The sequence below is a fragment of the Cupressus sempervirens genome, chromosome 2 (assembly GCF_028749045.1).
Source record: "Cupressus sempervirens isolate cs-2001-9-10 chromosome 2, ASM2874904v1, whole genome shotgun sequence".
NCBI lineage: Eukaryota > Viridiplantae > Streptophyta > Pinopsida > Cupressales > Cupressaceae > Cupressus > Cupressus sempervirens.
Window position 1 is genome coordinate 638,093,672 of NC_143119.1, and position 144,179 is coordinate 638,237,850.

Genomic DNA, 144,179 nt, shown 5'->3' on the forward strand with positions numbered 1-144,179 from the left:
TCTCTAAAGGACAACCACACCTTTCCCAACATTGATTATTTTTTGCAAATAGTGGTCGGCTCTGAAATGATGTCCATGCTAGATGGATTTTTGGGTTTCAACCAAATCAAGGTAAATTTGGAAGATTGGTTCAAAAATTCATTCACCACTCCTTGGAGAATGTTTTCATATAATAAAATGCCCTTTGTGCTCATTAATGTTGGTGCCACCTTTCAAAGGGCTATGAAATCCTCCTTTGTTGATCTAAAGGATAAGATCATCTACTTGGATGATCTAACTATCTTCTCCGAGAAAAGAAAAAGTCATCTAACGGACTTGGAGAAAGTGTTGAAAAGATGAAGGGAGCATAGAGTTTCACTCAATTCAAATAAATCAGTCTTATGTGTTACAAAAGGAAAACTACTGGGTCACATAGTCTCCTAGGAAGGCATCGGGATTGATCTAAAGCATGTTAGAGCCATCTAGCAGCTAAATTTGTTGAGAAGCAAATCTGGGGTCAAATCATTCTTTGGATAGATGAACTTTCTAAGATGTTTTGTCCTTGATTTTTTTGAAATCACCAAGTGCATTATTGATATGATGAAATGGAGTCAAAGTTTCAAATGGTATGATTCTAGGAGAAAGACTTTCAATAAAATTAAAGATGCCATAGCTAAAGCACCCCTATTGATCCATCCAGATTACACCAAGGATTTCATAATGTATTTCTATGCCTCAGCTCATACACTATCCACCATACTCATGAAAGAGAACAAGGAATGTATCCAAGCACCAATTTCTTTCATGAGTACCCCCCTTAAGGGGCATGAGTTGAGATACTCTCAAATGGAAAAGAATGCCTATGCAGTGGTAAGAGCACTCAAAAAATTAGATTCTATGTGTTGCACTCTCATTCTATTATGTTTGTACCCGATCTGGCTATCAAAAGCATATTGACCCAACAAGAGATAGATTGCAACACTAGAGATGCATAGATAGAAAAGGTTCAAGAGTATGACATTAACTTGAAGTGAACAAAATTGGTGCACATGAATGGCTTACGCAAGATGATAACATAAAATCAAGACTTGAACTAAGAAGATGAATATTCAAGGGCTTTAATGGCCAGTCTTCAAGATCCCTAGTTCTCAAACATTGCTTATTTTCTAACTTATGGAGACTACCCTGATGGATTGATATACAAGAAGAAAAGAGACCTCATAATTAAATCAGCTAAGTATGTCATATATTATGATCAATTGTACAAGAGAGTGATAGATGGAACCTTATTGAGATGTGTGGATAAACCTCAACAAGAAAGGTTGCTTCATAGTTTCTGTAATGAGGCCTAAAGTGGTCATTTTTCATCAACAGTTATAGAATACAACATTTTGAGGCAATGTTATTACTAGCCTGGCATGTTCAAGGATTCTTATAAGTGAGTGTTTGAGTGCAAAAAAGTGTAGGATGTTCTCCAGCAAGCCTCAATTAGCTACTCTTCCCCTAAATCCAATTGTAATTAGAGGCCCCTTTCAGTAGTGGGGAATTGATTTCATTGGACCAATCAATCCACCCTCTTATGTTGGTCATTTTTATGTCATCACTACTATGGATTACTTCACCAAATGGGTGGAGGCCAAGCCAACTAAGAAAACTACTTCTGAGGTCGTCTACAAGTTTATCAATAAGAACATCTTGATAAGGTTTGGAGTGCCAATGAATCTTTCATGGATAACACCTCTTATTTTTATTGTGAAAAAATTATAGAGTTCTTCTATGACAATAGTATACACCTAAGTCATTCATCAGATTACTTCCCTTAGGAAAATGGTTAAGTAGAATCAAGCAATAAGAACTTTATCAATATCATGAAGAATTTGGTTTCTAAGAACTAGAAGAATTGGTACAAGAAATTGTATAATGTGCTTTGGAAAAATAGAGTTACACCTAAGAAGGCAATTAGGATTTCCCCATTTGAGCTAGTTTATGGAATTGAAGCTAGTATTCTTCTCCCACTAGATTTATCCATTTGTAGACTATAGAAAGTGATCAAGGATCAAGTATTCCAAGATGGATTGGACAAGTGTATTATGTACCTAGCTAAGAAGGAAGAAAAACGTGAAAAGATGGTTAATCATATCACAGAACATAAGAAGTGCATGAAGACATTCTTCAATAAGAAGGCCAACCCAAGGAAGTTCATGGGGGGTGACTTGGTCCTATTATGAGATAGAATGCATGAGCCTAAAGGCATGCATCACAATTTTGACTCCTTATGGAAGGGCCATTTCAATATTATGCAAGCAAACCAGAACAATTCTTTTATTCTGGCATATCCTTCTGAAGAGATTCTGTCATTTTCTTACAATGGATAGAACCTAAAGTTGTATCAAATTCATAATTGAAAGAAAGTAACCCCTACAGTTAGTGTTGGTCTAGGTAGGTTGTTGTTTCTTTTCTTGCTTTGGTTTCCTACTTTCCTAGGTTAGTTTTCTTTTCTATTGCATTCTTAGTTTAGTTGCCCACTGTAATTTTTCATTCTCATTGTGCAAAACTAGATATTTTGGGTCCCTTCTCAAAAATTTGCAATGCCTTAGTCCCCAATTAGAGCCAGCTCCAAGTTTTAATATTTCCCTTTAAAGCTTGAAGTCATTGGTATGAAAGTGAATGTGTGTCCAAGATGTGTCTAAGTATTTGTTAGGTCATTTTCTTCTCATATTCCCTGAGTGCTCTACTTTATTTGTTTTTAGGGTCTCCCTTTGCATTACCTTTACCTAATCTTTCTAAGTGGGTTTCTTATTTTCCTAGTGCACACGAGATCTAGGTGATCTAGGCATGGTTGGGTTGTGATCTAGCATCCTCCCGATGAGAAGTATGTCTTCTACATTTCATTCTCTACTATCTTTCCCTAGCATTCCATATCTCATGGTTTCCAATATTTTGAGTTGTTTTTTCCCTTAAGAGAACTCTATCAAGTGTGTATTTGAAGCATGAAGTCGTGGCAGTGATTAATAAGCTGAGAGTATGATTATGTCATGTCAAAAAGGCCTACTAAGTTGTGGATCAAAACCAGAATGAATCTCATTCAAATTTGTGGAGATAAGATCAATTACTATGAAGGAACATAGGTATATGGGTTTTCTCTTGCATACTTATGGAAATGAAGTTATTTTGTTCTGCTTTTGATGTTATATAAACTGGAGCCAAATTTTTATCCCAATAATCAAAAGTGTGAGAACAAGGTTGAATGAACCATTTATGGACTCACAATCAATAAGGAATGCTCGAGATTTAGTTTCAAAGCCATCAAATTAAAGTAAGGGAATAAAGTGTTTTTTGTTGTACTTCAATCCAAGAGATCTTGCTGAGAAAGGAGTTTTCTACCTAAAGGCAATTAGAAAGGCCACTTCTCTGGAGGCTTTGAAAATAGAAAGTCAAGTTACTCTAGAATACAAATATCCTTTGAATATGCTCAAAAGATATTTCCAAAGAAAATAGTGATGGAGATGTGAACCCATTATGAAGGATATGTAGTGTTAAAATCTTTAGGCAAAAAGTGAAAGAATGAGGTGCACAAGCTAGAAAAAGGATTGCTCCCTATGCTATGATTCAAGATAGAAGGAAAATGGGTTTGTGAAAAAGTTAAGTTTTTCTCTCTCTCCTACATTTGTTAACATCAAGTATATTTGCATTCTATATTTTGAAATAAAGCAAGGCACTTCCCATAAAGCTAAAGCATTTGTGTTGTTTACGGATTCTTAATCTTTCACTTTACTTTAAATAAAGTTATAGATCTTTTAGGAATTTAATATTTTAGATGCAAATGAATGGAAATTTTAAACAGTTGTTACTCATGGAATTAAATGCAAATTCTACCATTATAATTGTTGGTCAAACTTAATTTTTTCTATGTGGTGCCAACATTCTAATTCCTAAAGCTATTTCATCATAATTGCATGCAATTGGTTTCTCCAAGTATATTTAAATGGCTATTTGTCGAGAACTGCATCTTATGCAATCATAGAGAATGAAAATCGAAGCTATTGGTTATGATAAGTTAATTGGCTTGTAGAGTGAGTTAAAAGAGCTTACAGACACATCTTTCAAATTCTATGATTTTTTTGATCTTCATTGAAGACTTAATTCTCAACCCATTCACCTAATCACTCAAAAACTGAAAGAGAACAGACTAGTTGAAGCAGTTGGTTTTCCTATGGTAGTGCATCCACCTAAGCTCATAAGGGAATGCATCAAAAGATACAACCCAAAAATAAAGAAGATTTTGTTTCCCAACCAGTCTATTCTCATATCAATCAACAAGGCACTGATGTTGTAATACCCCACCTCATTATAGACTTAGACTCAATTGTAAGAATTTGATTAATGTATGTGTAAGGTGTAAGGTGTTATGATACACATGTATGAATTATTAATGTGGCTACTATTCTTGAAAAAGATTGTACTTAAAGAAGGGATTATAGTAAAATGAATGATATGTGTTTGTAAATGATTTTCATATGCAAATGATTCATAGGAAAATGATGTTAGAATATGATATCGATATAATTTATTGATCTATGGTTTAATTAGGGATATGTATTAATGGTTACAGTCATATATTTATATATATGTTTGGGTTGCTAGTGTTTAAATTGAATTGTGCAATGGATTATTATGAAGATCTTCAAAGAATCTATGCCTACTCTTGTACAACAATCAAAGTTTGCCTCAATTCAAAGTTATTGTAAAATCGGATGTAAACTAAAGTTGGACATTAGAGGGGTTAAAATAGAACCTAAAGTGCATTTTGGGTTAAAATAACCTAACCCACTTATACTACCTAGGGTTGGGGGTTAATTGAAGGTGAAATCATGGTTAAAGTTTTCATTATGACACCTCAAATGTACCACTTCCCAAGAGTGACGAAAATGAAAAGTGGGAGACACAATCCATGCCTTCTCCCCTTCTTAAGAGATGTGACATTTGATTGGGACACAATGGAGGACATGGAGCCTTGTGCCATTATTAAAATAATAGGGATAGAGAGTAATAGTTAGGGTTTTAAGAAGAAGGTAGGAAGACATGGAAGGGGGGATTCATTTTTTGGGGGATGGAAAGGAGAATGGCAGAAAGATGGAGAGAAAGAAGGGGATGGAGGAAGAGGAGGAATGGCTCTTGGTTGAAGATGAAGATCTATCTAAAGAGAGAGCTCTTGAAAAGATAAGTAACTTATATGCATTTAAAGTAGTTCACATTTATTGAGATGAAATATTGCTAGAGGAATTATTCCATAATTTTTTAGAGAGAGGACTCTTAGGATTGCATCCATGATCTATTGGTTGAAATGAGTTATCTTTCTCAGGGGTATGGCTAGGGCACAAGAGGCCTCATGATGCCATTATGGTAGGGTGGAAATGGGCAATTGTGTGAAAGGATTTAGTAAATATTGTTATAACTTTGTATAAAGAAATAAATAGATGAAAATTATTGATTTCATATCTTGACTATCTGATCTAGATTGTGTATGAGAGAAAGCTTGTGATTTTTCTTTTATGATGTGTTTAAAAAAAAGAATATGAAAGTTGTAGACCTAAATAAGAATTGCAATGAGATAACTCTAAAATGAATACTTAGATATTGGTTAAATATGATGTTTATTTTGATTTATTTTTTAGTTTAAAAAAGATTCATTGACTTATAGAGGTGATCTGCAAATTATGATTTAAAAATAGTACTTGAACCATTTTTGTTTCAAAACAAATTATGGTAATATGAGTAGTAAATTTTTTGGACATAACTCATACACATATTTAAGGAAGTAAAATTTGTAGATGATTTAGTTTAGAGACTATTAACTAATATTCAAAATCATGTTATCAAAATATCTATTACAAATCTAAAACATTAAATCTAAATCTTATCGCTTATTTATTAAATTTAAGTATGTTTTTGGTAGGAAAAAAATTTGGCATGACAGATGCAGTCCGCATTTGGCATCCCTATGAAGTAGTAGTATTGTGATGTTGATTTTGGGTCTTTTGCATCCATGTTAAATGAGAAGAAGACCTCAGACAGGAAGACATTCAAAGGACATGGCTCTAGACTACTCACTCAAAGAAGAGTAAAATGCCAAAGACCCTTTTTGGCACAAATCTAAAATGAGACATTGTGGATATTCTCGCACTCCTTAGACTGAAAGGAAAAGAGGAGATTTTGGAGTTCATCTAGTACCATTTCTTCCTAGTACAAGAAATATTTGTTGAGGATATGCAAATCGACTAGACACAAATAATCTATGATGAGCTCACATCTTACTTGAATTTGGCTAGAGGATTCAAGTAATTCTGCATGTCCTCTTATCTAATAAATGCATTGGCAACTCATCACTTATAGCCTTGTCTCCCTAGTATCCCAAATTATGATGAGCACACCAAAGTCTATGAATTTCACCTACATCTGTAGTAGAAAAGAAGCTATAAGGAGTACATAGTTGTTAATGATGCCTTCATAATGAGGCTATGTTGAGAATTGCAAGGATGCCATGAAAGAAGATTTGCACTAGAGACAATTTTGGCCATAACCTAGTTTGGATGCTCATTCATCCAGTTTCTTAGTTTCTCCTATTTGTGAATGGGAGCTTATGATGGATTTCCTAAGAGGTTACCCAGATATCCAAAAGACAAGGTGGCCCTAGTTAAACTATGTCAAAAAATCCTAGAAGTGAATACCCTATGATCCAATATAAAGAAGATAGTCAAGATCCCCTTCCCTATAGTGGTTGGCCCATATTCATGTGCCTCTAGATCAGATGCTCAAAATTTGGTAAAGAGATTTGAGAGAAAGATTAAGTTGGTAGACTATGATGTGCTCATGCCTCAATATCATCCAGTTAACTTTGTAAGAGATCGTCTAAAGTTGGGATATGCTTATAGGCATGTCTTAGATATTGAAGACTTCTGGTCTGGGTGTCTCAATGAGTACCAAAATTGGGAGAGATTTTGGCCATAGCTAACCATTGATGAAATTAATTATATAATGATTTTATTGATGTTTCTAACCTTGCAGATGATGGAGCCTACATGTACCCACATCTTATGAAAAGTTCAAAGGCACACCAATTTTTTCTACCCCTCCTATGAATCCATTCATTGACTACATGGAAGTTCTTATGTACGGTATAATTAAGAGAATACACAAATGGGTGGAATGGACTCAAGCAAGGAAGAAAATGATTAGGAGCACTGGTTCCATGGGTGAAGAATTAGCTGGAGTAGCTCAATCAACAATAGCAACAACCACTTTAGCCACTACATCAACATTTGTAGGATCATTACAAACCATTACCCAAGGTGGAGTTCAGCCTCTAGAAAATAATGTGCCACTCAATCCTACCTGTGGATTTGGCCCTCTTTCGAACATCAAGAAGACAGGGGAGAAGGAGGATGACAAGGATAAGGGGAAAGAACAAGAAAAATTAGTGGTCAAGCCATCTTCCCCTGTTCAGGTCATCAATTTGGATGGTAACACTAACACTATGGATGGCCAAGACCAAGATGCATCTCAACAAGGGGATACTTTAGACCTTTTGGTAACTAAGGTAGCTGCCTTCCCTATTGCTTCTCAGAGAAAGCCAACTACATTAATCCTAAGGAAGCTATTTGACCCCATGATATTGCAATATGCTATCAATGTTCTCTCTATAGAGTCATGGATTGAAGAGACCATTGATAGGAAGAAGACGAGATATGATGATGTAGCCCCATCAAAGGAATTTATCACACAAATCACCTCCTTTCATCCATCAAAGAAGACAAAGAAGCAAAAGAAAATCACTACACTGGCTATAGATTCAACAACTAGCCATATGCTAGCTAAGATTTTTGATCCACAGAAAGAAGGTAAATTTCATGAGCTCTCAGAGGATGACTTCCAAATTAAGACAATGGATCTTTGCATTTCAATTCATGACTCCATGGTGAACATGTTGAAGTCCACCAATGAGAAAATCGAGGACAAGCTAGAAGAGCTTAGAGCAAAGAAGGAGATATTGAAGGCCTCAAACAAAGAGTTAGTGGAAAACATAAGGTTTGCACTTAGGAGCACTTCTCTGATTCAATTTGACCTAAATGCATAGGAGAACAAGAAATTGCACCTAAAGATGCAACAAGAAAGGAAATTTGGGCAGGTTGGCCGAGCATGGGTAGATCAAATGAAGGATCAAGGTCCCCCACTAATTGCAAACTTGGGAAGCCTAATATTGGATGATCACAAGCTTAGGGAAGTGGCTTCAAACCATCAAAAAACCATATAGAAGGTAGCAAACAAGGTGACAGAGCAATTGGTCCTTCTACAAGAAGTAATAGACATGAAGACAAATGTGGCAATTGCTCATGGGATTTTGAAGACTGGCAAGGAGTCACTATTGCCCTGGAAGAAATCATTGAAGTTTATCATAGAAAGCTCAATGATATCTTCAAATGAGCTCAAGGATGTCCATGAACTGGTGAAAATTTTCATTAAAAAAATTTCAATATTTGAAGAACTTTCATGCAGAGTGCTTTGTGTCCACTAATGGGAGGCTTATGGACATTGAGAGAATGAAATCAAACTTCTTGGCATTTGTCAATGAATTCATTGAACCAATCAACTTCCAAGTGTCCAAGATCTAGGAACTCTCAGTAGTAGATGCAATCATAAGGAGAGAAATAGAGAAATTCTAGTCAAGAGTAGCTAGAATAGATGAACTGACAGAGATGTATGACTACTAGATGGTCTAAGCTGACAATATCATCATTCTAGATGTCAAAGAACTAGAAAAAGTAACTAAAGCCATGAAAGCTTACCGAGCCAAATTAATTACTTCTAAAAAGGCATGATGATTTTGTTTCTTTTCCAGACTTTTGCCATTCTCCTTCTTCTCTTTCCTGATTTAAGCCATTCTTGGCATTTTTTTAGTCTCTATAATGGACAATGACTCAAGACTATCCTATTTTCAATATTTCTGTTCAGAGATGCTTTGTGAAGCAATCATTCATGTAGTCAACCATTTTGAGAAGGCCTATAAATGAAACCTTTTATGAAGTTAATAAGATTGGCAAATTTTACTTTGGAAAAACCCCTATAGTTGGGACTACTATGTGACTCTAAGTCCATTTTAAGTTTTTTTGTTCATTTAGTTTAAATTAGAGTATATGGAATGAATATGTTAATATTGAAATTTGAATGAATGTGAATGAACTTGGTTTTGTTTCTTTCATTCAATAGATTGTATGTCTTACTCTCTTTAGCATAAGCATGGTTTTTGTTTGCTCTGTTGTATGTTGTAGTTCATGTGTTTATTGTAGTTAGTTTCATAAGGAGGCTAAAAACTAGTGTGTGGAGTAGTTGAGGGATAGACAATCTGGGTATTGTCAAAACATCAGTTAATTTTGTAATATGGGAATTACTTATTTCACCATCTCTTCCTTTCTTCCTTTTCTTCTAGCTAGTTATGTTATTTTCCATTCATTGCATTGTAAGTCTGAATAGATCTCATATTATCAATTAGCCCCCCCTTCATTTACCTAGGTTATTTAAAGTGTTGAGCAACTTGATTTTTGCCTCTTCTACTCTCTGGTTAAGATCATACCTCCAAAACCCAAAAGACAAATTCATTGCATATCTTGCATTCATAAGGGAGTTGTACCTTTCAATTAAGGAGCCTTTGATAGATTACTACACTGACCCATTATGTTGCTAACTTCTTTGTTTTCCATAAGCCATTAGACAGTCTAAGAGTCAAGGTATAAAACAAAATATCAAGGAAGAAAAATTGTTAACCAACTAGACAACATCCTAGATGTTAACCCTAAGTGGGCAAGAGTTAAGTATGTATTTTGTAAAGTGTATAAAAGGTTGAAAGCTGGCTAGATAGGAATATCATAATTGTAAAGGTATATAAGAAGATTTTAATATGTGAATTTAAGAGAGTGCAATTGTGAAAAGTAATATGTGTAATATGTGAACTATGAGATGTGAATTTTGATGTATGTCATAGGTATGTGAGTTTTGTGAAGAGAATTTAAATATATATCAGATATTGAAGATAGTAGCAGCAAGTAAAGAGGTTTTTGTATCATCTTTTTGTATCAAGGAAATACATTATATATTGCATGTTAGGTCAATGGGCTCTTCTTGCATACATTTTGTAGTTATACATGATAACAACTCCCAACAAGGTTGAGGCTTCTAACAAGTCCTAAGTCCTCTAACAAGAATTGAGACACTATACACATATAATAGACTCTTAACATGGTCAATATCTTTAACCGAATACTTTTGATTAGTGGATCATTTTGTGGGTACCATCCCCACCATGGTTTTCCATTGGCTAGGGTTTCCCTAGTTAACAAAATATGGTGTTATGAAATATTATTACATGATTATGTTTACTATTCAGAATAATTAGTTTGCTTTCATATGCAAGTTATAAAGAAATTAATAATATCAAGTTTTGGGCTAAATTTTGTAGAACAATTATTCACCCCTCCTCCCCCTCTCAGTATTCTCTATTTCTAATAGTCATCTAAAATTAAGAAGAATGATGATTGTTGTAGGGTTGGTAAAGTTGATGTTATTATTGTTCATATTATTGTAACACCATTTTTTGTGAATGTAAGTAGGATTATCATTTTTGGAATATATGTCATTTCACCTAGTGCATGTTGGTATTTATAAGCTATGTTTTGAATGGAAGAGCCTTGGATTTCTTGTTCAGTAATTCATTTATTTTCAAAAATAGTGTGATTTGTCTATTTTGTTGATATTATCTTCCCTGGCTTAGATAAAAACTTAATGATTTTGTTTACTTTGTTACCATTTTAGTTATAGCACTTGTGTATGTTATATTGATTAACGAGCATGTATCTAAGTTATCCCACCATTCAAGCATGTATTGTTGATAATAATAGCGCAAAATTAGATGATAGGTAGATTAAGTTTCTAAACTTGTAGGTTCTTTTATTTCTATTATTTTATTTCCTTGTACCCCCTAAATCCATCCTAAGATATTTTCCCAACCCAGTTCAAGTAATCCATTGTCCAACCAAGATATAGAGAAAAATGTGTTGATCTCTAAGCCTTGTTTCCTATAAGTGTTCAACACTTAGTCATTTTTTAGGTAGCATTGATCAATCATCTAGAGAAGGTAGAGAACTTAGACTTCTTTATGTTTTATTACATGTCAAACAAGTCAAAGGTTGTTGAGCACTCCAATAGAGACCGAGCTACTATATATGCTGAATAAAATATTATGAAGACTAATCAATGTACAATTAAATTTTGTCAAGAAATTTAGTTTATGTTGAGTCTATAGAAATTGAGAGACAACATGACTATCGGTTGTGATCGAGCGTCAGAACATCCAATTGTTGAGTAAACTAGTTGACATATGTATTCATAATGGCACCAATACTTATGTAAATCATTTTGTGTAACTTCTATGCAACATCTAAGGATTGTAGAGATAGACAAGGAGAAAATTACATATTTTTTCAAAAGGCACTAATCCCAAGAAAGGAAGATTAACCAATTAGAAAATCAAAAGTTTTAAATGGAAAAAATATGCATTATGGATCGTTGATTGTAATCTAGAACTTTCCACAATTGTCTATTTAAGAAGGGATATAACCCTAAATCAATATAGGAGTGAGATGGACATGTGAAGAAGTGAACAAGATAAGGAAAGAGAAAGGAATGGTAAGTTTGATAAGGAGATTAGACAAAGAAACCTAGTAGTGAAGAGCAGAACATAGCATATCAGATAAGGAGATCAAATTTATACATAGAAGAGAGAAGATTTATAATTAAAAATGTGAGAAAAAACTGAAGGATCAAGTACTAATACATTCTAACCAATGTATCAGGGAAAATCTCTTAACTTCATTGTAAGTTTAGATCATTTAATCAAGGTAGAATTAACAGTATGTATTTCTTTTAATCAAGCAGACCCCTGATAGGGTAGATCATAATAAGTGATCAAATTGTATCCCTAGACGGAAAACTTTTTTGTTTCAGAAGTAAAGATTTGTGGGTGTCATCCCCACCCTAGTTTTACCTTCACCTTGGAGGTTTTTTGGGTTGCCAAAATTTTTGTGTTATGAGTTTATAATTGCATGTTGATGGATGTTATGCTTCGATAGATTTCATTTTAGTTTTACAATTCATGATTAAATTATATGAGATCTAATTTATGAAATGGATTAGGAGTAAATTCATTTAATTTGTTATTTTGTTTAAGGAGATAAAAGTTTTAAAGATCCCGATACACCCCCCACGCCTACCCCCCACCCTCTCAATTTTTTTCCCAATAAAAATTCCAACAATTGGTATCAAAGCTTAAATCTCTTAAAAGAAGTCTAAAATCTTGAGAGATCATTTATTGGAGATGGAGGCTTACAAATTGGGAAAGATCATTGATAATCAGATGATTGAAATATATATCATACTGCAGCAACTTGAAGTAGAAAATGAAGAGTTAAGGAAATACTTAAAGAAAAGGAAAGACATGGCCATTCAGCAGAATGATACACTATATAAGGAAGTAGATACCAAAGGATTTCTAAATAGTGGGAATTCAAATGAAAGTGATGTATCCATAGAAGACCTATTGGAAAACAACTACATTTTGAATGAAGAAGTTAGAGGATTAAAAAGAGAGCATGAAATCCAATCAGTAAGATTATCTGAAGTGGTTGAACAAAAGAAGAAAGTTGAAGAAGACAAAATCATGGTTGAAGAAGACAAAGACAAATGGATACCATACTTGAAGAAAGGTAATCCGATGTGCCAAATCTTACAAACAATTAGCTAGACATGATGAATCAATTGTTACTTACAAATTAGGAGCTAAGTAGAAAGGACATGGAGATCATAGATCTGAAATCACTAAGTGACAAACTAAGGAATGAGTTAAAATCTGAGATAGAACTTCTAGAAAGAATGAATAAACCTAGTGAAGCTATCAGATACCTTGAAGAACTGATAAAATCACCAAGGACAACTAGTGAGACTTCTATTCTAGGACATATCAAACACTCTTCATCTAATGAGGAAGGAGAGTCATCAAAGAGTGTAGAGAAAAGGATTGCAAAATCAAAAGGAAAACCTACATGTCATCATTATCGCAAAGTAGGACACATAGAAAACATTTGCAGAAGAAGTAATTGTATGCAATATCCTAAACCCAAGTTTACTCGGAATTATTTTAACTAAAAGAAATGAGGGCATCATGCACATGAATGCAGGTGATGCAAGGAGGGCAAAGAATAACTAGGATAAAGGCACACCTAGGAATCAAAACCAACCTTGCAGAGTAAACACAATGGAAGCAAACACACAAAGAGAACAACACTGCTGAGAGAGAAAACAAGATACTTTTATTGATTCATCAAATGATCAGCATACATGCCCATCTATAAGGCCTTCTAGGTTATGGCTAGATACAATATACATTCAAGATCTAAGATCCAACTTCAAATTTGCACTTTCTAGTTCTACTCCCAATTGATCGACCCATAATCTACCTAACTTTAAGCCTAAACACTCTATTTATGATTTTCAAAATGGCTTATAGAACATTCTAGAACATTACATAATGGAAAGGCCAACCTAGCAACAGTTTAGACACATTACAAGAAAATATCTTATCATAAATGTTGCGATCAAAATAAATCCAGCAAGTCAGCTCAAACCAAAAATGCAAAAAACATGTCCAAATATTGACGCTCAGCATCAACAGGAAAACTTGGCACATGAAGGATCACTCGACACATGAAGAATAGCTCGGCACACACTATGGAACTTAGCACACACTATAGAGTGGGATGGGATAATACGCGAACCTAAGCGTTAACGTGACATGTGATAACCTCAACTCGGCTTAAACTACAAAATTACTAGCACTCGATAATTCCTGCAACTTGGAAATGAGTGTAACTCAGCAACAACTAATAGAAAGAACACAATTGAATAGGATAAAACGTCAACCCAGGATGTTCTCAGATTAGACAACCAGGGTAGAAAGAAATGATTCTCTTAAATCATGCAAGTTTCACAACCTGAGCTAAATCCAAATTAGATTGAGAATTCCATGTAGTATCTTCAACTGGTCTATTCTTTAACTTCACCAAATATTCATAGTAATTTTTTCACGTTGTGCTTTTACCAACTCTCTAATCCAATATATGTTCAACCTCTTCAATATGCTTCTTAGGATAATCATCAATTATAGCAACTTCATCATCTGGCTCATGGTACTTATATAGATCAGCAACATTGAAAACAGGAGATGTATCCATGTCATCAGGCAACTCAACTTCATAAGCATCTCCACTATCAAACTTCTTCAAGATCTTATAAGGTCCAAACTTCTTCATCTTCATCTTATTGGTATGATCCAACCAGAAATCTTCCTTTCTTCAAATGAACCATCACCTCATCACCAATTTCAAAAATATGATGTCTTCAAGACTTATCAGCATTCTCCTTGTACTTTTGATTACTTTATTCCAATTTCAGCTTCACTTCCTTATGCAAAGACTCCATGAAATCAACAAATTCTTCTCCTGCAGCACTTCTCTTCTCTTCACTAGCAACATCCCTTAAATCTGATACTCCTCTAAAATTCATTCCAATATCAATCTAAAAAGATGTCTCCCCTATACTCCTATTCATAGAATTATTACATGCAAACTCAACATGTGCCAATACCATTCCCAATTATGTGTTTCATCTCCAACTAAGCATCTCAACAAATTACCCAAGCTTCTATTCACAATCTTTATCTGCCCATCAGTCTATGGATGGAATGTAGAACTAAACTTCAACTTAATACCCATCTTCTTCCACAAAGTTCTCCAAAAATAACCAACAAACTTATTGTCTCTATCAGAAATAATACTTCTCAATAATCCATGCAATCTAACAACCTCTTTGAAGAAAATTTTACAACATGCTCAGCATCTGATGTCTTCTTACATGGTATAAAATGAGTCATTTTAGAAAATCTATCCACAACAACAAATATAGAATCATACCTCTTTGTTGTTTTAGGTAATCCAAGAACAAAATCCATACTAATGTCATTCCAAGGTTTCTTAGGAATAAAAATAGGTGTATAAAATCTAGTATTTTGACTTACTCCTTTTGCAACTTGACAAAATCCATAACTCTTCACAAATTTTTGAACATCCTTATACATTTATGTCCAATAATACTTCTTCAGCAAACTCAATGTCTTATCAATGTCAAAATGTCCAGCCAATCCACCACTATGTTTTTCCTTAATCAGATTCAACCTCATAGAACTTCTAGGGATACACAACTGAACACTTTTGAACAACATACCTTCTTGAATGAAATATTCATCATACTTACTAATGTGATCTATCAAATTTGGTGCTTTGCACTCTCTCCATGCCTTACAAAAATTAGGATCAGCATCATACAACTCTTTCATTTCATCAAAACCAAGAACTTCAACCTTCATTTTAGTCAACAAAGAACGTCTTCTACTCAACGCATCAACAACTCTATTAGTAACTCCACTCTTATGTTTAATCACAAATGTAAAACTTTGCAAATACTCAACCCACTTCATATTTCTTTGGATCAATTTATGTTGACTTCCCAAGTAGTGTAAAGCTTTATGATTAGTATACAACACAATCTCCTTAGGAATCAAATAATGTATTCACTTCTTCAAAGCTTGAATAATAGCATAAAACTCTTGATCATACACAGAATACTTCCTTTTAGCATCATTCAACTTCTCACTAAAGAAAGCAACAGGCTTACCTTCTTGAGTTAATACAGCTCCTATGGCACTACCACTTGCATCACATTCAACTTGAAATACCTTATTGAAATCAAGCAAAGCCAATATGGGAAACTTAGCAACCTTTTGTTTCAAAGTCTCAAAACTCTTATCAGCTCCATGTGTCCACTTGAATTCCTTTTTATCTCCTCTCATTGTCTCAGTCATAACATTACAAACAGCTCCAAAATTATGTATGAACTTTCTATAAAAACTAGACAAACCATGAAATTGTCTCAGCTCACCCACATTCTCAGGTGTAGACCATTCCAAAATTGCTTTAGCCTTCTCAAGATCCATTCTCAAACCATTAGTTGAAATAAAAAATCCCAAATACACAATCTCTTCTTACATAAAAGAACACTTTTTCAAATTAATCATCAACTTCTCCTCTTTCAATCATTGAAATACTTGTCTAACATGCTCAAGATGTTTTTCCTTAGTCTTGTTGAATATCAAAATATCATCCAAATAAACAATCACAGAGTTACCCAAGAATCTTTTCAGAACTTCATTCATCAACCTCATGAAAGTACTAGGTGCATTAGTCAAACCAAAAGGCATAACCAACCATTCATATAAACCATCTTTTATACTAAAAGCAGTCTTCCATTCATCACCTTCTCTGATTTTGATTTGATGATAGCCAATCTTCAAATCAATCTTAGTAAAATACTTTGCTACACTCAAACAATCTATTATGTCATCCATCCTCAACAAAGGAAACCTATATTTCACTATGATCTTGTTAATAGCTCTAGAATCAATACACATTCTTCATTCTCCATTCTTCTTAGGTACTAATATAGCAGGTTCAACACATGGACTCAAACTTTCTCTAATTAGACCCTTCTGCAGCAATTCATGCACTTGTCTGTTAAGTTCTTCATTCTCTATATGCGTCAATCTATATGGTTATTTGTTTGGAAAACTAGCTCCAGGAATCAAATACATACAATGACTTATGCTTCTCACTAGTGGTAAACCATCAGGAATATTCTCAACAACAATATGTTTATACTCATTCAGCAATTCTATAATTTCTTCTAGTACCTGACTACCACTATCTGTTGTCACTCAATCATTACCAACTTCTGTTATCACTAGGCCATTACTACAAACACTTGGTCCTCTAGGAACTATAGAAAAACAAACTTGATACTTCTTTACTTCTTTTTCAAATTGTTTCCCATTAACCATGTAAACTTTTATTGCAGTACAATTAACCTCATCTGGACTTTCAATCAAAGGCAACAATATTTATTTCTTCTCATTCACCCAAAGAGTATATTGATTCAATCTTCCATCATGTATAGCATATCTATCATATTGCCATGGTCTACCCAACAAAATATGACAACAATCCATAGGCATAATATCACACAACACTTCATCAAAGTAATGTCCAATCTTGAACTTCACAATGCATTGCTCACTTACCAATATCTTATGATCATCTCTAATCCATGAAACATGATAGGGTTTAGGATGCTTCAGCCTCTACAATTGTAACTTTGTAACCAGCTCTTCTGATGCCGAATTTGTAGAACTTCCACTATCAATGATCATCTTGCAACATTTTACAGCCATCTTACATCTGGTCTTGAAAAGACTTCTTCTAAGGACAGGTTCCTCATCATTTCCCTTATTACATAAGGTTCTTCTCACCATCAAATTTTCTCCAACCTCAGGTCCACTTGGTGAACTCCTAATGTCTCCATGAATCACAATATTTCTATTATTCTGCCCACTTTTAGAATATCTACATTCAAATAATCTATGCCCTTCTTTACGACATGTAAAACAATTACCATGAAAACTACCTCTAAAATATGAATTACCTCTTCCTCAGTAAGAATCAGTACCTCCTCGGTAAGAACTACCACCTTTCCACTCGATCTTGTCTTTGTCATCATTTTTCCATTCAAATTTTCCTTTATCATGCACAAAACTATTAGATCTACCACCTCCACCATAAGATCTACCTCTGCCTCTCTGGAATCTACCACCTGTACCTCTTTGTCTTTGTTCATGCTTCTTTGTCAAGATCTCCTTAGCTTTCAAGACATATTGATATGCTTCTTCTACACTTTCCAATTTGATAAAACTTATTTCATCTTGAATTCCAGATCTCAATCCATTTATGTACCTTGCAATTTTCTCAACATCATCATCCACATGTCCAGATCTGATATCTAATCTATAGAATTCCTCAGTATACTCTTTCATAGTCATGTATTTTTGTCTCAAATTTGGCATCTTTCTCAACAGGCTAACTTGGTAATTAGCAGGAAGGAATTTTTTCTTTACCATGTTCACCATCTTCACCCAAGTTCTGATATTTTCCTTTCCTCTCCTTTATCTATCAGTTTACAAATGCTCCCACCATAGTGAAGCATGACCTTTCAGCCTAGTAACTGCAATCTTCACCTTCCTATTATTAGGAGTGTTTTCATACTCAAAGAACTTCTTCATATTAGAGATCCAATCCAACACAATATTGGTGTCTAACTTTTCATCATAAAGAACAACTTCTATAGTAGGCTTCGAATGTGCCCTAGACAATACTCTTAGCAATCTTTCCTCATCTTGATCTTCTTTTGGTTTTGGATTAGGGTTTGGTGCTACTACTTCATCATCACTCACATCCTCAAGATGCACTCCTTTCCTCTAGGTTGTCTCCACGGCATCTAATTTGGCTGTAATTTGTATCAAGGCATCTAACATGGCATTATCGGCATTTCCTCTGCCACAAACCATCTTTACAAATTAGGTTCTTGCAAGATCATAACCCTCTACAATTTATAGGTCAAATCCATAGATTTGCAACCCTACAACCAAATCTGAATCAGGGTTCTACATGATCCAAAGTCCTAGCACAAACTGCCTCACACTTCAGTGATCTACTTGCACACTTAAGAACAACTATGTTCTAATACCACCTAACACAAGAAGGGAAAAGAATAACTAGGATAAAGGCACACCCAGGAACCCAAACCAACCTTGTAAACACAATAGAAGTAAACACACAAATAGAACAACACCATCAAGAGAGAGAATAATATACTTTTATAGATTAATCAATGAATCAGCATACATGGCTAGTCATAAGGCCTTCTAGGTTACGACTAGATACAATATACATTCAAGATCTAAGATCCAACTTCAAATTTGCACTTTCCAATTCTACTCCCAATCGATCTACCCATAATCTACCTAACTCTAAGCCTAAACACTCTATTTATACTTGCCAAAATGGCTTATAAAACATTCTAGAACATTACATAATGGAAAGGCTGACCCAACAATAGTCTAGACACATCCCAAGAAAAGATCTTATCATAAATGTCATGATCAAAATAAATCTTGCGAGTCGGCTCGCACCAAAAGCACAGAAAACACATCCAAAATACTAACGTTTGACATCAACAGGAAAACTCGGCACATGAAGAATAGCTCGGCACACACTACAGAGTGAGATGAGATAACACATGAACCCAAGTGTTAACATGACACAAGATAACCTCAACTCGGCTTAAACTACAAAATTACTAACACTTGGCAATTGTTGTAACTCTATAATGAATGTAACTCAAAAACAACTAGTAAAAAGAACACAATTGAGAAGGATAACACATCAACCCAGGATGCTCCTGCATCAATTCTTTAGAGTGGGTTTGGTTTAATACTTATCTGTAAAAATTTCCATGTTTTAATGGAAAAAAATTATCTTATGGTTAGCATCAATGTCTTCAATAATATAAGATTTATGAAGTTCTCCACTAATTCTAACCTCACTTCTATTTATAGGGATTTTTGTGTAAGAGAAATCCAATTGGATATGTTCTCCTACCAAGTTTCACTATTTTCTTGATAGGGAAATCCCATAGTTAGAAGTCACCTCCACTATTTTCATATTAGTACTATATGATGCATACAAACATGTTTGAAATTTGAATTCCAAATTCTTCATAATTCTTATCATAGGAACTGATTTTTTACCCACTACGTAACATTTCCCATAGATTGTATCAGCATTAAGTCCAATCTCCCTCATAATATCAACTAGCATGATATTTATTGTAGCACCTGAATCAACCATATAGTTCTTCATAAGCTTGTTGTTTATCAATAATGTCAAATAAAAGGGGTCAACTTGGGATGGATTCTTGGTAACATATGTTTCAAGATATACAACTTGTGGTTCCTCAATAGCTTGTTTGCACTAGGATCTTCAATAATTATTTCTCCAAAATTAAATTATTATTTTTTTGTTTCATTCCTATTATCAAGAAATTTCATAATTTATATTAAGTGGACAAAAATCTTTACTTGTGATAAAGAACGAGACATAAAATAATTTTAACTTACAACTTGCTTAGTGGTCGCTACTTGCCAACATATTGTAATTCTATGAGCTTGCCTACTCAATTATTGGATTTCTAATTTGACTTTCCCAACTAATAATTTGATCAATTATAATCTAATTCCCCTACTTGTTACCTGCTCTACAGGACCTATGTTATTAGACCTATACCTCAACCTAAATCTATTGGTTGTAGGCTTTTATAGCATATAATTTGATTGAGATTTGTGTTTACAATTCCCTCAAGATGATTACTTACCTTCTTGAGTGGTTAGTTAAATTCTAGTGTAAATTTATGAGACCTATTTACTTGTTTTATGTATGAGTTTAGAATCAAATGAATCAATGTTCCTTGCTGAAATTAACCCAATTGCCTAGTACTTGATCAAATTGCTTTCCAATTGATTAGAAGTTAGAACCACGATGAAGGTAATATCTAAAGTTTTTCCATGAACTTTAACATGAAATGATGTAAATCGATTACAAGTTTGGAGGTTTTCAATGATTAAGCCATGCTTTCCTAATGGCAATGTGCATTCATTTGATCGACATTTGGTTGTGTGGGGGAAGGATTGAGAAAATCGATGTAAGTTTGCATCATAATATCAATTTATCACAAAATTTACATTGCAATTATCTATAAAAAGATACTCTTCATTTATAACATTCACCATATAGTTAGGGTCAAAAGGACACCACATGAATGAAGGCCATTAACATTTGCAACAATAGAAAGAGGATCATTAAGTGCTTTAATTCTCTTAGTAGGGTCAAAGGTAATGTAAAACTTAGATTCGAGTTTAGATTTAGGTGTGACTTGATCAATGAGGTTCACAACATTATTTACTTCATCAAAATTATGATCATAGCCAGCACAATTAGTGGAAGAAAGAAAAGGTTGAGTAGACTCAATGGTATTGGTCTAGTGAGATGGTAAAGGGTTAGTATAGATTTGCCACTTTTGGTTGGAAGATGGTACGAATTCATTTCCTTGATCATTGACACCCTCAATAGATATAACAATAGAATCAATATGGTCTTGAATAATAGATTTCTAACAGAAGCATGTATTAGTGCCATGACTAGATTGTTGATGCTATTGATAGAAATCTTTGTGATCAAAGTGTTTGGCTAATGGTTTTAATGTGTAAGTTGGTAAAATAGGGTGAAGAGTTGGCACTGTAGCATTAACCAACTTCAACATCATATAATCCAAAGATTCAAAAAGCTAAGTAAAATTACAAGCGAGTCTAAAAATAGATGACAATGAAGTCACAACCTTAGATGTTGTTGTTACTTGTTCATCAACATTATTGGATGAATTATTGATTTTGATTAAGTTATTTGGTTTTTCAAACTTGTTAAAAAATTTGGATGCAGCATCACTCTTATCAATTGAAAGCATTGGAGTAGTACTCTCAAATTAACTCACTTGAAACTAATTAATATGAAGCACTACACATAAAGTAAAAGAAGATAATTTAGAAAGTAGAATCTTATCTCTAATGTGTATTTGTAAATTAGCAATAAAAATGTAGTGTACATCAATATAAGCACAAGATTATAAATTTGAACATGCAACTGCTTAAATATATCAATGAAATTGGTCACTTACCTTGTTTACAACGTATGAATAAACTAAAGAGTTCTTAGGACTGTTAGCCCCATTTTCAACTATCCTAAATTTGAACTTTAGTATTAAATTCATTATCTCGCGAATCTAAGTCTTGTACATTTGGCATAAATACTTCCATAATTAGTCCTTATGCGATTCCGGGCAAAGACCTTCATCATGATTCTTCTAGAAAGTAGGTTGGCATGTCTCTCATCTTCACAAGCCACCAAGTTCATTATAACACTTTCCTTTGATGCACCTTGCTAAGCATATTTCAATCTTCAACAAAGATCAACATGAAATCTTCGTTGGCTTTATATAACTTCCCAATCACATACAAAATGTGGATTATGAACGGTGAAGTTGTAGAGAGCTTCTGAAATATCAGTGAAAAGGTTTGAGGGAGTTGGCTATCATATTCAAATTGTTGATGGAAGATGGATCAAAAATATTAAAGACATAATCTAATAAGCCTTGCAAATGGAAGATTATTTAATCCTGCCAAGCTCAAATTATTCATTAAACAAATGAAAGATCTTCTCAATATTAGACGTTTCCTATTCTTTTAAAAGATTCTCAAAACAAAGAAATAAACTTCACGAGGGGTTTCAGAAGTTTTGGAAGCTTGACATATCACTAAAATTCCAAATGAAAGGGAAGTACAAAGGTCATTACCATAATTTACTCACTACCAATGAGAATGAAACGGTGTTTAAAGCCCATAAAGAGGATAGGCTTGAAATGATGAACCTGAGTTGATGCAGGTGACGGGAATAAAGGCAAATGCAGCAACCTTTGGGCAATACTTTATATGTCGTGTACCGATGGGAACTTTAGAACAAGTTACAGTTATCCACCAAAGCATATTGAAGGGACTTGGTCAGATGTCATAATTGGAAACCGCTGGTAAAAGTGTGTGTAATATGTGGAGTTATCCATACGTGAGTTGCTTGTCAGAATTACCCTGCCAAACATGCATGCAAAGCATCAGTGTAAGTTATCTGCCAGTCTGTGAAATACGGGTATGGGCAGTGATCAGAGCATATTGATGTGGTGTCTCATTCAGATGCAAATGGCAGGTCAAAATTTAGCGACCTTTATACAATGTACTCCAAGCTTCTCCAATGCATGGGGTGCCTCCAAAATAAAATCTCAGATATGTACAAGGTGATTGCTGTAATGATTGTCATTTATGGTCACATTTAAATATTATATACTAAGGAATTAATTAAGTTTGAAAAGGGTAAATATTATATACTAAAGAATTAATTAAGCTTGAAAAGAGGAAGTAGATTTGGACTATTTAACACTTTTAATCTAAGAATCAAACCTTGTGATGTTTAATCCGTCTATCATTCAAAATATATAAATTGAATTTGTTGATTATAATACTTTAGAAGCTCCAAAGTAAATGCAAGTCTTAGATGAAGACCCGACCTGCACAAAATCTCATGGGTAACCTGCCGAGGTGGGGAATTTTCACTACTTCAAAAACAATTCACTTTGGTGGTTATAAAATGATGTGATATCTATAAATATTTATTTTTAGAGGTAATTTCTTAAATAATCAACATGCATGGGAGTTCTTGGAAATGTTTGATGCTATTGTTGTTAGTGCCAATGGGTTTGTTATTACAATTAACTAAAAGAAAACTAAGGCTACCAATTTTCAAGTTTGAAAAGGGGTGAATGAAGATATCGATTCTTCTAATGAAGTCATAGCCAACCAAGGAGTGGTACATCTAAGAGTTCCTTTCATTAAAGATACACAAACTACAGAAGGTGGATATTTCATTGCAAGGAAATGGGCAACTTTGAAGTTGGAAGTGGAGTGGATTTCGTTCAAGGCCAAGTTCATGATCACAATAAGATACAATGATAGACTCAACTGGACCAGTTGCTTGTACCTTCTTTCTTAAGCGACAAACTTAAAATTATTTTTTTATAAAAATGACACATGTCGCTCATTGTAAAGAAATATTATATTTTAGGGATTTTTTTGGTAAAAGTTATGTCAATCCTAACTTGTTTGTAAATGGGACAGTTAAAGTGATCACTTGGGTAGTTATCCTAAGTGGTTGTCTTAGGTAGTTATCATAAGTAGTTAGGTAGTAATGAAAAGTTGTTACAAGTTGGTTATCAAGAAGATCCTATATATAAAAGGTCATTTTGTAATGTGGGGACAAGGAGGGAGGGGGGGAATTTGATTAAAAATTATGGAGAAATTTAAAATTGATTTTTGGTTTTTCATTATGTACAAGAGATTTTGAGCTTGTATATTTTTAAAGAGATAATAATGAATGCATTTAGTCATTTGTCTTGAATGTATTCATGAGTGTTATTACAATCTTTTCATATGTCAAGATAGTGATCTCTTTATGTATCAATGGAATCCAATAGTTTTTCCCATATATGTAATTGGTTTGGCAAAATGCTTTCATTTCCTAGTATCTTCATGTGAATGTATTAGAATAGCTTATCTTTTCATATGTTAAGGTTTATTATTCTTAGTTTTTCCTCATTGTGTTGGTGCCTAAACCCCTTTGTAATTATGATCTGTTGTGAAATCCTACTTGGTATTTTATGTCTATCACTGGGGTTTCTTTCGTTCATCTTGTTCAAGTTTCAAGTTTTCCCTTAATGTACTTTCAAGTTAAAAGTACATAGAAAATATCGAATACCTCAATCATACAAGGCAGCATATCAAATTTCAATGTCTCTAGCCATTGGTGCGGTTGTCACTACTCTTTGGGCAAACAAGGTCATTCTAAAGAAAGCATTCACGGTGACAAGTTTGTTTTCTAACAAGGACTACTTTTGTTTTTTAATTGTTGAATGAAAGAATTGCCAAGCTTTTAGAAGGAATCAATAGAAAAAGAAGACAAAGAAAAATACCATTGCAAGGTTATGTCGCAAAAGTTTCTATTCAATAGTTTAGCAATTAACTAATGGGCATGGGAAAAATCACTACGAAAGGTTTCAAAGATTTTGAAATGGGTTAAAGGATCTCCTTTAATATTATAAATCTCAAGGTGAGGAATCTCCATGTATTGAGAAATAACAGCATGGATGATATCCAAAGACACAGGACAAGCAATGTCACAAGTAGGGATATTGAACTTGGATTGAGTCATTGAAGCAATTTGTTGTTGTCATGAGAACACAATTTAAGCTAATCTATTAATGGTAGAATGGGTAGAAAAAATGTTAGGAGATAAATGTAAAATATTTGTAGCGATATGAGAAATGGAATGAACTGAAGAAATGTAAAAGGGGCACACTTTTGTAAGTGGACATTGATGAAGGTAAAGAAACACGTGGCACACTTGAAGAGATAGAAGGAACAGTGGTATAAGGAATGCTCACATGTATAGGATTGAGAAATTTGACTCGAATTTGTTATTATACATGGAGCATAAGTGAAGACACTAAGAATTGAGGTAGAAATAGGCATAAAAGTCTCAACAATAGTGGTAGGTGGAATGAAACCTAGCTCTTGAGAACAATCTCCAATAGGCTTGATATTGGTATCAATGAGATGAGAGACTATGCAAGATGTTAAAACCATGTTCATCCTTATGAATTAACCTCCTTAAGACCTCTATAATAGAAGTTACCTCAAGATTTGAATTTTCTTGTCCTAACCGATGTTCAAATTTCTTAGTCATTGGAAAGATTTTACACTTGCATGGGAGGGACTCTTGGAGCCTCATCTTCATCAAGAGAAGAATGGGAAGATTTATTCTCTATGATAGGATTGATGTCAATATTATGCACGTTGGTCTCATTAAGAATCGTAGGAAAGAGAGACAGCTCGGGATCAAAGGTACCCATAAGTCTACAACTTCTAAGAAGAATTCTTTAAGCAGGACTCAAGTAATAAAACTCATGCATAAGAGAATGAAAGTGAAGATATAGATCTAATACAATTATAAGATTCTAAAGAGATATGCAATCTAAGCAAAGAAAGTCTTTTATTAAAATAAAATTTAGCTATTAAATTAAAAGATGTAATGTAAAGCATAGACAAATAGATTTAGGTCTAATTGTGAGATATGTAATCCGTACAAAGAAAATCATGCAAAGAGGAATTAACTACCAAATCAAAAGTATGTAATTGGGAGTTGGGTTCAACAAAATATACAATGGAAAATGGGAGTGCAATGTAGCATAAAACATACTCAATGAGTTGCTTCCCCATTTCATTGATTGCACATTACAAAGGAAGAGTATCCCCAATAGGTTTAAGAGGTGACTCAAGCACTAATTTAGAATAAGAATATGTCCTTCACTAAGTAATGTAATGAATGAAATGGGATTTTTAAGTGATTATCAATAGAGAAGTCACTAAAATGGTTTCAAAATAAACCGATAAGAATTGATATTAAGTTGAGACTAACAAAATTAGAAGACTAAAGACATAACTCACATGCTCTAGAAATTCATTTCGAGGACAGGTTGAAAGTGGCAACATGTTCTTGACACTTTTGGATAAAATTTTCACAAAACCTTCAATTGCTCTGTTACTGCCCAAAAAAAATCCAACAACACTACATTCCTAAACAAACAAAATGGAAAAAAGGTTGGGAAAAGGAGTTTGGCTTAGTCATACCCTTGTTTGGGAATTATCCTTAAATATGAAAGAAATTTTATAAAATAAATAATGTAAAAGGGAAGAACTTTGATTTACCTTGAATATAACCTGCATGAATAGATGTTGAAGTTGCTCAAATCCATGAAGATACTTGAATGTGTGTGGAATCCAAAGGGTTGATTTTGGAATGTGAATTAGAAATAAGGATGCCCTCACAAATACATAAATCTATGCTTGTCTACTTCTTGATCAAGAATATAGGTATGCTAGATAACCACATGGAGGGAGGGAGAGAGAGAGAGAGAACCACATGGAGGGAGGGAGAGAGAGAGAGAGAGAGAGGGGGGGGGGGGGGGGGGGGGGGGGGATGAATCTTCTTACTTTATCGAAAGTTCTTCTACTTGGCCATCATGACAAAGAAACTTTTGTTAATTGGAGAATACTGATTTTGACTTGATAGATCTTGAAGAAATGGAGACATAGAGATCTTGAATTAGATGCTTGCCTTCAAAATATTAAATCCAAATCTCAATTGCTCAATTTGATTGCTTGATTAGATCATTTGCATTGGATTGCTAGTATCAAATGAGGGGACAAGATCCTTTTATACTTCACTCTCTCCATTCAAGATTCAAATTTGATCCAAGATAACCATAATTGAAAACCTCATTAGAAGACCCTAATATCGGACTTTGGGCCCAAATCCTTTGGGATATTTTGCCATTGGCAACATGTCCCAGGGAAAACAAACTCAAATTTCAATAGAAGATTAGGGGAAGTGAATAGATGCAGGAAAAGAAAAGACAAGTGATTGAGATCAAATTCGTATCTTGTTAAAATATGTGCTTGAGAAGAATTGTCATAATACTTGAAACTGGATTTATCTAAATATATTTGTGAGATAAGAGAATGTATAAAAGGAAATCTGTGATATTTAAGAGTATTGTCTCTAGTGGTCTACTACTATTGACAATTTTAGAAGATTGAGTGCATTGAGATTGAATTAAATGATTTTGGTAAGTACTATGATTTTTTCAAGGACATAAATGGTAAAGTAAGAATCAAAGTTGGTGAGTTACAAGTTGAGTTGTTATGTATGCAAAGACAAAGGGTAGATTTAATGATGACTTTTTGGTTGGTAAAGGACATGGTTGAGTTCTAGTTAGACCATCTTTCTGAAATTATTTATGAGGCAGAGAGGATTATGAACATTGGTACTAATCTCCATATTGGTCATTTTTATTTGATTTGTTGGTGCAACATGATATTTTGAGTGCTCAACTATGTTATGTTATGGATGGTTGGAAGAGTAATCTTCCAATTATAAAATAAAGGTAGAAGAAAAAAAATTACAAAAATTGTTATTTTACTCTAAATTGTTGAATTGTGTTGGTGACCTTTTGCTATTGTTGGCAAAAGAGGGAGAGAAAATTGTGAATGGGTTATCTAAACCAAGGGGAGTTTTTAGTCCTTGGGAGTTTTTGGATTTTTTGTTGTTTTATCATCAATGCCAAAAGGGGAGATTGTTGAAATATTGGCATTGTTGTCATTGATATCAAAACCGTGTACCTGTTGGTTGTGCTTTGGTGATATACAAATCAAATCTATTATATGCAATATATTTCAGTAATAAACTATGTGGTTAGAAGTCATTGCTCTAGTAATGATAATACCTTCTTATTTGGTATGTCTATAGTATTTAGTAGATGCAAGATTGTGAAATATCATTAGTTGATGTATTTCAAATTTCTTTTGGGTATCTATACTATTCATATATTCATGCAATTCATCGGAAGTTTTTGATATGACAATTGTAATCATTTTTGGACAATTGCTTCTTTGCGCTATCCTATGGTTGGAATAAATAACTTGTAGATCAAGACATGGTTTTGGTTGTGGCAATCCCAGTGGCTCCATAATATAATCATTTTTTGGTATTTATGATATTTAACGTTCTTATCTCATGTGTGACCTATCTTTTGGGTTATGTAATAGTGTAGTATGAAATTCTCATGTGTGACTTGTCTTTTAGGTCTTGTGCTAGCTTGTTGAACTATATTGACATATCTTTTTTGTAATTCAAACCAACATGTTTTATGTCAGACTAACATATGTTTATGATTCTAATGGATATGTATAAATAATAAACATATATTTAGATCAAATGTGTGGGTATGCAAGCAATAGTGTTGAAGGTAATACGATGCAAGAACAGTTATGTGAATGAATACTTTTGATAAAATATGTGAGCAGAAAAAGAATTGTAAAGACTAATAGAGAAGGCAATATGCTTGTAACTAAGAGAATTAATCAATTTAGTAGAAAGTTGTAGGTTGGTAAAAGATCTCTAACCAAATCCATTGTTGTCATTTTTTGTTTATCCTTTCAACTGGAAATATTTCATACAAGTGCAGATGCAACACTATCAGTTCCATGTTGTTTGTAAGACCTTTTTGTAATCAAATGTTTTATATCAGGACAATTAGCCCAACTAGTAGTGAGCCTTACTTGCAGTAAGAAAATTTGTAGTGATCCTTAGTAAAAATCACCTTGATCGGTGTATTATTCATGAAAATTAGTTTCTCTATGGTGTTTCACATTAGATTTAGTGTTATGGTGTTTATTGTTCTCACACTTCAAAAATATTAACAATTTTAACTATCTAAATAGTTTAATTTTTCCCTAGATTAATTATGTTGAAGAGAAGTGTTTTGGAATAATGAAGTCAGCCCTCCCCCCACCTCCCCACCCGCCCCCACCACCACCACCACCCATTAAGCATGTTAAACACTTTGCTTTTTTCTTTGATTTCAACCTTGTAATCAAACCATCAACAAATGTAGCATGAACAATAAGTTCAACATGTTTGTATTGCTCCCCTGTTTTCTAATTTTCCCCTTTTCTCATTAGGATAAAGGGGTGTTCAATACTCTTACGTAGAGTCTCTATTCTCTAATTATTCCTCTTGACATCGACATTATTTTCCTTTTCCCCATGATTCTTTGCTTTTCTAAAATCATTAACAATAGGATGCATATGACCTTTATGCATCAATTGATCTATTTTTGAATTGTCTTTTCCATAAAGTTTTTAAGGTATTTCACTGATTAACATTGTGTGCCCCTCAAATTTATGCAGCAAGCAGGTTTTGCACAATCATAGATTCTTATTTCTTCTCAATATCCTTCTTGCTTTGTCTACATTTTGTATAGTTTTATTCTTTTGGGGTAAAATGCATAAAGCGTGTAATATATTAGCTAAATGGTAATTACATATATGGTTGTTGATGGTATGAATGTTGCCCCGACAATGGTGACCTCTTATGTTCTCCCTCTAGATTTTGTCACTAGTGTTGCAACTGTAGCCCCTCTTGTGGCTCTGTCTTTGGATGTTGCTACTGTACCTTCTTCTGATGCGGTCCAAATTTCTCCCCAAGCCATGGAGGTTTTAGGGGCTGGTTGTGATGTTGATGACTTTGCATGGCAGAAGGCTACTGGTATGGAATTGCTGGTATGGTGGAGGATGGTTGGACAACAATATAAGGAAAAAAGGTCAAGCCCTCCAATCTAGCTTTTGATATGGCATTATAATCTCAAAAGAAGGGACTGAAAGGGAAATCTTGAGTCCCTGTCCCGTTTTGGCTCTCTTGGCTTTTGTGGCCTACTGTACTTTGTAGTTTGACATGGTTAGGGACTTATTGTCTATTTATTTTTTAACCATGGGGTTTTAGGTGCCCGGTCAAAACCTGTTTTTGTGGCAAAAGAATATTGTGTTATCTATGATGCCATCATGGTCACCTAGTTCTTTGGCGACTTGTTCCACCTATGGGTTGTAGTATTGTTTGGGTTGGGCTACATTGAAATATTTTTTGATTTGTAAAAAGGGTTTTAGGCTCCCTTCAAAACCTGTTTTCCTTATCAAAAACAAAGGACCAAATCAAATAGGCACCAACCACCAAGTCTCAACATACCTAGATAGAGAGATGTTACAAAGAAGTTAAAATATTACATAGTAATAGTAGGGGCAATAGAACATGAAACAAACAAAGAAGAGAGAAGCAATAAATGTATAGTTGAGCCCCCTTAGACAAAACCTAAAGGTCATCAAGTTTAGAGACAAGACTTGCAAGCCTTACACATGTTTTGTCTAAATGATCCATTTATAACATATGACAGGATAATCAACCACCGATACAAAAGAATTATAGTTCCTTTTCAAAACCCATATAGACATTCATATTTGTTCCAACTAAAATCTCTTGTATCGCTCCTACAATCTTCTGGTCTATGACAAAAAAAGTGATTGCATGAATAAAGTGAATATAAAAGAAAATTTGGAACCTCGTCATATCTCCTTGTTTTATTAGGAAGGGATTTCAAAACTTGTTATCTTTTGGGGAAGTATTTATCATTTTTGAATCTTGCTACTTCTTCTTATTTTTTGTTTAGCATCTTAGCAAGGGTACTAACACTCACACCACCACAACCAAGCCTTTTCCAATTCAACTACTTACAACAAGGTAGAGAAAAAATCACTACTAGTAGACTAACAACATAGCTTTGGGTGACTATAGCTCTTCCCCGTCTAACAAGGCTTCTGGTCCGGTGTTGAATAAGGATGTAGTGGTTTCCCCTCCCTCTGTGGGTCGGGATCCTGTGGGTGATCTTTCTAGTATGGTATTGTCAGTTTCTCTGGTTGGACTTGATGCTTTGGTTTGGGAGAAGGAGGCTTCTTTGGTGGAGGAAGGTTGGAAAAAGGTTAAAGAAAAAAAAATACAAATGATCCCAACAATCCTCTAATCAGCTTCTTCATTCTCACTCTTTTGGGACTAAAAGGTCCTAAATGATTTTATGAAGTTGTAATTTGGTGGTAGAAGTGAACTGTGTAATCCATGAGGCCACCCTGGTCACATTATTTTGGTTGGTAACCTATTTCTCCTCTAGTCTATTGTATCTTTTTTTTGGGCTCCATTGAAAATATTTTGTTGTGCAAAGGGTTTCAGGCACCCTTCAAAACCTATTTTACTTAATCAAAAACATAACTTCTAACCCACATCTCAATTGGGTAGATAGCTCACCCACAACTTGTAGAGGAGAGTAAGAGTGTGAAAAGTTATTTTCACTTTGCCTACGAAAAACCATCCAAGGGATACTTGCAGTGGCATCCCCACCACAAGGAAAAGTTGGTAGAGACCTCCTTGAGAGAATCAAAAATAAGAACATAATGTTGTTGATGTTGTACCTTAATAGCTAAGGGTTGGTGCAAACTAGGAGTAGCTCGGCAATCAAAGGTCTATGTGGCAAGAGATGACCACATCAATAGCAAAAGGTGGAGTTGGATCCACTAGGTTAGAGGAGGCAAACAAAATAGAAGCTTGCAAGGATTCATAATTAGTCGAGTCATCAAAGGAAGAGATAGAGGCTCTAATAATTAAATGATCATCATTTGTGTCCATCTACAAAGTGGAAACACTTGTTTAATGCACTACAGGACAATTTGTAGCCAAATGACTAGTAGAGAAGCATTGTCAACACCGAAAAGGGAGGCCCTTGTAGTCTAATAGTTGACTCCATGGCTTGTCCCCAAGGATAAGAACCGCATCCCTAGAGAGGGGTGTGGAAATGCCAATATCAACCATAATACAAGGAATGGTATAGAAGCCCAACACAATTGTAGTCTCAAAAACCTCTAAAAAATAACCAATAGAATTGTCAATGGCCTCAAAGCAAGAGTTTTCCTAAAACTACAAAGGGATATTGGAGAGACAAATCCATAGTATAGATGCACACACATTAGTGGAGTATGATTTTTAAAGGAGGTAGTCCAAGGTTTGACCAAGAGAGAGTGAATCCCCTACATAAATGGCATTTTCAACACCAAATCATGTTCCTCAAAAGTAGTAAAAAGATCCAATAAAAAAAACCTTAGCACATGGGAAGAGCTTGATGTTCCTGAGACTAGAGGTCTCCAAAAATCAAACACCAAGCAATGCAAATCTAGAAGAAAGGACTAGAAGTCATTGAGTCTAAAAACTAACCCACAACATTGGTAGAAATCCACTATAGTATCGGATTTCTAGACCACACACCACCACAAGGGATGTCTTGGCACGAGTCATTGCTCAAGATTTCACATTTGAAGGGATAGCAAGAACATACTTTGCAACATGGGAAAAATTGTACCCATCAGTAAGAGGCTTTGGGGCTCATCTACAATACCAGGTCTTTATGAAGTGTGACTAGTACACAGAGCTCGACCAAAAACTCCTCCATCATCAAAAACAAGAACCCTTGAATCACCACTAAGAAAAGAAGAGGGTGGAATAGAGTTAGTTTCCTCTTCTTCATCCAACATACCACATGCAAAGTTAGGAGCAAAAAGGGTCACATAAGAAACTCCAACACCTTTCTTTATTTGACTTATTTGATACATGTTTGTCTTGTTTATTAGCCATTTCATTTTATTTATATCCAAGGCCTATATTATTGAATAGTGGCCTCTACTCATTCAATATATCATTTGAAATCTCATGACTCTTATCAAAATTGAGGCTCTTTACAACTTGGAGGATGTCTTATCTATTCTCTTTCTCAAAGCAACAATCTTGGACTCAACCTTGAACAGTTTCTTCCTTAATTTCAATCAGTTCATTATCTTTTCTTCAATTCAAATCTTTAGAGAAATGATCACACTTATAGATTTTGCAAGACTTCATACATACTCTACAATAGATTCATTCTCCTCTTGACATTGTAGCTCAAGCTTCTAATTTCCCTTTTTTTTTTTATCAATCTCTTTGTACATATAATATTGTTCTTCCTCAAGATCCACTTCCCCTTTGTCTTCATTTTACACTCCCTTCAAATATTTTTCTTCTCCATTTGTTTCTTATTTTCTTTCACTCATACATCCATCTTCTCTCTCAAGAATATCATCCTTTGTTTATATTGCTAAGTGTGTTCCATTTGTCACCTCAACACTTTTTATTTCTTCTTTGCTATTACTTGCATTTGGTTTTATTTGTTGACCAATGTTTTATTTGGTATTTCATTTTCTCTTGTTTCATTTTCTTCTAGCCGTGTGTTCTCTACAAGATCAACCTTCGAGTAGGTAAACTATTTTCAAAGGAACCATCTTTGATAGAAATTATTTAGCACTCAATTATATTGAGAAGTGTGGGGGTGAACAGATATAAAATAGTTCTTTGCTTTTTTCAAAATATTCAATCATATTTCAAAATGAAAGCATCCTCAACAACAACATACATGCAAGATCTAGCAATAAGGAACATAAAACGAACACAAAGTTTGCATGGAAACCCTTATAGGAGAAAACCACAACAAAATATTCAATTATATAAACTTTCTTTGCAAACTTTGTAGGCACCAACCCACATGGGATGATAGCCCCCTCAATGCATAAGCACCAGCCTCCTTATGAGGTAATAGTGATTCAACAATTATCATACAAACGTTCTTCTTTACAAATCTACTTATAATGATGTCATGTGTTACTTTGCAAATTTTTATACAAAGTAAACACCTCTTTTAGATCTTACATATACTCTTTGTTAAAAATCTATCCTAGATCTTTTTTCTTTATATTATTTTATCTATAACTCTTCTACAAATACTATTGAGCACAACAAGATACTAAGATGGGACGGGTTGGTAAATCAACTTCTTTTGAAAACCCTTAGACTTTTCTTTGTGCCTTATGTTAAAATATTTATTACATTTATCTACAATAATATAAAATTGAAAGAATGAAGCATACCTCAAATTTGTGCAAGAGAACACTAGATCTATGTGCAACACTCAATAAGGAGAAAACCATGGCGAGAAAGTTGCTTGGAGCTACTATCCATATCCAGCCTCATAATGTAAAGCAAGATTACAACTATGTTTTAGGACAACCCCTGAAATATTAATTTTGTAGATATAATATTTTGCACAAGAAGCTACAACCTCAGAATAATGCATTTGAAGATAAGCAATGATATGAACACCTTTGCTCTACTCTATTAGTTGTATTGTTTGTTTATTCCTCCATCATTCACAAACACACATTTCAATAGGTTTCATCTTCTATTTATATTTTTTGTAACTTTTCAAACATCAACTAGGTCAGCTCAAAGATAAGATATATGTAAAAACAAGTGGTGCATTATCAATTAGCTTCCAAATACATAAACCGTGAAAGATTGAAAGATGTCAAGTTGTGGACCAACACAAGTTCAATCAAGGCCCAAAAGACCTCCTAATACACACTCCAAATTTAGTTCAAATGATCAAGATCTGAACATGCCTTATCAACCCAAATCAAAACAAATGTCAAAATTGACAACTTTTGTCACTTTGTCGTAGTAAAAAGAAACTAATATCATCATGGGGTCAAGATGTGTATATGGTTATCCTTATATGTGTCCATGTAAGCTTATTTTATAGTATCTTATAGTTACATGTTAGAGAAAGTACTAAAACCACTTGTAAAGGTGAAGCAAAGCATACTAGTTTAACTATATCACTTTAACACCTTGAAGGTTGAACTTGTGGTACACAAGTCATCTTTAACTCGAATATAATATATCTTCGACCTCTATAATCATGTCCTCAAACCCACTTGACCATGTAATTTAGTAAGATGAATGTGGAGCATTTTGCCTTGGCATAATTTTATGAACAATCATCTCTAACTTCTTTTGTGAAAGAAGTGGTAGCATTAAAAACTAAATATAACATCTTGTTAGTTCTACAAACCGAACATTTGAACCACGAGACAATCTCTTGCTATGGGGAGAAATGTTGAGAAATCTTTTCATCCTCAAAAATGCTCAACTTTGTGCCTTTGTAATTTTAAGGACTCCCTCATGACACAAATGAAGTCTGGGACTCAAATGCATAACTGAAATCCTTCTAACTACTTGCAAAATAGAAGCCAAACTATTGGTTGCACATACCATAAAGATCTTCAACATGAATTTTGGAAGATAAGATGCAATTTCCTCTGCTATATGAACATCAAAATGTGAGTTATGAAGATAAGGTACATGTGTTGGATAGCTCAAGATAGGATATGTATGTTCATCATGAACTCTAGAAAATAATTGACACTTATGACACTTTTGGATTGCTTCATTGTATTTGCTAAATGGTTGACAGCAATAATAACATGTTGACACCATATTTACATTTGCACCAACCCACCCTTTTTCCATACAAGCACATGGTGGGTATCAAGGGTTTACATCAATGACAATAAACTGCAACATATTCCTCATTTAAATCTACACAAACTCCTCTTTATCGATCTACCACAAATATGTAATTTATAATAGATACTCACAAATCCTCTATATAAATCTATGCTCGTATAACTCTTTTTCTAATTATTCTATGTTTTGTTTATGATTATTAGTATTTTAAAATCCTAACTTCTAACAATTAACACATGATTGACAAAAAATCTTCTCTACCCTCTGGAAAATTCTAATTACTCGAGTCGAAGGAGGAATGGACTCAACAAAATTTGGAAGGGTCCAAATCATCCGAAATTATGAGTGCGTTGTAGCAACTAATGGATTTGTTGTAAACTACATTTTCAAAATGACCCAAACTCTCTGCACGCCTCACCCTATGGGTTTGATGAGATCAAATATATAATTATTATACACTAATTTGAAAATTATAACCATCTTGCACTATTGTTGTGGCCCTTTAACTGGAAAGTTGCCAACCCCTATAGATTATAATTAATATCATAAAGCAATTTCAAATTTTAACTATTATTGACTATTTACATATATTAATAGCATAGAAGTAGAAAATGGTGAAAAATGCATATAATAAAGTGTCAAGGTAAACTTTAAAAAAGCTCCCTCCAAAAAGAGATATAAAATGTTGGCGAATCTTTCATTATTTTGAAAAAACAAAATTATTTCTATTGGCGGATCTCGCAATTTTTTATTCTAAATATGATTAATATTGGTGATTATTTTTTAATCCTTTTTTTTTTTTGTATAAAATATTGACAAATCTCAATAATAATAGAAAGCTCATTAATCACCATGGAATATTACAAATCTAAACTGAACATTTTGTTTACCTCATGGAATATTATGAGGATTGTTACATATACTTTAAATCAATAGTGAAAACTATATATTGGTGATATATCCCTAAAGTAACTAATACTTATTGGTTATTTCAATTTAATTTCTCCAATAATATATTATATTTAGGTGACTCAAATCTAATCATGTAACGAATATTGTGGCGAATATCTGAGTAAATCTTTCAATAAAATAAATTATTAAGCGATTTAAAATATTCTAGAACTAAATTTTATAAAAATATGGCGATTTAGATTGTATCAAATGTTAAATTATTAGCCAAATTACTAGCCAAAAAATTCTAAGATTGGCCAATTTGCAAATATTAGCCACTAAAAATACCTTATAAAGCGTCTACATGTGTACCAATTTATTCCTTCAAGATTTTTGGTCAACGACTTTCAATGTTCTTTAGCATTTTATGGGATGAATCAGCAAAAAGTGGTAGTTAATCAAAAATATATATATTTGTAAGAAACTAGTAGAATCCCTAAAAGCGATGCTCACACAAAAAACCTAGAAAAATGACATGATTCTTTACAAAATCAACACGTGACTCTGGAGATACAGAAGCTAGGTAAAAGTGTTGCCAAGCCCCCGAAATGTTGCAACATCAAGTAGTGTTGGAAATAGGCGAATACAAACAAAATATTCTTCTCTTTCTACATTGAATATATTGTATACCTTGATTAACTTTTTTTACATTGATTTTGTTTGTATAAAATATAAATATTAAAATTGTTGCAATATGAAACAAAAGAAAATTGTAAAAAAGTTGTCTTGTTTATTTGTTGCAATTTGATCTAAAAAAGAAATGTCACAAAGTTTAAACTAATTTATCTTAGAGAAAATAAAGAACCCTACAACGATGATTATTATCATTTTAGGCTTGTCAATTATGACATATAAGTTCTTACAATTTTTTTAATTGCTAGATGTTTAGACCTCTACTTAAAATTAAATTGAATTATTCATGCAATTCAATCTCCAAATTTAGCATATACAAAGTTGTTTTGGTATATGCATGTGTACATATCACTTCACATGTGTAGCTCATAGCAACTTTGTATATAATTGTTCATTAAGTAAATATAATAAAAGAATCTTGAGAGAATTCTATAAAATGGATTCTAGTTATATAAGCATGAAGATTTTCTTTTATTGACAATATTTTGCAAAGAGAACTTGATTCTGATTTTGAAAAATAACGAAGCCTATATCATATTTTGGTGCTACTTCAAATCATAGCTTGATTGAAATTTATACAAACAAAATCAATGTTAAAACTTAAATCCTCCAAGTTAAAAATATATATAAACAGGAGGTTGTGAAGTGCTTTGAGTCATTTATATAAGTTTCCTATCATCTATGCTATGGAAACATCCTTCAATTATTGAAAAAAATGTCTGTTATTGACTATTTTTCTTCAATTTTCCATGTATTTTTGTATATCTGTTTTTTGCCAATTTTTTCAAAAAATTGAACTCTAGTTTGTCGATTTATTCCCCAAACAATTTATGCTTCTATGGGAGGTACATCTATCTCCCAACAAGACTTCAGATTAATTTTCCTATATTACACAAGATTTAGTGCAAGCAAGGAAGATGCATAAAAAGGATCAAAAGGGACCCGTCCAAGCCCTGAAACTGATTCCCCCCATCCCATGTAGTGTTTCTAAGACCATAGGATGGCTAGGAAAGTCCCTTGACCAGCGTCAACATTTTTTCCTAAAATCTCATAACATTCAAATATCATGATACATCAAGAAACATCTACAAGAAAGTTTGTTATCCTAGGGACATTTGTGAGGATGAACTGCCTTTGTGATGCACAAACGTCACAAATGGTAAAATCCCAATTTCACCTATTTTTAAATAAAAATGTGCTTGAGATAAAATGTAAGCCTATTACTCTTCCAGCTGTATATAAACATAGTTGGAAAACTCACTTGGCAACAACTCGCCAAGCCCCCAAAAATAAATTGGGAAAAACTTGGCCAGTTTCTCAACAAAACCCAGGAACCTTAAAAAACCGCTAAAATTTAATTAAAAATACATTATTATTTTTTGCAAAATTCAATAAGAAGATGCATGCAATGAGTTAATTAAAGAGAACACAAAAGAAACAAGCAGAGTTTATATATATATATATATATATATATAGTCTGTACAAAATCGCTTTCTGGTGTGGAATGGTGATGGCGGGAAGCAAAATAGTAAATAGTTTGTGTCAAACTAGATGTAAATACATCATTACAATCACATCCTCCTCATCCCAGCTCTACTAGCATACTGCAATTATCTATTTTATATAAAATATATAGGCTTTTTGCCTTTTGTTTTTACCAAATTAAAAAAATAAAAATAAAAATTCAAAAAATTAAGAGAAAATAGTTATTCTGAAAAACTCAGTTTTTGCAAAAATTTTGTCAATTTTTTGCCTGCTGGATATTGAGTAAATCTAGGAAAATCTCAGCGATTACTTGAAACTTGCTGATTTTTCTGCGATTATGCCAACTATGCATATAAATATTATCATGATTCTGTATGAAGCATAGCAAATCACCCTTGTGACAGAATATTCTCTAAGGACTCACCTTTTCTTCAAACGAGATACAGACTATTGAAGTTAAGTGTTGAATAGCTGGATTTTTGTTATGAAATCCTGAAACATGATGAATCTTACTAGTACACAGTAAATGAACCTGCCATCTGGATTAGTTATTGCATTTTAATAAACTTGAATTTTGATGTTATGTACGATTAGACTTGTAGAAGTTTGCGCTTTCCTGCATACTATTTTAGCCATTTCAAGTCACTTGAAGTTGACTAATAAAACTTTTAACAATTTAAGATTTCATAATAAAATCAGTCCTTGCCATCCGTGAAAGCTGTCCCTGTCCTCAAAGCACTGTGTAACATAGATATATAACCAGTCAAAATGCCTTAGCTCATAAAATATGCATTAAACTGGACATCCACCATTTTCACTGTCAAGCGAATCTAGTCTGAATTCTAGTACTTCATGGTGTGACATGTAAAGATATAGCATGAGGTGCAGCAATCTCTTTGGCATGATAGCTTCCTCTTTCAAATTAATTGAAACTATTCCCTTTGGTATTCAAGAATAATCAAATTCAGAAAACATGCAGTTTATCTATTTAACCAAGTTCAGCTGCATTATATTTGAAGATTCCAACAATCATTATTGATTGTACACAAGATGAATTCAAAAATAAAATATATATTTAAATCCAGTGTAGGAACAACATAAGTTGTTTCCGGAAATAAGGGGAAACAACTGAACTGTTGTGTATTATCATTTCTTCTTAGGTAGAAACATAAGACAGGTGTACCACTTAACTATGTGTCGGTGCATCAAAGCTGTATTTCCAATTAGTATGCCATCTTTATGGATAAAGCTATTTGCTATGAACACTTGCAAATTAATCGAAAAAAAGGCTTCACTGGTATGGAAGTCCTCCTTTCTACACTACAATTGGTGAGTGCAATCATATTGACTTCACTAATAGGAATCGGCAGGAACACGAAGCAAATGGGATTAAGCATGAGAGCCCATCCAAACAAATACACTGCTCTCTGTAGACTCGAGCTTCCTTCAAACAAATGCATCCATCCAATAATGTCAAAATCTGGAAGGTTGTGAGTGATTAAATGGGCACCTTTTTTCTTTTAAATATATAACTGAGTATAATCTGTACATATTTATTGTTTAAAACTGAGTATAATCTGTACATATTTATTGTTTAACTGAAAAAAGAGATCATGCAAAAGCTATATGTATCACATGAGCAGGTCTTTTGACCTCTGGCACTTCGCATACTGGTGATTAAAAGGTAAGGATGGGCAGAATTTGGAATCTTGTCAGTTTCTTACAAGTACCCCGTCCTTTAGAGTTCTCTCAATTTTCTGAGCCTGAATTGGCTTCTGTTCACGTCTTCATCCGCTCTTTCCATTTCTGCCACCTATCTTGTGCACTTCCGCTGGGCATAGTCAACTAAAACACCCTACACGTCATCTTCTTACTTCTTTGACAGAGATCTGTGGGAGGATAAAATGATTGGGAGTGGGCAGGAGTTACATATATGCCAGTTACCAGTATGAACAATATCTAAGGTACATGGAAGAACAAACTGTCCATTGTATTCTGCTGGTAGCAACTTAAAAAACAACCATAACTTTTGTTTAACGCAAGGCCAGATGGAATGCTCTGTTTCCAAACTCTATTTGAATTTTCAATGTACCTTGTAACATGGTGTTCTACATAAAATTAATAAGAGTCAAGAGAGAGAAAAGTGTTCCGAGTATAAAAATAACACTAGCTCAAATTTCTGTAAATGTCTCCCAGAATGATGAGCATAACTGAGATGTTCCTTGCCCAATCCTGAATGCTCAATGAAATGAAAGCGTCCATGGCATTTCAGGCGTCAACGTTCCAGAACTGAAAAGTTAGCCCACGGAAAATACACCTTGCATGAGAACTTGATTGCAATCTTTTGAGTTAATAAGCATGTGTCCTGTAGAGCAACAAATATTGCTAGTCTCTAGGAACACTAAAGGCTCTGGATTTCAGTTTATATAGAATAAGCAACATATAGAGGGGCTAGGAAATGAGGACTGGGATGCAATCCTTTCAATTTAATGAAACTTGATTTGCATGTGGAAGGTTATTTGTCCATAAAGAATTGCATTTGGCAGTACATAACTTCTGTGTGACAACTCATTCAGACAAATCTTAAGCAACCCCTTTAATGGTAGCTGAGCATCAACTAAGAGCCAAGTATTCTATGCAAGAAGGATCAGAAAAAAACTAGCCATCCGAGCTGATACTCAATGTGCTGCTTCATCCTAATCAGAATTCATATTTCGCTTTAGATACCGAAGAGCTGACCGCAACATGTCTTTACATTTTCTATCTGGTATGCACCCAGCCATAACCATTTCCTTATAGACATTTGGAACCTGCAAAAAGGGGATTGTATAACTACTTGACAATATAAGTTTTATTAGTTCCATCATGTTTATGTTAAATGACTTAATAATATTAGCTTTTTCATGGTCATTGCATAAAACATAGATGGCCTCTATTATTACTTTTCTCAAAAGAGAATAATTAATAGAATAGTCAAAGCAAAAACTGAACCAAATAAATTAATCAAAGCAAAAACTGAACCATATAGATTAGTAAAAGAAAAAACTGAACAAAGAGCAGAAATCCATCTTTTTTAGTATTATCCTAACAGATATTAGAGTTGCATTTGACCAATTCATGCATCCTTACAATTGAATAACAATGCATGTCTTTTAAAATACAATCCCACCCTACATAACTAACACCAGATTGAATACAAATGTCCTCCCTATGGCATGTAACCTGCCTCTACTACAGTAAGGTGGCTCAAGATCAATCTCACTCAGAGAACCATGCTCAAGATCAAATTAGAAAAAAAATAATTATTAGAATATCCCAAAAGTAATGCTTGAAGGAATTGAATTTTTTAAAACTTTCTCTTCCAAATGCTCCCAAGTCACCAATATCTTACAGTTACTAAATTTCCATTGTTCTATATTTGATTAATACCATAATGATTCTTAAGCATACCAAGAATGTTTAAAAACGTCTGATGGTTGTGTAAATGTCTATGGTTTTTCCAAAACCAAATGATTCATGTATAAAAATTTGTAAGTACAACTTTTTGAAATAACCCTACAGGTTATTGCCTCTTTTAATACCAAAAACTCAAACTTTAAGGGTTAGACATTGCGTCAAACACTTCGTTGACAAACTCTGATACCACGAGAATAACTCCTACTATATGGGTTCACAAAAACAATACTGGATTGGGACAATTTTTCCAAATACTGATCATGAAATCTTCAGATTGGGGAATCTCCAGCGAAATGCATAAATATATTTACCAGCAATACTCAATGAAGGATCATTTTGCAACAAAATTCATGATTCATAAACTGAACAACAGAATATAGAAAGTTTAGATAACTAAACAATATTTTTTTAAACCTGAGTCCGCTGTTTCATAAGTTTATCAAATTTGCTTATTAAAAATGCTGCCGCCAATCTTGATAATCTACTATGCCTCCGTTCCAAATGTTAATGCTCGATTTCCGCAGTCGTTTTAGCCAGGTTGCGAATTTTCTGAGATAAATTGTCTCCTGCGACGAGCTATACTTTGTCCCACGAATTGACCAGACCTGCGATTATTTACCTCCAATGTAAAGGCGCTAAATAGACTGCCGATCGCGCTGGAATATCATTCCCTGAGTCCAAAGGTTCGCTCTGAGCCCGTCCGCTGCGGCCTACGATTTAATATCGTCTCCATACAATGGCGTTGTTGGAAGGTAAGGCGAGTTTTTGATCTGTTCTTCTTCCACGCGATCCGCCTCCCTGAGTTATTAGAATTCTACACCGGAGATTGCCCAAATCTGTGCAAACTGAGTCGTAGTAATCCGAATGCTTCCTTATCTCGGCTGATAACAAGTGCCCTTTTTCCTATGCTCGAAATTGGAACTGTTTGAGGGCGGGTAAATCTGGATGATTATTTTCGGCCCTGTCTGAAGGGGTGATTGATCCAAGTTGTGCTCCTGTTAATTCCTCCAAACCTTCAACAGCTGACACCTTCTATATGAAATCTTAATGATCACGAATTGGTCTTAGACCGCAGAACTTTGTCCAGATGAAGTGACTGTGATATCACTTCCAAATTCGCAATAATTTGGATGATATTTCACACCCTCAAAATTGCTTATCTATGGGAGTTATCGTTCCCAAAGATAGTCTGAGAATTTGTAGACCAAATGGTAACAAATTGCTCCAAACGGAATAGAAATCAAGTTCATAAATCGCTTGCTTCAAATGGGAGCCCAAGGTCCTCTATTTATTCCCTTCGCTGAGAAGTTTCTGGAAGTTTTCCGGAATCATCTTTTATGATGTAAAGCTTTATAAAATTAAATAAATAACTTTATAAAGTTGGAGTACAACCTTTATTTAATATTAGGACGAGTAGGCCCCACTTACTCAATTATTATTCTTCAAGAGCAAAATTGTAATTATCGGAAGACAAAAAAATGACCCTCTTCCCATAACCATTTGCCTACGAGAGTCGATGATAGGCAAATCCCCTGTAAAGTTATGCCGCTAAAAAGGGGACATGACACTTTTACACCTACATTTCACTAAATTAGACATCAGAATAATGTACTGAAGTGTCCAGTATTTGAAACAGAGCTTTAGCAAACAAAATTGACAGTCCCTAATTGTTTCTAACTATAGTTTGCATTGCCAACCAGCTTTTTATTTTTGGCAGAATATTTGGTCATGCATAAGTCAGATAATTAGCAAGCTGTAATGGACACCCAGGAATGCCCAAAAGCTGAACCAAGGCTGAAATTATATTAATGCTGAGAATGCTGCAATTAATTACAAAGAGTTGTATTCCAAAGGCCAAACTCTAAGGGAATGACGTCTAGAATGTTATAACAGAGAATGAACGTCCTCTATTGCCAAAAGAAGGAAGTGTGATTCACACATCCAAGCTCTTATCAAATGCAAGTGATAATCATCCGATGATCAGCAATATAACTTTCAGCCCTATTTATCCTTTTCTTCATCCTTCTGGAAGGAACTAAAACATTAATTAATTGCAAGAGCTAGAAGCTTCCTCCTTCCAATAATTAATGCATACCCTAGAAATTCCTCCTTGGCAATAATTAATTAAATCACGAGAGGCTTTTGTCCTTCCAATAATTAATACATACCCTAAAAGCTATTAATACAAAGTCACCTTTTAATTTTTACTTGAATGACTTTAATTTTCCTTATCCTCCACTTAGACTTTGGAGAACGTGAAGGCTAAAGCATGGGAACATTACAGGTCCGCCATCCTTGAAATTGCTTGCCCTCAAGCAATCTTAGTCCTATTTGCTATAGCACCTACTCACTCTCCCAAGTAGCATCTTCCTCTGGCAGATATTTCCATTTGACTAAATATTCTTTAATCAACCTACTTCGCAGAGTCCTTTCACTAGTATCCAGAATAGCCTCAGGAATTAATACAAGCTTTCCCTCCTCATCTAATGGTGGTAATTTTGCTGAAGGCACAACTCTTTGTCCGATGGCTTTCTTAAGCCTTGACACATGAAACACATTATGCACCCAACTATTCTCTGGAAGCTCTATCTCATAAGCAACCTCACCCACCTTGCGGATCACTTTGTAGGGGCCATAAAACCTTGGCTTCAACTTCTCTGCTCCACTTTCTTGACTGATGACTGTCTATATGGTTGTAGCCTCAGGTAAACTATATCCCCAACTTCAAAACTACGCTCTATCCGGTGCTGGTTAGCATACAATTTTTGCTGATTTTGGGCTTGCTGTATATTCTCCTTGAGCACCCTCAAAATATCCTGACTATCCTGCAAGAAGTTTTTTGCTTTGGGCACTCTACTATCTCCCAAAACCAGATCCATGAAACTAGGTGCTTCATAACCATACAGTGCCATGAATGGAGTCATCTTAATGGACATATGATAAGTGGTGTTATAACAGTACTCTCCTATATGTAACCATTTGACCCAAGCTCTCTGTTGTGTAGTCACATAGTTCCTCAGATATCCTTCCACCCATTTATTCACAATCTCTGTCTGCCCATCTGTCTGTGGATGATAACTAGTGCTAGGTGTAAGTTCAGTACCACACAACCTAAACAACTCTTGCCAAAAAGTGCTCATGAATTTACTATCCCTATCACTAACAATGAAAGTAGGTAGCCCATATAATCTGAATATCTGATTAGCAAAGAAGTGAGCAAACTTCGTCAATCGATCAACTATCACATAGATGCAATCTTTCCCTTGTACTCGTGGTAACCCGGTGATGAAGTTCATGGAAATACTTTCCCATTTCCTATTTGGAATGGGCAAAGGTTGTAACAACCCTGCAGGATATGCATGCTCTCCCTTATTTTGCTAGCAAATTGTACACACCCTGACATACTTCTGAACATCATCCTTGAGCCCTTTCCATGTGAACCGTTCACGGATCTGCCTATAGGTCTTAAAGACCCCTAGATGTCCAGCTGTAGGTGCATCATGAAATGCCTTCAGTATTACTTCCTTAAACTGTGATGAAGGAATCAAATATATCCTTCCCTGAAACTTTATCAACCCATCCATCACCACATAGCGATCATCATGTATTGTAATAACCCCAATAGATTATAACACTTTGCAAGCAAGCTCTGATACCACTCTAATAATCCTGCTCAATTCCGACCTTAAAATGCTGATTGAAGGCTTGAAGAATTTTGTCAAACACTTTGCATACAAGGGGTCATATGACTGATATAACTTTTCAGATTGCTATAAAGACTCTTGTTTCGATTTGCATCAAAGAGAATGCTTACAAAAAAAAACTCCAGATTGTCTAAACAATGACCTAACATGAATGTGCAACTAATTTTGACAATATTCAATACAAATATGAGACTTAACTACTTGCAATATGCAGCTACTGCAACTAGTGATTATGACAAATACTTTGGATGCAACCTAAAATGGCATTAATGCACTTACAACCAAGTGCCATTAATATAAACACTTAGTATGCAAAATTATAACATTATTTATGCCAAAAACAGAACTTACAGCCAAATGACATTTTGTCAAACAATTGGCATGCAAATTAATAAGCTAATCATCAAACTCTAGGTTTGCAATATAGATAGTCTAAAAATTACAATGCTCTTTCAATTGCAAAATCCTAGCCTTCCTTTGATACCAATAATGCCAAATGGCAAATAAAGACAAGTACAATGTGAAATAGTGAAGTGCTAAAGCTATATTTTGTACTCAGCTGAAAACCTACACTTCTCAGAAAATATGCCAAATGAGAAGTGAAGAACCTGATTGTAGATGGCTGCAATAATTTTCTTCAATGCTGCCCCTTTTGCTTTGTTTTTTTTTCTGATCTGCTTTTTCCGGATTTTCCTTTTCCGTTTTGCTTTTTCAAACTGCTTTTTCGGATTGCTTTTTTCGGCCTGCTTTTTTCGGTTCTTCTTTTTCGGCCTGCTTTTTCGGTTATGCTTTAAAATGGCTTCCTATAATTTCAGACCTGCTAGAAATGACCTCCAATAATTTCAACCTTGCTAAAATTGCCTCCTGAAATGCTGAAAATGGCCTTAGGCCCAATGATGCCCTAGCTGAAGTGACTGAAGTATCACCTCCAAATGTGCAACCCTTCAGAAGATATTTCACTTCCTCAGTTATGCAAATCCAAGGGAGTTTTCGTTCCCAAAGATCAACTGACTATCTGAAACCACTTGGCTCCACAATAGACTATGTGAATGAATCACAATTTGATGTCAAGAGAGAAATAAACAACTGGATGATTAGAATGAAGCCCGAGGTGCCTATTTATTCTTTTTCTCCACTTTCTCCAGAAACTTCTAGAACATTATTTTATTTTATCTATTAAGTGACTTTATAAAAATATATTTTATAATTCAAGTCACTTTATTAAATTAATTAAATATAAAGTCACCTTTTAATATTTATTTATTTGATAACTTTATAAATAATTAACTTAATACCACTTATTTATTTAATTAAAATAATTAATTAGTCATCCTCATAAAATATTCATTATTTTGGACAACCTAATTAATTAAATTAATTGAATCAAATTGCCTCCAAAATGGGGACATGACATGTATGGTGCCTGCAATTACTCCAAAAGCCCAAGTGTCCCTCGCATATTCTTCTGTGATCTTATTTCTCCAAACTCCTGTAATCTCAGCCAAAGCACAAATATGAGGCCTCCTGGATAAGGCATCTGCAACCACATTCTTCTTACCTTTGACAAACTCAATGTCAAAGTCATAAGCTTGCAACTTCATGATCCACTTCTGTTGTCTATCATTCAAATCACGTTGGTTCATGAAGTATTTGATGCTGTTGTGATTGGTTTTGATAACAAACTTTCCCCCAACTAGGTAGGACCTAAACTTAGCCAATGCATGCATTATAGCCAACATCTCCCGATCATATATGGAATAGCTTCTCTCCACTCCACAGAGCTTCTGCTCTCAAAAACAATGGGATGCTTCTCCTGCATCAAGACCGCTCCGATCCCATCTCCTGATGCATCACAATGAAGCTCAAATGGCTTCGTGAAATCTGGTAGAGCTAGTACTGGACATGATGACATCACCTTCTTGAAATGATCAAAGCTTCTTTGAGCTACCTCTGTCCATATGAAGGCCCCTTTCTTGGTAAGGTCTGTCAAGGGTGTAGCGAGCTGTGAAAATCTTTTAACAAATCTCCTGTAAAATCCACAGAGACCAAGGAATCCCTTAAGCTGTGTAAGATTTGTTGGAGTAGGCCAATCAACAATAGCCCTAATCTTTTCAGGATCTACCCGAACTCCATCTGCACTAATAATATGTCCAAGATATAGTAGCTCAATCATCCCAAACTCGCACTTATATTCCTTGGCATACAATGATTCTTTTTCCAAAGTAGACAACACCATCTCAAGATGTTGTAAATGCTCCTCCCAAGTCTTACTAAAAACTAAAATGTCATCAAAGAAAATCAAAACAAATCTCCTAAGCTACTCCCTAAATACCTGATTCATGCAACTCTGGAATGTAGCAAGGGCATTGGTTAGCCCAAATGGCATAACCAAAAACTCGAAGTGGCCATAGTGACACCGAAAAGCTGTCTTCTCAATGTCCTCCTCCCTCATCCTGATCTGATGATACCCTGACCGTAGATCAATCTTTGTAAAAAAGCATGCACCATGTAACTCATCAATTAGCTCATCTATTCGTGGGATGGGATATCTATTCTTAATGGTTTTCATGTTTAATGCCCTATAATCAATGCACATGCGCATTGTCCCATCTTCTTCTTTACCAACACTACTGCTGAAGCAAAGGGACTCTTACTAGGCCTGATATGCCCTATTTCCAACAACTCCTTAATTGTCTTCTCTATCTCATCCTTATGTTTCTTAGGATGATGATAGGGAGTAATCATGACTGGTTTGGCTCCCTCTTCAAGCTCAATAACATGTTCTATCCCTCTGTTAGGAGGAACCCCATGCGGAATCTTGCCAAATACCTTAGTGTGCCTGTCAAGTATCTCCTGAATCTCTGGTGGATGACTCTTCACCTGTGGCTCTTGTGAAGTTGGCATAGTGAAGCATTCTACTGCCCACTCTATGTTACTATGCCAAAAAAGTTTTTGCATTCTCCTCAGGGAAACTACTCTGCAACTCCCATCTGAAAGTCCTCTAAGTACCACAGTTCTTCCCTCACACTGAAACTTCATCTCCAATTTTGCTAGGTTAAGTATGAACTCTACTAGCGAGGCCATCCATACCATGCCAAGGATGATATCATATTCTCCCATGTCTACCACATAGAACTCATCTTCCAACTCATAGCCATCTCCAAACTTGATGTGAAGATTAGATATCTTCTGAGTGCATAATAGTTTGTCACCACTAGCTACCATAACTCTAAATCCGGCGTGCTCCTCAGTCTGTAGACCTCTCTTGGCTACAAATTGTGCATCTATAAAATTGTGTAGCCCCAGTGTCAATGAGTGAGATCACTTTCTGCCCTTGGATAGTACCTCTAACCTTAAATGTGATTGCCTTTTGAGCCCCCATTAATCGTGCTAATGACTTTTCATCCTCAGGAATGCTGCTCTCCTCTGTAGTGCTATCCTCATCTAAATTTGAGTGTTGATCCTCTCTCTTTGACTGTGACTCTTCTGCTGAGAAATACTCCATTTGATTTGCCTTAGCCTTGAGAGGACACTTATGAAATAAATCCCAAGGCTCTCTACAATGAAAACATAACTTTTTCTTTCTTAAATCATTCAAGGTGTCATTATCCAACTTATCTCTTTTGGGCTGGGCATCCTTGTTAAAAGGTTTTTTATCCTTCTCCTTGTCCTTATGCTGAAATCTGCTCCTAAATGAAGAAGGTGCTAAGTCACAAGCCTTTTTAGTGGCCCCCTGCAACGTACCTAGGTCATGTCCCTTGACCCATCCTCGCAAGGGTTCTGAGAGTCCATCCATAAACAACACTACTAACCTCCTCTTTGAAATATCTGTGACCAACACAGCTAACCTCTGAAACTCACTGATATATGTTTCAACTGATCCCCACTGCTTGAGTTGTGCCAGCTCCTTAAACTGCAATTCAGGATCCCTAGTATCAAATCTCTCTATGAGCTTCTCAGTGAACTCCTCATAAGATGTGATCTGATTATGTCCCAAGGTTACCATGCCATGGTGCCACCACTCATGTGCTGGTCCATCCAAGTGAATAGCTGCATACTTTATAGCCTCCTCTTCAGGCATAGGATTCAATTGCAAGTATGTATCCATCTTCTGCACCCAAGCTCATGCGGTCATCTTCCCTGAAGCATCATAATAAGGTAAAGAAAGTTTCCCCACTTTCTTTCTCAACTCAAAGTTTTGACTTCGTCCACCTGATCTGGGCATGTGTCTCATCCTCAAGTCCAAGTAATTTGTGAGAGAGATATCTGCCTGAAACTCCGGCCCACTGGCCTCCCAATCCCTCCTAAACTAATCTTGTAACTCTACAATTTGCGGTTCATTAATCGGTTGAACTGGTTCTCTGGGTGGAAAGGTGGGTAGAAGAGGTCTCGAGCTGGTTGTTCGAGTTTGTTGTGCAACATGTCTAAAGTTATCAGCCTCATTTCCATTGTTGTCATGTCCATTATTACCATTAATGTTGTCTCGGCCTCCATTATCATTACCCCTATTATTGTTGTTTCTATTGTTGGCATCACTTGGATTAATATTGATGCCCATCTGTCTAGCCATTAGCTGCAACATCATATCTGTTCGCCTATTTTGCTCCTGTTGCATCATATCCGTTAGCCTATTTTGCTCCTGTTGCATCATATTCTACTCCTGTTGCATTCGTTGCCCCTCCTCTAATGTACCCAGTAACCTGAATATTACATTTTCTTGGTCAGAACTGGTATTTCTATCATCTCGGTCACCCATGTTGTTGTCTTGTTCAAAGAATGTCTCCTCTGTGTCTGTATGACTGGATTGTATGTCCCTCTGCACAAACGAACTATCTCGTTCGTTAAGCAAGTCCGAACTCCTACTTTGTCTTGCTCTGGTATTGCAAAAATTATAAAGCCCTTGTCGCATGCTCAAACATAAATGTTGAAGATCTCCACAGGATGGCAGGACTTATAGCTCTGATACCACTGTAATGGACACCCAGGAATGCCCAAAAGCTGAACCAAGGCTGAAATTATATTAATGTTGAGAATGTTGCAATTAATTACAAAGAGTTGTATTCCAAAGGCCAAACCCTAAGGGAATGACATCTAGAATGTTACAACAGAGAATGAACATCCTCTATTGCCAAAAGAAGGGAGTGTGATTCACACATCCAAGCTCTTATCAAATGCAAGTCATAATCATCCGATGATCAGCAATATAACTCTCAACCCTATTTATCCTTTCCTTCATCCTTCTAGAAGGAACTAAAACATTAATTAATTGCAAGAGCTAGAAGCTTCCTCCTTCCAATAATTAATGCATACCCTAGAAATTCCTCCCTGGCAATAATTAATTAAATCACGAGAAGCTTCCGTCCTTCCAATAATTAATACATACCCTAGAAGCTATTAATACAAAGTCACCTTTTAATTTTTAATTGAATGACTTTAATTTTCCTTATCCTCCACACTTAGACTTTGGAGAACGTGAAGGCTAAAGCATGGGAACATTACACAAGCATTTGAAAGAAGTGTATCAATTTTCTTTAATTATATTCTTATTTACAGGAACATTTGAAGCAACTGGATAGAGTCTTGGCCAGTTTATGGCAAGGATCCGAATACAATTTTGATACAAAGAAATTTTGTAATTGGGACATACTGCAAGTGCAAAAGGTGTATGGGTGAACCCATGAAACATCCCAGCTATTCTAGATTGGCCACCTCTTACCACATTAACAAGAATGGGAGTATTCTTTGCGTTTAGAATTTATTATAGGAACATTTTGAGACAGAAGTCATTTTACGCCAAAGAGTCCAAATGTCAATTTACATTTCTAGAAATTTTGTATTTGGAACATATAAATTCCAAAAGTGTAGAGGTGGGTCCACAATAGATCCAGACTAATATAAATTGGCTACCTCTTAACACAAACACAATTGAGAGGATTTTTCAAGATATGTAATTATTCAAGAGCACACAAAAATACTTAAGGGTGGGGTGTGAACCCATATTTTAAACTCTTAAACACGCATAAAATATAGAGAGAGCAAACATCAAGATGCAAACACTGAATTTCACGTAAGTGAGCACCAACCCTCCTTGAAGCACCAACACTAATCAACTAAGGCACCAACCTCAATTTTGCATCAACTCAAAGTTACATAGAAACCTGAAATGATTCTTGACTAGATCTCTTTTAGACATATCACTTGAATCACCAGCTCAATATATGCACAAACGACTTCAGTCCCTATTCCTAGGAAGTGATCAGGTTAAAATAACCAGCCATGCCTGAAATATTGATTTTTGTTCCCACACCAATCATTTCTTCAACCATACAACTCCATGAATTCCCAAGGATTGCCATAACCCTTCTGTCACAAACCCATTCAGTGCATCAATTATTATTGTCTCTTGAAAGACTCAGTATCACCAAGCAGGTAAGAGTTCGATACCACAAATATATTAATCTCAGTATCACTCCACATGAAATCTCTTTTGGCAATGTAATCTATTCTGACTGTGTTGTTAGTCACATCAACATAGTAAACAGGTAGCACACTTCAGTTTATCTTCCTCACACGTTTCTGAAACAATCCTTAGTTTGTCGACTCGATACTTTCTCAGGTGGAATGATAAGATGTTATTGTTGGCATGAAATTCACCCCCATAATCAGCAAGTACATACCCTTTGATAAAGCCCACCACTACAACTCCTGAGAGTGCTGACTATAAAGTAATGGTGACAATAGCCAAAATATCTATGCAGCAAAGCCATCTAAAAGAGGAAATTACATCAACCAATTATCTAATTTATTTGTAGTGCAAATTTTCACTATCCACAGAGATATTGTTTAACCCCTTCATGTGATATCATCCTAAATTAAACATTATGTATTAACTGCCTTATTCAAAGGCTCATTAATTGCCAGGATAATTAACACTACACTCCAAATGCCATGTGTTGGCTCTTGCATTAAAAAACCACTACTTACAAGAAAATGCCTCCATCAAAAATAGCTCAGATGAAGAAGAATCTGTCATTTTTCTTCAGAAATCAAATACAACTTTTAAATGCCAATTGATAGGCCAACATTGGGGCAAATAATAATAAAGAATTAATGATTTAAAATGAAGTTCAGCTGGTCTATACGTGTCAATCCGAGAGCGTAAGCTTGCGAAAGGTGTCCGAGCAATATGCTATCAAGGGATGATAGTTGTGAGATGAGGATTTATGAATGCAGCTAAAACACTCAAAATAAATCTACAGGAAATCAAAATGATTGCAGCAACAGGAACTGTCACTTCTTGATGCTACAAAGATTAAAAACAAAACTATCTTCCTGAAATAGAAATAATAATGACAATAATCTATAGATAAAACAGTAATGAAATCATTTCTATATTATATTCTAATTACTGAATGACTGATCTAAAACTCACTGACTGATACAAACACGAAAATATGTTGTGATGATAATCTGAGCATGAAATATAAACTTATACAAAATAGAATAACACACTAATGAAATACATCACCGTGTTTCACCATGGAGCGGGCCCTTACTCCTGGCTTGCACGGTGGATAGAGAAAATGTTATTTCTACACTGTTGTGATCATGCAAAAACAAATATTCTTATTTACTTCAAAGTAGTGCAGTCCAAACCTGCGTACAATAATTTCTTCCTGCTGAAATCTGTCTATTAACAATCTGCCTCTCATTATATCTCACGCTGTTTATATATGCACAGCCTCAACAATTTCATAACTAATTCGATATGCATTCTGTTTAAAGAATGGCTATTACATAGAATAGATCCATAATAGAAAATCTCCAGTTTCCAAAGAATAGTCAATTTCCTATTATCGTTCTAACAACTGTATTGTTTTTATCTACTGTTTTGAGCCATGAATTTTAAAACAGTTTGGAAGAATCCAGCTGTCAATAACACTTAGATACGTCCAAACAATAATGTGGCTATGAAACATATTCATTTCATCAGCTGCATTATTAACAGCAATGATCTATGATTAGATTTTAATTTCTGCCCTCTCATTAATTACCAAGGTAACGTGACTCGCGGCGAGTCACGTGAGTCACGCGAGTCAGCGAGCCACGCTGACTCGCGTGACTCGTGTGACCCGGCCTCCTTGACTCGGCCACAACAGGCTTGAAACCGGGCCTTTAAAATATAATTTTTTACTTTTTTTTTTTACATTTCAGAGACAAAGGGTATCAGGAAAGGAACAGGAATTGTTGTAGTCGATTCACAAAGCAAGTCTACAGGAAAGAGGAAGTGGAAGAGCAAAAAAAAAAAAAAAAAAAACGACAACAAATTGAAACAGTTTGGAATGAGTAATGCATGATGCCAAAGGGAAGGGTAGACATAAGTAGTTGCCAAAAAGAGTGTGGAATCGGAAGAAAATGACAGAAATAGTGTGTTCCATGCAGTTTTGTGTGAGTCAGAGCCGGGTCACGAGTATTGCGACAGGGAGCGCACCTAGGGCGCTGCCCCTCGACCCAGCCGGGGGTGTTGCCCACTGGACCCCCAGTCGTTGCGAATATCAGTCATGGGAGTTTGACCAGTTGAGAAGAATTGGAGCTGCTGCAGGCATGGAGTGTCTGTGTACCAGAGGCACTGAGAGTAGGTGTTGCTCGTGAGGCTGTCTTGGTGGATGCGTAGAGAGCTCCGGAGGAGCTGATCATCCAGTTAGAGGCAGTGCAACGACACTTGGCTCAGGGTACCGAGGAGTTGGAAACAGAGAAAGTAGCACGAGTGGCTATCAAGGTTAGCTAAGGAGATAGTATTGTGTTAGTAGAGGCTACAGATGCAACATGGTTTGGAGACCAGTTTGGTGCAAGCATGGGATGAATGTGAAAGTGATGCGACAGAAACAGATCTATCTTGTTGTAGTTAGTCAATTAATATATTTTGTTGTTAATTTGTCTCAGATATTGTGTAATTGTCGTCCGAAGACGACCTTTCTTTTGTGGGGGGATGATGTTGTTGGTAAAATGTATAGTGTAGCCGACAGGTAGATTAGTATCTGAACGGGCACGTGACGCTTGAGTCACCCCTTCGGAAAGGTATATGTACATGTCCGAGATGGACTTTGGAATCATCAATTAGAATCGATAGATCACTGTAGTCATTGGAATCGAATTGTAATCTACAAGTGCATACATGAATAAAGTACCTGTTCTGAATTGAATCGTGTTATACATGTGTTAACTTCTTACCCTATGCGGTAAACAACTCATATAACCCTAAAAGGGCTCCCATAACAGTCTATAATGATGTGTTGGATTTCATAATGCATAAATGATAATACATATACATTTTGATGGTTTGCATGGATTTATCTTAGTTTGACTTTAATTACTAGTAATATAGTATTTACTTTTAGCAATTTATCTTTGTAAGTTTGTAACTTTGTAGTATTGTACATATGTAATCGATGTTTGACTTTTAAGTTTTAAGTTTTTAACTTCAAATATGTGGCATGTGTATTATGATCAAATTATCTTCTATTTAATGATGTTATTGTGTCTTTACGCTTTATTCAATAATGGGTGCATGGAATGTTCTTTAAATCCTAAAAATCTCAAAATTTTGAGATTTTTTCACTTTGCCGAGTCACCGCCGAGCCGGGTCACAAGTTAGAGCCGGGTCACGAGTCAAGTTACCCTTGCCGAGTCCGAGCCGAGTCCGAGTCTCGTTACACTGTTAATTACTCTTCTTGATATCCTCTTGATGCGTGAACTTTACGATGGAGAGGACAATGTTTATTTTCCAGCTGTATCACAGGTTTCCAGCATGGTTTATTTGGAAGAAGTAAAGCCACCGTGAAAGCCACAATAATGATTTTGAATAATAACATGAATAAGTTGTAAGCCAACATTATCCGCAATAATTGATGTCTTAGATGTGACAAGAAGATCTGTAGGCGACAGGAAGATCTACTCACATATGAACATACTAGTATAAGCAATCAATAATGAATTCTCCAAAATTTAATCCCAAAACATTATTGAATACTACTTATTTATATTAAACTATATGCAACATTATAATGGTAAAATGGAATGAAATGGGATACAAATGGAATAGAGAAGTATGTAGGAAAGTGCGTAAGATAGATTATAATAGAGCATTAAATAGGTTATAATTGGCTCTCATCACCAATGTATGTTAAAAAATCATCAATATAAAGAAGCCACTCAACTCACAACTTAAGCCATCACACCACACATAGGAGTAATTAAAGAATTAGCTTTGATAAAATGTCAAGCATTGAATTTAGAAGACTCGGTATTAAAACTGAAAACATCTGAAAACTCCAAAAGCCGCCACAACTAAAATTCATGAAGGTTGACCCTTTTGAATGTTCAATGGTGATGTCGCATATAACTGACTTGGCACAAGCAAGCAAGTGAAGTGGACAAGCAACCAGCTTAAAAAAAAACCGGGAAGCTAAACCAAACAACAAAGTGTAACGTCATAAATTTACACCTTCTGTAATTTACCATTACACAATGTCCCCTCCTTAAGCCAAAACATGAAATTCTACTTCATTGTCTGCATCCCTCTGCTTTCCCTTGTCAACTGTCTGCTCAAATTCTTGGCCATGCAGCCTAGTTGACACAAGACACATGAAGTGAGTCACTGAAGCATTACAACTACAATCCCTGCAGTGTAATGCCTCATACCACTGCCCACCAATGCCAAGATTCAATCTTTTGCCATTATAATCTAGTTTTTGAGCTTCTTGTGGTTTTCTTCACTCCCTTTTGGCTCTCTTGCTTCATAACTTGGTCTTCAACAGCTTCTTCACCGTTTTTGATCATATTGTAACAGCTTGCTACATCTTGGCTTCATCGTCTTCATCACTCAGCCTTCATTCCATCGGTCCTCAACTTTGTGGTTTTGAAGTGAGTCTCTCCATTTCACTTGTTTTCATGTTTTGATAGTGTGTCATACTTATTTATCTTAATCTTTCAATATTGCTGTCTTTATTGCTCTATCTCTTATCTTTACAAACATCTATCACCATTTATCTCATCTATTCAGTTGTTATGGAGATGGGAACAAGAAAACAAGAATCTGATTGAGACAAGTCTTCAAACAGGTACACAACAGCTTCCTTTGTTTATTTGTGTACAAGTTTCATAGAAGGAGAAAAGAGAGGAGCTCTTGGGATTCTTCTACCTCCTTCTATCACGAGTCTTTCCTTGTCCAGCATTCTCTTATATTGCCCTTATTTTCACAGTATAGTTGTCCTTTATGTTTTTTGTTGTAAGCTAATTCTCTATGTGTCTGTACCAGATGAACACATGCCATGCGAATGTTTTGCATCTGCTCTATTGTCCTTAACCCATGCAGGTGTCCAAGACAGTGAGCATGTAGAATTAGATGGTTGTGATAGTTTTCTCTTTTGTTTCTGACAGTTAAAATCGTTATATCTATTGTTATAGTTCAGTTAATTTGATTCTTGCATTTCAGTATCTTGGCTAGTTAAGTTCTTTTACTTTCTGCATCATATCAATTTAGTCCTAAACTTTCCTTCATCTCATTAGTTGTCTTGATCCCCTAGCTCACTAGAGTTCTAGTTGAAGTGAGGTGGTGCAAGAGGTAGTTCATCCCTTGACAATGAAAACTCCCCCAAAGTTCAAACAGCAATTGAAGGGTAAAGTGAAATCACTACCATCATCTCACTTATATGATATCATCCAGAATGCATAGATTGTTAGCATCCCCATTTGCATCAGCAATATATTTAACATCTTCACTAATTTCACGGCCATCTAAGTTGAAAACTAAAATGTATTCCTGAGCACACAGTTTTATCACTTAATAGATTGTGTTCCAAACCTTCTACAAATAAAACATTCTCAAATTTGGTCTCACCATCATCCAGAACAAGTGATTTTTGCAGATATATTACCACCAAATCCTACCTTACCTCCATTAGTCCTTTGAAAGGGCCATGCCCATCTCCTTTATAGGGCCTAGTAATAATTAATAATTAGTATTAGCACATTATAATTAACAACATTATAATAAATATATATTATATATCTAACACAATATAATAATAGTTTATTATAAACAATTAATAATTAATTTAAAATAATACATATGTATGCCATTAATATTATATAATTGTATATATATTCTATCAACAAATATATATGAACAGTGTAATATCCTATGTTAGGTATTCATTTAAACAATAAACTATAAGACTTATAAAAGTAATCATACTGTAAAATTATAAATAAATATATAATATCACTATACATGAATAGTAATATTAATATCAAAATATGAATATTATTTTAATACATAAACATAAACGTATATAATATTACAAATGAAAATATATAATCATAATTGGAAGTATAAAATCTTCATTTAAGTTGACTCTATTGCCCGAATAAGCTAAAGCACTGGTCTTTTATCATTGAAGTATTGGATTTATATTTGAAGTCAGAAAACCTATAATTTCCTTCTTACAAGCATCAAATCCATTGTTAAAATCTTATACAATTCATCCAACCATTTTAAACACTCACTATTCAGTTTCATTTTAAATCGAGTTCAAGGACCTTGCTAGCTGGAGAACTCCAAAACTTAAATTCGCTTTAGAAAAGCTCCAAACCAAGTGATCATGTTCGAGGAGAAGGTCTACCCACCTATGTGTAGTGGAGCCTAAAGTGCAGGGGAATCAAGGTGATTCTCGTTCGTTGGCCAGAATTGATTGCGGAATCCTATCGGAGAAGTTGCAGGCTCTTGGATTTCCAATCTGTGGTTTTGGGAACCAACACCTTGGAGGAGCAAAATAATTCCCACCCATAAGTCTAAAACCATTTCTTGCAAATATTCTATCGTTGATTGCCTTGCACCCAAAATAATTGCAAGAGAACAATAACCACAAAAGAAGAAATCATTGAACCTTCATATGTGCTTGTCTGGAGATAGGAGACCTTTTGAAAACATCTTTTCTGATTTTTGACGGTGAATCCTTTGTGTTGTCGATGTTGATCTTCTTCTATTCTTCCTTTATATACTTAGAACTTTGACCTTCTTCAAAACCAACTACACCTTTGTGAGTAGATAATCTTTGTGAGATAATGGCCATGTCCGAGGACATAAAAAATTCTGATTTATCTTCTCGTGATTCCGAGTCAAAGATATTCTTTTTAAGTGAAACAATTTTAGCTTCAAGTCTTTCACAATTTTCTTCCTTGAGCTTAAGTTGATTATGATTTCTTCTTTTTTCTTTGCTTCTTCAACCTGGTCCTTAAAATCAACTATCAATTTTACTGCTTCTCCAAGACCTTGTGATGGCTTGGCTTCTGCCTCATTTTCTCTTGTAGCAGCAACTTCAAGTTCTGATCTTGCTTTCTTAGTCTCTTGATTTCATCTAAAGCACTTATTAGCTCCTTTTCAAGATCTACTACTCCTTCATTAGTATGATCTTCATGCTCTTGATTTTCATCATGTACTTCTTCTATGACAATGAACGATATTTCTTCACTTAAAGGCTCTTCATTACTAGCAGCAGATGAACTACTTTTTCCTTTGAATAGACTCTTTTTGGATTTCTAAGACTTATTCTCTTTTCCATTATACTTCTCATTGGACTCAAGCTTCTTTTCATAGTTGTTGTCCTCACTTTTTACATATGGACATTTAGCTGCAAAACATCCTACCTTGCCACAATCAAAGCACTTGAAAGGCAGGCTGTAACAACCACTTTTTCCCAGGTTTCAATCAACAACTAACATATCAAAGAAATACAGTTATTACTTCATTTTTATAGGAAGACAGTTATATCAATTATGTTCATAGGAATGAGATTTAACCGTTACAATCAGTTAAATGGAAATTTCATAACAAACAATTCAAAACACCATCAATGAATTTACTATGAAAATTAAAATCTACATACCATGGAATTCGAAACCGAAATCAATCTAAGGATGCTTCTGTAAACACCCAAGTTAGTCCACAAATACCACTTAGGATCATACGACGATTACCATTCAATACCACTATATCAAAATCAAATGACGATTACCATTAAATACCACTTATATCAATTAAGGCATCAATTACCATTGGATCATTTAGGGCATCACATACCACCGTATCATTTAGGGCGTCAGATACCATTGTATCATTTAGGGCATTAGATACTACTATATCATTTAGGACATCAGATACCACTATATCATTTCGGTGGTCAGATACCTCTGTTTCATTTATTTTCTTCCTATTGCTAACTGTGGCAATAATATAAGATTAAAAGATATGCTCATAATCATTATTCTTTTAAATTAAAGACAAATAATAATACTATATATATATATATATATATATATATATATATATATATATATATATATATATATATATATATATATATATATATATATATATATATATAACTAGTTACCAATTACATTGACGAGAAAGGTTGCTTACATCAAAGAAAATAATTGAATTCAACAATATAAATTAATCCATCATATCTTCTACTTGTATAAATATCATGAAAGTAAAAATACCTATTACAAATAAATGTTTAAATGCTCAACTTATCTTTATCTAATGCATGTCCTGACATCTTGTGGAGAGGAAAAAATTGTCAGGTGCTTAATCACCCAACCATGGACCTTCAACTTATCCCCACACTTTCTCTGACTAGAAAGGCCCTCCCTACCCAAAATGGACATGGAACACCTTGTTAGCCACTGAGCATTCTGGTACTTAATCACACCACTCAACTTGACAACAGAGAATGAATTGGACATGCATAAGCTATTAAACGATTTTCCTTTTTAAAATAATATATAATTGTTATATATGATTCTGATTCCATATTATTGCAGATTTCTTTATCACCTTTGCACCTCTTCCTTGGCCATACAGTCGGGTGAGTCCCTGGTGTTTATATCTCAAAGTAAACCAACTCATTCTGCTGATCCTCAGCTAGTGTATGAAAATTACATGTTCCAAAATATAATCAGCTTTTATAACTTGAGGAAAATAAAATTAAGACTTGCGGCAATACAAATTTGATTCTGTCATACAGCAGTAAATATTTAAAGATGTATAGACTTGACATGAACAATTGATCTCAACTCAGCATGGGAAATAATTGGCTCACTGAGAAACTACTCGGTGACACCAAACAAAGATGAAGTTCAGAGTTTCATGGAAATATACCTTACTGCTGTAAGTACAAATGCAGTAGTAATTTGATAAAGAAAATATATATATCATTCAATTATGGAAAGTCGACCACATAACATGGTTGTTGGAAGAAGGAAGAGCCTTGGTTGGGCGCTAACAATCCAGTTCTTCCACTGGAGTGATTCCAAACGCATAGCACTGAGTGATTAACAATCACGACTTTCAGCAGAGGTAGAAAGGAGAAGGTAAAAACGTGACAAATACTGCAAAGCTAAATCGGAAATAGAATAGGGAGAGAAAATCAATTCTTTAACTCGGTTTCTCACAGCTCCCAAATATATATAGGCATTCGGTTTCTCAAAGGCTTCCAAGAAGCCGTAACTCTTAAAGAAATGTTTCGCCTTCTTGGATGCCGATATAATATGCCAAGTGTGCATTTCGGTTTCTAGTGAAGAAAATAAATATGGAAAATAAATTAAAAGGTTACAAATCAAAAGAATAATATAAACATATATATTTACTTGCACGTAAATATATTATATTAAGATGGCACATATTAAATGTTTATCCAAGGTCGCACCTTTTAAATGTGTATATCTAAATACATGTTTCATCTTGGAAGATTTATTTTATCTTCTTGTACATGCATTTAAATGTACATATTAAATAGATAAAATCGTAGATGGAAAACTCACCGAGTACTCGGCAAGTTTCAAACACTCGCCGAGTTTTCCAGCTCGGCGAGTTTTTGACCAGTTGACTCGTCGATTTAAAAACTCAACTGGAGGACATTTACTCGCTGATTAGTCGGCGATTAGTCAGAAAAAATTCGGCAAATTTTTTGTTAAAACTCGCGATTTACTGGCCCGCGGCCTGTGACGGCTAAAAAGGGCAGAAAGTGCTTTTTTTTTCTCATTCTTTGTTCTATTTGCATTGTCTAGAGCCTTGAGGAGTGGAGAGAAGAAAGTTTGGAAGCATTCTTAGCTGATTGCAAATGATTCAAGGTGGATTTGAGTGGATTTTAGAGGATTCTAACCGGTTTTAGAAGACATTTTTCTTTCCAGGTATGTTCATTTTATCATAGTTTGAAAACTTTTTATAGTTTTATAAAAAATGTTCTTTTGTTTTTGCTGTTGTTTGTAAATGTTTTCAAATCATTTAAAATCATTTTAAGTTTAACTCTATGTTTAAGTTTGAACTTTGAATCATTTGAAACCCTAGCTTCTAAGTTCTAACTTTGTTTATTCATTTTTCTACACATTTATGTGTAGGGCAGCGGTCAAGCATTAAAAAAAATGACAAACCCGCATGAAGAGTGGCCACAAACACCATGCCCATCTGGATATATAAGCACTTGGCCTAAAAATGCAAGAGATAGGGCATGGCAGTATGCCTATGAAGCTCCAAATGATATTGGGAAGGTGATATGCATTCCATGTGAGAATTATTTCAGGCATGATATACCACCTTGCAAGCATAAAGAAACATGATTCAAATCCTTGTCTCAAGGTAATTGAAGAAGAAAAAAATTCATCAATGCCCTACTTGTAGCTGCTGAAAAGAAAAAATTGAATAGGGAGAGGGAGAAATTAGCTATGAGGGCAGCCATAGCTGAATCTGAAGGAGCTCTTTTTGATATGCAAGAAGAAGAAGAAGCACTTGAGAACATACTAGGATCTCTTCGTGGCCCACGGATCCGCAAACAAAATATCTCTTTTACTGGTTCCACTTCTTCTACATCTCCTACTTCTTCATCACCATCTGCATCAGGGATAGTGAGTTACTTTGAGCCCGGGAACACACCTGGAGCACAGCCATCATTAGAGGGCACTGCATGGTTCAAGGAGGTGCATAAGCAAACTGATATTGCAGCATTTGATTTTTGGTTTTTCAACAATATCTCAATGAATGCGGCTGATAGTCCCTATTGGATCAATATGGTGAATGCAATTTCAATATCGAGCAAAGGGTACAAGCCACCTAATCGCAAGGATATGAGTGGAAGGTAAGTATTTTACTATTTAGTAATTGTAAATAATTGTGATTCACTTTAGTTTATTGTTATATTTTAAATCTTAATTGTTATAAAATTATTTCCTATTTTTTACTAACACTTTATTTAATATTACACCTAAATTTTGTAGGTTGCTTGACAAAGCGGTTGGTAGGGCAACAATATTGATAGAAGACCAAAAGAAAGAGTGGAAGAAGTATGGCTGCACCATTTTATTTGATGGGTGGACAGATGGAAGAAGTAGAACCATTATTAATTTCTTGGTTGCTTGCAAAGATGATATGGTGTTTTGGAAATCTGTTGACACCTCCAACAAAGTGAAAAATGCAGCCACATTGGCTTTAATGTTGGAGAATGTTGTCATGGAGGTGGGAGTAAAGAATGTGGTGCAAATAATTACAGATAATGCAGCAGCATATGTGGCAGTAGGTAAATTTAATTTTTTATGTTTGAATCAATATGAATCATGAATGTAATGATTTAATTTTTTATGTTTGAATCAATATGAATAATGAATGTAATGCTATGGTATTATTCAATTTAGATTTGATGTAATTTGTAAATACTAAATATGGAAAGTTTGTAACTAATTATTGATTTTTTGCTAATCTTTTAGGTAGAATCCTCCAAGAGAGGCATCCCACACTTTTTTAGTCACCTTGTGCAACACGTCCTTGACCTTCTTTTGGAGGACATAGGAAAACTTGATTGGATGAGTCCAATTGTGGAAGATGCTAGGCAAGTCACCAAATATATCTATAATCACCCATGGATTTTCAGTTTGATGAGAAAGGCCACTAAAGGCAAAGATTTGATGAGACTTGCTATGACAAGGTTTGCAACGGTCTTCTTGACGTTGCAAAGTATTCTTGACCACATATTGGCTTTGAAACAAATGTTTGTGTGTGCTGATTGGGTTGCTTCATTTTACTTAAAGAAGCCCAAAGGAGAGGCTGTGGCACAGATAGTATTTGATGATAGTTTTTTTGCAAAGGCTAAGGAGATTGTGGAGATAACTTCAAGAATCAAAACATTATATTTTTAGTTTATTCAAGTTTCATTATTAATTCATAACTTACTATGTTATTAACTAATTTGTATTTTTCAAATTTCAAATGTAGATGTCTCTGCCCCTGTTTCTAGACTTGCGCATATGTGATGGGCAGCAATCCCCAATGGTAGGTCTTTATGAGGCCATGGATAGGGCCAAAGAGGTTGTTAGAAGTTACTATCATGGGGACAGTCTCAGATTTAAACCCACTTGGGAAATAATTGATAGGGAGTGGAACAATATGTTCCACCAACCCATTCATGCAGCAGGCTACTTCCTCAACCCCAAATTCAGGTACAATGATTGTCCTTGAAGTTGGGATTTTACTAAGACTTTATTTTACTTTACTTTTTAAGGTTGTGCAGTAAGACTTGATATCATTTTCTGTTTGTTTTAGGGCTGATGATTCCTACTCAGATCCTAATGGAGAGGTCATGGAAGGTCTCTCTAAATGCATTGAGAGAATGATATCTAATAAAGCGGAGCAAGACCTTATTGTGACCGAACAACAAGTCTTTGTGGAATTGAGGGGTCCTTTGTTCTTTTCTATGCTAGCAAAGAGAGCAAAATCTACTCAAGCACCAAGTAAAGTGTCAAACTTTAAAACTTTTGCTAATTGATAAGTTGTGTTTCTGATTATCTTTTTTTATTGCTTTATAACTTTTTATATTTTGTTTTGCAGATTCTTGGTGGGCAAGTTGGGGTGGCAATACCCTCAATTTAAAGAAATTTGCTCTCAGAGTCCTATCCCAACCTTGTAGCTCATCCCATTGTGAGCGCAATTGGAGCTTATTTGAGTCCATCCACACAAAGAAAAGAAACAGAATGGCTCAAAAACGGCTTAATGACCTTGTTTATGTGCACTATAATCTAAAGTTGCACATGAAAAAGGCACGGAGTTCAGAACTACCTGGTCCACTTTATCTAGATGAGATAGATCCTTATTCTGATTGGACAGCACAGGAGCCAAGTCCATTGTTTACACCAGATGAGATCGCTGATTTGGAGAGGCAGACCATGGAGGGGGATGCTGAAACTGATTTTCAGTTCACAATGGATGACATTGAGGATGAGGACGAGGATGATGATGATTCAGGATCAGAGGATGAGGCATTACCAATGCCACATATAGGAGGAGATGCATCCTCTTTCAGGACGCCGAGCCAGTCAATAGGTATGTCGAGCGAGGGGGCACAGCCACAAAGTTCACAGTCATGCAGCTCACGCCCTATCCCAATGCAGGGCACTTCTTCTAGGACTAGACCCCCTCGCTTTCATGCTAGTGCAAGTGGAAAGAGGAAGATGTGATTTTATTGATGTATTTAGACTTTTAGTATTTACTTCTAGTTTGACAGATTGAAACTATTTACTATTTTGCTTCCTTCCATGAGCATTCCGCATGAGAATGCAATTTTGTAAGCACTATGCATTTATATATATCCAAACTCTACTTGTTTCTTTTGTATTGTCTTTAATTAACTTATTAGATCCATCTTCTCATTAAATTTTGCAAAATAAATGTATATTTAATTTAATTTCAGTGGTTTTTTAGGTTCGCGAGTTTTTTTTTTAAATTGCCGAGTTTTTCCCGATGAAACTTTTGGGGGGCTTGGCGAGTTTTTGCCTTTGGCGAGTTTTCCAACTATGGATAAAATCATGTATAAAAATAATACTATGATGTCACTTTTAATTTATATCTATGTGTACGTACATAAATATGTATTATAATGATGTGGTGGAAAAGTCAACCAAAAGCCATTTGAGGTACGCATTAATTAAGTTTAAAATATTAATATTTTAAATGTTTATTTAATAGCTCATGCGTGTCCATTAATTGTATCCTGTTATGTAGTCGCTAGGTCCTCAACCACGGTGATTCACGATTCATACCCATTTGCCCAATGATGGCGATGCTCTTTGTGCCCAATTCTTTTCTAACAATGCTTCCACCCCTTTGACGTGCTCCCTATAAGGAAATTCTCTGCAATTAAATCATATTACCATAACAAGTTATTAATCATAAATAATCATAACGGCTAACACCTTTTCAATTCCATGAATTCATGATAAATAATCAACTAGCATATTATCTTCATATGAAATCATAACGACTAACCATCTTACCATTTCGCAGGATTATAACAAATTTAACTATCAACTGACTTCATGTGAACCTCAACGGTTATATGAACATTTTAAATTGGGTCAAAAATTGGGATGTAACACATGCTGCCTTTATATTGACCCAAACAGTTCTTCAACTTCCTCAAGAAATGTGTCTCTTCAGAATCAAGTTCTCCATCAAAACATTCACTAGTTATACACTCCTTGTCTTTTCTTTTCATCGAAACTTTAAATGTTTCCTCCTTTTGAATGAAGAATCAAAGTCTATCCTAATCTCATAGGCGGTTAGAATGCCACAAAGCTCATCAACAATCAACTTATCAAGTTTCTTCATCTCTTCAATCGCTGAAACCTTTGCATCAGAACACGAAGGAAGAGACCTTAAGATTTTCTAAACTACAATGAATTCCTCAACCTTTTCTCCTAAAACCCTCAATAGAGTTAACAACTTCATAAACTCACAGAAACTAAGCAGCAACATTTTCTTCTTCCTGCATCTTGAGACTTTCAAATTTCATTTATGAGTCTAAAGCTTTGCCTTCTTAACCTTGTCATCTACTTCATATGTTTTTTGAAGTTCCTCCCAAATCTCTTTAGCTATATTGCGATGCATTATTTTCCCAAATTGTATCTATGACAAACCACACAAGATTGCAATCATGGCTTTTGCATTGTTTTCAAATGCCTTCTTCACATCAGCGTCCATTGGAGGAGCTAGAGGAACTGTGCATACAAGGCTCACACTATTCCAAACATCAAAACCAAGAGCAATTACATAAGTATGCATTCACATAATCCAAAATGTATAGTTGGAGCCATCAAAAAGGGTACTCTATTCATAGCAAGGCCTTCGTAAGAACCCATGTGTGGAATCAAGATCAATCTCCAAGCGTTTAAGCCCTTTTTCCCAATGAAACCCCACTCTGATACCAATCAAAGAGCACACGAAAAATGATAAGGGTGGGTGGGGGGCAAATCAGTATTTTAACCTTTTAAAACATGGAAACACATAAAACATAGATAAAGCAAACATCAAGATGCAAATACCGAAATTCACATGGAAAACCCTTTTGGGTAAAAGCCACAACACACAATAGCTTTCATTAGTGAAATAGGCACCAATAAAAAGTGAGCACCAACCCTCCTTGATGTGCCAACTCCGAGGCACCACCCTCAATTTGGCACCGACTCAAAAATACATAGAAACCTGAAACTATTCTTGACTAGATCTCTTTAAAACATATCACTTGAATCACCAGCTCAATACATGTATTATCAAAGAGTTATATGCGCAAAAGACTTTGGTCCCTGTTCCTAGGAAGTAATTACACAAAAATAAACAGCCAAGACATATTGATGTATGTTTCCACACCAATCTTTTCTTCAGCTCCATTGCTCCACTAATCCCTAAGGATTGACATAAACCTTCCTATCACAAACCCATTCAATAGATGAATTATTCCTGTCTCTTGAAAGACTTGGTATTATCGGGCATGTAAGAGTTTGATGCAACAAATATATCAATCTCAATATCACTCCACATGAAATCTCTATTGGTTGTTTAATCTTTGATCCTTTCCTAAATGTGTTGTAATTCACGTCAACCCACTAAAAGGTAACACGCTTCAATGTATCTTCCTCATGTATCTTTGCAACAACCTTAGTATGTTGGCACGGCGCTATCACAGGTGGAACAATAAGATGTTAGTGTTGACATGAAACTCATCCCCACGGTCTTCAAGTAAAGAATCCTTAGTTATCGATTCGGGATACAAATCTAATTCTGGCACGTGAATCGGATCCGTGGATTCCCAATTTTTCTTTCCAAATTAGGATTCGTGAATATAAATATATATATATAAGAGAAATATATAATGAAAGAGCGAAATAGAGAGCAAATTTGAGGTGAACTATTATTGGATATGAAATAAAAGGGTTGTTTTAGGGTTAGAAAGTAAAATTTATATTTAAAAAGTCATTAAATAAGTTAGACCCACATAAAACCTTGGCATGCCTATCGATCCTTGAAGATTCGTACCGAATTTGTGTTGGATTCGTGCTGATTCGGGCAGGATCCTTGTTTTACACAATGGACTCGTCGGTATTTGCAGGCCGCAAATCCACGAATCTTGACGAATCCATTGTGTAAAACAAGGATCCTGCCCGGATCAGCACGAATCCGGATCCATCCTCTAGGACATGAATCCGGTAACTAAGGTACCACAAATCTGGACGAATCCACTATGTAAAACAAGGATCCTACCCAAATCAACACAAATCCGGATCCGGATCCAGATCCAGCCTCTAGGGTACAAATCCAGTAACTAAGGTAAAGATCCTTTGCTAAAGCCCATTATCTTATATCCTGAGAGTGTCAAGTATAAAGTATAAACAGCAATTATCATATATTTTGTTTAACAAAACAACCATTCGAAAAAGACAATTACTTCAACCAATTATCTACTTTTATTTGTAGTGCATAATTGTGCTATTAGAGATATCGATCATCATCTCCTTGTGATTTCTTCCTAGCTTAAATGTTAAGTATTGATTGCCTTATTCAAAGGCCTACTGACTGCCAAGATGATTCACGCTATACCCTAGATACCATACGTCAGCTCTTCCATTAAAAAACTACCACTCACAAAAACAACACCTCCACAAATAAATTTCATAGACGTCAACTCTTTTGAATGGTCAATGGTGACATGGCATACAGCATGTGAAGTGAACAAGCAGCCAGCTCAAGCAGACGACCAAGAAGCTCAAACAAACAGCTAAAGTGTGCAACCAAGTAGCTCAAGCACACAGCCAAGTAGCTCAAGCTAACAGCCACGCAGCTCAAGCACAGCCAAAGTAGTTCAACTAGGCAACCAAGCAGTTGATAAAGATCTGATGAATAAATAGTAGCTTGAGAAGCATTTCATTCCTCTTCTTGCCATAGTTCCTTGTTACTTTAAGTAGTTCTCCAAAATTTAAATGACCTTGATCGTCAACGATCCTGCCCAGATCAACACAAATCTGGATCCAGATCCAGCCTCTAGGGTACAAATCCAGTAACTAAGGTAAAGATCCTTTGCTAAAGCCCATTATCTTATATCCTGAGAGTGTCAAGTATAAAGTATAAACAGCAATTATCATATATTTTGTTTAACAAAACAACCATTTGAAAAAGACAATTACTTCAACCAATTATCTACTTTTATTTGTAGTGCATAATCATGCTATTAGAGATATTGATCACCATCTCCTTGTGATTTCTTCCTAGGTTAAATGTTAAGTATTGATTGCTTTATTCAAAGGCCTACTGACTGCCAGGATGATTCACACTATACCCCAGATACCATATGTTAGCTCTTCCATTAAAAAACTACCACTCACAAAAACAACACCTCCACAAATATATTTCATAGACGTCAACTCTTTTGAATGTTCAATGATGACATGGCATACAGCATGTGAAGTGAACAAGCAGCCGGCTCAAACAGACGACCAAGAAGCTCAAACAAACAGCTAAAGCATGCAAACAAGTAGCTCAAGCACACAGCCAAGTAGCTCAAGCTAACAGCCACGCAGCTCAAGCACAGCCAAAGTAGTTCAACTAGGCAACCAAGCAGTTGATGAAGATCTGATGAATAAATAGTAGCTTGAGAAGCATTTCATTCCTCTTCTTGCCATAGTTCCTTGTTACTTTAAGTAGTTCTCCAAAATTTAAATGACCTTGATCGTCAACCCTTGACATCAATGACAAAATATTAAACAATCATTGGAGGTTTGTGAAAGGTATCTCTCAACTTGCTACACCATTGACAAATTTGACAAACAAAGAAGCCTTTGAATGGACAAAATCTGCTCGGATAACTTCTGAAAATGAGGTAAGGAAACTGTCCTAGACTTGCAGTTCCTAATTTTTCATTGTCATTTGTTGTAGAATGTAATGCATCAAGAGAAGAAATTGAGGCTACTCTAACTCAAAGGGGACTTCCCATACATTTGGAAACAAAACACTGAAAGATTTGGAAAGAGGTTACTCTATTTATGACAATGATTAAAAAGATTTAGACAGCATCTGATTTGAGGTGATTTGTTGTGAAAACTGATCATAACAGATTGAAATTCTTTTTGGGTCAAAGAGATTTCAATGATCACCAATAGAAATGAGCAAGTTATGTGGGGCATGAGCAAGTTACAAACATATTATTTGGGAAATGAGTATATGAAAAGAAAGAAAGATGTTGCGGTTGAGCCCCTTTCTTGGAAACCTACTCTATAGTCACTGTTTCTGCTGACTTGAAAGATGCTATGATTTGCTAAAAACACATTTGCCTTTGAATTTCTCAATGACGTGGTCAAAGATGACAGATATATAGTAGTGCAAGGACTCTTCCTCTACAAAAAAGTCCTGTAGTACCTAAATCAAGAGTTAAGGAGAAGATTGTGAGGACATTTCGAGACACACTTTTACCAAGTCATCAAAGATATTGCAAGACATCATGCAAATCCACAAAATATTTTCATGGAAAGGACTTAAAAAGGATGTTCATAAGAATATTAGAGAATGCTTGATTTATCAGTAGAACATTGGCAGCAATTTTACTCCAGTATACCTATGGACATCATCACAAGACTGCCTAAGGCACATAGCAGAGATTGTATTTATGTCACTGTTGACGAATTAACTAAGGGTACTTCTTCGCTATCACTTTAGAATTAAGATACCCCAAGTGTCAAATTTATTTTTAAAAGAAATATTTCAATTGCAAGGCTTGCACAAGAACATTGATAGTGACAGTAGTGCAGGTTTAGTAATTGTTTTTGGCAGGGACTTTTCCACTTGACATGTACAGACATACTATAAGTACTAGCTATCATCCACAAACAAATGGAAAAACAAATATAGTGAACAAGTAGATTAAGGGATACTAAAGAAATTACCCTTCAAAAATATTGTTACAAATCAACAACCTAAATGGAATAACTGGTTGCATTTGGGAGAGTACTGCTACAACATTATTTTCCAAGACAATACACTTTTACCAAGTCATCAAAGATATTGCAAGACTTCATGCAAATCCACAAAAGATTATCATGGAAAGGACTTAAAAAGGAATGTCCATAGGAATATTAGAGAATGCCCGATTATCAGTATAACGTTGAGAGCAATTTTATTCCAGTATACCTATGGACATCATCACAAGACTGCCTAAGGCACATAGCAGAGATTGTATCTATGTCACAGTTGACGAATTAACTAAGGGTACTTCTTGGCTATCACTTTAGAATTAAGGTAACCCGAGTGTCAAATTTATTTTTAAAAGAGATATTTCAATTGCAAGGCTTGCACGAGAACATTGATAGTGACAGTAGTGCAGGTTTAGTAATTGTTTTAGGCAGGGACTTTTCCACTTGGCATGTACAGAACATACTCTAAGTATTATCTATCATCCACAAACAAATGGGAAAAAAATATAGTGAACAAGTAGATTAAGGGGTACTAAAAATATTACCCCTTTAAAATGTTATTACCTTATCAACAACCTAAATGGAATAACTGGTTGCATTTGGGAGAGTACTGCTACAACATTATTTTCCATTAGTACATTGGCATGTCACCATTTAAAGCTTTATATGGACATGTTGCTCTCCTGTGGATTTACTATTTTCCAAATATAGAGTATCCACAATAGGTGATTTGATAAATCAAAGTCATCACATAGTAAGATTACTTGAGAATCACCTATAACAAGCACAAAATCAGTAGAAGGCATATGCAAATTGAAGACATATAGAAGATCTTTTGTGGCAAATGATGTGTTTTTCTTAAGAATGCTACCATCCAAGCACTCTTCCATCAAGGCCTTACACAGTAATAGCGAGAACATCTAAAGTGGCTAAAAATTGCTACCATATAGGCAATCCTCCATCAAGGCATTACAAAATATTGACAAGAACATCTGAATAGTTTGCGAGTTGAAACTTCCCTAAAACAACATTGTTTATTATGTCTTTCAAGATTCTTGTATAAAAAGATTTCTTGGCCGATATCTTGTATCTTCAAAGGACCTAGTTTTGGATAATGAGGGTGAGTTTATTTAATATCCATGCAAATGTTAGATACCAAAGTGAAGAATTTGAGAAGTATCAAACAAAATTTGGACCATTGGAAGAACCTACTACTAGAGGACGCTACATGGAACAGACTAGAGATATTGGAGCATCCAAAATTGCATTGCTCAAGGACAATCAATCTTGCAATGTCTCCTTTCAAATTATTTCTAATCAAAGTTAATATTATCCCATTCCCTATTTCCAATGAGCTAAGGTATTAAAATAGGAAAGATTGGAATTGGTGAGTTAGAGTCTTGCACTTTATCATGCTTACAGAATTTTTGTCCAAACCCTAACTCCGTGGTCCTTGCACTAAGTTACCTTTTCAAGTCAAGGTTTCGGCCATCCCCTTACCCAAGTAGCTCCTACAAGGTAACCAATATGTCTCTCTCTTGAACCCCAATCCCTAAAAAGTGGTAAGAGTCACCATGTATCCCTAAACCTAAAACCTCAAAATTTCTACCTACCTCCCTATGTGATCTAAGCCACCATTATGGACTTGGTAAGGCCTTACAACTATCCAACAAGAATTTTCCCACCTAGAAAGCACTATTCATCCTAAAGACATGTACACATGTACTTCCAACAAAGAAAAAAGACCAAGACAACCATAAAGCCATAATGTGATGGTTTAAGTTTCAAGCCTTGATGGGTCCTCATGCCATCTCTTAGTCATTGTTTGAGCAGATTCCACAGTTGCGATAAAAAGGAGAAGGGTTTCCTCGTGCCTCTAAATACCTTTGCACATCCCAACGAAGCAATTTCTGCGTAAGGGCATCAAAATGATGGCATTGAGGGCATGGGAAACCCTAAAGGACAATCTTACTCAAAGATTGTAAATGAATTTTAATGGTTGTAGGTTTCATGCTGCATCGAGCTTGGCAATTTTGGATTTATAGTAGTTAATGGATTAAAATATAATAGTTTCAGTTTGTTTTGATGTTATTACAGATGTTTTTCCTACAATTGTTGCAAAATAGTTCGATGTGTTTCAAATCCCATTATAAACCATAAAAAGTTATTGAATTTATATTTCATTTATTGGCTTGATTTGTTAATGTAGGTTATCAATTTAATAGTAAAGCTGTGAAGAAATCTAGATTTTAAAAGATCAGATTAAAATAATTAAATCTTGACGTTATTATCTAAAATTATTACTGGGGTCACTAAGTGTTACACACAATGCACACCTATTGTGAAAGAGAAAACAAAAGTTCCAAAGACAATGAAAATGCATGAAATGTTTCTAAAGGCTTGCACAGTTGCACTCTAACCATTCATCCTCTCTTGAGAAGCAAATAGACCCCATTGCATCTTCACCAAGTTGTCGAAGTTGACCATGAAGTGTCCAGACATCCTGGGGATGGCCATACATCCCAATGCCATTTCATCAGATGTGCAAACAACCCAGGGTCGTTCCATTATCATGCAGGAGATTGTGGACATCCAGGACATATCCCCTGCCATCCCACCACTCTGTAGGTGGGGTCCTATGGGTTCCAGAGGGGGCAAAATATGCCTGTGTAGCATAATCATTTTCCTATTGTATGCACATATCTAAGCAGGATGACTGGCACAACAAAATTCCTGCAGTATACTACAGGTTAAACAATAACAGGAATAATTAATAATTAAAGTATCCAATTCTCATATACACCTTCGGAGAACACCTTCTATCAAAGCTATGACATTTAATCTGTAAAACCTGTTCATGATAATTATCTTGCCCAAAAGATTTTTTACAACTTTCACACTGCTGTATATGAGCTTATACATTCGTGAAAATCTTTCTCTGGAATGTACTTATCAAGTTAACAAATAAAAACTACACTTAAATTAGCATGAAAGATGAACTACCCAACCTGAAACAATAGCCAAAAAATAATAACTTGATTTATATAAGAAGACACAAAAGTAGCTGGGTGTACCTGATAAGGCTTCTTTGCCCTGATAAGTGCTTTCATTAAAGTTGTGTATGTGACAACATCCGGTTGGATGCCCTTCAACCATGAAATATCATAGAAAACAAGCCGAATGAGCTTCAATTTGAATCCACCTTTAAATAATTTGACATGTATCCAAATATAGAATGGCTCTAGAAGCAAATGGAAAAAAGCAAGATATGTACACTTATACAAACCTGAGAAAAACTATATAGATAAAGAAATATGATGAAAATTTGTAGTCTGCCAAGCAAAGTGCAAAAGAAACAACATATACAGATGAAATATGATAAAACAAATAGTAAATAAATAGGTATCTGCTTTCAGAGAAGGCAGATAAAGATATGGAAGCATCCAAGAAACAATAATACTTTGACAATACACAAGGTTGCAAACCCACAAGGAAAAGGCAATTGATGGATGACATACTCTTTTTTTCATATGCTCAAACACCCAAAATGCCTCTAAATGTCTTCCAGGTACTGCAAATGCATTTATCATTAAGTTGAGCATTAAAAGATCAGGCTCCACCCCCTCAGCTTCCATAACTGTAAAACAATTCACAGCTTGTTCGCACATGCCCTACAAACAAAGGTAAAAGCATATGTTAAGTATTTGTGTTGTCAATGATAAATTAGCTAGACTCTACCCAGCTTCTTAACAAATGAATTAGTTGTCAATAAGAAACTAACTAGATATCAACTAACTATCGAAAAATGAACTAGAAAAGAATCAAGTAGCATCTTCAAACTATTTAATGTTTCAACAATTTGTATTGAACACTTAATGAGTACAGTCTGGGACTACATTTGTATTTCTTCTTTGCAGATAATCTTTTGTCAAGATTTGTGTATGCTGAAGGTAAAAGCCCCAATAAATTGAATGAATACAACACGCATGTCTGATAAGTTACAAGATTGCCTTCTTATTCTTGGGAAGTACTTATTGCCTTCTTATCCTTGGGAAGTACTTATTGCCTTCTTATCCTTGGGAAGTACACCACTGTCAATTGGTGGCCTGTTATGTATCTAAAAAATTGTGCAGTTATTGGCACACATTATAGAAGATATTAAAATCCACAGATGCTCATAGAGCCTTTCTCATCATATGGGAAAATAGGTTGCCATTACTGCTTCCAAATCCACCTACCAAGGCTAAAACTAAAATTTCTTATATATATATATGGCCACTTGACTTTTGCATAAAAATTAGAGCCTGATATTAGTGACTTCAAACTCCCTTTACCAATGCTAAGATTCAAGATTTACACCTGCCAAAACATGCATGTTCTTGGAATCTGTGCCAAACCAACCAAAATTTTGTATATTTCTGACCTGTTTGTCATTAGAGATGCAATACTACAAGAGCCTCCATTTGCAAGTAACCATTCATGAAACATATGTACAAGGCCCAAATTTAACACAGGTTCAAAATTAATGCTAAGCCAATAGATAAAGTGACAATTAATAAGATTTTTACGATGACAAATTTCAATGTTAGTGACGTAAAGGGCATTAAACAACTATGTAGTATAATTTTCATGATCATTATGATCCACTAAACCCTCCTATGAAGCATGTGAAATTTCATATTAACAATTCAACCATTTTCCAGAATGAATCCCTTAAGATCCCCTTCAGACAGGCCATTATAAGCTACAAATATGCATTGATGAGATTATAGTTCGATTTAGAAGAAATAAATATGTTGTACTTGGAAAGAGTAAAATGCTAAAGTATTTGCAGATTCAATTGTTAATCTTAACCAAAATGATTTGATATTGTGGATTAGACAGCTCACATTCTGTCCATGCTCGAGGACTAATTTAATCTCATTCCAACAAAAAGAAACATTTTCACAAGAACAACAAATCCAAGGATTTTTAGGAACCAAACACCTTCTAAACCTTCTAGAAGAAACCAGCAATGATTCGCTCAAACCCAGTAGCAAGAGCAGTATCACTCAAAGGTTTCAATTGTAAAAAATCATTTGGCAAAACCAATATGTTGGTCCATATTTTGGGCATGATTTGCCTATTGAATCAGTCAAAGAACTGCTGAAAAATCTCACAGATTCACAACCAAATGAATTCTTAATAAGAATGGAATCAAACCAATTAAACATCATTGCTAAAATTTAAAGCCTATAACTATGTATATATCAGTGTAAAACCTTCTGGATATTCCTAGGAAGTGTGCACAGTATACACATTGTTGGGACTCAAAATTGCAAGCCCATTTCGAGTACCTATTTGTGAAAATTGCTAAAAGTGAACCCCTACAGATGCTTTTCATGCACATGTACCCAGCCATCATTTTGACGCCTATGATGTGTTTCAAGTGCTGATCACCTCACATTTAGTATGTGCATGCATTTCATGATGATAAATTGCAAGTCCGAGTCATTTTGTGAAGTGTCATTTTGACCATTTGAGAAACCTGCATTTTTTGCCTAAGTGTCAAACAGCAATGGAAGGCCTAGTTTGTGATTGAATATCTTGCACCTGGTAAAGTTTCATGACTCGCCACTTTGGGAGTGCTTGGTATGCATATTAGAGAACCTGTGTTCTAGATTTCAAGTCATTTCGACATGTTTTGATAAGATTTTGAATCCCTCAAAGTTGTTTGTTCATTGTTGTCATGCTGATGCTCATTGTTCAGAATTCCAAGAAGCCCTGTTTGACAGAGAATATTTTGTAACCAGTTGAGCCTTTTGAAGGAATGGTCATATCCCTGCATTGAAGTCATAAATGACAACCTATGTTTGCAATTTCAAGGTCTGATGCATAGTTGAAAAAAACTGCAATATATCGCTAATATCATGAGATATTATGAACAAAACTGTCAGGCGATATAGATGCCAAATAAATCGCCAACGATATTTTGAAAAAATACACCGTATTTAGGATGAAAAAATCACACCGTATTTACAATATTTTAGTCAAAAAACCACTGATTATAGTCAACTTGAAAAACAATGAAGTTTTCTAAAGAGTTTTTCCATTTTCCCGTGGGCTGCAACGGCTAACAAAAAGGCTGCAATGGCTGGTAAGGAAAGATACGATTACTAAGTAGTATTAAGACACGCAGATTCAGACTGCTGAATAGATTTAGACACAGAAACTTTTTTGATGATATGCCTGAAAGATACCATCACATGGAGTGCTGATTGTTGGATACACACATAATGGTTTTGCTCTTCAACAGGTTGGGAAAAAAAAAATTTGGAAATTTAATGTAAATTTGTCTAAGTATGCCAAATTTCATCCCCAATGAATGACTTGAAAAGTCAACACATAGTAGTCAAATCTCCTCACGTCCCAGGCAAGGATTAATGTTGTTTCATATTATGCTCCTATATACACATCAACATCACCATATATAACTTTATAGAGCTATAAGTTGTAAATTTATAGAACTATAAGTTAAGAATTGATGATCGTGAGTTTATAGATAAGTTCATAATATACGAATTTTAATTTATTCGAACTGGTATTGTAAATTTATAATATTGTATATTAATACTAAAGTAGTATAATATTGTATATTAATAAATTCATTATACAGAGTTATAAATTACTATATATATAATAAATTATAATACTGCATATTTATTCTTAATGCTAATATGCATATGCATTGGTTACTAACAATATTTATTAATAAATTATAAATTCATTATAGAGAACAAATATATTAATTTATAGTGTTCATTTCTAATTCCTTATTAATATATATCTATAAAAATTATATATTTTTCAAATATTCCATAAAAGTGCCGAGTTTTTGGCGATTCTGAGATTTTAAAAAAATTTGAGTCAGTCGAGATATTGCCGAAACCGAGATTTTCAACTATGGTCTAATGAACCCCTTTGATAAGTTTGCCAAGCTGATTCTATTTGCAAAAACTTAAAACAGTCCAATTGCTTTCTATAGCAGTTTATAAGTAGCCCTATTTGACAAATCATAACTTTGACCCAGTTGACCGAAATGTGAAAATTCTCTCTAATGCATTCTAGAGGTCAAAGACGTGTTATGTTTCAAATTTGAGCCTATGACGAATCCATTTGACTAGTTTTCAAACGCGATTCCAAATGCAATTTCTAAAGTTTTACTGGTAATCAAATGTGCAGAATGATTGAAATGCCTGTTCAAGATGTTATAACTTTGAAACCGTGATAGATAAAGCCAAACGGATTTCACCACTATAATCTACTCTAAAAACACTTCCAGTATGCCAATTTTCAAATCTTGACGAATCCATATGCATATTTTTTCAAGCTCATTCCATTTGCAAAAATCACTATTATGCTAGTGTACCCAATTCTGCAATTCCCATAAGCCAACTTTGCACCCCTACCAAATTTGCCCAATTATTTGTCATCAGCCCAATTGTGCCTTTATACTCTCCATATAAGAGTCTACTAATGCCCCAGGTTTCATATCCCCAAGTGGTTGTCTGATCAGTTTTCAAAGCCAAAACCAAATACAATTTCATGTTTGAAGGAGTAAGAGTCTACTAATGCCCTAGGTTTCATATCCCCAAGTGGTTGTTTGATCAGTTTTCAAAGCCAAAACCAAATACAATTTCATGTTTCCAACATGTTGTTTGCAAGAGCGATTTGAAAAGGGCAGCTTTCTTAGTCAATATCTTTTGACTAAATGATCGTCATAAGGTGAGATTTTGCAGACTGAAAGGGTATATACCAAAGAGTGTGTTAGATGCCAAGGTTTGATCAAGTGTTTTTGTCAATTTTTAAGGTTGTTCATTGAGGTTCTCGACACAAAAGTGACACTTACCAGAAAGGGTAGGAAATGGTTTCTAATGAATCAACTAGTGATTGAATTCAATCCATTCAAGAAGATTGTTCAGAACAATTTGAGAGGTTAAGTTGATTGAAATTGAAAAAAGGTAGGACTTGTCTTAGGCCCGACTTGCCTCATCATAAGCAATCATTAAGATAATGAGTTGTTTTACATAATGCCCATAGTTTATTATCAATCTTGCACTAAAATTCAATACCACTTTCAACAGCAAGAAAATATTCATGGTGTGTTATATGTTCTAAAGGCCTTTCAAAGTCAAAAGTTTCATGAAATGGATATTTTGTTAAGAAGACTAGATCACTCTCGAGGCAACACAAGGGGTAATTATATGTGGTCACAATTGTTCAATTACTAAAAAAGGATTGCAAATGATTTATGAAGGATGCTACATCTATGTCTCACCCCTAATTTTATCACTAAAATGGCATTAACCAAATAGGTATGTTTTATAAATTAGAAGAGTTTATGCTAGAATAGTGAATGCACTTGGAACACTATTTGGAGGTAGATACAAAAAGGCCTCTTCTATAGACCAAATTGGAGCTTGCATGAACAGTTTGTATACCGGTTCATAAAGGGGTTGTGGAGATTCCCATGATCTCCTATAGAGATATAAAAGGAATGTTATTTCGTTGAGAGTGGAGCTTTGGATACTATATTCCTAAGTGCCGAATTTTGTGCATCGAAGAGCAGTGGACAAGCAAAGGATAAAATTGAACATAACAAGGAAGGCATCAAGATCTGCATTTTTTATTTCTCTTTCTACGTACACAGTTGGTCCCAATTTTCTGGACAAGTTTCCACAGCTGTGATTCCACCATTTTCTCAGCATTCTCTTCTATGAACAGCAACAATGGAGTTATAGTGTTTAGTTCTCATCTATTTGGTGTTTTATGAGTTATCTTCATGCATTTTGATTGTATTTGTCTCAATGAAATGAATACAAAGCAGAAAAATCACTTAGTTTCATTCTGATTCTTGTCTCCTATCTCTGTTGTTTGCAATTTCTTGGTGATTTCTGGTCAAAGAACATAGATCCCAGTTGCAGCTCATTTTGGGTTGTATGTTTTGATGTTTTTTGCCATTGATTCAAATAATCAAGTAAATGCTTGATATGTCTTAACAGGGTTGCAGATTTCATGGAAGAATTTGATGAGCATGAGATTCGGTATGAATATTGACGTCTGATTCACAAAGCGAAGAGATAGATCGTTGATATCTTGATGTGTGTTGTAATTTGTGGAATACCTAATGGATAGGGCACTGATCAGTCATAGGATCTACACGTTCCTTGTTGTTTCATGTGTTTGGTTATGCTGAAATCAATCTTTAATCAAAATCTTTGTCCCTTTCATGTTGTAGAGCTGAAATGGATACCCACACTTAGCTTGCCAATCTCATAGGTGATGTTATTAGCTATTTCATGCCTTTGTCATTGCATGAGCATAGAAGATTTGGAGTTTTCATCTGCTTAATATAGATTCAGATTTATGGTTTTTGCACTTGTAACATAATAGAATCTAAGGTCTACCCGCCTAGGTCTTACAGAGCCTAAAGTGAAGGAGTTTAGCCTTATAGTTGGCCCGGGTTCTAATCAAAGCGTATCCATTATAGGAGTTAGCCACCCTTAGATGCATTTTGTTTCAGCTTCCCTGTAGTTAAAATCACTGTTAAATCAGGAGCCAACACACACTATGCAAGTTATATAGAGCTGCATAACACAAGGACCTGTAAATTTTTATAGCACAGACATTCAGGTGATACTATAGTCCCAAAATGCTCTCTGAATCCATTACAGAGATCCCTTCAATCACCTTTCTAAGAAAGGGGACAGTCAAAAAGTTCTCAAATAAGCCTTTTAACTTCATACTAGACCTACACCTAAGTGATAGAAGAATGAAAGTAAACTCCATGAGACACATTAGAATGTCTGCACACTTATTTAACATTGGGAATATTGGTTATAACTTACCATCTGTAACATATTTCATTAAATAGGGAAGACCCTTTGGTGAAATGGCAGGGCTTCTTTCCTATAGTGCCAAAAACCAAGGTTCAAACCTCTCAAGATGGCTCTCCACTATGTAAACTGTGGAGATTGTTTATCTTGGTGTTAACACACAATGAAAAAAGTAAATGCATATCAACATTTAGCATGCTTCTTCGCTCTGTCTCTCCTATCTCCAATCAATTCAATGCATGTTTCAAGCAATTCAAATTGCCTTCCCTCATGCATTTGTTGGCAAGTGATCAGTGACGAAGGCATAGATGTTGTCATTGATGGCAACATAATCAGTTGGTACATTGCTTGATCAGATAATCAATTTTGATGGAAAGTAATCATGAAAAATGCCCAAGTATAATACAGGAAAACAGTGTAAAGTCGAACAGTTTTGGGCAGCGAGCACAGGATATTGATCAAACATGGCTACAATTTTGGATTTTGGTAATATACAGTGCATATATACTACAGGTATGGTCACCTGTTTATATGTTGGTTGCCACTGGTATAATAACCCCTACATTATTGTTCTTAATCCTGTAGATTTTAGATTCTACACGTTTCTCAATTAAAAACTTCCAATTATAATTAAAATCTTTACCTCTGTTAAGTCAGTTCACCTATATTGAAGAACATAGAAAAAGATTTCATCTCCATTTTACATAACTTGTTACAGACATTAATTCCAACCTTGTTATTTTAACTATCCTTTGTTTTGGAACATAATATTGTATTAAAATTTACTTTCTTGACCTTATGGCTAGACACCAGCCATGACATTTCTGTCAAATATCTATCTAGATGCATAATGAGGATCTGAAATAGTGCAGAAGAAATATGAAGTCCCTTGGAAGGGATATGAGAAACCATGAATCTCCTAATCAAGCAGAACCAAGAAGCCACATTCTTGTTGATTGTGAATAGCAGGTATGCCTTGATGATTTTGATGATGAAGAACATAAAAACTATCATTGCGTAACATTTGAGACTTGAATATTTTCATTTCTGCAAATTATGAGGCATTTAAATATTTTATTTACTGGCAATTATGAGCATCACTATTCTTATAATGCTGAATATATATATATGTGTGTGTGTGTGTGTGTGTATACATATATACACACACACATATACATGTGTGTGTGTGTGTGTTGTATGCATGTATATTTGTATACCCCAACCCAAGGGAAAGAATTGGTGTCTGCCACGACAAGATCTGATACTTGTAACAAAATCAGTGGTAACTTAGGCAAAGGCAAATATATTCCTTATTTTCTTGTCTTGGAATTGCCAGTGCAATATAGTTTACAACATCTAACAAATCTTGTTGCATTATAGGCCAAAATACGTACCATTAAAAATGAGTAATTGTCGTACCTACATCAAATTGATCTTGTTGCTTTCTAGTAGTGATAGTTGATGCAATGTAAAGATAGGTACAAGAGATTCTGGTATGAGTTGAATCTTATACTCTGCCTCCCTTTTTGGTGGCAACACTCTTATCTCTATGAATACTTTCTGAAAAGATTACAAAACTTAAGCCAGGTCTTTCTATTTAGAGTTAGCCTTGGTAGAAATTATTAGTCCAACTATTTTCATATATCAAAGCTAAAGGAGAGAAAATTGCTTGGTTTCTTGAATAAACTTATTGGCTTTATAAACACTTAGCATAGCTACTTCACCCATGCTTTAGTGCCCTTTGATTATGTAGTTAACCGCAAACTTGATCCGTCTATACTTGTTAGCATGATTATAGGGTTCCATGAGTCCTGGCAGGACTCACAAAGTCCCAAGGCAAGCCACCCAAAGCAAGGCTGGCTACCTCAAGGCTCAAACTCAAAGGAGTCAAACCGAGTCTGGGCTGACTTGCCAAGTCAGCCAGACTCGGGTGACTCGCCAAGTCCTGAGATTGGGACTTGACTGCAGTAGGCTGGGAATATAAAGTACAAAAAAAAACAATTTTTTAATACTTCGACTTGTTGGGTTTATAACTTTTTCTCAGACACAAAAAGAGCATTCTTTCATTTGCAAATGCAAGGAAGAGAGGAAAAAAGAGACTAGAGGAAAGCATTAGTGTTTTGGAGAATAGACCAAAAGATCGATTTCCTCTCAGATATTGATTGCTGATTGTTTGTGCAAGTTAGTACCTTGCATTCACGCACTAAGAGGAGTTACAATACACTTTTAGAGGAGGACCCTACAAATTTGAAGAGGTGATTTAAAAAATAATTTGTTGTTTTCTTTTTTCTTTTACATTCATATTTCCAATTGTTTACATTTGTTTTAATTTTGTTTCATTTTGAGTTGATGGAAAAGTAAGAAACCCTAGCTTTGGTTTTCCTTTACTTTCTTAAAATTCAATTTAACTAGAATGTGTAGGATTTGTAGATGCTTACTTTTTCATTCAAGATATATAGGCAACAGCATAATGTCTAAGCCTCGAAGCAGTGCACCTACTGGTAACCCATATGCAAACCCTATTAGATGGCAAAGGGATAAGGCTTGGAAACATGTCATCACCATATCAAAAAAAGGAGAATTTAGTTTTCGGATTGCAAAGTTAAATATAGTGGGGAAGGTATTAACCGATTGAAATATCACCTTGCACATATACCAAGGTGTAATGTCCCCTTTTCTAGTCCAATAAATTTTGATGCATCGTTAGCCCATTTTGCCTTGGTCCTGTGGGCTAACTAGGATTTCATAGGGATCAAATTCTGTTTTGGACTAGACAGTTTCAGGTACAGCCTATCAGGGTTGTTTTAATGGGATTTCTAAATATTTCTCACAAGCTTAACATTCTTGGAATTTCAATGTTGGGAGTGTCTTGCAGAGAGCTTTCCAGCAAGTTATTACTCATGTTTATCTTAGTCCATCTGATGAGTAATTTTAATGATGATTGACTTTAAAACATTAAGTTCATATTATTAATGTCACTTTATTATTATATGAGCACTTTATTTTCTTAAGTGGGAAAAAGGATATTTCAAAAGGAAATAACGAAACAGAGAAAGCAATGTGAAGAGTCACCAAGTTGGACTTAAAGAGGGAAAGGGGCTCATTTGTAGCATACTTGAATTATGATTTAGATTTTATTCTCTCTTGGAGAGTTCTGCAAAGATTCAACTTTCAGCAGGTGAGAGGACCGAAACCCTCAGGCTTGGAGGCAGTGGACAAAAAACACATCGTCTGCTGGAGATATCACATGGGTATCTCGCTTGTGCTTAAATATTTCTTTCATATTATCTAATCTAACTATAGTTTTTTGTGTTTACGATTGGATTTGGTTATTGTACTACTGAGGATTAAAATGCATTAACATTTCTGAGATTATATTTTATCTTAGTATTTTGGTATTTAGGTTGTGCAAATCTGAAATCTATTGCATATATTTATCAGTTTTATAAATCTGAAATATATTTGAGAAATTCGGGGAATATATCTATCGGGGATATTGCACAAGGCATGATGCCAAACCATGCAAAAAAGCACCTCAGGATGTTATACGTGAACTGCAAGCTCAATTAGAGGAATTTGAAGAGAGAAACTAATTAAAACCTATGCTCCATGGGGACGCGTCCCCTGCCTCTGTACCCTAGTACCCGTACCGGGTACGAAACGGGGACGCAGGTAGGGATTTTGGCCGTACCCTGCGACGTCCCTTTTTGAGGGAAAAGGGGACGGTCCCCGAAATGCTAAAACAAGTTTCATAGGAAACTTGGGTACAGATTTCCGTACCGGGGACGGCTTTCCCGTCCCTCGCCCGTACCTTTTTGCCCACACCGTCCCCTATTTTCCAGCCGGCTGCAGGTGAGTTAAAAAGTTTAAAAAAAAAAAGTTTTTTTTAAAAAAATTTGAGTCTTTTCTATTCCGCCCAGGGCCCACATGGATGTTAACCCTAATGTGTCTTCTTAAATAGTTAAAGTTGGAGTTCATTGCTCATTTGGAGTTGTTTGCAAGTTGGGAAGAGGAAGAGGAAAACATTCAACAACAACAAAAGAGGAGTGTGTTTTGGAGGTGGAAGAGGAGGTTTTGCCTTCATTTCTACTTCATTCTAGGTATGTTTTTTATTTTCTTTTTGTTTGATTCAAAATTCATTGTTGTTTGTTGTCATTTTTCATTTTTTTCAATGACATAGAGAGGGCATGTTAATGGAACATTGAAAAAAAAAATTTTTTCTATAACTTGCAGCAGTATACTATAAATCATTGTAAAATCCAAAGGCAAAAACATGAGCAGCAGTGAGAGTGAGGGAAGTAGTGATAGCATAGAAGTTGCCATGCAAGAAACTCAAGTGTCACAATTACAAAGACCAAGAAAAAGACCTAGGGTAGCCATTGATGAGCCTAATGTAGATGTCCCTATGGAAGATGCAATGCCTAATCCATTTGAGTGCCCTTCCAAAGCCCTAAAACAATATGTCAAAGGCCCATTCAATCCTAAGAAACCTCTCCTACAATTTGCCACAAAAGTAGACAAGAATAAGAAAAAAAATTCGGGGGATAGTAGGGAATGGGAGTGTAATATATGTAAGAAGCATTATTTTGGGAGCTACACAAGAGTGTATTGCCATCTTTTATGGATAGGTGGGCAAGGGGTGAAAGGTTGCAAAAAAATTACGGAGGAAGAAAAACTTGAGGCCAATAGGTTGTATGTGGAGGGGGAGTTATTGAAATCCGGAGGTCCTACGAGTAGCACAACCACACCCTCATTGACTCCCACTAGCACTGTTAGTAAAGGGAAGGGAAAGGCCAAGACTAAGAGAGATACCAATGTGGCTGATTTATTTAACATACAAGCAAAAGAGAGAGCTGAAGAGTCCATTGGCAGATTTCTTGTTGCTCATGGCATACCATACCATGTTTCTCATTCCTCATTCTATAAATAAATGTGCAAAGATATTTATGCTGCTGGTCCCTCATTTGTACCACCAGGAGAGACTAAATTACGCACCACTATCCTTGACAAAGAGTACTCAAAAGTAAACATTTTGATGGAGGATATGAGGCAAACATGGATGAGTGATGGATGTTCTATTATCATGGATGGTTGGACTGATATCAAACATCGGCCACTCATCAATCTTATTGTCACTAGTACAGCAAGGGCCTATTTTCTTAGAGCCATTGATTGTTCGGAAAAAAAGAAGGATGCATCCTTCCAATTTCAGATTTTGAAGGATGCTATAGAAGAGGTAGGGGCTTCAAATGTTGTGCAAGTAGTCACTGATTCAGCCCGGGTGTGTAAATCAGCTGGATTGATAGTAGAGAGCACCTACAGACACATTTTTTGGACCCCATGTTGTGTACATGCATTGAATAACACCTTGAAGGACTTTGGGAAAATTGATTGGATAAAGACTATGGTGTTTGAGGCTAGAGACGTGCAAATGTTTATTTGCAATCATCACACATCTCTTGCATTATTTAGGACATTTTCCAAAAAAGAATTCCTCAAGCCTGTGGAGACTCGATATGATAGCTACTTCATTTTGTTGGAGAGGATGCTTGAGGTCCAAGAGGCCTTACAATCCATGGTGGTCAATGCAGAGTGGAATAGATGACATGAATCAAGCACCCCAGATGGAAGACTTGTCAAACGAAGAATCCTGGATGAAAATTGGTGGACCACAATGAGGTAAGAAACTTAAGAATTGGTGGACATCATAATTGTTATTATTGCTGATTTTTTTTAAAAAAATCTGATTTAAGCACTTGCTGATTTTTTTAACATATTATGTTTCTCACTTGCAATTTTCTTTCATTTGCAGATACATTTGCTCCTTCATTGACCCTATTGTGCAGGTCATTAGATATGCTGATACTGACTCTCCTAGCCTTGGAGAGATTTATGAGACCTTTGATAGCATGCTTGGGCAGATCAAGCAAGCTGTTAAAGATAAGGAACCTACTTTGGAGTTCTATGAGGAGCATCTTAAGCCCATTGTAATGAAAAGGTGGAACACTATGAACACCCCACTTCATATGGCAGTCTATGCAGTCAATCCAAAATGGTATGCACCAAGGCCTGGGAGAGTGCCTCCATCTAATGATGAGGAGGTGAGTTTAATTTATTAAAGAATTCTGATTTTATAATACATTTTTAAAAAATTTATTTTATTTGTGAAGTTTATAAACTCTAAGTTCTCACTTCTTAATTTTTGTTTGTTCAATATAAGTGAAGGAGGGCTTCTTCAAGGCCCTTTCAAAAATGTATAGTGCAAAGGATGCTGCAAAAATTCAAGGGCAATGGCTTGACTTTGCCAATCTTCGTGGTCCAACATTTGGTAGACCAAAGGCGAGGACTGATAGAGCTACATTAGCTCAGAAAGACCCGATTAGATGGTGGACATGGCATGGTAGAGATGCACTGAGCTGAAAGCCCTTGCCACCCGTCTTCTCTCACAAGTTGTGAGTTCCTCTGCTGCAGAGAGGAATTGATCTACATATAGCTTCATTCAATCGGTCAAGAGGAACAACCTTACCTCTAGACGATCAGAGAAGCTTGTGGCTGTTCATAGTGTATTACGACTACAGGAGCGACAAAGTTGAGTATCGACAGACTCCAGCACTACGTTGGGATGTTAATCCTGAGGATGCATTGCAAATTGATGAGAATAACACACCCCCAGGGCTGCTTGGTGTTCCATTGGATGAGGACCCTCTGCCTACCCCTGCCAATGATTCAGAGGATGAGATTGATGATGATCTTGATTTAGATAGAGATTTAGATTCCTAGAGGACAGCCATATATTTGGCTTTTTGCTTTTCAGATACTCAGATACATTATTGCTTTTGATTATTATGGAGTTGGACATCTCATTTACACTTCTAGTATTTACTTTCATTATGTCATTTCAATTTTCATTTCATGCATGATGATGATAGATTGATACTTGGAGCCTTTGGGCATTTTTGCTAATTGTATGTGATATTCGGATATATCATCATATCATATTCTCATTTTGATTCTAATCTTAATAGTTTTCAATTTCCATGTATTCTATGGTGAATGGTTTATCAATGTTATGATTTATCATTGTTATGGTATGCATATCAGAAATATATCTCTAAAGAAGTCTAATTCTCCATATATAAAAAAATTTAAAATCCCCTATATTTTATAGCTGTCCCCTGAGGTCCCGTCCCCTAAATTTTGGCTTCAACCCGTACCCGTACCGGAAACACGTTCCTGTCCCCTAAAACGTCCCCGTCCCGGAAACTCCGTGGAGCATAGATTAAAACAGAAGCATATGGAAGAAATGGCAAACATCAAGGGCAAGGCCTCTTCAAAACCTTAGCCTCCATTACCTCTATTAATAAGTAGTGATTATGCAAGAGTGACCATTGGGCCTCGAATTCGTAAGAAGAGATCCACATTAGATTCCATTTTTATCCCACACACAACTCCAGGTGCCCAACCAACACTAGAGAGTATGGGTTGGAATAAGGAGAAGCGTGAGGTTGCAAAAATTGCAATTGGAGATTTTTGGCTCTATAACAACATTACATTTCATGCAACAAGATACTCATATTTTAAATTTCTCTATCTTGATTTTCTTGCTTTCAAGAGAATGACACACTGATTATTTGATTTTTTTAAGTTGGAAGCAAAACTTAATTGTATACTTATTCTATTTATTTTTAATTTGTTTTAGGTCTCCTTATTGGCAAATTATGGTGGATGTTGTTAATGTTTGTGGTGTAGAGTTTGAAGCCCCTAATGATGATGAGCTAAAAGGTCCAAATGGTTAGTGTCAAAGCCACAATTATCGAGCAGTATGAGAAGTGGAGGAAGGGTTGCACCATCATGATTGATGATTGGATTGACAAAAGAAGTAGAGCACTCCTGAATTTCCTTGTCTCCTCATCAAGGAACTGTAAAACTTGTACTTATTACTTTGTAAACTATGATCAAGAATCAATATTGATTTAGTGATTAAGTTTTTAACTTTTGATTGTAATAATTTGTTTTCCCTTCCTCAAGTGGCATAGTGTTTTTAAAATCAGTCGAAGCTTAAAGGTAGGTAAAAAAAGTTAACTCTATGAGCTCTTGGAGAAAGTGTTGAAAGAGATGGGTGAGGAGAATGTGGTATAGATAGTCACTGATAATGCAGCAAATTATGTTGCTACAGAGAAAATTCTTATGGAAAGGTACCCCACCTTTTTTTGGACCCCTTGTATTGCTCATTGTCTTGACCTCATATTGAGAATATTGGCAAACTTAACTGTATAAAAATATTTTTAGGGCACACAAGGAGTATTTGTACATTCTAGTGTTATCAAGAGATGTGTCTCACCCCCGCCCTCCGAGACATGTCTCGAAGACTTTTTGAGTCTCTGAAGTCCTCAAAAATGCCTAGAGACTTCATGGCAAAGTCTCATGAATTCCAAGTCTCTAGCCAAGGCTTTTTGAGTTTCTAAAGTCTTCAAAAATGCCTTGAGACTTCATGGCAAAGTCTCATGAATCTCCAAGTCTCTAGCCACAAAATTAGAAGTCTCTTGTGTGTCCATGGAGAAAAAGACAAGTTTAAAACAAAATATTTTACTTTGACCGTCGTTTTAGGAATTTGGAAGCCCATTGACTTACTATTTGGACCAACACGAAACCTTAGCTAGAGACAACGTTTACAAAAGATGATACTAGATAGATTTTTTATTTTTGTTTACAATTCTGAGTCTTTTTTTCGTATATCAACGATTTAGCATCAAATTACATATTTTTGAGTTTCAAATTTCAACATGTACTAATAATCTCAACAATTATTAATCTGATATGATCATATGTGATAATCAAAAATCAGATATGTAATTTGAGTTTTGAACTATTTGACTCTATATGACACAATATTAAATGAGTAAATGACATTACTATTAGTCTTTAGTATTTGCCCTTGGTTTTAATGTTCAATATTCATACTCCAAACTTTCCATTGTTCTTGTTTTCAAAGCACTATGTTATGAATCTATGATATTTCTTGGAAATTATTAAATTATATTGATAAATTGTCATCTCCAAATACCCCCATCTCTTGTTTTTGAAAAATAGTAGTACTAGTACCAAAGACCTCCAAGTCTCCCCATCTCCAGTTAACCTTGTTAAATTCATATATAATCATACTTGGTCTCAACCTTATCAGGAATTTCACAAATAAGAAAGGTTTGGTTTGTCCAAGGAACACCTAATGTGCATCAATTTTTATCACATTGCAATCCTGGGTAAAAGTACAAAGCTATGTCACCTTTCAGGTTGACTTATTAGAACGACTGAATTTGAATATTTCTATCTAAAAATCAATTTTATTCAAACATATGATCTAGGTAAATTTATTCTAGCTAAGTTATATATGGTGTCACACTTTTCCAACTGGAAATGTCTATTAATAGCACGTTTTATACTAATTTGTATCCAATTACTAAAGAAATAAAATTATTTTAGAAAATTGACATTTCAATGACTCTTACTATTTTTAATGATATGTTTTAAATAACATATAAACACCATTTTATAGAGCTTAGAGTCAAGAATATTCTCATATAGAGTTTATAGTGCTTTAATTAGATATAGTATATTATAACTAAAAAATTCTACTAATATGTATTTTAAAACTCGAGAAGATGTAAAAATTTTGAGAAAGGAAAAAATATTAAATCATATCAAAAAAATTTAAAATTTACATGACATTCTAGAGGAGAGAGTCCTCTTCAAGAATGTATAATTTTTCTTTTATTTAGAATAGATTTGTTTTGAAAAATGTGGTGGGAGATGAAAACTATCAATTTTAGGTGAGTTGAAATTTGAATCATTATAAAAGATAAAACATAGGTCTAAAGCCAATTTTTACTTTTGATTGTTCTACCTATATATGTTATCTATAACATAATCTAAGATTGAAGGGAAATAAATTTATTTCCATATAGTTTTGTGGTGGAAACTAGACCCCTAATTTTCAGCATTTTTCAGCATGAAAAATTTTGTCTTTAAAAATTAAGAAAATATATCAATTGTTATTCCAAAAAATTATTAAAAATTATAATCCTAAACTTTATCCATTTCTACACCTTTCATTAATTTACTTCATAATCAAATTCTAAATCATACTACCAGTTTTATGTCATTGAAGATGAATAGTTATACTTTTGTTAGCCTTTTCCTTTATAAAAGGGTGACACAGGTTTGTGCTTTTACCATCCTAGCTTCAGTCCAAGGCCAATTTGAAACGCATTTAGGAGTGGACGACATCATCATATGTGAAGAGCAATGTAGGGATTAAGACAACTGATCAGTTTTTTGATGAGAATGGCTTTTGGCAACCCGCCAAGGAGATTGTGCAAGTAATTTTCCTTCTTGTTCATTTTATCATTTTTGTTCACACTTGTTTATGTTTCTAGTTCATTTTTAAAAGTATAACTTAAAATCTAACATTTTAAAATTTCAACTTTACAATGATCACATTTCATAGTCTCTTATTGTTCTCCTACGAAATGCTACTGTAGAGAAACCCACAACAATATACATTTATGAAGGCATGGACAGGGTGAAAGAGGTTGTTAGATCTTTATACTTAGGGAATTAATCAAAATACAGTCCCCCTATGGGAGGTCATTGATCCACGATGGCACAATTTGCTTCATAGGCCTATACATGTAGCTGCCCACTACCTTAATCCGATGTTCCACTTTCACCTAGATTTCAAGGCCAATGAAGATGTGTTGGGTGGGCTCTACAAAGTTGTTGAGTGAATGTCTTATGATTCATTAGTTGGATATAAATGTTTAGGAATTCACAAGGAGACTTCTTCTCACAAAACATATGCAAGAAAAATTTAACACTGCTAATGCTAGGTAAAAATCAATTCAGGGCATAATTTAAAATTTAAAACCTTAAACCTTTCTATCTATGATTCTATACCATTTTGTGTTGACGAAGTTAAAGTTATTGAATTGATTTTTTGTTTTTCTTGTTTCAAATGCATGGTGGAGTTGTTTAGCACTCAAATGCCAAATCTACAAATGATTACAATTCGTAATTTGAGTCAGTCACGTACTACTTCAAGATGTGAGTGCAACTGTAGCATGTTCATACAATTGCAAAGTTTCAAAGTTCTGTATACATAAAACAAAGTTTAATATATATACAGAAATAATCATACATTGTATCAAAGTTCTTGTAATGGCAAGAGTAAGAAGGATCCTCAAAAGGTTGTAGAATTCAATTTTTACGTTTGCAAAAAGAATCGTATGTCTATTCGTCAAATCCATTTTGTGTGTATCCTTCAAACATGCCACTGCATTAGTAAGCTTCTTTTTGAATATATTGTCGAGATATTCATATGCATTGTCTCCATTACCACTTTTGCACATATTTGTAATATCTCATTGGAGTATTTAGTCAGATTGTTCATGTGCCTTGTCTATGTTGCTTTGCTTTGCAATCAAGGTATTTTGTCAAACAACTGACATGCCTTATCTATGCATCCACATTTCACATTTTTCATATAGTTCACTTGCCTATTTATCGTTCCTCACTTTGTACAACATTATCGACAACATCTATAATGTCCCCTATCAAGATCACCTTATAGTTTTCCCTATATTCAGAAAACCGCAATGAAATAGGAGCAAAAATGTAATTAGAGATGGAATTCTTACTCAAATTAGATGAAATAAGTTTTACAAATATCTGAAGTCTGATTCGTCATATCAAGTTGATCTCTTCAATTGATCTCCTTTATCAAATGGAATTCTTCTACTCAATCTACTTTCAAAATCTGATTAGTACTCTTTTATTGTTACTCCTCTTTTGCTTGGAATGAAATCGCCTTTGTACTTTATAGACAAAAGAGTCGCCACTTGATAAGGAGGCTCCTCAAATGAGTTCTACTAAACTCTTCACTAAGGTCACTTCTAGGACCTTCTAGGGTTCTCTCTTCAACCCTTCACTCTTGGGAGGATTCAATTCCCTTCCCCAACTCAATTTGAGCCTCTCTACCAACTTAAGAAACACTTGCTCCCTTGAACTCAATAAGATAAGTTCAACTACGAAACATCTAGCCCATTCACCGTAACCTTGCAGGAGTCTTGGGCCTTCAAGTTGATTGAAACAATCAAGAACAACACAATTTTGTTGGATCTAGAGTTCATTCCCTTATCGATCTCAAGATTTCTACCTTTTAGGACTATTAGGCCTATTAGGTCTCAATTAGCCCTTCAAAGCGAGTTTTTGACTTATAATTTCAAAACCACCCAAATGAGCATATGAACAAATTTGCATTTCAAATACCCTTTTGGGCCAACTTCAAAATTTCTAGGGTTTTGGACTTTTGACCTATCCATACAACATTATTCCCAAATTGAGCCAAATTACAAAGGAACTAGGCTTATCAACTACTTTTGCTTGAAAACTCTCTCAAATGAATTCATCAACACATCAACTCCAATTCACATCCTCGTGGCATTGGTTGCTCATGATCAACCTACTCCTGTAAGTAATTGGACACTGTTATACTTATTCCCTAGCTGGGCTACGATAGAGTTCGCCTAGGGCAAGAAGTTAAAAATAGAAGAACATGTTTTCTGACCTTCTACAAAAAGGAACAAAAAGCACATTGGGTTCACTATCTATCCTCAAGGGGCCATGAGATTTCCATGATGAGAACTCAAGTTGGACCCATTTTATTGCATCAAACCCTATACAGGCTAGTAAATTGGCTAGAACCACTTGAATTTTAATTTGGCACTCAAAACTATACAAAACTCAAAATGCAACCACTCAAAACAAGAAAAGAACCTAATCTAACAATTCACATTGAAAGATTTGGAATTTCAATCCAATAAACTCGAGTTGCTCGAGTTGCAAATGGTCAGTGATAGAATCTCAGAAAATTGTCATTGCAATTTCATTAATCAAACTCCAAAATTCCATCCAACCTCCGTACAATGGCTTAGAGAACCTTAAATATGCTTGTCGATCATCATCCAACAGTTGCTTTTTGGTCTCTAACTATTTTGGATCAAAACTACAACTTCTTGCAAATATTGTCATACAACTTTGGCAAATTTCCATTTCCTTACACAAACTTGACTTCTAATGATGCAGAATGCCAAGAAATCACGCACTAAGCATGTCTAACACCAATTTACCTCATTCTAAGAATTTTGGAGCTATTTCACCTACTATGCCTAATTTGGCCTATTTGGCAACTTCTGGTCAATACAATGACAACTTTTTGCGAAAGTTTAGCAATGACTTTCACACGCTAACAAACCTCAATAAACACACCTAATGGACCCTTAAATGGTCCTTATTCAAACCATGACCTGGCTAAGGTCATTACAAGCCAAAATTGCTTTGGGTTTATCATCCAAACCCTAGGTTCTCCTGCACCATTCTCCCCTATAGGAAGCTATGTCACATCAGGTGAAAGCAATGCCATATCAATACCAAACTTTTTTAATCACCTTCAGGGATCCAAGTAGCCTCTGCTTCAAGTAAGTTCTTCCATTTAATGAGGTGCTTTGTGTATGTGCCATATCTTGTTTTCTTCTTGACCCTTGAATCTAACACTTTCTTTGCTTGTGGCTTGGATTGGGGAGGTAAGGTCAAATCAGTGACCATCTCTACAACCTCAGGAATTCTCTTGTCTTCCTCTATAGTAGGACCTTTGTATTTGACTAAAACTAATACATTAAAAACTGGGGAGAGTGTTATGCCATCTGGTAGGTCTAACATCAACTTTATCCTTTATCTTTTGCATGTTCTCTGTTAGGGTTCTTCTCACCTGCTCATGCACTTCCTTCATGGATTGTGCAAAGTCTTCAATGTGTCCACTTCTACCTTCCATAGCTCCAAGATCTCTAAGCTCACATATGCCTCTTGGATGCATTCCATAGACAATTTCAAACAATTTCAAATGGGCTCTTTCCTATGGTTTTGTTTATAGTATCTTATAGGCAAATTTTGCATGATGAATCACTTGATCCCAAGTTTGCCCATACTCCTTAGTCAAACATCTCAAGAGGTTTCCGAGTGTTCTATTAACAACCTATGTTTGCCCATCTATTTGGGGATGGTAAGCAAACCCAAATGACAAATTAGTGCGCAACCTTTTCCGCAAGCTCTTCCAAAAATGCCCCATAGATTTGGAGTCTTTGTCTGATACTATACTGATGGGTAACCCATGGATGATCACCTCTTTGAAAAACAAATGAGCTATGTGGTTGGCATCATCAGTCACCTTACAAGGAATGAAATGAATCATTTAACTAAACCTATCTACAACAACATAAATACTATCAAAACCAGTTTGTGTTTTGGGCAAACCAACAATAAAGTCCATACTAAACCTATAAGGAAATTGTCCAACTTGATTGCAATTATAGCATTTCATAGTGGCAAAATAAGACCCTATGCATGATCCACCAAGTCTACCTCTTCCTCTGTTGTAACCTCCTCTACTATTTGATCACCACTTTGCTCTGCAAGTTTAGACTCACCTTGGAGTCTCCAATTTGCACTCCTTCCACCATAGCTTCCTCTATGGCCTCTATTATCTCTTCCTCTACCTTTTCCTCTACTTTCGTGTTCATGTTTCTTCTTGCTCTTCTCCTCCACTTTAAGTACCAATTGATAGCACTTATGGACTGTTGTGGGGCTTAGCAAAATTATTTCTTCTTGGATGTTCCATCTTAGTCCATTTAGTTATCTTGCAATCTTAATGCTTTCATCCTCTGTTACCTTGGACATTAAACGCAACTTTTGAAATTCTTTTGTATAAACATTTACATCTAGGTCTCTTTGCCTTAAGTTTTGTCTCTTCTTGTGGAGTTGAATCTCATAGTCTTTAGGTAGGTATGTTTCTCTCACCTTGGCCACCATACCTGACACAGAAGCATCTTGGGTACTTTGGCAATCTTGCATCAACCAAAAAGATTTCATGGTTATTGTTCTTGTCTATTGTTCGTGTAATGGCCTTTGTTGTTCATGTTCTCTCTTTTCGCAAAGTTGGCTCCTTAATGTGGACAAATCGTGGATCCATGTCCTATGTTCATGGAACTTAATTCCTTCATATGCGGGAGTTATCCTCCTCTTTGTTCGAGGCATGCTTGTTTCCAAGCAGCCCAAGTACCATGTGGGTTTGGCTTAGGCAAGGTTACGTGTGGTATCAAGGCTTTCCACGGCCTTGGGAATCTCTTCTTGGATCACGTGTGGACTTATCTTTGTCCCTGCGGATGTTAACTTGCTAGATTTTGAGGTCAATGATTTTTCCTTTGAGGCAAGACCAATATTTTGTAATAAATTGTCTAACAGTATATAAGTAGAGATCTAGGATTAGGAAAAGTAGAATGAAGTTAGATTGAAGGAAGATAACAAGGATTTGGCTCTATAATCCCAAGCTTCTAAGCTCACAAATTGTAATTTGAATGTATATGGCTGGAACCAGGTAGGCCTTATGCCTGGCATGTTGAAAGAAGATTTGTCTCACCATATCTGCATTGAATTCAATATAATTTCTTGTGGTTTATCCTATATTGTGTTGGCTTCCATTTGTAACTCTAGCAAGGGTAACTTGGGAGTGGGTTTTGAGCCCTCCTACCTTGCGTCAATACCTTTCCATGTAGCTTTGGGGTTCATGCTTTCTTTCTCTCTCTGCTAGTACAAATTTCTAGAATGTCAAAGCAGCTCCCCTCATTTTTAATTTAGCAACTTTCACTTTTTGAGCCTCACTAATGCCCTCACATTCAAAGTGGTTTTCCATCCCTTCTATCCACTCCATTACTAGGTCTAGCTCCTTCTTTCCACTAAAGAGTGGTATGCCTTCCAATGCTTTACCTCCTAAAGCCTTCGCGGCCTTGAGAAAATGTTCTTCTTACAAAACAAGGTCCGGTTCAGGGATCCCATCTTCCACTGGCACTTCCTTTAGTCTCTCCTTTTCCTCTTTTTCAATGACTTTCACTGTCACTCTCTCTGCTTTGGTTACTACTTCACCAAGTTTAGTTTCTAATTTAGTAAGTTTTTCTTTCAAAATTCTATTCTCCTCTTGGTCTTCTACCTTCTTAGCTAACTCTACATCGGTAACCATGATGGATTCACCCACAGATTCTATTGTTGACATGCACTAAAGATCACCAACCCAAATCTTTGAGGCTCTGATACCAATTTGATAGGGAGGCTCGTCAAATGAGTTCCACTGAACTCTTCACTAAGGCCACTTCTCAGACCTTCTAGGGTTTTCCCTTCTTCAACTCTTGGGAGGATTCAATTCCCTTCCCCAACTCAACTTGAGGCTCTCTACCAACTTGAGAAACATTTGCTCCCTTGAACTCGCAAAGGTAAGTTCAACTACCAAACACCTAGCCCATTCACCATAACCTTGCAGGAGTCATGGCCCTTCAAGTTGATTGAAATAGTCAAGAATGACACCATTTTGTTGTATCTAGGGTTCGTTCCCTTACCGATCTCAAGATTCCTACCTTTTAGGACTATCAGCCCTATTAGGTCTCAATTAGCCCTCCAAAGTGAGTTTTTGACTTATAGATTCAAAACAACCCAAATGAGCTTATTAACAAATATGCATTTCAAATACCTTTTGGGCCAACTTCAAGACTTTAAGGGTTTTGGACTTCTGGCCTATCCATATAGTATTATACCCAAACTAAGCCAAATTACAAAGCGACTAGGCTTATCAACTACTTTTTTCTAGAAAACTCTCTCAAATGAATTCATCGAAACATCAACTCCTCACCAGGGCTTCTTTGAGCTCCAATTCACATCCTCATGGCATTGGTTGCTCATGATCAATCTACTCCTGCAAGTAATTGGTCATTGTTATACTTCTTCCCTAATCAGGCTATGGTAGAGCTCACCTAGGGTAAGAAGTTAAAAATAGAACACATTTTTTGAGCTTCTACAAAAAGGAACAAAAAGCACATTGGGTCCACCATTTATCCTCAAGGGGTCATGAGATTTCCACAATGAGAATTCAAGTTAGACCCATTTTATTGCACCAAACCCTACATAGGCCAGTAAACTGGCTAGAACAGTTTGAATTTTAATTTGGCATTCAAAACTATACAAAACTCAAATTGCAAGCACTCAAAACAAGAAAAGAACCTAATCTAACTAGTCATATTGAAAAGATTTGGAATTTCAATCCAATAAACTCAAGTTTCTCTAGTTGCAAATGGTCTGTGATAGAATCTCAAAAAACTGTCACTGCAATTTCATTAATCAAACTCCAAAATTCCATCCAACCTCCGTACAATGGCTTAGAGAGCCTTATATATGCTTTCCCACATGATCCAACAGTTGGTTTTGGTCTGTAGCAATTTTGGATCAACAATGCAACTTTTTGCAAATGTTGTCATGCGACTTCGCAAAATTGCAAATGTTGTCATGACAACTTTGGCAATTTTCCATTCCTTACACAAACTTGACTTCTAATGATGCAGAATGCCAGGAAATCATGCCCTAAGCATGTCTAGCACCAATTTACCTCATTCTAAACATTTTGGAGCTATTTCACCTCCTATGCCAAATTTGGCCTATTTGGCAACTTTTGGCCAATACAATGACAATTTTTTGCCCAAATTTAGCAATGACTTTCACACACTAACAAACTTCAATAGACACACCTAATGGACCCTTAAATGGTTATTATTCAAACCATGACCTAGCTAAGGTCATTACAAGCTGTTGTGAGGTTTTCACACATCGCCCCAAATCTTGGGGACCCCCTTTTTTTTTTATCACCTCGGCAAATTTTTGGATTGCCTAAAATTTTTGAGTTTTGAAAATTTCACACCTTGGCACCTTCAGGACAGATGTGGGGAGGCTTAGCTTATTTTCACCCGGTTTCAACTTGATTTTCTAGAGCTATCAATTCTGTCCCTAGGCCGAACAATTTTAAAAGTTAATTTCAACTTGGTAGGATAAAATTGTGAATTTTGTACTTAGACGATTTCTTTTGAAAATTTGGTTTTAATTGTGTAAATTTGGATGCTTTTCAAAAGGGAAATTTTAATTAGACTTAAGTTTTGGAAAATCTCAAATTTTTCTTTGGTGAAAATTTTAATTTTGTTGAAATAGAGTTAAATTGCAAAATCGATTTTTGACTCTAGGGGGCAATTTTATTGTCATAAAATTTTAAATAGCTTGGCAAAATCGATTTGGTAGAAAGTTGCAAAAAATTGGCTTTAATTGGATTAATTTGCCTTGAAAACTTTTTAGTTTTTAATGAATTTGGTAATTTAATATTGAAAAAATGGCTTTTGGTTAGCCAAAATCCAAATTTAATGACATATTAATTACTAAACCCTCATTAAATGGAAATATTTAACACCCTCAAGGCATTATTTAATTTCTTTTTGCAATTTGGAGTTAATTGGCAAATTTAAAATGCAATTTTCTTTTGGGCAAAATTAAATTTTTGAGCTAAGTACTTAATTATGGGCCATGACTTGGAGTTAATTTTTGGTTTTTTCTCTCCTCCAGGACCAGGTCGGCCAGCTTAGAGGGAAAAGAAATTGGGTATAAAGGAGACCTCTTTCCCATTTCTTCTTCACAATTCATTCCTTCCTCTCCATTGTTGGGCGAATTTTCCTCTCCATTCTTGAGCGAATTTCTCTTGAGGAGTAGATTTCAAGTCTTGGCGATTTTCCTTGTGGGCAAATTTTTGCAGATTTTTGGTGATTTGTTCTCCTTCTATGTGCTGCGATTTGTGCCCTAGGTGACATTTTGGGGCAAATTGAGGACTTCCATGCTTGGGCGAATTAAGACAAGGGCAGAACTTTTCACTCTCGGCATTTTCTTGAGGCAGATCTGATTTGGTGACATGGGCAATTCATGGTGGAGGTCTGATTTTTCCCCATTTAGGACTGCATTTTTTTATATCAGACTTGGCAATTTTGCTGGGAGAAGGGATGCATATGAAAGTTTGATTTTGTTTGATTGAGCAAGTGTTGGATAGTTTTAGAGGTTTAAATTTCTAATTTGCAAAGGGATTTGGAGTTCTTGAGGTCTTGTCCTAGGTTCCAAAAAGTCGCTGTAAGATTATTGGTTAACGTGAATTTTCATCATCTAGAGTTGCAAGGGGTCCTTAAGCTGACATCCATCTTTCGTTCTAGTCTAAGGATTGCTCCTCTTGGTTCTTCTTGCCTTCTGGTCCACCACTCTACCATCCCATAATAGGGTGACGAGCATGGAGGATGGTAGTGCAAGTAAGAATCCCAAGCGGGCAAACACTAAGAAAGACAAAGAGGATATGATGCCCACAACTCCCTTCTTCTTGAAAATGAAGAGAATAACCGACACCAATATCGGTACAGTGGACATGATACGGATGAGGGACAAACTAAAGGAAGGACAATCCCCCTTGGCAAAAAGAATATACAAGAGCAGAATTGTACATGCGATGGCTTTTCCTCCCACATTGCCTTGTCCAGAATTGATTATGAAATGTGCATCTAGATTTGATCTAAACAGTAAATCCATCATTTTTTATGAAGGGAAGAGAGTGTTGGCCAGCATTGGCGAACAAGCAATCGAAGAAACGTTCAACATTCCCCAATACAAGGGCATGACGGTTGTGATGATGGACCAAGCAACTAAATCATTTCAAGATAACCAAGAGGCCTATTACACACATCTAAAGAAGAATTGGATAAGCGAGGGAAAGAAAGGAGTTAACAGATCATCAAGGCTCACAATGGCAGATTTCAAACCAAAATATGGTGATCTCGTTGTTCTGCTCAACCGGATCATGGGCCTAGCCCAAGGGATGCAATTTGAAAATTGGATGTACTGCTTCATTGATGAGATCGAGAAAGGGAAAAGAAGGTTTGATTGGGCCAAGATCATAAGCGAGAACTTAGAATTGCAACTTAGAACCGTGCAAAACCAAAGGCAATTCTACATGGGCTCCTATCTGTTCTACCTAATTGCTAGATTGTACAAGAGTCTGAGACTTAAGGCCTTAGGAGAAGTTGGTAGCGGACCGGCACAATATTTGGTACATGAATGCTATCTGCAGCTCCATTTGCATAACAAGGATTACAAGATATTTTGTGATGCCTTAGCTATGAAGACAGTAAGGGTACTCCAAAGGACACCTGCTAAGAGACTTTCACTAGAAGCAGAAGCAAAGATAAAGAAATATGGGAGTTGGTTCATCCAATTTCCACAGTTTACATACATTAGAGTGGCAAGAAGTACAGTTTGTCACAAGAGGCTTCCAAGGTAACCACCCGACAAGGTAGTTTTGTTAGAATTGGCTAGGCAACTTGAGCACTATGATAGAATAATGAGGAATGAAGGGAAAACAAGTATTTCGTTCTCAATCGTAATTGGTAATGATAGTTGCCCAAATCGGGCCTCCTTTGAAGCCGCAGAGAAGGAATTGGAATGGTATCATCTAGGATGGTACAAAGCAAGGCGAGGATTCGATCCTAATGGTCTTATCAAGGTATCTCATGGAAATGAATTCAAGCATGTTCCCACCATAGAAGACTTTTGGGCCACCGCCAAATATGACTTTCATGTGAGAAAGCTAGCTTTCTCAAGGCTATCGGTGAACATGATGAGGGCTATTAGATGGAGAGGCCTCGATATTCCGAATCAACTGGAGGATGATGGAAATGTGTTGAGAGAAGATTATGATACAATAGAAGGAACAGAATTGAATCCAGTGGATTGGGATGACCATTAGGATCCTTCCTTGGAAGCAGTCACAAGGGTAGTGGATTTACATACCGAGTCGTGGTATAATGAAGGACCAAGGAAGCTACAAAGACAAAGGATTCCCCTTACCTATGAGATGATGAAGCCAAAAGAGAGACGAGCAGAATCAGTCGAACAAAGGAATGAAGGAAATAGCCGGCAACAGGAAATGATTAGAAATAGCAAGAAGAAAGTTTTGGAGGTAGAGAAGGGCAAAGAACATCTAGAGCCTCCAGCCAAGAGACAGCATGCAGCGCCATCATGAGAGAGTATAATTGAGGCTAGAAGCCAAGAGGTCAATTCAAATGATAAAGGGGCCGCGATGGAGGTGAGCTCTGATTCGGAATCAAGTGGCTATAGGGAAAGCACTAAGTACTCGAACCAAATCCAAATTTGGGAAGATGCACTACACCACTATGGTTAAGACAAATGCTTATGCCAAGAGGCGAGGTGGTAACGACCCATACAGCTGAGGACATCCAAGGGTTAATGGAAAAGGGTGATAGCAAGAACCAAAAACAAATGGCAAGAACGATGGGAAGGATAATCAGGAGCGACAATGATGATCACCGAAAGGTTCAGATTGCTATTCCAACAGTCAACAAGGCAGTGAATGAGATTGTGGCCCAAGAATATGAGATAGTGGAACATAACTTGAGAAGGAATATAGAGGATATGGAGTGTGAGGAGGTCCAAGAAGGTATAGCATCAATCAGAGAAAGGTTAAGGAAGGCAAATGAAAGGATAGTAAAGTTGGAGGCCGAGAACAAAAATTGGAAAGATAGCTAGCCCATCCAACAGTTGCACCAGGCAGCCCTTCCTCAAGACAGCCGGAGCAATTCAGGAGAGATATCAGCTCAACTATACGAAGTCAAAGATTGGATCCATGATACAATCCAAGGTGGGCGAAATTTCTTGCCTTCCTTCACTCGACATTCCAGTCATTAGTGGCCATTAGAGACAAGTTCAGATTATTCGAAGAGGAGTGGAACGGTTTCCTTCCCATTAGAGATTTGGCTATTCCTAGGCTACAAGCATTCATTAGTCTACTAGAGGCATATTTGCAAAGGGCCAGGTTGGTTGATGAGAGAGGATTGAGTATAGTTGAATCTTGGTTTGTTGCATTAACTACCAAATTTAGAACACTTGAGGAAATACATAATGAGATTACATGACACAGTCCAAGCGTCGACACTTCTATTTCAACCATGATGAGCGATGTTGGGGTGGCACTTGATTTTGAGGATATTAGAGAAGAGGATATCAATGAGACAGATTTTGGATCGAGGTTGGATGAGTTAGAAAAGGTTGCTATCAAGAAGAAGGATTTGGGCACCCTTTCCTCTCTCAGTGCTTTTATTGGATTTGTGAAAGAATATGAAAAGGATCACGAAAAGATACTACAAGCAGCAAGCAGCGTGGCGAAGTGAGCGGAACTCAAAGCGAAGCACACACCTTGTCCTCCTATGGAAGAAGTTAACGAAAAGCTAGCTAAGTTCATTGCCTTAGCTAAGAAAATGAAAGAAAAAGGAAGAGTTGTATTAGAAGATCATCTGATGTAAGCCCAAGTGGCAAATTTCCCTTTCCTCTAGAATAGGACAAGTGTCTATTTCTGATTGGCCACCATTTTGGTGCCTTCTCATTGGTTGCCACTTTTTGCACTTTTTTCACTGGTCCATTGATGAGGTGGCGGCTTCTCATTGGCCGATGGGGTGGCAACCCTAATTAGGGTTTTGAGGATCCAATCTGGATCGTTGATCTTGTTTTGATCTCCACTGTCCGTTGTATTTCTGGCCCCTATAAAAGGCCATTTGCTCTCATTTGAAAAAGGGTCGGAGAAATTGTTGCGAAGATAATACCAAAATTGCTCTCTTTTTCATTGTTGCGATTTGCATGTTGATTGAGAACATTGGGTGTTATTGCATGTTTTCTACTTCGACATAGTTAGATTTCTTTTCAAGTTGTTGAAACAAATTGCATTTGAAGTTGTTTAAGTGAAGTTAAAGTAGATGGATAGTTGTATGGTTGCATTCGTAAATATTTGATAGGGGTCAATACTAGGCCACTAGCATCCTAGCGGCTGGTTGGGAAGCTTTGTGTGGTAAGCTAGTTTATTATTCCTTTGAATCATTGCACCTGTGGAAGTGAGGCTGCTGGTCAGCTCTCATTAGGTTCAATCCCCGTCCATTTGCTAACCTTCCATTCATAGGAGTAGGAGTAGAATAGTGAGTAGTTGGGTAGTCGAAGTTTAGAGAAGCAAGTTAGAGGAGTAAGTTAAGTATCAAAGCACATCCACTCACCTTTCACCACCATCGCTTTCCCATCAACATCACCATTGGCAGACACATCCTCCATCATCACTACCATCAACATTATCTGCCTCCGCACATTTCACAAACCGAGCCACCATCAACTTCATCCCACCAAAGTCCAAGTCATCCTCGAAAAAATAGCGTAAGGCCGCCTACGTGATTACCAGCGAATCACATCGATAAAACTGAGCGAGTATCCAACGGTGTAAGGAACATTGGAGCTATTGCTTATGTCTTCATACGTAATAACTTTTCAAGAGAGGAGTTGCATGTTTGATATCCCATATTGAATATTCAAATCCTAATATGTTATGTAAGTGATACAAAACTCGCATCAACACAAGCCAAAATTGCTTTGGATTTATCATCCAAAACCTAGGTGCTCCTATACCAACCTTTCATTAGAATTGAGACCCTTTTAGTAGAATTCAGTCAACACTTTTCATTGTTGCCTTGAGATAACATATTACTCCCCAAATTGTTCTCCCTTAGATGTCCTCCTCAGATGAAACACTCTCCCCTTTATATCTTCCAATGTGGGAGAGAGTCAAACCCCTTCATCATGGCTGCCCTTTGCAAAGGTCACCATCACTACACTTGCTAACCTTTAGATGAGTTACAACCTTTCATCATTTATGCCATTTGAAAGAGGCACAACCGTCATAATTGTCCCTCTATGAAAGAGTCACAAACCTTAATAAATACCACCTTTTCAGAGAGTCACAACCCTTCATGACTTTTTCCCTTTGAAGGAGTCACTTATTTTCTTCTTTCTTTTTCTCTTCTATTAGTTCTTCCTTGCTCCACATCTTCCCTTTTCTCTTCCTTCCTCTCTCTGCCTTTCAAATTAAGTTCTCTTCTCCCTTTTTATATCTCATGTTTGAGGGAGACAACTTTTTGTTTCATGACTTTTTACCCTTCATTAACTTAGCTAAATTTAATTATGATATATTTTAATTTTACCCGTTTATTTCTTTAATATAAGTTTTTATATATTTGTTTATATATTTTAATTTTATTATTAGTATTTATCATGAATCCTATTTCAAAGAGGCGACATCACAATCCGACCTTCCCAAAATTGCTTGTCCTCAAGCAATGGTTGAATGATCATAGAATCACATCTGTGATCCACCTTCCACTTTGCAACTTTGATATTATCATACATGTTTTCTCCCTTTTTTTTGGATGTAATTTATGATTGATAGCTAAATTGTCGATTCAGGTTTGGGTTTAAGTTTGGGTCAAAGAACCTGTTCGTTGGTATGACAAAATTTTGGAAAATAGGATTTGGGTTCATTAGTACAAAAACATGTGAAAAAAATTTATATATGTATATATATAGACAGCCAAGAAGAACAAGTTAAGATTAGAATGTCACGTAGCATCATAAAAACAATAAAAACACCATAAACTTGTAATCATAGCATCATATCAACATCAAAAGATCAAAATTAGAATATTCAGTTCAAGTACATTATTTTGACTTTCAATAATTGAAACATTATACTAAGTTTCAAGCATCAAATGAAATATCTAAATCTTCATCTTCTTCTCCATCAAAACCGTTAATTGATTACAAATAGTTCTAATGCCAATGGGATCAGGGTCACCAATAACATTCTTGCTTTCCAAGTCCTTGAATGCTTATTACTTTTCACTATACAAAGAGCTTGTTTGTTTACAATTAACTTCCTCCTTGAAAAAGGTTTAAAAAGTAACTTGCAACTCACTTCACCTATTGACAATATTGTTTAATGTTTAAGTAAAATTTATCAGTGTAGAGAGCTTGCAACTATTCAGTCGGGTCATTATCAGAAATTGGATATAAAAATTTCACAGGAAGAAATCTTGAAAGCTAGGTTATTTTGATGCAATAAATATTTGAACTTCAATAAATTGTGTTTTCTAATGATAAAGATTTTATTCAAATTATGTAAAATTGTATCCCACACTAAATTATGGAATGTTACTCAATGGAAATGTGCCTGGTTTGCACCATGTCTGCCTGGGTATACCCTAGTTCAACCTAGGTTCAGCCCAAACGAACCAGCTTCCCTGTGTTTGAACCCTGTCCAAACCCACAGGCGAGCCGAACCCAAATCAGGAACCATTTCAAACCCTATCCAAACTAGGGTCCCAGGCAGGCGAACCAAACTTCATAGATCAATAGTAGAAGGTTGGCACAGTTAAATTAAGACAAGTTCTCTCTCTTCTTCCAAAGGAAAGGATCAAGGCCATCTCATAATGGTGCCAATTAAATTTTCAAAAACTGAACTTTGCATGATAGGATGCCGCAAATTCATATCTTTTAGTTCACTCTTAGGCATTATCTTCTTCTAAATGAACAAAAAATATCAAGAAAAGCACGTTGCATACACTTGAAATTCAAGAAAGTATACCCATAAATGCATGAAGACACAAAGTAGACACATGAATATATCCAAACACAAAGCATGCCCATGAAAAGATGTGGTGTGCACATGAAAACATGGAGCTTACACATGAATATATGTAGACATAGTCCACTTGGCGCACAGGAGACAAGAACATCCAATCAGATCCAGAGTCATCTTTGAGAGTAACCAACCCACAAGAGGCAAGGGTGTCCAATCATGATCAGATCCATCTCTTGGAAAAACCAATCCACAAGAGGCAGGAACATCCAACCAAGACCAGATCCAACTCTTAAGAGTAACCAATCCACAAGAGGCGGGAACATCCAACTAGAAACAGACACATCTCTTGGAGTAACCAATCCACAAGAGGCAAGAACGTCCGACCAAGACAAGATCCATCTCTTGGAATAACCAATCCACAAGAGGCAAAAACATCCGAACAAGACAAGATCCATCTCTTGGGATTCTGCCACTACAAACATTATCTCTCTCATTCCTTTGCCTGTGCATTACTTTCGTAAAAAATACTACAAAGGTTTATGTAATATTATTGCCAACAAATTATGAAATTGTTCCACATAAGACTTTTGATGAAACAATTCATTTAACTTTGCAAAACAGAAGAAAAACTCATGTTGCTTTATTGGAAGTCTTCACATTCGATGGCTCAGAGAGTTTTGTTTTCAGAGCCGAAATTCAGGATCATTTAGTCACTTCAAGAAGTGTTTCTAATCATTTCTGAGCCGTGCACTGTAAAAGTCACTGCAGACTTATACATGATCTCTGTAACCCAATAATATGCATCTTCAGTATGTGAATGCTTAATTGGAAACTCACGGTATCAATATCAATCTTCAGAAAAATCAATCCACTTGACATAAAGGATCTTTTGCATCTCTTTTTGACATCAATGACAATTTTGGCTAACATTATGCACCATTACCACTGATGAGGAGTAAGGACTTTGGCTAAGCCTGATAATTCATGCTTCTAGCATCTCTTGAACAATCTTTTCAATCTCACTTTTCTCTTTATATGGGTACCCATAAGGCCTGATGTTGAGTAGCTGGCTTCCTGGTACTAGTTGTACGGCATAATCATGATCCCAGTTGGGGGAAGTCTTTTAGGCGTCTCTCCAAAAATCAGTGTCATGATCTATAATTGCTTGTAAATTTGGACTGATGGTGACATTTGATTGATAGGCTTCCACTGAAAATAGTTGGGCCTCAAATCCATAAGCTCTTTTCTTGGGCAACATTTGCACTTGATGAGAGTTTACCATTTGTGGGATTTTATGTGCTACCCTCTTAGCTCCACTGTCTTTCCTTCTGATTTAAATCTCATGAATAGTTCCAGAAAGTCCATCTCAATTGTTCCCAAAGTAGTAAATCAGTGTACTCCCAAAACAATATAAGTTGCACCCATGGTGATAGCATTGCATTGGGCAATCAATATGCTAATCTCCAATGGGTAATTTACTGTTGTTAAATTTTCCAGAACAACTAGCTGTACCACCACTTGCAATCAAAACTAACTCCAGAGATGGATATATAAAGCGATTCAATCATGTAGTCAATTTTTTAATGCCTAGGATATAACTTGAGCCAACCTAAATATCACTTGAGCCAAACTAAATATGACTATATAAGCTCAAGAGCGACCTAAATAACCTAACTACATATGTTTAGGATATCACTTGAGCCAAGCTAAAATATAACTATAGCCAACCTAAATATAACTATATAGGCAGTAGACCCACCTAAATAATTATAAAGCAATATAATAATGATAATATGATTTATTTAAATGTTAAGGTAGACACACTGATCATATGTATACTCTAAGATTAAGGGCATAGCTTCGCAGCATAATTTCAGCATCAAAGAATGTTTTTAAGTTTTTTTGGCCTGGAAAGCACAGTTGCAAAGCTATTAGAATTAGGAGTTCCAGAACAATCTGAATGTGGAGTTCCCTAACAAAGTCTTCCCCAGTATTGATTTAGTTGATGGTTCTCTTTTATTGGTGGATGACTACATGCGTTATGACAGTAGTCAAAGAATGTTTTCATGCAGATTTAAGGTAACTGAAAAATGGAAAACAAATTCACTCGGGGTAAATAAAGTTGCCTAGCTCCTGGACATAGCAATCCCAGAACAATCTGAATGATTTCCATACCTGTTGGGCATAGGCATTGGCTAAAGCACAATATACACTTGCTGAAGGCTTGAAGCCTGCTATTTTCATATCTTCCAAGATCTCTACAGCATCCTGAAACTTTCCAGCTTGGCCATAGATATCCACTAGCGTTGTGTAAGTAATAATATTAGGCAGCAAACCCTCACTTTGCATTTTAGCGAGAGTGATTTTGATCTGTTTCCATTGACCCTGCTCCCCCAAAGACTTAAGCATGATATTATAAGTATCGGTACCGGGAGAACACCCGTGTTCCTGCATCCGCTGAAATATCTCCATTGCACGCTCATGTTGGCCAGCCCTGCAGTGACAGTCTATGAGGGTATTCCATGATATGTCGTTTGGCTCAATGCCCTCTGCCATCATTTTCTCGAATGTCTCCACGGCATGTTCCAGGTGGTTGAGCTTGCCAAAGGTGTCGATAATCACATTATAGACATGTCTATCCAGAGCAATCCCGGCCTTCTTCATATCCTTGAGCAGCGGAAAAGCTTTCTGGCATTCACCACGGTCACGAAAGATGGTCATGAGTTTCGCATAAATGAAAGCATTGGGTTTAATCTGAAGAGACTCCATTTCCTCCATCACCGCGCGGGCACTCTCAAGGCGCCCGGCGCTGGCGTATGCCCCCATCAAAAGACTGTAAGTTAACGCATCCGCCTTCACTCCATTCTTTTCCATTTCTGCTAAAATCCCCTCTGCTTCGTTCAAAGCGCCTACTTTAAAATATCCTTTTAGCAAAGCATTATACGCTTTCACTGACGGCCGCATCCCAGTCCTCCTCATTTCCTCAAACACGGCGTCTGCTTCTGCTATTTTTCCATTTTGCCCTAAAGCAGATATAACATTAGTGTAAATACTACTGCTTGGCCTTAAACCCTGCCCTTGCAATTTCGCCAGGAAAAACATAGCCTGTTCAGCATCCCCGGCCTTTGTGAAAGCATAGATAAAATCACCGAACAATTTAGCATCCAACTCAATGCCGTCACTTTTGATATCCTGGTACAACTTTTCAATAACACAAGAATCTGCCTTTGCTCTGATTAAGGCCTGAATTAGGAGACCATAATTCATGGCATCAGAGTGCAGGCCCTGTTTCCTCATTCTACCAAGCAAAGAGAGGGCCTTTTCACAGTTATCGTTACGAGCGCAGGCCTCAATTAGGGCATTATACGTCACATATCCCAACGCCTCACTGCTTTCCGCCAGATCCAGCGCTTCATCCAGCCGATCCTCTTTGCTGAGGCCACGGATTATTATGGAATACATCACTTCCTGTTCCTCCCTACTCTTCAACAGCCTGTGTTTTCCAAGCCATTTGACCAATCGAGTTGCAGAGGCATAATCCCCCCATTTGCAGAGCCCCTTCACCATGGAACGCCACACTGTCTCCGGCACTGTCCTATACGCAGCTGCCATTTCTTCTTCATTTCCAAACAACTCCTCTTCCTTATCCGATCTCTCCACATATTTCAGGAGCTTTACCAACTTCCAGTTCCCGCCGCTTAGTTCCTCTCGCTTCACGGAAGCAGGAGAAGCCGCAACAGAGCCATGACAACGGCGAGAAAACACAATTCTGGAAGAGGTGTGGGATGGAAATGATGGAGAGCGCAAGACCCGCGATGAAATTATTATTGACATATTCAGATGAGTGCACCCTGCTTGCAATTCTCCCCCATTCGCACTACTGTAAACATTTCAGTCCCCAATCCATGCCAGCCAAGTAAAATCTATATGGCAGGAGGAGATATGCTAGCTCAAATAGCTTGATAGATATACAACCTATTATTGTTAGAATTTAAATGTAAAATATTTAAAAAAATAGATTTTTATATAAAACTATAATGTTTTTTAATAGAATTATAATATTGTTATTTTGTATTTTTTTTGGTCAAATTTATTGAATATGTTTGATAATTTGAATCAACAGTTATATAGCTAGAGATTTTTTTGTTCCATCATTGGCAAATAAAACATATATAGTTGGTTAACTACATTGCCGAAATTTTACATAATCTAGGTCCACAGCCTGGAGTCGCTCATTAGTTTACATGTAATTGGTCAAATCGCCAATGTAATAAACCTTCAGGATTTTTTTTTTATTTTTTTTTTTGGGCAGCCTTTACCTATTGTTTTCTTATTGGACAACATTATTTCACCCCTAGCATAACAAAATATTTTCCGTTGGGCTAGGAGACACCTACCATTTTACTAATGTGTGTCACCAACTAGGCTCGTTTAACCAACTATTTTATATTTTGGGCTTACATAGGAAGTGTCATATCACCTACTTTTTATATTCCCACTTGTCAATCCTCGTCAACATAGTGTGGTATATATACATTCATATGGTACTTTTATTTTACACAATTTGCTCTATTCTGATATGGCATTTCTTATTGTTGCCAATTTGCTGAAGTTTTAGAATGTTGAGTGCATTGTCCGGTGACCACTACTAGTTGTGACTCGTGGTTTTCTTGAAAGATGAGTGATTTTTACTTTAATTTTTATGTGGTTCTTTTTTATTGGCCACTGGGTAGTAGATACCCTTTGGACACCTCATTGCTCGCTGCTCAGATAACATTGCGAATTTTATTGGGTAGTACCATAGTAGGTACCCTTTTATGCAAATGAATCATATTATTATTATATGTAGTCTAAGTAATTTATTGTCATAGTCTTTTGTTCAACAAATTGAATTTTTTTTTGCATCCTTTATTGGTTTGCAGTGTCAAAAAAGAGGGGTTTCAGTAAGATCCTTGAAAGCCAAGAGAGGCCACCAAAACACAGAGCCTTATCAGCATACTTGAGTGGTGGAACTAGTGGCAACTTACAAGATTCACAAACTACATCTCTCGTGCATATTGAAGAAAAGGATTCATCACAAGTTGGAGAACATTTTGAAGAAGTTCGAGTTGGTGAACTTGACATCTTAGTCGATGACGAACTTGAAGATGATTTTGAGGTAGTTCCCCTGAGTATGGAGTCACAAAATGATATTATAGACTTGGGTTAGAAAAGAAAAAGTGATGTCATAAATGATGTTCAAATACAGAAGTGGAAAAGAAAATTGGAATCAAAAAAAGATCGATCTCAGTGGGATTTGTCCAAAAGGAATTTTCAATTAGAATGGGTGGAAAAGTTTTGGTTCATTGAATCAGTTACCAATCCAATTGATGGTGAGCCTCATGTAGAATGAAGATGTAAGATTTGCACAAAGATATTAAAGAAGGAAAAGAGGTTGTAGCTTAAACTTGATACCACAAAAAAGCATAGCGGTAAAGTCTACAAAAAGGAAACTATAGATGGAGTTGAAAAATCTGTGCTAACTGGTAAAATGAAGGACAATTATTTGCATATCAAGAATGCCGAATTATATGAGTTACACAAGCAATTACGAGAGAATCCTTATGAAGAAAAAGGTTCTATTAAAGCTTTCCTTGGGAAAGCAATGGAAGTGGAAAGTATGGGAAAGGTTGTTCATTTAAGTATCTCCTTTTATATTTTGAGTAGAGGGTGTCTTGTGATAGACTACCCTTCAATGAGTGGATTATTGTACTTTTTGAAAGTTTGAAACTATCTGAATAGTTATTGGTCTATAAACAATGGATGGGAATGGGCTGGTTGCCTTACACAGAAAAAGAAGATAGGAAGGAAAAAATAAAACAGTCACAACTTATTGCATTGTCTCTAGATGAAGTTACAACAATTGATAATACTTCCTAGGTGTGCATGCATGTTTATACTATAAAAGATCTTTGTCGTCAACATTTTCTGCTATCTATTGATAAATTAAATTGTAGTGAACATCGAAAAATTTATATGATTTGTTAAAGAGTACTCTAATTGACTATGGAGGTATGGATAACATGGAGATTGCCAAAAATTTGGTGTGTGTTGGAGCGGATGGAGCTTTGGTTATGCAAGGTCATAAAAGTGGTCTTTACAAAAAGATTGAGAATCATTTGACACCCTACGTTATTCTCATTCACTACATGGCCCATTGAATGAATCTAGTTTTTGGAATTGTCAGCAATTTTGGTTGTGTTTGTAAAGTGGAATTTTTAATCAAAAAAATTTACCAATACTTTTGTCGAAGTCCAAAATGAGTTTGGGAATTTCAACACTTTGCTCAAGGACTTATTGGTGGAAGGAAGCTTCTTAAAGATAATGATACCAGATGGATCTCTTTGGATGGACCAACACATCAAGTATTCTTTAAATATCCATCATTTCTTGACTAATCCACTTTGTGTGAGAAAATTTTCATCAGCTCTATTCGACTTTAACTAATGTTAAAATACTCTTAACTTTAATAGTTATTCTCCTTATGCTAGAGGAAATGAGAAATATTATGAAAAAGGTTCAACAAAGAACTATGTATATTATAGAATATAATAAGATGCATAAATTGACATGTACTAACCTGGATACTCTGTATCGGTTACAGTTCCATTAGATGAATCAAAGCTTGCAAGGTGGATAGGAATCACATATTTGATTATTATTGAATACATCACTTCCAGTTCCTTCCTACTCTTCACCAACTTGTGTTTTTCAAGCCATTTGACCAATCAAGTTACAGAGGCATAATCCCCCCATTTGCAGAGCCCCTTCACGATGGAATGCCACACTATATTCGACAGTGCCCTATACACAACTATCATTTCTTCTTCGTTTTCAAACAACTCCTCCTCCTTATCTAATCTTTCTACATATTTCAAAAGCTTCACCAACTTCCATCTCCCACCACTCAGTTCCTCTCGCTTCATGAAGGCAGGAGAAGCTGCAACAAAGCCTTGACAACTATAAGAAAATACAACTCTAGCAAAGGTGTGGGATGGAAATGATGGAGAGTGGAAGAACCACAATGAAATTATAATTGACACATTCAAATAAGTGCACCCTACGTGCAAATCTCTCCCATTCACACTACTGCAAATATTCAGTCCCTAGTCCATGCTAGCCAAGTAAAATTTATATGGTAGGAGCAGATATGATAGCTCAAGTAGCTTGATAGATATATATCCTATTATTGTTAGAATTTAAATGTAAAAATTATTTAATATAATTGTAATATTGTTAGTGTAGTTTTTTTGTCAAATTTATTGAACATGTTTGGTAATTTGAAAAAAAAAAAAAAAAGACATAGTTGAATCTTTATAGTAATATTACAATCTTTATAGTTGTATAATTGAATCTATATAGCAACATTGATACTTGTTGTATCAATGTTCTTTGCAAAAAAATGTTGGCAATGGTTATGTAGAAATTCAATTGGGAAATATCCTTCCCTGATAACCTATGGAACCATTTAAATAGCTGGCTTAAGCACGAGTATTCCAAAATTTATAGTAGTTTGAAGAAAAATTTCTCCTTCTATCCTCCTATGAAAAATATGGAAAGAAAGAAATAGAAGAATATTTGTTAATGAAGAAAGGGCAATATCCTCCTTTCTTAATAAAGTGGAAGTTAGTATTGTTGACATTACAGTCAAGTTTGTTTATTAGTGACACACACTTAATCAAATAATTAGCAGCTACCGAGATTATAGTACAGTTTACAGTGTTAACCAAGTAATTTAGGCTTTACTGAGTTCTATAGTTGCTACTGAGTTCTAGGAACAATATTCGGTTTGCACCGAGTAGTATCTAACAAGTTGGTGATTATCAGTGTTTACCAAGTTTCTCAGTGTAAACTGAGTTTTCTAGTGCTTACCGAGTTCATAGCTTCAGTGATGTGAATCTAGTGTTGACAGAGCTCTATAGTGTCAACCAAGTGATTCAGTTTATACCAAGCTCATAGTGATAGTGTTGACTGAGCTATGCAGTGTCAACCAAGTGATTCAGTTTATATGTCGAGTTTCGCAGTGTTCACCAAGTCACTAGTGTAGACCGAGCTCAGACTACTTGGAAGTGATTAGTATGAGATGAGCTTCTACATCTACCGAGTGCATGATGATGTCGAGTGTCAACAATGGTTGCCAAGTGTCAGAACCTCACTGAGTTTGTCTTCAAAACCCAAGTACCTGCAGTTGAGCTAACTTTGTGTATTTTGGTGAAACTTGTATTATAGCCAACTTTGATGAATTGTAAAATGGATTGGTCTATATGTAATGTATTGTATCACATCCAATTAATAGAACATGAGTATAGAGGGATATGAATAAGAGTAGAAGTGCAAAGTAAAAGGCTACAATAGTATAAGGAGCAACAAATATTTATCTATCACAATAAGGTGATCATTACACTTCAATAGAATCTCATTCAACAAACCAAGTTGCAGATCAGAGATTAGCCATTGGTTCATCCTAATAGGTGGAACAGTTAAATCCTTTCACAAGGTAGACTTAACAGTCTTTTGTAAATCTCTTTACCGAGTGCATACTTTATTGTATGTTTGTAAGTCCTTTTGCAAGGTGGACCTAGCAGTCCTTATTGCTCCTAACAGGGCAGATCATCAGAAGTGATCATTGTAAGCCTTAATGGGCCAACTTTATACTACAGTACTAAAGTTTGTGGGTATCATCCCCACCCTAGTTTTACTTTCTATTTAGAAGATTTCTAGGTTACCCTATTGCGTGTCAAAGTATTATGAATATTTTAATGCTTTCAGTTTTTTATGCATGCAATTAGATCAGAATACATATGAAGGATTAATTGGTGAATTAAGATTAAGTTTTATTAGTTACTGATTCACCCCTCCCCTCTTAGTAACTTAGTCTATCTCATATTTCCAACAATTGGTATTAAAGCTTTGTGGTTCTCAAAAAAAAAGTTTCACAGCTTGAGCAAAGATCAGAGGCAGTGGAGGTATTTAGACTTGATAAGGCTATTGAAAATGAAAAGCTAAATTTGGAATTAGCTATTAGGAAACTCAAGAAGGCAAAAGAGCAACTCTCTCAATCCCTAAAAAGAAGAAAAGATCTTGCAGTACAGATGAACAACACAATCTACATTGAAGAAAGAATTGAAGATATCCATTCAGAAAGTAATTCAGATGAAGGTAATGAAGCAATCAGAAAACTATTAGAAAAGAATGGTACACTTCAATAAGAAGTAAGAAAATTGAAAAGAGAACAAGAAATTGACTCAATAAGATTGTGTGAAGTCATGGAAGAGAAAAACAAGATAAAAGAAGAGTTAGAAGGAAAGAATAATGAAATTCAACATCTATCCCTTCAATAGGTAGACTTCATTGATTAGCTTACTAATGTAAATGAAGAAGTCATGAATCTAAGATCAGAGAATGAAAGATTGTAGAATGATCTAAACATTGAAAGGAAAACCAATGTTAGGATGATGAAATCTCCAGCAAACATGAATCAATTGAATGAGCAAAGCCAATATAGAAAAAAAAGGCAAAGCAGGAATTGGATATATAGAAGAAGGTGAAGCATCTAAGCAGGGAGCTCAAAAGAATCAAAGACCTACTTACAATCACTATGGTAAGCTAGGTCATACATCAAACAAATGTTGGAGAAATGGTAAAGCTAAATTCAATGGAAAATGTTACAATTGCAATATGCATGGTCATAGAGCTAATGAATGCAAAGAGAAACCTAAATTTGAGGGCAAATGTCACAAATGCAAGAAGCATGGGCACAAATCTTTTGAATGTAAAAACAAGATATCGAATCCAGCAAAACAAATTGTAAAAGCTATATTTGGTTGGGACTACAACACATGGCACATATGTCATTACTATGGAGAATTTGGACACATTGGAATAAATTGTGTAAAACATCACATGAGGACAAGAGACACCACTAGAAAATGTTTTATTTGTACAAAACTTGGACATCTTGCCAAGAACTGTATGAACACTGGAAGAATTGAAGATGAAAATAAGGTCAAGACTGACAACATCAGAAAGTAGATGAGACAACAATGAATTCCAAAATCTTCTAAGAATGCAAGTCTGAGTAATGAATCACATGTCACTGAAGAATTGGGTGACTCAAGCATTTCTACTTGATCTCCCCCAAGGATAACTGGAACTAAGATTTTGAAGCAGACATTTTACATCAGTTCCAGCCAACTAGAAGGAAAGATCCATATCAACATTCAAGATGCAAAGGGATCACCAAGTGTCTAAGGAAATTATGGACCAGAGCTAAGTCAGGTTGCAAGACCCTGCCAAGCAAGGTCGGGAGTAACTAAGTTGTTATGTAGAAACTAAGTCATGAATGACTCTACCAAGTAATTAATTCAAACTAAGTGGAAGACAGTCTGTCATCAACCAAGTGAACATACCAAGCATTTATGACAATTGGAAGGTGAAATTTCTTAAAAAGGGTGAAATCAAATTCATTTGTCACCGTGAATTTTCAAGAGCTATTTACGAAGAGTGATTTATTTGCATCCAAGCGATCTATGTGAATTATTGTTGAAGTTTTTTGTATTTTCAAAAACACTACCAAGCAATGACATCCTCCAACAACAAGACAAAGAAAGGGTCTGAGATGTTAGTTCAAGGAATTGAATGGAAAGCACCTTACGTCAAGTTGAGTCTGACAATTGCAGAAACCCTTGATCCAACCGGAGCTCAGTCACAAATTCCATCAAGGGTACTTCTGGTAAATGATATTCACTCACATTTTCATTGTTTGATTCAAGTTATAGGAACCCTAGAAATGGATGAAACTTTGGAAAGTTGTGTGTGAATGGTGTGTTAAAACTCGAGCATCAACACCTAGAAGCCAAGGGTTTAACCCACATTCCACACATGCCCCAAGAATTTTAGATAAAATGGATAAGGTTTATCCTTAGTTGTATACGCAATGGATAGTTATGGTTGGAGCGACCTATCTTGATAATGAAGAAAATGATTCATTAGATCACAGGACTCCCAATGCTAGACAAGGCTAAATACACCAAAACCCTAAGTCGAGAGGAATTGGAAAAGAAAACTCTTGCCGAATGGGATGGAAGAGGTATGAAGATCAATTGTGTTGTTCATATGGAGCTAAAAATTGGAATTCATATAATTGCACACAAGATATATAGCTCCAGTCGACTCAATAGTGTATCATGTGAGGCAGTGGATCTTGCTTTCAAAGTGGTGAAGAGCAACATGTCCTTCGACCTTGCCAAGTTGATGTTAAACCAATTCAACAAAAACATGAAAAGCATCAGAACCTTGAAGAATAACTCTTGTAAGTTTGGTTCACTTTTAACCTGTTTATTCTTCTTTGTACAAATTTTTTTCCCTTCAAAAGGTACAGTTGTATGGAGAAAGGATGTACCTATACTATATCAAATCAATGAGTATATAGCAGAGATGGGTGACAATTATGTCAGTATCATGGACACCTATTTTGATGCATTCAAGGATAAGATGAATAATAGATTCAAAATACCAAAGAAACTTGTAGAAGACTACAAGGATGATGTTTGTTTTATGGTAGATTGTGAGAAAGTGTATATACAAGTAGTCAAACAAAGAATTGTATTGGTTAAGCCTCTAGGCTATGAGGTTAACATAGATGACACTAGGGATATCATTGAGGCATTGTTGAATGAACCTGTGGATCCCAAGGCCACATATTTTGGTACATATGATGAAGTTAAAGCCATAATTGAACTAGAGATAAAACTTCCTCAAGTTGTCAGTAAGGGAAAGAAAAGGATACCTAAATTGAGACAAATTAGCTCTACTCTCCTATTGACATAAGGTAAAGGAGATGATATAAAAGAAGATGAAGCAGAAGATGAGGTAGATGAAGCAAAATCAAAAGAAGAAGAGCCAATTAAGAAGAAAGGTAAGGTTATGTTGGAAATTTGATTGAAAAGATCATCACTAAAGAAGAGAGATTGTTTGCAAAGAGCGAGATTGTTGATAAAGAATGTTTTTAATCATTGTTTTGTCACTGCTGTCAAACCTGCTATTTGTTGGGATGACAATTGCTTATAAGATCCAAGTACTATCACTTAGTTGATTGATGAAGGAGATTTAATCAATGAGATGTAACAAGAACACCTAAGGGAAAAGTTGAGTTATGATTTTGTAACGAAGTACAAGGATCAGTTAAGACAATGATAAAATGTTGTATTGATAGTATACTTGAAGATACAGATGTTGGCTACACTTAGAAACTCTAGAAGGATAAGTTGAAACAAAGTTGTCTGCAGAGCTTGACTAAGTTCATTAGTGGGTGTCGAGAAAACTAGTTCATGTTGAGTAGATTTTCAATTAGTGTCAAGCAAATGTAAAATTTAGTGTGTGTCAAGTGAAATAAGGAGTCGAGCAAGCTCATGTGTCGAGCAAAGTAATAGGTGTCGAGCATCAGAAAACTTAGTTGATGCTGAGTGAATCCATAGTAGGTGTCGAGCATCAGTAAAATGTAGTTGGTGCCGAGCAACATAGTATGTGTCGAGCACTAGAATTTCAACAGTGCAGAGCTACTACATTATTTGAAAAGCGAAAGATTCACCAAATCTGACCTGACAAGTTTGTTACCTTGAATTTTGTGAACCAAATGGAAGATAAGGATGATGAATTGGAGGCGCAAAATTTTAGGTAAACCATTTTTGGGGTGAATTCAAGAGCATTCTTCATGAGGTTTCTAGAAGGAACAAGATATGGGGTAGATTCATTGAATCCTACCTAATCCATTCGATCTGAAATTAATAGCAGGAAGATTAAGAGCGAAAAAAGTATTCTAGACTTTTATTTAGGGAGTTACAGGCCAAGAAGCAAGAGTTGTTGGGTTGAAGTTGTTGAAGGGTGTCAAGGAGAAGGCATCAAAAAAGGAATAGAGCACAGAGACTCTGCTTTGATAAGTGACCATATAGGAGATTGCACCAGTACATCGAGCATGGAGACTCAAGGAGATGAAGCTTGAAAGAGAGGAAAAGCTACCATAGCTGCAAAGACTAAAAGCAATGCAAATTTGTGAGCTAAATAGAGATCTAAAATTTGCAAGTTAAGTTGTGAGTTGTATCAGGTCAAAAGCCCTTGTTGTTACTCTCTAATAATTATGTTAGTTAGGGTAAAATCCTATGGACTTAGGTTGGTTTAACAACCATTTGGAGCACCTATTCATTTTATGTCTCATGGATAAATTCATATTTTAAATTATCTTTAATATGGTTTCAATGTTATGTAAGGACCTATTGGAGTTCATTCAAATTATTTTGTAAGGCTAGAAAAGCCATTAAAATCATAGTGACCTACAAGGTCCTAGAAAATGTCAAGTATGGTAAAACCACTCAATTGCATAAAAATAGAGTGGAAATAGTTTAATTGGAGTCTTACATTCATATTTATCATATTTTAAGGGTTTAGGGAAAGTTTCAAGTCATTTGGATAGTAAATGTAAAAGGTGTTCAAAAAGTTGCCAAAATTGTAATGACAACTTTTACAACTTGGTGACAAGTTTTTAGAAGTTGGTTTAAATATGTTAATGAATAGTTGTAGGTTAGTTGTAGAGTTTAATGTGATTCTAAATTATATATATATATGGTCTCAAAAATACAAAATGTTAAGTTGGAGAAGTTGGAGGAAGGATTTGAAATGAAAGAAAACTTGTTTTGATTTTGTATATTCAGTTTTTTGGTTATTTTTTCCTACAATTTCTCTAATGTTTTGGTTTATTTGAACTCATTTTGAATGATATAGATCTAAAACTTATATTTTTGGAAATATATATGAGTTATCTTTCATTTGGTTTTGGTTTGGCTTATTTTTATTATGTTTGGAAGAAGTTATGACCATTTTAGTGAAGATTGGTCAAATTCTGTCACAATATGAATAGTTTTGAGGAAATTGCAATAACTTTTATTTCCTTTCTTGAATTTGGATATAACTTTGAGAAAATGTTAGTAACTCATTGTTATTGAGTCTCACAAAAGGGATTGGTTTCATTCTTTCATTTATGAAAGTTATTAATGACTGATTAAGGGTTTCAAATTTTGCCCTAGTTGAGAAATTGTTCTTAATAGATGCAACATTCTTGCATTCATTTTAATGGTTGGAAAAGATTATAAATGTGAATCCATACATATAATTTCAAAGTTTTTTGGAAGGCCCATATAGCACACTTCTGTTGTGCTCTCTCTGCATCAAGTGGTATTAGAGCCCAAAAAGGTCTGGGAAAAAGGTATTTTGTGGTTGTTCGTTTGTCTTTTATAGGTTGAAGAGAGAGAGCTTGGATACCAACAGACTAGGCCAAGAGAGGAAAGAGGAGAAAAGCCTAAGGAAAGGTATCAAAGACAAGAGGAAGAAGGTAAAAGAGACTTTCTTGAAAATGGATTTATTTATGAAATTGATGCATGGTAAATTCAGGGTATGGATTCACAAAAGAAGAAGAAGGAAGAAAAAAAAAAGAACAAGTGGAGATTAAAATATTAGAAAAAGAAGTAAAGGAGCATACAAAGAAGTTGGGGGCACTTCTTAAAATCCTAGAGCAGTGAATTGCAAATGGTGAGGGAGATGAAGAATTTAATTTTCACAGGTTCAAGAAGTTGAAAAAGATATGGAAAAAGAGAATGAACTTAAGGAAGAGCAAAGAGAAACAATTATAGAAGAAACAAAAGAGGAAGAGTTGATTGAATCTAATATGGAAGTTGAACCAATCAAAGACTCCATGAAGATGGACATTGCTGAAAATGATTATGTTGAAGAATTTTTAGATATAAAGGATAATAATGAACGAATGGTAGAGAGTAATTAGATCTATGATGAGAATGGTGGTAAAAGGGAAGATTTTACAAAAATATTTGAGAAGAAAGATCCAAATTTTGGGATTGATTTTGTTACTAATCAATTGATTTTTGCCCATGATCTTTTTGTTATACTCATGTCAATGCAGGTGATGAAGAAATCAGATTGGAGAGGACATAAATGTTAGAAATGCTTTAGAATAACTGAGAGGGGGGATGAATCAGTTATTCAAGGTCCAAATGTCCTATTCAAACTTTTTCACTATGTGTAGTGAGTCCATTCAACCATTCATTCATCCAAGCTTTAACTTTTTAATTTAGCAAGTTACTGTAAATCAACATGCAAGCATAACACATAAAATATCAACACATAACATAGTGATTTATGTGGAAACCCAATTTGGAAAAAACCACCAGTAACATGCTACTAAACTCTCACTCTTATGAAGTGATGCCCTATTAAAGGCATACAACACATTGTTACATGTGATCTTGTTAGAGGATTTAACCACCCTGTTAGAAGTGGGCCTTGTTAGAGGATTTTAGAACATTCACTTGGAATGCTACCCTGTTAAAGGATTTACAAATGACTATTAAACCAACCTAAGTCCATAGGATTTTCCTTCTATCCTAACTGATACAATTGCTAGAGTAAAAATTAGGGATTTTGACTTGATTACTGAATACAACTCAACTTGCAGATCTCATATCACTCTTCAGCTCTTCACATTTGCCTAGCCTTTAATCTTTGCAACTCTGACAGCTTGCCCTCCTTTCAAGCATAGTCTTCTTGAGTCTCCATGCTCAATGTACCAGTGCAATCATCTCTTCTTGACCACTTGTAGAAGTAGAGTCTCTGTGCTATGTTCTTCTCCTAGATGCCTTCTCCTTGACACCCTTCTAACCACTTCACAATTTGGCATTCCAACATCAACAAAATTTGCTTCTTGGTCTATGACTCCTTAAATAGAAGTCTTGGAGTTCCTTTCCCACTCGATTCTTCCATTCTTTAATTTCAATTCGTATTGATTAGGTAGGATTCATTGTATCTAACCCATATTTTGTTTCCTCTAGAAACTTCTTGAATAATTCTTTTGAATTCACCCAAAAATGGTTTACATAGAATTTTGTGCCACCAGCTCATCATCCTTATCCTCCAAACAATTTACAAAATTCTAGGTAATAACTATGTCAGCTCAGATTTGGTGAATCTTCGTCATTTAAAATAATGTAGTAACTCAACACTATTGAAATCCTGATGCTCGATACATACTATGTTACTTGGCATCAACTGTGTTTTTACTGATGCTCGACACCTAAAGTTCACTCGGCACGAACAAATATTTTCTGATGCTAGGCACCTGATACTTTGCTCGGCACTTGAACTTCACTCGGCACCTAAAGATCACTCAGCACATACTAGATTTTCCTTTTGCTCAGCTCCAACTAAGAATTTGCTCGACTTCAACTAGCTTGCTTGGCACCCACTAATGAACTTAGTTTAAGCTTTGTAGTCAACCTTGTTACAACGTATTCCTCCAATGTTTCTAAGTGTGACCAACCTCTGTGTCTTTGAGTATGTTATTAATACATCATTTAACCATTGTCTTAACTGATCCTTGCACTTCATTACAACATCATAACTCAACCTTTCCCTTAGGTCAATCAACTAAGTGATAGTACTTGGATCTTATAAGCAAATGTTATTCCTACAAATAGTAGGTTTGACATCGGTGACCAAATAATGATTGAAAACATTCTTTATCAACCAATCTCCCTCTTTGATCTTCAACAATGACCTTTTCAATCAGATTTCAAACAATAAATTTATTCTTAACAATTTCATATTCTCAAGAAAAAGGATTGAAAGGCCAAAAGTGAAGATGAAGAGATCTTTGAAACTCCATTTCCAAGAAGACTTGGAAAAAATTCAAAGTTGGGGAGTATGGTGCAAGAGAACCTATTCATTTTATGTCTCATGGATAAATTTATATTTTAAATTATCTTTAATATGGTTTCAATGTTATATAAAGACCTATTGGAGTTCATTCAAATTATTTTGTAAGGCTAGAAAAGCCATTAAAATCATAGTGACCTACAAGGTCCTGAAAAATGTCAAGTATGGTAAAACCACTCAACTGTATAAAAATAGAGTAAAACTAATTTAATTGGAGTCTTAAATTCATATTTATCATATTTTAAGGGTTTAGGGAAAGTTTCAAGTCATTTGGATAATAAATGTAAAAGGTGTTCAAAAGTTGCCAAAACTGTAATGACAACTTTTACAACTTGGTGACAACTTTTTAGCAGTTGTTTTAAATATGTTAATGAATAGTTGTAGGTTAGTTGTAGAGTTTAATGTGATTCTAAATTATATATATTTGGTCTCAAAATTATGAAATTTTAAGTTGGAGAAGTTAGAGAAAGGATTTGGAATGAAAGAAAACTTGTTTTGATGTTGGATATTCAGTTTTCTGGTTATTTTTTCCTGAAACTTATCTAATGTTTTAGTTAAGATGAATTAATTTTGAATGATACAGATCTAAAAACTATATTTTTGGAAATATATATGAGTTATCTTTCATTTGATTTTGGTTTGGCTTATTTTTATTATGTTTGGAAGAAGTTATGGTCGTTTTAGTGAAGACTGGTCAGATTCTGTCACAATATGAATAGTTTTGAAGAAATAGCAATAACTTTTATTTCCTTTCTTGGATTTGGCTATAACTTGGAGAAAATTTTGGTAACTAACTATTACTGGGTCTCACAAAGGGATTGGTTTCATTCTTTCATTTATGAAAGTTATTAATGATTGATTAAGGGTTTTAAATTCTACCCTAGTTGAGAAATTGTTCTTAAAAGATGCTACATTCTTGCATTCATTTTAATGGTTGGAAAAGATTATAAATGTGAATTCATACATATAATTTCAAATTTTTGTGGAAGGCCCATAAAGCACACTTCTGTTGTGCTCTCTCTTTGCATCACTTTAATAGGGTGGCATTCCAAGTGAATGTTCTAAAGTCCTCTAACCAGACCCATTTCTAACAGGGTGGTTGAAATCCTTTAACCAAATCACATCTAACAGTGTGTTGTAGCCTTTAATTTTTTGATACAATTGTTCAATTATGTGTTGTCTTTGATATTACACAAATGTCATATCAATTATTAGTCAAAGTCTACCAAGCTCAGTTGGTTAGGAAGGAAAAAGATAGAATCTACCAAGCTCAGAAGGTTAGCAAAGAAGGTTTATAGTGTCTACTGAGCATCCTCAAGTTTTACCTTGTACAGATAGTTGTTACCGAGCTTTCAAGGTTAATAAAGAAAATTTAGTGTCTATCGAGCTTACTCAGTCATCAAAGAAAAATATGCAGAAATCAGTTGTTACCGAGCTCTCATGGATAGCGAAGGAAATTTAGTTCTTACTGAGTTCACTCAGCAACCAAAGGATTTTGCAAAATTTACAGTGTTAACCGAGTTGAGATGGTTAACTCAGAAAATTATTTCTGGAGCAGTGTTTATCGAGCTGGGTCAGCCAATGAAGGATTTCATTGTTTTGGGAAATAAAGTTTATTTGTTTAATGCAATACTTGTAGCAGACTGGGTAAATGTAACTTGTAAATGAGCTGACTTGATAATCTGAAAGGTATATATAAAAGGTCAAGTTGCAAATTCTAAGTGTGTGTGATAGATTTGATGTGATGTGAATCTGAAGGAGGATAGATTATTGGGAGAGCATATTTTTGAAGAATGATCAAAGATCATTGAGGAGCAACAAAGCTATATTTGATCAAGGTGGATCTAATGGTGAATAATAAAGATCTGTAATCAACAAATTTAGTTGCATCTTATTCAGATCAATTCATTGTTACTTTCTAACCATTGTAGCAGTGATTTCAAAATCTCTTAACAGAGTTGGTTTAGCAACCATTTTGTAAATCCTCTAACAAGGTGACAGTTCAGTTGAATTATTCTAAAGACCTCTAGCAAGGCCACTCTTAACAGGGTGATTGAATCCTCTAACAAGGTCACACTTAATAGTGTGTTTTGTAACTTTTAACAGGGTTGGCTCCTAACAGGGCTCACTTCAAAAGAGTGAAAATTGGTAGCTAGTTACTTGGTGGTTTTTCCCATATTGGGTTTCCACATTAAATCTAGTGTCTCTTGTGTTCATGTTATTTAATTTTGCATGCATGTCAATAATTATGAATGCTTGAAGATCAGTAACAAATTAATCTACCGAGTTACAACATTTTGTAGTGTTTATCGAGTATCAACAATAACTAGTTATTTAAGACATCTAAGGGATATGTGGATTTTTTTTTGTGGTAACTGATTCACCCCCCCCCCTCTTAGTTACCCCATCTATATTTCCAACAATTAGTATCAAAGCTTTTGGTGCTTGTAGAAAAATATTTCAAGGATCTAAACTAAAGATTGGGATGTCTTACAAGAGGGAAATTCCAAGACTTAACAGGGACAACTTCTCAGCTTGGCAGGGATTGATGAGACTTCATCTGGCTTCTGTTGGTGATACAGGGCTGAAGTATCTTGTTGAAAAATATGCAGAACCTAATGGCACATTATCCGTCAATAATATTACTGAAAAGAAGACTCACAACAACATGATGATAGATATTGCATCTGCCCTAAGTTATGAAGAATTTGATGACATCAAGGATTGCAAAATTGCCATTGAAATGTGGAACAAGCTAAAGGAAATCTATGGAGGAGATGATAATGTGAGAAGAGCCAAAGCAAAAAGTTTGAGAGGTCAATTTGATCAAATGAGGATAAGAGAAGATGAAAACATTGCAAAATATGTTGAAAGAGTTAAAGCATGTGTTAGTGCAATCAAAGCATCTGGAGGAGATATCAAGGAGGAAACAGTTATAAGTAAAGTTCTTAGAACACTACTTCCCATTTATGCAATTAGAGTTTCTACAATTCAAGAAAGAAGATGTGAAGCAAATCATAAGATAAATTTAGAGGCCATAGTTGGAAGATTGACTGCATTCGAGCTAGACAACTATGAGAATTATGTTCCAGCTGCCAAGAACATTGAATCAGCATTTGAATCCAAGCTTTCACTCAAGGAGAAAGGCACGAAGATAAAGGATTCTCAGTTAGATAGTGATGAAGAATCAGAACAGAGTTCAGACATTGATCTTGAGGTGGTTGAAGCTCTGCTAGCAAGGAAATATTCAAGAGGCAAAGTAAAATACAAAGGTAAGGTTCCTCTAATCTATTTTTCTTGTGAAGAAATTGGACATATTGTTGCTAGGTGCCCAAACAAGCAAAACAAGGATGAGAAGAAAGGTCACAAATGTAATGGCAAGAAAGACTTCAAATCATTCAAGGACAAAGGTAAGAAAACATGTTTCATGGCTAAGGATTCTAATGATTCTGATGATGAAGATGAAGATGAAATTTTTTACATTGCTATAAAGGATGAGTCTAATAATGATGAGGAAATGACACTTATTTCTCATGTGAGAAAAAATGACACATGGATTATAGATAGTGGTTGTTCTCATCACATGACTGGTGACAAAACTAAGTTTGAACATTTTGAAGACTATGATGGTGGCAGTGTGAGGTTTGGTAATAATGAATCTTGTTGCATAAAAAGAAAAGGAAGAATCTCACTAACCAAAGAACTTGTATGTAATAATGCATATTGGGTAGAAGGACTAAAACACAATCCGTTAAGTGTGGCACACCTACTCAATAATAGATTCAAAGTGGAATTCATCCATGGAAAAGTAAGACTGCTAGATGGCAAAGGAAAGTTGATTGGATTGGGCACTCAAACAAAAGGTAACTTGTTTTATCTTGAACTTGGTGAATGTTCAGGTTTTATTGCTCAAGTTGAAGAAAGTTGGTTATGGCATAGGAGGTTGTTTCATGTAAACTTTGACAATTTGGTGAAAATAAGTAAATTCGGGAAAGTAAGAGGCATTCCTAACATAAAGAAACCTGATGTTGGTCTATGTAAGAATTGTCAAATTGGCAAGATGGCAAAGACTAACTTTAAAAGTAAAAACTATCAGTCTGAAGAAGTTTTAGAAATTGTGCATACTAATTGGTGTGGACCTATTGGAATTGAAAGTTATACTAGTGAAAAGTTCTTCATTATTTTTGTTGATGATTAATCAAGAATGATGATTGTCATGTACCTAAGAGACAAATTAGAACCATTTGAAAAGTTCAAATGATATTTGGCTAGAGTAGAAAAGGAAACAGGCAAAAGACTAAAATTCTTGAGGTCAGACAGAGGTGGTGAATTCATTTCACATGAGTTCAATAACTTTTGCATTGAAAGGGGAATTAAAAGGTAGGTTTCAGCACCTGTAACTCCTGAACAAAATGGAATAGCTGAAAGAAGAAATAGATCTATCATGGACTATGCAAGAACCTTAATGATTGAAAAGCTATCAAATACTGGAAGGAAGCTATCAGCACTATAGTTCATACCTTGAACTGAGTACAGCTAAAGAAGGACTCATTCAAAACCCCCTATGAGTTATGGTGTTAGGATAAACCACGGACAGAAATAAAAACTACATGCAAATATAACCAATAACAGAAAATAATAGAACACACAGAAATGAACACAAGGCACCAAGATTTAACGTGGTTCACCCAATCCCTGGGCTATGTCCACCAAACAACAAGTCTGATCTTATTACAATCCAGTGATTACAACCTGATTACAATCCGTAATCCCTTACAGCTCAATACCGCTGCAAGAACCAATTTTGTATCACAACTTATGAAAAATACCCAACCCTAAGCCCTTTTATGCAAGTATTAAACCGCTTTAGGGTTATAACATGTCGGCCATATGTCGGCCATAATATGTCGGCTACCATGTCGACTACTGCCCAAAAATTTTTTTTCGGGGACCCCACTATTTATGAAGTATGTACAGTACTTTCTTGATCAATCACCACAATCTAACAATCTCCCACTTGGGGACTGATCAGGCTCCACACTAAAGAACAATCTCCCACTTGGAGACTGATCCTATAGCAATACCACTACCACATGGGGCTCCCACTGGATCAAACCATCCTGGACTCTACTGTTCTTTTATTCATGTTCAGTCTAAAAGACCAACCGAAGCTGAAGAGGAGTTCAGCTTCTCCCTTGTTACAACCTTTGTCAACATATCTGCTGGATTGCCATTGGTATGTATCTTCTCTAGCTTTAACTGTCCATCCTCCAAAACTGACCGAATGAAATGGTACTGCAACTGTATGTGTTTGGTCTTAGAATGCAGAGCTGAATTCTTAGCAAGATGAATGGCACTCTGACTATCTGTGAACAAATAATTATCCTTCTGAGGATGTCCCAATTCTTCCAAGAAGAATTGAAGCCATATAATCTCTTTGGCTACCTCTGTAGCAGCAACATACTCTGCCTTTGTAGTGGAGAGAGCATTAATCTTCTGTAACCTAGAAACCCAGCTCACGACTACCCCACCAACAGTAAAGACATAACCTGTAGTACTCCGCCTGGTATCAATATCCCCAGCCAAATCTGAGTCAACATAGCCCTGTAAATCAGTAGTAGAACCCCCAAAGTGTAAACACTTATTGGATGTTCCTCTCAAATATCTGAGAATCCACTTGACAACATTCCAATGCTCAAATCCTAGATGACTCATATACCTGCTAACGACTCCCACTGCATGTGCAATATCTGGCCTAGTGCATACTATAGCATACATCAAACTTCCTACAGCTGAAGCATAGGGTACCTTGGACATCTTATCCTCCTCTTCCTGTGTCTTGGGACACATCTCCTTAGTCAATTTCAAATGACCAGGTAAAGGTGTGCTGACAGCTTTAGCATTCTCCATAGAGAAACGTTGCAACACCTTCTCAACATAATCAGCTTGAGATAGCGTCAATGTTCTGTTCTTCCTATCTCTACAAATCTTCATACCAAAGATTTTTTTTACTGCCCCCAAATCCTTCATAGCAAATGCATGTGCTAATTGGCGTTTTAGCCCCTTAATATGATCCAGGTTAGACCCAGCTACAAGCATATCATCAACATATAAACATAAAATAATGTAGCTATCATCATCCAACCTCTTAAAATAAACACAGTAATCTGAATGACACCTATTATATCCATGCTCATGCATAAAACTGTCAAATTTCAAATACCATTGCCGAGGTGCTTGCTTCAAGCCATATAAACTTTTCTTCAATTTGCACACTAAGTTCTCCTTACCTTTGACCTCAAAACCCTATGGTTGAGCCATATATATTTCTTCATCCAAATCACCATGAAGAAAGGCTGTTTTAACATCCATCTGCTCTAAATGCAAATCTTCAGTAGCCACAAGACTTAAAATAGTATGAATAGAAGTCATTTTAACAACAGGAGAAAATATCTCATCAAAATCAATTCTCTTTTTCTGTGCAAATCCTTTTACAACTAACCTGGCCTTAAATCTTTTCTTACCTCCTTCCTCTTCTTTCAAATTGTAAACCCATTTATTCTGTAAAGCCTTTTTACCTGCAAGCAACTTGCATAAATCCCATGTCTTATTTTTCAGCAAAGAGTCCATTTCATCTTTCATTGCAGACTCCCAGTGAATCTTAGTATCCACCTGCACAGCTTCATCATAACTTGCAGGTTCACCAGCATCAGTAAGTAAAATAGAATACAAAGAGGGAGAAAACCTTTGTGGAGGTCTAATTTTCCTTGTTGACCGTCTAACATTCACTGGTGTGTGTGGTATTTGTTGTTGCAGTTGTTGCACATCATGAGGAATGGCTGGAACATCAGCTTTTGGAGTATCATCCAGCACTAGATTAATCATCTTCTTTCTTCTCATGTTGCTGCAATAGATCTTTGTACAACACTTTCTCATTAAATATGACATCCCGACTTCTAATAATTTTAAAATTTTCAAAATCCCAAAGCCTATAACCAAATTCATTAATGCCATATCCAACAAAGACACATTTCTTTGATTTAGCTTCTAGCTTGGTTCTATTTTTAGAGTCTATATGAGCAAAAGCTTCACAACCGAAGGTCTTGAGAAAAGAATAACTCACCTTCTTACCAGTCCATGCTTCCTCTAGAATACCACAACCCAAAGGAGTAGAGGGACCTCTATTAATCAAATATAATGCAGTATTGACAGCCTCCACCCACATGTGTAAGGGCAACCCAGTATGCAACCTCATGCTCCTTGTGCGCTCCAGTATAGTCCTGTTCATGCGTTCAGCCACTCCATTTTCCTGTGGAGTCCTTGGAACAATTTTTTGTCTATGAATACCATTAGTGGAGCAATAATCTTTAAATTCATGACTGCAATACTCACCACCATTATCAGATCTGAGACATTTTAATTTCTTACCAGTCTCATTTTCAACCAAGCATTTCCATTTCTTAAAAGTTTGAAATACATCAGATTTCTGTCTAAGGAAATAAACCCATACTTTTCTAGTTACGTCATCAATAAATGTAACATAATAATGAGATCCACCAAGGGAAGATACCTGGGCTGGTCCCCATACATCTATATGCACAAGCTCTAATTTCTCCTTTTTGTTTTCCTTCCCTGTCTTTACAAAACTCACTCTCTTTTGTTTTCCATACACACAACTTTCACAGAAATCCATATTCACACATTTTAGACCTGGTAAAACTTTCCTTGAATGAAGTACTTTCATACCTTTCTCACTCATGTGCCCAAGTCTATTGTGCCACAACGTTGTATCAGAATCTACAGCAGCTATTTGTTCTCCCTGCTCAACTGCAGTAATTGTTCCTGAATATTCATTTTTCTCTGAAACAATCAAACTAGAAGGAACAATATGACCTGTACAAAGATATAAGGTGCCTACTTTCACACCTTTTTCTACTACAAGGGAACCTTTTGAAACCTTCCAATTTTTATCATTAAAAGTAACTACACAACCCTCATCACCGAGATGCCCTGCTGAAATTAAATTTCTACTTAGTTTTGGAACATGTCTTACCTCATGTAGTAGCCAATGGTTCCCATTCTGCAACTTAATCTTAATTTTTCCCTTTCCAACAATCTGACAGGGTTCATTATCCCCCAAATAAACAAGCCCAAAATCCCCTTGGACATAATCAATGAAATAACCTCTATGAGGTGTAGCATGAAATGAAGCACTAGAATCTAAAATCCATGAATCATCAACACTCTCTAAAGACAGAAGCAAAGCATCCTCTTCGGATTTGTTATTTACCACATTTGCCTCCTTGTCTCCATCTGATTTATCTCCTTCATTTTTCTTTCGATTCCAGCAATCTTTCTTTTTGTGCCCTGGTTTCCCACAGTACCAACAATCATTTGGTCCTCTCGATTGAGACCTCCTCCCCTTTGACTTTCCTCTTGATTTCCCACGATTTCCAGAGTTACTTCCTCTTTCAGTCGTTCTGCCCCTATTTTGTGTATTTAAAGCACTTCTTGATGTAGATCCACCTGAGGATTTTCTACGAGTTTCCTCACTTAAAATAACACCGATTACATCATCATATTTTAGGGTACTAGATCCAGGAACAGAATTACTCACCGCCATTACCAAGCCATTCCAGCTTTCAGGCAAAGAACACAAAATCAAGAGAGCCCTAATTTCTTCATCAAAATTGATAGCCACAGAAGATAATTGACTAGTAATAATATTAAACTCATTTAAATGATCTACAACAGATCCACCTTCTACCATTTTCATATTAAATAAATGCTTCATGAAAAATACCTTATTTGAAGTGGAGGGCTTTTCACACAGTGTCGCTAGGGTTTTCATGAAATCTTCTATCGTCTTTGCTTTTGTAATATTAAATGCCACATATGGTGCCAAGCATAACCGAATGCTTTCGAGTGCCTTTCTGTCCAAAAGATCCCATTCAGCCTCTGACATAGTTTCTTGATTCTTGGCTTTTCCTTCCAACGACTTCCATAAATCCTTCTGATATAAATAGTCTTCCATTTGCATCTTCCATAACTGGAAGTTCTGCCCATTAAACCTGTCAACCCTCAACTTACCCTCATCTGCCATCGCTCCCACTCAACTGTGAGACTCCCACTTAACCGTGAGACTTTCCTGCAGAGGATAACTGAAAGACAACCTTGCTTTGATACCACTTGTTAGGATAAACCACAGACAAAAATAAAAATTACATGCAAATATAACCAATAACAGAAAATAATAGAACACACAGAAATGAACACAAGGCACCAAGATTTAACGTGTTTCACCCAATCCCTGGGCTACGTCCACCAAACAGCAAGTCTGATCTTATTACAATCCAGTGATTACAACCTAATTACAATCCGTAATCCCTTACAGCTCAATACTGCCGCAAGAACCAATTTCGTATCACAACTTATGAAAAATACCCAACCCTAAGCCCTTTTATACAAGTATTAAACCGCTTTAGGGTTATAACATGTCGGCCATATGTCGGCCATAATATGTCGGCTACCATGTCAACTACTGCCCAAAAACAAATTTTCGAGGCAATGCCCCGAACCCCACTATTTATGAAGTATGTACAGTACTTTCCTGATCAGTCACCACAATCTAACATATGGTATGGCTACAAACCCAATGTAAGTTGCCTAAAAGTATTTGGAAGCAAATGTTACATTTTGAAAGAATCTAGAAAAGGTAAATTTGATGTGAAGGGTGATGAAGGAATATTTTTGGGATATTCTTGCAAAAGTAAAGCATATAGATGTTTGAATTTGTCTACTCACAAAGTCATAGAAAGTGCACATGTGAAAGTTGATGAGTTTGTAGAAAGAACTGAAGAAGAAAGCAAAAGGGAACCAGAAGACTATAGGAGATTTATTTTCATTGAACCCAATACAGTGCCAAATACACTTGTCAATCAGAAATCTTCTACTCCAGAGTCTTCAGTAACCGAGTTGCAGGAAGTTCAAACTGAGCTAATAACTATTGAGCTGCAAGGACCTGAGTTGTAAACAGAAGCTACCGAATCAATAGCTATCGAGCTCAAGCAACCAGAAGCAAAAATTGAAACACAAGAAGATAATAATGCAAGTCATTCAAAAGACAAGGAGCATGTGCTAGCCAAGTATGTCAAGAGGCATTATGCACCAGATCAGATCATTGGAGATAAATCTGAAGGAACTATGACAAGAAGTAAGTTAAAAGACACTTGTTTACTTGCTGATTTTGAACCTAGAAATGTCAAAGATGCATTAGAAAATGAAAGTTGAATTGAAGCTATGAATGAAGAGATAGAGCAGATAGAGAAAAACAAAACATGGACTCTTGTATCTAGGCCTAAAGACAAAAATGTGATTGGAACTAAGTGGGTATTTAGAAACAAGTTAAATGAAGATGGCAAGGTATCAAGGAACAAAGCTAGACTATTATACAAAGAATACTCTCAAGAAGAAGGTGTAGACTATGGAGAGACTTTTGCTCTTGTTGCAAGATTAGAAGGTGTCAGAACCTTACTTGCATATGCTGCCTACAGAGGATTCAAAGTTCATGAGATGGATGTCAAGTCAACATTTCTCAATGGTATACTGGATGAAGAGGTTTACATTGAATAGCCTGAAGGTTTTGTTGATCCAGACAAGAAGGACATGGTCTGCAAATTGCATAAAGCATTGTATGGTCTAAAGCAAGCCCTTAGAGCATGGTATGCAAGACTGCACAACTATCGTATTCAAATTGGTTTTCAAAGAACTAACGATAATAGTAACTTGTATATCAACGAAGGACCAGATCATAAGATTATTTTGGCAAAAATATTTGTAGATGATACTTTGTTCACAGAAAATGATGATCTTTGCAAAGAATTTTTAGAACAAATGAACAAGGAATTTGAAATGTCAATATTTGGTGAGATCAAATTCTTTGTTGGTCTTCAAATTCAGTAGAATAAGAATGACATCTACATCACTCAATATAAATACATCAAGGAGATACTGAAAATTTTTGGTATGGAAGGCTGCAAACTAGTTGGGACTCCTATGTGTATTGGATTGAAGCTTACCAAGGATGATGAATTAAAAGAAGTGGATCAGACATTTTATAGATCTATGATTGGAAAGTTGCAGTATGTAGTGCATACAAGACCAAAAATTGCTCTTGCAGTTGGTATTGTTGCAATATTTTTAGCAAAACCAAAAGAAAATCACATGATGGCAATCAAAAGGATCATGAGATATTCGAAAGGAACTGAAGATTATGGATTATGGTATAAACTTGGAGCAAATCTGGATTTAAAAGTGTTTATTGATGCAGATTGGGCAAGGAACGTTGATGATAGAAAAATACAATTGGAGGAGCTTTCTTTTTTGGGAAGAGGTTGGTTTTTTGGACAAGTAAAAAGCAGAACTATACATCCTAGTCTACAGCAGAGGCTAAATATGTTGCATCAGCAGTAAACTGTTCAAACATTGTTTGGTTCAAACAATTATTGGAAGGTATGAAGGAAGGAATCAAAGAACCTATTGTTATGTTTTGTGACAATACCAGTGCAATTAACACATCCAAGAGTCCAGTGATGCATTCAAAAACCAAGCATATTGCTATAAAGTATCACTTTGTCAGAGAATTGGTACAGGATAAGGAGATCAGATTGGAATATGTCCATACAAAGGAACAAATTGCTAATATATTCACAAAGCCTTTACCTAAGGATGCATTCTTGTATCTAAGAGGTAAGTTATGGGTCATTCCCCTATTAGAAGCTCACTAAAATACAGTTTTAGTGATGCATCAATAGGAACAGAATTGAAAATCTATCAATTGATGCAGCAAAGTAATGAAGACATTGCATATCAAATAGTACTTAAGGTACATTGAATTTCATTTGAGTTGTGTTGTCTTTGGCATGTGTGGTCAAAGAGGGAGATTTTACTATCATATCCTTCTGAAATTTGCAAGAAAAAGTGAGTGTATGCAAGAGGGAAAGATTACTATGAAAGAGGGAGATTTGTGTATTTGAGGAGTCTTGTGGGAAGAAGTGTAAGAGGGAGTAGCATTTTTGACAGAAAAGACTTGTTCTCATATTTCATTATGCTATGACATGTTGTGTTGCCATCAATGCCAAAGAGGAAGATTTTTGGATATAATTGTTCAATTGTGTGTTGTCTTTGATGTTACACAAATTTCATATCAATTATCAGTCAGAGTCTACCGAGCTTAGTTGGTCAGCAAGGCAAAAGACAAAATCTATCGAGCTCAAACAATTAGCAAAGAAGGTTTATAGTGTTTACCGAGCATTCTTAGGTTTTACCTTGTGTAGACAGTTGTTATCGAGCTTTCAAGGTTAACAAAGGAAATTTAGTGTCTACCAAGCTTACTCGGTCATCAAAGGAAAATATGGCAGAAATCAGTTCTTACCAAGCTCTCATGGATAACGAAGGAAATTCAGTTCTTACCAAGTTCACTTGATAGCCCAAGGATTTCACAAAATTTTTAGTGTTAACCAAGTTGAGATGGTTAACTCAGAAAATTATTTCTAGAGTAGTGTTTACCGAGCTGGGTCAGCCAATGAAGGATTTCATTATTTTGGGAAATAAAGTTTATTTGTTTAATGCAATACTTGTAGTCGACTAATGTATGGTTTATTGGTAAATATAACTTGTGAATGAGTTGACTTGATAATCTAAATGGTATATATAAGAGGTCAAGTTGCGAATTCTAAGTGTGTGTGATGAATTTGATGTGATGTGAATGTGAAGGAGGATAGATTATTGGGAGAGCATATTTTTAAAGAATGATTAGAGATCATTGAGGAGTAGCAAATCTATATTTGATCAAGGTGGATCTAATGGTACAAAATAGAGATCTGTAATTAGAAAATTTAGTTGCATCTTATTTAGGTCAATTCATTGTTACTTTCTAACCATTGTAGTAGTGATTTTAAAATCTCTTAACAGAGTTGGTTTAGCAGCCATTTTGTAAATCCTCTAACAAGGTGACAGTTCAGTTGAATTGTTCTAAAGACCTCTAGCAAGGCCACTCTTAACAGGGTGATTAAATCCTCTAACAGGGTCACACCTACCGATGTATTTTGTAACCTTTAACAGGGTTGGCTCCTAACAGGGCTCACTTCAGAAGAGTGAAAATTGGTAGCTAGTTACTTGGTGGTTTTTCCCATATTGGGTTTCCACATTAAATCTGGTGTCTCATGTGTTCATGTTATTTACTTTTGCATGCATGTCAATAATTATGAATGCTTAAAGATCAATAACAAATTAATCTATTGAGTTACAACATTTTTGTAGTGTTTACCGAGTATCAAAAGTAACTAGTTATTTAAGACATCTAAGGGATCTGTGGATTTGTTTTGGTGGTAACTAATTCAACTCCCCCCCCCCCCCCCCCCCCCCCCCCCCCGAGTCTCAATTACCCCATCTATATTTCCAACATTTAATAGGGCAAGCCTGTCATAGGGCATCACTTCAAAAGAGTGAGAATTGAGTAGCATGTTACTGGTGGTTTTTTCCAAATTGGGTTTCCACGTAAATCACTTTGTTATGTGTTGATCTTTCATATTATTATTCTTGCATGTTGATTTTATTGTAATTTGCTAAGTAGAAATGTTTAAGCTTGGATGTATGATTAGCTAAATGGGCTCACTACACTTAGTGAAAAAGTTTTATGAGGACATTTGGACCTTGTATAACTGATTCACCCCCCTCTCATTTATACTAAAGCATTTCTAACAATTGGTATCAGAGCCATCTATTGATTTAGTTTAAAGGTACTAGAAGTAAGAAGATCAAGATGTCCAAGAGAGAAGTTCCCAAGCTCAACAAAGATAACTTCACTGCATGGAAAAAGTTAATGAAGCTGCACCTTGGATCAATAAGTGACCATGCACAAACCTCAATTGAAGTAGAACATGTTGATCCAGCTGTACCTACTGCAAAAGATATGAAGAAAAAGAAGGAGCACAATCAGGCAATGTGGGAGATTGCCTTTGCCCTTAATTATGTTGAATTTGATGACATCAAGGGATGTGACTCTACATTCAAGATATGGAAAGCCTTGACTAATATTTATGGAGGAGATCAGAGTGTTCAAAGAGCAAAAAGAGAAAGCCTCAGAGGAAAGTTTGATGACATGAAAATGGAGGAAGGTGAGAATACTGCCCAATATGCCTCTAGAATGAAAGAAGTAGTAAGTGCAATAAGAAGTTTAGGTGATCATTTAGAAGATGATACTATCAATAGCAAATTCTTAAGAACCTTCCTCCCCATCTATGCTATTAGAGTTTCAGCTATACAAGAATTAAGATGTGTACCAAGAAACACACTAACTTTTGAAGGTATAGTAGGAAGACTCACTGCATTTGAGTTGTCCAACTTTGATAATTACAGACCTGAGAATCTTGAATTTGTTTTCAAGGCCAAGCTATCATTGAAAGACACTGAGGAGGTGAAACCAAAGAAGAAAAAGGTAAAGTATGCAACCAATAATAGTAGCACATATGAAGAAGATGTGGAACAATTTGAAGCATTGATGGCCAGAAGATTTCACAGAGGCAAAGGTAAATTCAAAGGTAAGCTACCTATCATTTGTTTTAATTGCAATGAAGTAGGACATATTGCTGCAAGATGCACTTAGAAAAAGAACTTTAGAGAAGGTAATAAGAACAAGAACATAAGAGAAGATGATAGCAGAGATTACAAAGACAAAGGCAAAAAGTGCTACATTGTTGAAGAAGATGATTCTAATGAAAATGATGATGAGGTAGTCTATGTAGCCATGAAGGATGAGTCAAATGAAGATGAGACAACAACACTGGTAACCTGTGTGAACAAAAATGATGAGTGGATCATAGACAGTGGATGCTCACATCACATGACAAGAGACAAAAGTAAGTTTATTACCTTTACTTAGTATAATGGAAATAGTGTTAGATTTGGAAATGATGCTCCATGTCTAATCAAAGTAAAAGGTTCTATTAAACTTATAGAGAAAATTTCATGTGATAATGCATATTATGTTGAAGGATTGAACTACAATCTGCTGAGTGTGTCACAATTAAGTAATGTAGGTTGCAAAGTAGAGTTTGAAAACAAAATTGTAAAAATCTATGACATTGGTGGAAATCTAATAGGAAAATGTGACCAAACTAGGAGTAATCTATTTTACCTAGATATGGAAGATGCAACCTGTCTTATTGTAAAACTTAATGATGTGTGGCTATGGCACAAAAGGCTATGTCATGTCAACTTTGATAATCTAATTAGCATCATTAAAATGAAGAAAGTCATAGGTTTGTCTAAGTTGAAGAAGCTTGAAAATACAATGTGTAAACAATGCCAGCTAGGAAGATGACCAAGTCAAGTCTCAAAAGAAAAACCTACACTTCCAAAAAAGTACTAGAATTGGTGCATATTGATTTATGTGGCCCAATAGAAGTGAAAAGCTACCAAGGAGACATATACATAATGATGTTTGTGGATGACTACTCTAGGATGATGACTGCCATGTTCTTAAAATAAAAACCTGATGCATTTTGAATGTTTAAGTGGTATTTGGCCAAGGTTGAGAAAGAAATAGGAAAGAGTCTGGAGTGCCTAAGATTAGACAAAGGAGGAGAGTTCACATCAAAAGAGTTTGAAATATTTTGCAATGACAAAGGAATTAAGAGACAAACATCAGCACCAAGAACTCCCCCACAAAATGACATTACAAAAAGGAGGAATAGATTAGTGATAGACTGTGCTAGAACATTAATGATGGAGAAGAATGTTGCACCAAAATATTGGAGAGAAGCTGTTAGTACTGCTGTCTACACCTTGAATCGAGTTCAAATCAAGAAAGGTACAAATGCAACACCTTTTGAATTATGGTATGGTCACTCACCCAATGTAAAACATTTCAAATTATTTGTTTGTAAATGCTATATTCTTAAAGATACTAGAAATGGCAAGTTTGACTCAAAGAGTGATGAAGGCATATTCCTTGGATACTCCACTAGAAGTAAAGCATATAAGTATTTGAATACTAACACTAAAAAGATTGTGGAGAGTGCAAATGTCAATTTTGATGAGCATGCAGAAGTTCAAGATGATAAAATCAAGAAACTAGAAGAATACAAATCCTTTGTATACTTCTATGAAAGAATGCCTAATAAGGATGAAGCTGCTAATCAAATTGGAAATCAACAACAAGTTTTAGTAACAACTGAGTCACAGCTAGTGAATGCTGAGCTGCATTCAAAAGTTGAGTTACAAAATGAAGATAATGCACATTATGATTCAGAAATCAATACCCATGAGAGAGATGATGAAATGCCAAAAAGAGATGTGCACAGTGCCTCTAAAGCTAAAAGATCAAACATAGAAAGAAGGACAAAACCAAGGCTATCCAAGTATGTGAGAAGACATCACCCTATAGAACAAATCATTGGAGACAAGGAAGCTAGACCAATGACAAGGAACAGACTAAGAAACGAGTCATGTTTATTGAGAAAGATTGAGCCCAAAATAATGAAAGATGTACTACAAGATGATAATTGGCATAAAGCTATGGAAGAAGAGATAGATCAAATAGAGAAGAACAAAATCTGGACTTTAGTTCCAAGACTAGCTGATAAAAATGTGATTGGTACCAAATGGGTAATTAGAAACAAGCTAGATGAGAATGGTGAGATCATAAGAAATAAGGCCAGACTAGTCTGCAAAGGTTATGCATAAGAAGAAAGATTGGACTACAGGGAAACATTTTCCCCTGTTGTAAGGATGGAAGGAGTAAGAACACTACTTGCATATGCTGCTTACAAAGGTTTCAAAGTCTACCAAATGGATGTAAAGTCTGCTTTTTTGAATGGTATACTGGAAGAGGAAGTCTACATTGAACAACTAGAGAGATTTGTTGATGACAACAACAACGATATGGTTTGCAAACTGCATAAAGCACTCTATGGTTTGAATCAAGCACCTAGAGCATGGTATGAGAGACTTCACAAACACCTTGTGAAGATAGGATTTGAGAGAATAGATGAAAACAACAACCTGTATATCAAGGTAGAAAAAGGTAAAGATATTCTGATATCTGAAATCTTTGTTGATGATATAATATTTGGAGGAAAAGATGCACTATGCAAAGATTTTGCTAATCAAATGAAACATGAATTTGAGATGTCAATGTTTGGGAAAATCAAGTTCTTTGTTGGATTGCAAGTACATCAACTAAAACATGGCATATTTGTGACCCAATCAACATATATCAAAGAGATACTGAAAACATTTGGCCTAGAAGATTCAAAACCAGTCAGTACACCAATGGTAATAGGACATAAGCTATCCAAGAATGATGAGTCAACTGAAGTAAATCGGACAATGTATAGATCAATGATTGGAAAGTTGTAGTATGTTGTGCATAGTAGACCAAACATTGCATTAGTTGTTGAAAGTGGCAAGATTTTTTGCAAATCCAAGAGAAAATCATCTTATGGCAGTAAAAAGAATATTGAGGTACCTAAAAGGAAATGATGACTTTAGATTATATTATAAGAGGTCTAAAAAGTTTGAATTGAAAGCCTACACTAGTGCAAAGTGGGGAGGTAATATTGATGACAGAAAAAGCACCAGTGGAGGAACACTTTTCTTAGGTAAAAGATTAGTCACTTGGACTAGCAAAAAGCAAAGTTGTACCTCACAGTCCACACCAAAAGCTAAGTATGTTGTTGCTGCTATCAATTGTACGAATATTGTATGGATTAAACATTTGTTGCAAGGTATGAAAGAAGAGGTAGATGAACCTATGATACTTTATTGTGATAACATTGGTGTCATCAACATATCAAAGAATCTTGGCATATTGCAATTAAGTATCACTACGTAAGAAAATTGGTGGAAGACAAGCTAGTGAGAATGGAATATGTTAGTTCAAAGGAACAAATTGCTAACATCTTCATAAAAGCATTACCTGAAGATGCATTTGAGTATCTTAGAGGTAGGTTAGGGGTGATACCCCTATCCAAGGCTATTTGAGCAACAACAATGATTGCCTTGCATCAAATGAGTTGATTGTTGAAATGTTATAAACTAATGCAGAGGATATGTACTTTAGGTTTTTCTACTTGAAGTAATCAAGGTACTAAAATTATAAACAAGTTGCAAGAAAGGTCACAGAGGAAGAAATTGGAGTTCTTGCAAATGCTATACTTTCATGGTAAGATGCTAGAATAATGTATCTTTGTTATTGTTGTCAAAGAGGGAGAAATAACAGAAACTGATCAATGCATACAAAGGGAGAAATAAAATGTAGAGGGAGAAATAATAGCTAAGAGGAAGAGTAAGACTGAGCTATAGAAAAGAGGGAGTCATACAAAAATTGATTAGGCATGCAGAGGGAGTAGCAGAAGCAAAGAAAGTAGGATAGTAGATCAGAGAGGGAGTAAAACAAAATGAGAAGACAATGTATCAGCCAAGAGGGAGATATGAAAGCTAAAGGAAAATAGCAATGGTATGATAACAAAGTTTCTTTTTGGCATTTGACTTACTATTTTAACCTAGTTAGCATTTTAATTACTTGGTTGATCAGTTTGGTTTGCCATCAATGCCAAAGCGGGAGATTGTTGGAAATCTGATTGAAAAGATCATCACTGAAGAAGAGAGATTGTTTGCAAAGAGGGAGATTGTTGATAAAGAATATTTTCAATCATTTTTTTGTCACTACTATCAAACCTGCTATTTTCTAGAATGACAATTGCTTATAAGATCCAACTACTATCACTTAGTTGATTGATGAAGGAGATTTAATCAATGAGATGTAACAAGAACACCTAAGGGAAAGGTTATGGTTTTGTAATGAAGTACAAGGATCAGTTAAGACAATGATAAAATGATGTATTGATAGTATACTTGAAGATACAAATGTTGGCTACACTTAGAAACTCTAGAAGGATAAGTTGAAACAAAGTTGTCTGCAAAGCTTGACTAAGTTCATTAGTGGGTGCCGAGCAAACTAGTTCATGCCGAGTAGATTTTTAGTTAGTGCTGAGCAAATGTAAAATTTAGTGTGTGCCAAGTGAAAAACGAAGGAACCAAGCAAAGTAATAGGTGCCAAGCATCATAAAACTTAGTTGATGTCGAGTGAATTCATAGTAGGTGTCGAGCATCAGTAAAATTTAGTTGGTGCCGAGTAACACAGTATGTGTCAAGCACCAAAATTTCAATAGTGTCGAGCTACTACGTTATTTGAAAAGTCAAAGATTTGCCAAATTTGAGTTGACAAGTTTGTTACTTTGAATTTGTGAACCAGATGGAAGATAAGGATGATGAGTTGGAGGCACAGAATTTTAGGTAAACCATTTTTGGGGTGAATTCAGGAGGATTCTTCATGATGTTTCTAGAAGGAACAAGATATGGGGTAGATTCATTGAATCCTACCTGATCTATCAGATTTGAAATGAATAGCAGGAAGATTAAGAGCGAGAAAAGCATTCCAAAATTCTATTTAGGGAGTTACAGGCCAAGAAGAAAGAGTTGTTGGGTTGAGGTTGTTGAAGGGTGTCAAGGAGAAGGCATCAAAGAAGGAATAGAGCACAAAGATTCTGCTTCGATAAGTGGCCATAGAGGAGATTGCATTGGTACATCATGTATGGAGACTCAAGGAGACGAAGCCTGAAAGAGAGGACAAGTTGTTAGAGCTGCAAAGACTGAAAGCCATGCAAATTTATGAGATGAATAGAGATCTAAAATCTATAGGTTAAGTTGTGAGTGTATTAGGTTAAAAGCCCTTGTTGTTACTCTCTAGAACAATTATATTAGTTAGGGTAAAATCCTATGGACTTAGGTTGGTTTAACAAACATTTGCAAATCCTTTAATAGGGTGGCATTCCAAGTGAATGTTCTAAAGTCCTCTAACCAAGCCCACTTCTAACAGGGTGGTTGAAATCCTTTAACTAGGTCACATCTAACAGTGTGTTGTAGCCTTTAACAGGGTAGACCTTTCACAGGGCATCACTTCAAAAGAGTGAGAATTGAGTAGCATGTTATTGGTGGTTTTTTCCAAATTGGGTTTCCACATAAATCACTGTGTTATGTGTTGATCTTTCATGTGTTATTCTAACATGTTGATTTTATAGTAACTTGCTAAGTAGGAAAGTTTAAGCTTGGATCCATGATTAGTTAAATGGGCTCACTACACTTAGTGAAAAAGTTTTATGAGGACGTTTGGACCTTGTATAACTAATTCACCCCCCCCCCCCCCCCCCCCCCCCTCTCAGTTATACTAAAGCATTTCTAACAGGTTATTATAACCAAACCTACCAAGTCATCTATTGTACTATTTACAAGGAGAACTTGTAGAAAAAAATTAAAATTAGGTGAAGAAGTAGAGGATGTGATTTTCAAATGGCCTCCACCTACATTTCAAGAGAAATTGAAAGAAATTGATTCTTGAGCCGGCATGGAAAATTTTAATCATTGAGGTATGAGATCAAAAATGCAAAGGAAAGGAAGCAAGTTGAAGACATGATGATGTCTAAGCTAGGAAAATGAAAATATTCTCTTGACCAACTTGCATATTAGATTCCCAATGATTTGATGGAGAAAATTAAGCCAAGATGGGAACATGCCAACAAAAGTGCAAAGGACATATATGAGTAGACTTTGAGGCAACTCATGCCGAGTCTTAATGACAAAGAAGTAAAAGAGTCCATCAAGCAAAATGAAGAGAAACTTACTTTAAAATTCAACACTTGCTTGATACTGATCAATGCCATTGAACATGTGGTGAAGAATGCCACTAATACATGGAAGAACATCT

General features: G+C 35.5%; 1 protein-coding gene across 7 annotated transcripts; it reads right to left on the bottom strand.

The window, feature by feature from the left end:
* Positions 1 to 21,759: 21,759 nt before the first annotated feature.
* LOC149574989 (Pentatricopeptide repeat (PPR-like) superfamily protein) lies at positions 21,760 to 110,483 on the bottom strand. Of its 7 annotated transcripts, none has more exons than XM_089814833.1 (4): positions 108,713 to 110,483; positions 74,713 to 74,865; positions 74,269 to 74,340; positions 21,760 to 22,189 (listed from the first exon to the last, which is right to left on the bottom strand). In XM_089814833.1, the coding sequence occupies exons 1-4, from the start codon at positions 110,369 to 110,371 to the stop codon at positions 22,088 to 22,090; spliced, it is 1,986 nt and encodes a 661-aa protein (XP_089670959.1). In that variant the 5' UTR covers positions 110,372 to 110,483; the 3' UTR covers positions 21,760 to 22,087. The 7 variants fall into 7 exon arrangements, with proteins under 7 accessions (XP_089670959.1, XP_089670962.1, XP_089670961.1 ...); XM_089814836.1 differs by lacking the exon at positions 21,760 to 22,189 and adding an exon at positions 22,347 to 22,777; XM_089814835.1 differs by lacking the exon at positions 21,760 to 22,189 and adding an exon at positions 39,744 to 41,522.
* Between the last annotated feature and the right edge of the window lie 33,696 nt (positions 110,484 to 144,179).

Coding starts and splice junctions, on each gene's coding strand:
- LOC149574989 (XM_089814831.1), bottom strand. CDS start 110,371: ATGTCAATAATAATTTCATCGCGGGTCTTGCGCTCTCCATCATTTCCA. Junction 74,341..74,712: donor TTGAGCATATGAAAAAAAGA/GTATGTCATCCA, acceptor TCATGGTTGAAG/GGCATCCAACCGGATGTTGT. Junction 53,040..74,268: donor GGGCAAAGAAGCCTTATCAG/GTACACCCAGCT, acceptor ATCCCTTGATAG/CATATTGCTCGGACACCTTT.